This window comes from Bufo gargarizans, chromosome 3 (assembly GCF_014858855.1).
Source record: "Bufo gargarizans isolate SCDJY-AF-19 chromosome 3, ASM1485885v1, whole genome shotgun sequence".
Taxonomy (NCBI): Eukaryota; Metazoa; Chordata; class Amphibia; order Anura; family Bufonidae; genus Bufo; species Bufo gargarizans.
In genome coordinates, this window is record NC_058082.1 from 213,627,692 (window position 1) to 213,756,555 (window position 128,864).

The following is a 128,864-nucleotide window of genomic DNA, read 5'->3' on the forward strand; positions in this document are numbered from 1 at the left end:
AGATATGCAAAAAAAAGTGGATCGGATTTAAACCAAAAATACGCTCATGTGAATGGGGGCTAACTATGCAATTAATAACTGATGAACAGGTATAATATCTCTTGTCAACAACAAGATAGACTTAGGCCTCTTTCACACGGATGTTCCGGATTTACTCCAGATGCGTCGCGTGTGCATTGTGGGAAACCCGTGCGAGTGCACACGCAATTTCAGTCAGTTTTGACTGTGATTGCGTTGTTTAGTTTTTATCGCGCGGGTGCAATGCGTTTTGCACGCGCGTGATAAAAAACTGAATGTGGTACCCAGACCCGAACCCGGACTTCTTCACTGAAGTTCGGGTTTGGGTAAGGGTGTTCTGTAGATTTTATTATTTTCCCTTATAACATGGTTATAAGGGAAAATAATAGCATTCTTAATACAGAATGCTTACTAAAATGTCGATTGAGGGGTTAAAAAAAATATATAATTAACTCACCTTATCCAATTGATCGCGCAGCCGACATCATCTTCTTTCTTCAGGACCTGCAAAAGGCCCTTTGATGACGTAATCTTCTATTTTTATTCAGCAGGACCTGCACTGACGTCACCATGAGTGTGATTACGTCATCAAAGGTCCTTTTGCAGGTCCTGAAAGAAGAAGGAAGACGATGCCAGCTTCGCATTCAAGTGGATAAGGGGAGTTAAATTTATTTATTTTTTTACCCCTCAATCGACATTTTAGTAAGCATTCTGTATTAAGAATGTTATTATTTTCCCTTATAACCATGTTATAAGGGAAAATAATACAGGGAATTTACTTTAATGGGGTCCAGGGTTGCTCATCACTATAATCTCCTAGCAACCATGCGTGAAAATTGCACCTCATCCGCACTTGCTTGCGGATACTCGCGATTTTCACGCAGCCCCATTCATTTCTATGGGGCCTGCGTTGCGTGAAAAACGCAGAATATAGAACATTCTGTGATTTTCGCGGAACGCACAAGTGATGCATGTAAAACATCGCTCATGTACAAAGCCCCATTAAAATGAATGGGTCAGGATTTAGTGTAGGTGCAATGCGTCACGCATTGCACCCGCGCAGAATTTTTGCCCGTGTGAAAGGGGCCTTAAAAGAGTTCATAGGTTAAAAGTGAAATCCTGTGAAAGTGCAGTTATAGTAGGAGGTAGTATCTGAAATGATGACTTTTGTGCCAAAGCTGACAATGATATCTATGTAGTGTTCACATTATTGGCATGGAGAGTAACATGCTGCTGCTTTTTGTCCACAGCTCCAAACAAGGGCCTAGTGTTTTATTACATGTGTAAGGTTTGATAAATCACACGAATGTACAGTATCCAAGTCTTTAATACCCGCTTCATGTCAGTCTTCTGAATGGATGTAGTGCAGTTCCTTGTCAGAAGGACGCTGGGCTGGAGGCATCTGATATCGGATGTTTTTCCAGAACCTTGTATTAGGGGAAAGAGCGGCTTCTGTGAATTTTCCTTTCCATCGCACAGCGCCTTGCTTCTGTTTGAGGTATTTTATTGATTCAGGCATGTTGGTGTAGTCCATTTTCTCTATTTCAATCAAAACGACTGTTATTTTATCCCGAATAAGCGCGTCATACATAGCGATTTTTTGTTCAAAGTCATCACCACGGTCTTCACAGAATTTGTTTCCCAAAATGATAATTACTCTTCTGCTTTGTGCAATGGTCTCATCTACAAGGTCCGCCATGGCTGAAAGCATATCAAAATAGTATTACATATTGAAGAGTGAAAATATGTTAAGGGTTACTTGACATTTTATGACAACATTGATATCATGCAGGATTTACCTAGAGACAGGTACTAGCCTTAAAAAATGTTTAATTTTGCTTATCTAATGTCATTTTCTTTCAGAGGCTCGGGTTGCATGTCCAGTGCAGGGTAGTCTACAGTACTACACTGGTCCAGACGTCCCCTCTAATACTTTCCTTGATGCTGTGTGGCTCACGTGGGAGCCCTCACAGGGGGAGATTTATCAAAACTGGTGTAAAGGAAAACTGTCTTACTTACCCATAGCAACCATTTATATACTACCTTTTTAATTTTTAAGAACTCCTTTGTAAAAGATGGGAGACTCCAGTGGCGGCAGAGAGTAGTAATATTTAAATGACCACTCCAGTTAAAAATGAACTTTTTACTCTTTTATTTCATGTTACTACATATTTTCCCCACTGCAGTGCTAAATGGATGCTATCTCCATGACTCCAAGACCAATAACCAAGTCATCTGAATAGTAATAATAACCTCTCAAAAATTGTAAACCATTTGCGACAGAACAGCTCAATATTTGTAATAAAGGCCAAATGAAAAAATTATTTTTAGCGAAATATGGGTAAAATGCATCCAAGTATTGCACCCCCCCAACATGGGGCCCCACCCCTTTTTACAGATAATGGAGTAGATGTCACACTACAGATAACACGGTGATAACTCTCTGTGTACAGATAATGTAGTAGATGGCTGTGAACCCCCAGAATTCAGAACACACACAGTGTGACCTGAAGTCTGGGGCCAGGCTGCTACAGTGTGGGCCAAATTCTCTATCCACCCTACCATCACTACAGAACATACAAGGTAATGCAGTGCACATACCTGTTACATCCAGTGATGTCTCCTTTGATGTAGATGTTCTCTTTCCTCATCTTCTCCTTTCAGAGCAGACCACCATTTTTCAGCCATTTCTCATCTCGGAAGTTTGACAAAAAAAATCTTAGTTTACTACTTTTCCATCATCCTCTCATCTCCTGGACAAATCATCCTACCATCCCCAATACTCTGCCTACCGTGCTCCACAATATTATACTGAAGAAACAGATAAACCCCCTGATAATAGTAGTACCATGCAGATAGTGGCCTTTAATAATTATTGGCACACAGTGCCCTAAAAAACCTGCGCCAAGAAAATAGTGCCCCTGACACTAATAGTGTAAACATAACGTTCCCCCAAAATAATTGTAGTAAGCTAATACTGTACCAAGGTGCCCACACAGTAATAGTGCTCCGAAAAGTCCCACCAAGAGGAATAATTCTCTGCTAGAGCACACCTGGTAGTAATAGGGCTCCTACAGTGCCCCCAACATGTCCCCACTGTGCCCCAGAAGTAATAATGCTCCCATAGTGCCCATACTAATAATAATGTTCCACCAAGACCCCCAGAAGTAATAAAGCCCACCATAATGCCCCCAGTAGTAATAATTCTCCTTATAATTTGACAGTGCAAAAATACTCCCTTTTAATGCACCCGTTGAGCTAATGTCCCCATAGTGCCCCCATAATGTGTCAGTATAAAATACCCCCATAGTGCTCCTTTCCCCCCTTCCTCCTAGTGCCACCATAATGTCCCAGTATAAAATGCCCCATATATAGTGCCCCAGTCCTCAGTTTCCCCCATAATTTGCATGTATAAAATACTGCTTCTTAGTGACCCTGTAGATGACCCCATAGTACTCCTCTCTTCCCTTCTTCATAGTACCCACTATAATGTGCCCCAGTATAAAATGCCCCTATACAGAGCCCCCCAAATAAAATACTCCTTCTTTGTGGCATCAGTAGATGCCCGCAATAATGTGCCAGTAAGAAGTGCCCCCATAGTGCCACCCAATAATGTGGCAGTAAAAATTGCCCCCAATAATGTACCAGTAAGAAGTGCCCCCATAGATGCCCCCACAGTGCCCCCCAATAATGTGCCAGTAAGATGTGCCCCTATAGATGCCCCCCAATCATGTGCCAGTGAGAAGTGCCTCCCATAGATGGCCCCCCCCAAACATGTGCCAGTAGCCAGTATTGTACAATATAAAACATTAAACACTTATACTTACCTCCATGGCAGCGATGTGATGCAGGCCTCTTCAGGCTTGTGTCCCGCACTGCACGGCTCAGGTGGCACAATGACATAATTGCGCCACCTGCACCGGCCTCTGATAGGCTGCAGGCCTAGTTCCTGCAGCCTATCAGAGGAACGGAGACGCCCCACCCGTCCCTGCCCCGCAGCACATCCATCTGTATCGCTGTCCTGAGGACTGTGATACAGATGACTATGGGGATGAATGAATCCACAATGGAAGCGCTCATCTCCCTGTGACCTGCCGCCGCCCCCACTTTTGAGCAGGGCTGCGCCGCCTGGGGCGATCGCCTTACCTTTCCTAATTGGTGGTGCGCCCAGCTAGCGCCCCCTAAAATTTTGCACTGGGGCAACAGCCTTCCCCCACGCTACACCACTGACTGTGGAACACACAGATTCTCACGTGAGACCACAGTTGCTTCGGAAGGTGAAAGGGTATTATTAAGGGGTTGTGTAGCCATTATATATTGATAACCTAACCTCAGAATAGGTCATCAATATCTTATCAGTGGGGGTCCGACTTCTGGCACCCCCGCTGATTAGCTGTTTGAAGAGGAGGTACGAGTCCTACTTCCTCTCCAAGATTACACTTGCACGTCATCTCGGAAGTCTTGGTGGCACAGTGTAATTACAAGTGCTTGTTCCATTCACTTGAATAGGGCGAGAACAAGCGGGATGATGGGCAGTGTAATAAAGAGAAAGCAGGGAGCAAACGAGCATCGCCTCCTCTTCAACCAGATGATTGACGGGGTGTCGGAAGTCAGACCCCCACTGATCAGATATTAATAACCTATCCTGAGGATAGGTAATCAATATTTACTGACTGCATAAATCCTTTAATCTCTAAATCATTTTTTTTTAAATGATCAATTATAAATACCAGCACACTTACAAATAGAGGGAAGAAAATATTTTTGCTGGGAGTGCGTCTTTAAAGTGGCTCCAGAAAGAGGTTTAATAAAAAGTGAATGTCCAACCTTGATGTAAATAGGTTAGAGAGATACAGGAGTTTGCTGCATTCTGCATACATTAAACTCAATAATAAGCAGGCATGCAGGACTCACCACAGCACTGCAAGCATGCTATCTATCAATGTATATCTATGAAGGGGATTTTGAACTCTGTGGCACAAAACCGAGCTCTGAAAACATGTAAAATCAAAATTATTCAGCACAGAATTTAATGCTAAATATGTTGATTTCAAAAGATAGAGATTCACTTTAAAGGAAGTCTGTCACCTCCAGCAAGCCCCAATAAATACAGTAATACATATATAGAACATAGACTGCTGACTCCAGATCAGTAATTTGTATGTTGATACGCACTCCCATATCACCCCTGTGCACCCCCAACCAGCCGTGGAATACATTGAGAGGACTACTATGCATGCAAGATTTTAAGCTATTAATTTTGTGGCGTTCTTGATTTGTGCAGGATGACTTGTAGTTTTCATTAGTATCATTTTGGGGTTGATAACAGTTTTTTAATAGGTTTTTATTCAGTTTTTTGGTGGTGAATAATCAAAAAGCAGCATTTTTTTTTTTAAGGTGTTCACTAGTGCTGAGCTTCAGATTATAGACCCGAAGTCAATTTATTCTAGCACTTCTGTTTAATGCTGCCTCACTCAACACTAGAGTTCCCTGTATGGGATAAATTACTATTGTGTAGTGCGGATGCCGTTAGAGCAGGAGCCCTGCTCTCTGCTGCATAGGAGAATTGTGCAGTGCTTAGATTGGGCTGTCATGAAACACTAAACTTCTGTACCACTACAGTACCACTGCATCACTGTTCATAAATTAAAAAGTATATAATTTTTTGTAGAACATATTTTATGTTTTTACCTGTTTGTGAATGATTGACCAAAAATAAATAAAAACTATAGAAATACTTGCCTTGTCCTGGTAAATCATCTCGTCCAATTATAAACAATCGGTAACCACATTGCTTCTCTAGAACTTCTGGCAGCACTTTCAGGACAAATATGTCCATTTCATAAGAGCTGGTTGCCATGAATTTATTTGAGTATAATATGTAAGCATCATACAGTTTCCCATCTGCAAGAGTAATGACATCATTAGGAACAAAATAATTAGACTGGGGCTTAGTGAAATTAGAGATCTGTATAGTTCTACAAGTAGAATATGACTCTAGATATTTATCTATTTTGTATTTCAGTATAGTAAATATTAATCAAATCTATACATAAAACAATAAAATATACAGTAAATACTGTAAGGGGTTGTACAATTTGTAGACATCGATTGCAGTATTAATTCGGCTGCAAATATTTGATCAGGGTTCCTAAGATATTTATTCCATGGTTATAAAATAGAATTTAGCAACAAAATCTTAACCAAAACATAACCAAGAGCGAAATGTACTTGCGAACTATAAATCTTTTTAGCCTAACAAACTATGATACTATGTTAAAACCTTTAATATGGCAAAATAACTGTGGCCACCATTATCCCAAAATCATTTTGCTGACTGCTGTCTCACTTAGACAATTCCTTTGTAAAACAGAGCTGGTATGACACTCTAACCCCAGACAATAAGCTGTTTATTATTGTGGGAAGCCACATATGGCCATTCAAGTAAATGACCACCCATGTAATTGACAGTGTTAGCAGCTCTTACAGAGTGCCTATCCATTCTGACACACAGGGCAGTCCTAGTCCCATCTATGAACCCTAGCAGAATATTTGGACAAGGTTTGTTTTTATGAGGCAACCTCTTTTATATTGATAATTGAAACATACCTTTTTGATCTGAATTTGCGAAACAGGAAGTTCGATACCAAAGGACAATGTCAATTTTAAAAATTCGTATCGCAATTATAGCTATAACAATAACCAAGAACGCAGACACAAAAAATGCAATTAGGAATTCCCGTAAATTAGGATCTGCAAACACAATAGAGAATACAAGCAGAATTAGAAATGTAGTACATTTGTAAAAACATTATGATGCTAACAGAGATTTTCCAGTTTAAAAACTAAAAATAAGCATTGAGAACAGGTCCAGGTGGCGTACTTCTTTCCCCACAATGCACCTTCCAGGTTATTCCTTCAGTACCATCGCTCTCAATCCCATCTTTGAAGGCCCACACCCTCAGACTTTTCCACCCACTGTCACTTAGAGTGTCAGTTGTTTACCACCCACTGGCTCACCCACCCAGTTCCTGGATCACTTTGCTGCATGTTTTTCACACTTCCTGTTCTCATAACTATGTACCAATTCTCATTTTGAGTGAGCAGGGCCCTCATTCATGTTTCAATTGTTGACTTTGTTGTTGTGCAGATTATTGGTAACGAATGTTACGACAAATGCTTGTTCCTGATCATTTGCACATGTACAATCTGCTGGATCAATGTGGGATACATTACTAGGTGCATTGTGGAGGACATTAGTGGGGCTGCTGTGGGGGCATTACTGGAGGCACTATGGGGGACATTACTGGGGACACTGTGGGGAACATTAGTGGAGGCAATATGGGGAACATTACTGGAGGACATTGTGGGCGCATTATTGTTGGTGCAATTATAACATGTATTATTACTTGAGGGCACTATAGGGGATTAAAAACACTTGAGGCACTATAGGGGCAAAATTATTGTTGGAGATACTATAGGAGGCATTACTAATACTGGGGATCTATGGGGCTTTATTATTGCTGGAGGCTTCATAGGAGCCAATATTATTACTGGGGTACAATAGTGGGCATTATTATTATGAGGGGCACTATAGGAGGCATTATTATTACTGAGGCATTATTACTGGGAACAATTTTTCTGTAGTATAGTATTTGGGGACACTGGGGAATGAACACTTGCCTGGTAGTGCATCAGGATGACACTGTTAGGGCACCAGGGTGGGATGTAAGATGGATAAATGCTAAATCCAAGATGTCTATGTGACAAACTCTGCAAAGATGAGACATAGCTGAAAGAAGTCAACATGACTGTTTGTTCTGAATGGAAAAGTTGAGAAAAAAAAGGTCCACATCAGAGGAGACATCACTGGATGTAACAGATATGTAGTGTAGTGTTCTCCTATATTTTAGTAGTGCTAAAAGACAAGGCAGGATGCTGAAGGTACCGTTGGCTCTGTACTGTGACCATGCCTCACATCCTCATTCCCCTCCTCCATTACTTAATTAGGGAAAAGTGGAGGAGGAGGACAGAACATGGCAGTTTGCAATGGCCACCCCGGAGGGCTAGCTTCTGGGGAGGTATTTTGTGCTGCTGATACAGTATATTGTGCTGCACTATGGTATTTGGTTCTGCTGAGGTGGTATTTTGTGCTGCACTGTGGTATTGCTGACCCAACCTACTTGTGTTGGTCCTACCACCTTCTGTCAATTTGGAGCCATCTACAAAATGGGGGTTTCTTATTTGTTTTTTTCCAGGGCTAATTTAAATTCCCAGTGCAGTCAGACAGATATGGTCAACTACTATTTACTATATGTTCCTCAGATCTTTCTGATTGGCTGGTTTTTAGCTCAGCTCCAAGAGGGCAGAGCTGTGATCTGTGACTAAAGCTTAATGACAAAGCCCACAGGAATTCTGACATAGTCAAAACACCCCCCCCCCCCACTCCCATCTTATGCTTGGTACCATTTCCCTGTTCAAATTGGCTGCTCTGTGTAAGCGCAAATTTATCCTAGGCAAGGGCAGTATAATTATAAAATAGAGATTACTAACAAATCAGTAAGAAAAAGATGAACATCAGGTAACTGTCACTTGTTGTGCATTTTCATAAGTGTACAATGTATCTGATGATACTATATTCAATATGGATGATCATTGCCTTTAACAACATGTGATCAGCATGAACCTGAAAAAAAAAACAAGATGGGTTCATGGCAAGTTCAAAGTGTTAAAAGTAAATATATAGAGAGCATTATACTTCGTATTATTGTTTAGAGACATGGATTTATCTACACTGGTTTCTCTAAACATGTCTGTCTAAGGAACAATGGGCGTTTCATGGCTAAACCATGATCTGATAAGAGACATCCATAAAACACATCTGGTGTAGAATAGATATCTATTCATATATTCACACATATATATATATATATATATATATATATATATATTCCTGTGTGCATTTATTTAGCGTTTGGGCTTGTTAATGATTCATATATATTATGCAATATTGATGTATTTGTGTGTATCTCACTGAGAGGATATATTCTAGGGGCTATAGAGAGCGTTTAAGTTGAATTTTCCTAAATAGGGTCTATTCAGAGGAGCTGATGTTATTTCAAACATCATTACTCAATAGCTGAGACAGTTAAGGTATACAAACCAGGGGAAAAGTTAAAAGATTATGGTTCTCTTATCTGACCATAAATAAGATGGTATGTTAACTCTCAAGCTGGATCCGTGATGTCTGGGAAAGTGATTCTAAAGTGTCAAAGAATAATCCCTCCTAACTGATTTAAGGTGGAAAAGGTCAAAGTTTAAGTGGTGTAATAAAGCAATATATATGTGTTAATTCTTAAAATATTTAAAATTGTTATATGATACAACAGTGCCATCAAGTGGTAGATGGGCAGAAGTTTCTAAGGAATGCCAATTAAATGACATCATCCCCATGATTACCATACGTCACACCCACCTTATCTGATTGGAAATCCCTAATCTAGAAGGGGAAGAGTTCTTAGATAACATGGGGTATAAAGTATGCATGTGAGCGGTTAGACAAAAAAAACCTCAAATAAAACTAAAGGACTTCAACAAAAAAAAAATACAACACAAAAAAATCTTGCTACAAAGAAACATTGGCCATAAGAAGGATTTATCACAAAGAAACTTGGATTCATTTTTGTATACTGGAAAAGTTTTTGAGAACTGATCACATCCGAAACACTGTTCATCCTTGACCCGGTAATGTATATTTATACTTACTGATTGCGGTATTAATAAGATATTCCTCTTGGAATATAGTCAGGAGTTCCCATATTGTGGGAACGTATAGTATTAAACACCTCCCTAAATGCTAGTTGTCCTCTTAGCAAAGATACATATTGCTAATGGGAGATTAGACATTGTCTGAGTAGAGGAAAAACTCTGGGAAATTATATTTCCATAGTCTGATTGCCAAGCGGGGTATAATATCATTAATATATATATATATATATATATATATCTTTGATTGGTCATAAGGACACAGTGGATCAGTTATTCTTCCTGTATTAATCCGTGTTTATCCTTTTTATCTTCAATTTTGATATTGTCCTTGTATTAATTTGCATGTAATTCTTTTTTACTGTATTTATTTGTAATAAATTATATTTTATATAATTGCACCCTGTTTCATTAGCTGCACAAATTAATTTTAGATCTCATCAATAAAAGAACGGGCGTTAATATGTCCACCAATTAAATTTTTCATTTTTCATATTCCATAAAAATATGAAATCATAATTTTTATGATTTCATATCTTATATGAAATAAATACCCGACACACTCATGAGGCTTCTCAATATAGTTCACATACCAAAAAAAGTCAAATCAATTTATACCTGGCTTTTTGAATGTAATATAAAATTTAGTTTCTGAAAAATGGGAGTTACAGTAAAATTGTCTGTTGTAGTCCTGTTCCATCACTTTTGTAAAGTTCAGGGTTCTGAAATTTAGTATCCCATCTTCTCTAGATGTGTAACTAAGAAAAAAAAAATATTATATCAGGTTTTTTTGTAACAAATTAAAGGGGTACTCCAGGGTTTTAATATTGACGACCTATCCTCAGGATAGGTCATCAATATCAGATTGGCGGGGGTCTGACACCCGGCACCCCTGCCGATAAACTGTATGAAGAGAAGATGCGCGAGTGTTGTCTCCTGTTCATCATAGACATAGCAGCAGTGAGCATGAAGAGAAAAGGGAGACGGCATGGGCTTACTGTGTGCACCTTCTCTTCATACAACTGATCGGTGGGGGTGCCGGGTGTCGACCCCCGCCCATCTGATATCCTGAGGATAGGTCATCAATATTAAAAGCCCAGAGAACCCCTTTAAAGATTAATAAACAAATAATGAAAAAAACCTAGAAGAAATGGTTATCTTTTTGTGCTGTAAGCCAATTTACCAATTTTACTAGTTTGTGATATCAAAGTAAAAATATGGAAAATTCAGCCCGATACAAACGTAAAAACACAAAATGCAATCGCACACTGCAACCAGCACTCTGCCCTGCCTTTATGCTGGATGTTGAATAAGGCATTGGTGTACATTTTGGCCAAAGCGTAATAAGCCACTCACCACGTCAAGGTCGCCTTCATGAGTGGTCCCTAACACTAGTTCCTACCTTTTATGGGCCATGACAGCCACATAAAGTCCAGGGAGCGCAGGTACAGCATGCACGCCAAGCACACTCTGCTTTTAACCCCGTCCGGTGCCATTACAGCTTTCATCGGATCCAGGGATGCAAGTACCAACATGCATGCTGAGCCCACTATATACTTCTCCTGGAGCCAAATGGCTACTGGTAGGTGCTTTTTAAGCAGACTCAGTTTTATACTGACTTTAAAACCAGCCTCCAGGGCATACTAACTGGTCAGGTGTGCATGACTGCTTGGAGATCGCCACACCTCCAATATATACTACAAAGAAAAAATATGGAAAATTCAGCCCGCACAACCCCTAGCAGGTGCAGATTGCTATGGCGAAATACAGATACAAACGTAAAAACACAAAATGCAATCGCACACTGCAACCAGCACTCTGCCCTGCCTCTATGCTGGATGTTGAATAAGGCATTGGTGTACATTTTGGCCAAAGCGTAATAAGCCACTCACCACGTCAAGGTCGCCTTCATGAGTGGTCCCTAACACTAGTTCCTACCTTTTATGGGCCATGACAGCCACATAAAGTCCAGGGAGCGCAGGTACAGCATGCACGCCAAGCGCACTCTGCTTTTAACCCCGTCCGGTGCCATTACAGCTTTCATCGGATCCAGGGATGCAAGTACCAACATGCATGCTGAGCGCACTATATACCTCTCCTGGATCCTAATGGCTACTGGTAGGTGCTATATAAGCAGACTCAGTTTTATACTGACTTTAAAACCAGCCTCCAGGGGGCAGATTAACTGGACAGGTGTGCTTGACTGCTTGGAGATCGCCACGCCTCCAATATGTACTACAAAGAAAAAATATGGAAAATTCAGCCCGCACAACCCCTAGCAGGTGCAGATTGCTATGGCGAAATACAGATACAAACGTAAAAACACAAAATGCTATCGCACACTGCGTAGCATCTACCAGTAGCCATTAGGCTCCAGGAGAGGTATATAGTGGGCTCAGCATGCATGTTGGTACTTGCATCCCTGGATCCGATGAAAGCTGTAATGGCACCGGACGGGGTTAAAAGCAGAGTGCGCTTGGCGTGCATGCTGTACCTGCGCTCCCTGGACTTTATGTGGCTGTCATGGCCCATAAAAGGTAGGAACTAGTGTTAGGGACCACTCATGAAGGCGACCTTGACGTGGTGAGTGGCTTATTACGCTTTGGCCAAAATGTACACCAATGCCTTATTCAACATCCAGCATAAAGGCAGGGCAGAGTGCTGGTTGCAGTGTGCGATTGCATTTTGTGTTTTTACGTTTGTGATATCAAAGTAGCTAAAAGATGCTGGCATGTAGAGATGAGTGAATTTCTTGAAATTCATTTTGCATCTGAAATTTATTCTTGTCTGAATCGATTCTACACAAATTAAATACGCTCCAATTGACCTGATAATTGGTATATTGTACTTTGAGGTCTCAGATTTTTTTTATATCTTTGTTATCAGATTTTTAAGCTCTTGTCCGTGATGACAGCATTAGCAAATAATTTCATTGTTACACTGATATATATATATATATATAGATCCATAAAAGAAGTTTCAGGCAGCACTCCTGTCGTTTTACTCAGCCGTAGCTGTGTGGTGCCGGCGGTGGTCCCTCGATTCGAGACATAAAACAATGAAGAAAATCCGCAGCACTCCTTGAAGTGTAGAAAAAATGTGTAGTTTTATTCACACATGTCAAATAAGACAACGTTTCGGTTCTCTCACAGAACCTTTTTCAAGTCAAGTGAACATAAAGTGCATAAGTGCTAGTATAAATACATCATCACATTGTAATCAATTAGTCATCAACCAATACAAAATCAGTGCACTCCCATATTTAGGGCATGTTACAATTCATTCCTTCTCTCTCTGTGCCTAGATAGAGACTAATCACAGTGCTTCTCCATTCATGATTCCCATTTACTACATACAAGTGCCAAAATTAGAGTGCAAAGTGCAATATAAACCCTATGTCCTAAGTTACCTTGCTGTGGTTATATCTGAAGGAACAGGAGGAAGGAACTTTTTTGAAGACGAAGCGCTTGGGATCTTTCCCGTGTCTGGGATGCGTTAATTGCAAACTGATGCAAAAAGGATCAGCGTTTGCGCATCCAGACACGGGAGAAATCTTCAAGATAAGGCATTATCTCACATGTGATTCATCATGGGTGATATATGTTTTATGGTGTCCATGCAAGGTGTTATACGTGGGTGAAACCACATGCGATGTAAAAACTAGGTTGAATAACCACAGACAATCTATCAGGAATAAAAGACGAGATTTGCCCGTATCGAAACATTTTGCCGAAAAAAATCATAAAGAGAGTGAGTTGAGATTCATGCTTTTGGATCATGTAAAACCATTGGACAGAGGAGGGGACCGTTTAACCATCTTAAAGAAAACTGAGCTTAGATGGATTTTTCGGTTAGATACTCTGAAACCCAAAGGGTTAAATGTCGAATTTAGGGTGACAGGAGGGATGGTTGGATAATGCCCTTTCACTGATCTAACTTCTGTGTGTATTCAGTATAATGTATGGGGTGGACCCAATGGATGTTACATGACGAATTCATGATAGAATATTCTATGCTCTTTTTGAAAATATGGTTCAAGCCTTTACCTTTGCTGGTTGGTAAGAGGCAAGAAGGAACAGAAGGAGTTAAAGGCGCAAGACAATGCCCAAACGATTGCCCTAGAGTAAAATGGCGGAAGAGATCTATGAGTTGGCGTGGATCACTGCCGCGGCTTACTGGCACGCATGCGTGCGTGGTGGTGGCGGACGGAGTGGATCTGACGTCATGACGTTAGATCTCCGCCTTCGGATGACGCAGAGAGGTTATGTACTGCGTTGTCAGTGGGGATGGAATTGACACATGCGCACTGAGGAGGGAGAGACGCGAGCGGTGGCGTGCCTCCACACAAGTTCAGACGCCATCTCCTCCTGTTCCTTTAGATATAACCACAGCAAGGTAACTTAGGACATAGGGTTTATATTGCACTTTGCACTCTAATTTTGGCACTTGTATGTAGTAAATGGGAATCATGAATGGAGAAGCACTGTGATTAGTCTCTATCTAGGCACAGAGAGAGAAGGAATGAATTGTAACATGCCCTAAATATGGGAGTGCACTGATTTTGTATTGGTTGATGACTAATTGATTACAATGTGATGATGTATTTATACTAGCACTTATGCACTTTATGTTCACTTGACTTGAAAAAGGTTCTGTGAGAGAACCGAAACGTTGTCTTATTTGACATGTGTGAATAAAACTACACATTTTTTCTACACTTCAAGGAGTGCTGCGGATTTTCTTCATTATATATATATATATATATTGGTAAAGGCATGGTTAACGGTATTAACAAACAGCATGTTTAAAAAATAGGGGAACATTTATTAACCCCTTAAGGCCCAGAGGTTTTTATTTATTTTTTGCGTTTTAGTTTTTTGCGCTTCCTGCCATCCCAGAGCCATAACTTTTTTATTTGTCTGTTCACATAGCCATATGAGGGCTTGTTTTTTGCGGAACATGTTGTACTTTACAACGCCACCATTTAATATTGCATATAATGTAGTGGGAAGCGGGAAAAAAATTCCAAATGGAGTGAAATTGCAAAAAAAAAAATGCAATTCCACCACAGTTTAAAAATTTTTTATTTTTATTTACGCCGTTCTATGTGCGATAAAACAGACTGGTTACTTTTATTCTACAGGTCAGTACAAATCTGTAGATACCTTATATGTATAGTTTTTCTTGCGTTTTGATAGTGATAAAAAAAATTAAAGTGGGAAAAAAATCTGTTTTATTTTTTTGTCGCCATATTTTGACCCCTATAACTTTTTTTGTAAATATGTTTAAGGAGCTGTATTGGGGCTCATTGTTTGCGGGGTGATCTGAACTTTTCATTGATACCATTCTGAGGTTGTATATAACTTTTTGATCTCTTTTTGTTTTATTTTTTGTAGAAAAAGAAGCCACCAAAAACGGTGAATCGGCTATTTGGGCGCTTTTTTCCATTTTGCAGTATGGGGAATATATTTTTATATTTTTATACTATGGGCGTTTTCGCACATTATGAGACCCATGATGTGTATTTTTTTATTTTTTTAGTTCTTTTATTTTTATTTTGGGAAAAGGGGGGTGATTAGAATTTTTATGTTTTTATTTATTCATTTTATTATAATTTTTTTACACTTTTTTTTATAATAGGGAACTATAACAACCAAACATCTTAGGCTACTTTCACACTAGCGTTCGGCTGTCCGCTCGTGAGCTCCGTTTGAAGGGGCTCACGAGCGGACCCGAACGCTTCCGTCCAGCCCTGATGCAGTCTGAATGGATGCGGATCCGCTCAGACTGCATCAGTCTGGCGGCGTTCTGCCTCCGCTCCGCTCGCCTCCGCACGGACAGGCGGACAGCTGAACGCTGCTTGCAGCGTTCGGGTGTCCGCCTGGCCGTGCGGAGGCGTGCGGATCCGTCCAGACTTACAATGTAAGTCAATGGGGACGGATCCGTTTGAGGATGCCACAATATGGCTCAATCTTCAAGCGGATCCGTCCCCCATTGACTTTACATTGAAAGTCTGGACGGATCCGTCCGAGGCTATTTTGACACTTAGCTTTTATATGCCAAAATAATGCAGACGGATCCGTTCTGAACGGAGCCTCCGTCTGCATTATTATGATCGGATCTGTTCAGAACGGATCCGATCGAACGCTAGTGTGAAAGTAGCCTTATTGGTATTATCATAGATTCCAATGCACTTGCATTAGAATCTAGGATCATTTTACTAGTTTCCTGTGGAGCCCTATTACAGGCAAGGGCTCCATGGGAAATACTATGCAGCAGCCTCCTGTCATTCATAAAGACAGGGGCTGCTGCATACACGCTCCGGCTCCTCTGATCGCCACACGGGGGAACCGGAGCGCAACCGAAAGTGCGCACTTTCGGTTTCACCGCGCTCAGATGCCGTGGTCAGGATTAACCACGGCATCTGAGGGGTTAAATGTCCGTGAAAGTATGTGGTAACAGGGGCAGAATACCTGCCCATATGTATACACAAATACAAGTGTTATTTGTCAGAAGAAACTGTGATTTGTTCTGAAGTGGGAAAAGCTCAGAAAAACTTTCCATTTTATTTGGGAGCAGTAGTACAGTGTGGATGCAGACAGTGTAAGTTGTGTAGAGGTAATAGTGGAAGAAATTATAGTGCCAGCAGTATCAGCACATAATGACATAGATATGGCAGCAAAAGAATGTGTGTGGGGCTGTGTTAGAGTGGTAGTAGTAGTGGCGGCTGTGTAGCAGTAATAGTAGTGGCAGTAGGTTTATGGCAGCAGCAGCTATTCTGTATGGAACATGATGGTAGGCAGGTAGACAGTGGCATGATGGGGCACCATCAGCCAGGGCAAATCTATTAATTGGCCTCAGATGGAGTGTGGCAGTGGAGCTGCCAGAGTGGCATACTGAGGTCAGTAAAATGGTGTATCTCATCCAGAGAAATGAGAGCATGAAGTCTGGAAAAAAAGTGTTTTTCCTCTCTGTTCATCAGCTAGACTATAGGTGTAATTAGCAGCCAGTTGAGGAGCTCAGGTAAGTGTGAGCTGAGTTCTGTCAATGGTGCTCCCAGTCTGGGGAAGAAGTAGGCTCACCAAGGCCTGTGGGAGTCAATACCCTCTGATCAAATGTGTGGTATGCACTGTAATTTATATGTTGGGATGCTGGTCTTGCTAGTAGTATGGGTATAGTTTGTACTGTGTAGTTAGTGGCCAGATGGCCGAGGATTTTGTTTGTGCTTGAAAGTGCACTGACTTCTGTAAAAGCAATAATAAAGCTAGTTGCGGAAAGTTTTCACTCAAATCTATGCTGTTGGAGTGGTTTCTTGAAGTGTGCCAACCATCTAAGCTGAGAAAATGGTGATCCCAGAGAGCTAAATGACCATGTTGTTACACAGAGGTATGTGAAAATCCTCATGGATCCATGCCTCATTCTTTTTGACAGAATGAATCATCCCCCAGAGCGTTTAGCTTCGGAACTCATGGGGGCACAGGCACCTTATATAAATATATATGTATGTGGTGTTTGCCTTTCTCCCCCCCCCCCCCCCCCTTATTCCCGCTCTTCTTACTGTTCAGAATTATCTGAAATTACGGCTGAAGTGTTAGGGAATCGATTGGTTCCAGTTTTTGCTGTCAATACTGGGCTCTGGAGAGCCAAATCTGACTGGTTGCTGGTGGTTGCTGGGGGAGAAATCCAGCCCTTGAATTTGTTGACATGTTTGTGACGGGAAGTTTGTTCCCTTTATATTGGTTCTTCTGAGGTTCGGGGTCAGTTTCAAGAAGAAGCCCCCCCCCCCCCCCTTTGTTAGTGGGGTAGAATCACTCAGTGGAGCTGGGTGGATGTAGTTCTCATTAATTAAATTTGGTTATGGATTTAGTTAATTATTTATTTATTGTGGAACATATTATATTTAATTATTTATTATGAAAATATTATTCCGGCCATTTGTCATCCAATATAGGTTGTAGTGTCTTTATTTATTTTAGTATAAGTTTAAGTTATGGAAGGGTGAAAAGTGCCTCCATGTGATGTTTTGTACACTGGCAGAGGACAACTTTGTCTGCTTAGGGGGTGACAATGCCACCTGACATGCTGAAAACCTTCTACATTATCTGGATGATACTGATCTGGCTTTTGAGGCCTCTGCTGCTTGTGGTAGCAGAGACAGTGGAAGGTGGGTAACTCAATTCTTTCCGGCTCTGCTTCCCACTGAGATGATTGGTCATCATGGCCTGTGTTGTCATCACCATCAACAGCCTTATGTTCCTGCATGTGCGTTTCCTCCTGCTTCTCCTTATGCTCCAGTGGCAGCTCCTCAACCTCATATTTCTCCTCCAGGGGACTTTCTCTGTATGGGTCTCCAACAGCTACAGGATGGCCAGCAAGATGTGAAAGCTATTTTTCCCATCGTCTATACCAGGGTTTCTCAACTCCGGTCCTCGGGACCCACCTACCAGTCTGGATTTGAGAATATCCCACAGAATTAATACCTGTGGTAAGTCCTGATGCATTGACACTAATTATATCACCTGCTCTATACTAAGGAAATCCTGAAAACATGACTGGTAGGTGGGTCCCGAGGACCGGAGTTGAGAAACCCTGGTCTATACTCATCAGCTTGACCATCTGTTCTAAGGTAAATATCAGGTAGATGACATTGTTTATGCCAAAGTTGCCCCAGCTGACAAATCTGGTAGCCTCTTTGAAGGGCCTTAGTACATGACAGACGTCTCTGATGAGCTGCCAATGCCTCCCCTCGGAACAACACATGCTGCTGAGGTGGTCAGATGCATGATGAAATCACTCACTGCTTTATGCTGCTCATACAGATGTTCTAGCATATGCAAAGTAGAATTCCAGTGACTTGGAATTCCAGCAAGTTGGAATGTCATGGATAAAGTGGTGCAATGGCAGACCATTCTGTTGCTGTAAGTCAGGAAGGAGTTCCTTTCCACATAAGAATGGCTTTAGTGTGAGGACAGTCTCCTGAAAAAGACCATAGCCTTCTGCAAGCCACTGTACTTAAAAAAAAAAAAAAATCATTCCATCACTACATTTATTATGTAAGTCATACAAGGAGCATGTGCTTTTCCCCCCAAATACAATGCAGCCATAATGTTCCTGCCATTGTCCCTGACTACACTGCATAGTTGGAAATGGTGGGGAGACAGTCAGTGAGATGTCTGCTGCTTGATGCGCTTTAGCTATTGATCGGCTGTCTGACTACTCTCACCCAGGCTGATCAGCTCTAATGCAACATGGCAATGTTTCACTTTATACATACAATAATAAGGAGGGGGAGTGGATGCAATGCTCTGCTCTGCTTCTGTTGTGGATTGGATGATGTTCATGGAGGAGGAAGTGAAGGAGGAGGATAAGTGCCTGATGTGGGAACCAGTCCAACATAAAAGTGGAGGTGTCAATAGGACCTGGCCTCATTGCTGTGGTGTTGCATTGCTGTAGCCACACAAAGTATTGACCCAGTGGGCCATGAAAGATATATACTGTCCCTGCCTGTAACAGATGCTGTAGGTGTCCACAGTGGCGTGCACCTTGCCACACAACGAACATTGCAAGGAGAGGCCCAAGTTCTCTACCATGTAACAGTACAAGGCAGGAATGGCTTTTTTGGAAATATAATGCAAGATATATATCTTCTATTGAGGCTAAGCACACACCATCAGCTCCCTAAAGGAAGCAAAATCCACTAAGTGGTATGGCAACAACTGCACTGCCAGCAACTTGGGCAGGTGTGAGTTAAGGTGCACCAGTAAATTGCTGGACATGTACAGTTGTTTCCTGGCCACATAATCCATTATCAATGGCTGGCGATGGAGTTGAAGTAGAAGGAGTAGTCTGAGCCTGAGATGCAGTAACTGATGATGACGATTGCAAGGACACTGTACCGCACATAGATGAGGCTTAGCTGCTGTAAAGGAAACCTGGAGAAGGAGGACACTTTTTTGTGCTAAATGGCAGCCACTTCTTTTGTCCTACAGTAACTGATAATACCGCATCATGTGCTGCAATAGAGCCATAGTGCCTACATTTGTGTTTAAACTAGGGTTGTACCGGGTATAGAATTATTGATACCCAATCAATATTTTTGCACAGGTATCGATTCGATTTGCCCTTTACCGATACTAGGCGGCACCAATGTACAGCCTAGTATCAGAGAACATGGAGCGCGCTGCTCTCAGCGTGCTCCTTGTTCCCTCAGCAGCACAGGGGAGAAGGAGTCTCTACCACCCCCCTGTGCCTGCACTGCCACCAATAAAAAGTGAGAGGGGAAGAGGAGGGGAGGGGCTGTGGCCACTGCACCACCAATGAAGATAGCTAAACCATTTAGGCTACTTTCACACTAGCGTTCGATCGGATCCGTTCTGAACGGATCCGATCATAATAATGCAGACGGAGGCTCCGTTCAGAACGGATCCGTCTGCATTATTTTAGCATATAACAGCTAAGTGTGAAAATAGCCTCGTACGGATCCGTCCAGACTTTCAATGTAAAGTCAATGGGGGACGGATCCGCCTGAAGATTGAGCCAAATTGTGGCATCTTCAAACGGATCCGTCCCCATTGACTTACATTGTAAGTCTGGACGGATCCGCACGCCTCCGCACGGCCAGGCGGACACCCGAACGCTGCAAGCAGCGTTCAGCTGTCCGCCTGTCCGTGCGGAGGCGAGCGGAGCGGAGGCTGAACGCCACCAGACTGATGCAGTCTGAGCGGATCCGCTCCATTCAGACTGCATCAGGGCTGGACGGCTGCGTTCGGGTCCGCTCGTGAGCCCCTTCAAACGGAGCTCACGAGCGGACCGACGAACGCTAGTGTGAAAGTAGCCTAATACAAATACAGGAGGCAGGTGCCGGCTGCAGAATCACATAGTCGGCATCCGACCTCTATGACAGGGAGCTGAAATCTGCATCAGTTAACCATTCAGGTGCGGCACCTGAGGGGTTAACTGTCGCGGATCGCAGCTCCCTGTCATAGAGGTCGGGTGCCAGCTATGTGATTCTGCTGCCAGAACACACCTCCTGTATTTGTATTAAACGTTAGTTATCTTCATTGGAGGGGCAGTGCGCCCCTCCCCAGTATTAAAAATATTGGTGGTGCAGTGCGCCCCCCCAACCTCCCCAGTATTAGAACATTGGTGGCACAGTGAGCCCCCCCCATCCCCCCAGTATTAAATCATTGGTGGCAGTGGCCACAGGGTTCCCTCCCCTTGTCACGGAAGGTGTACAGAAAACTAGAAGTCACAAAATGAAGATCCGACTGACTGGATCCAAAACGAAGGAACCAAAGGGAAAGCCCTGCAACAGACCTGGCTCTCTCCCTAACTGCTCAGCCTATGCAAAAATCTCAATGGTAGATGATCGCATATCCTCGTTCCTCGACTGTATAACACCTGAACACACTATAATAGTGAGGGGACACGACCACCGGCTCCCTACACTTGATACAGAGGGAGTCAGGGTCACCTGGGATCCAGCAAACAGGAAAACACAAATGAATGAACAAAACTTATCTGTAGATTCAGTAGTAGCATCCAGCATGCACACACTCCAGGAAGTTGTATAAACCGCAAAGTGATGCAGTATGGGAAGGGATTTAAAGGGATGCAATCAGTGAACTACATGACAGCTGAGAGAGGCTAACGAAATGAGAAAACGAAAGCAAAACAAAAGGAACCTCAAGCAGGAGGTTATGAAGAATATCTGACAGAGCTTCTCAGATGTCTGGTGGTGACAGTACCCCTCCTTCTACGAGTGGACTCCGGACACTCAGAGCCCACCTTCTCAGGATGGGACCTATGGAAAGCCCTGATGAGACGAGTGGCCTTAATGTCCGTCACTGGGACCCACATCCTCTCCTCAGGACCATAACCCTCCCAATGAACGAGGTACTGGAGAGAACCGCGGACAACACGAGAATCCACAATCCTAGAGACCTGAAATTCAATATTACCATCAACCACAATCGGAGGAGGAGGCAAAGACGAGGGTACAATGGGTTGGACATAAGGTTTTAATAAGGACTTATGAAAAACATTATGGATCTTCCAAGTCTGAGGAAGATCAAGACGGTAGGCAACAGGATTGATGACGGACAAGATTTTGTAAGGCCCAATAAACTTAGGACCCAACTTCCAGGAGGGAACCTTCAATTTGATATTCTTAGTAGACAACCACACCAGATCACCAACATTCAGGTCCGGACCAGGCACACGTCTCTTATCCGCCACACGCTTATATCTCTCACTCATGCTCTTTAGATTATCCTGAATCTTTTGCCAAATAGATGACAAAGACGAGGAGAATCTGTCCTCATCAGGCAAACCAGAAGACCCCTCTCCAGAGAATGTCCTAAACTGCGGATAAAACCCATATGCACCAAAAAATGGTGACTTATCAGAGGACTCCTGACGACGGTTATTTAAAGCAAACTCAGCAAGGGACAAAAAAGAACACCAATCCTCCTGATTCTCCGCCACAAAACAGCGCAGATATGTCTCCAGATTCTGATTGACGCGCTCTGTCTGGCCATTCGACTGCGGGTGGAAAGCAGAAAAGAATGACAACCGAACCCCCAAGCGAGAACAGACAGCCTTCCAGAATCTGGAAAAATACTGCGTGCCCCTATCAGAGACTATGTCTGAAGGAATACCATGCAATTTGACAATGTGGTCAATAAAAGCCTGCGCCAGCGTCTTAGCATTGGGCAAGCCAGGAAAAGAAATGCACCATTTTGCTAAAACGGTCCACCACCACCAGAATCACAGTCTTCTCCGAGGAACGAGGCAGGTCCGTAATGAAGTCCATGGACAGATGTGTCCAAGGACGGGAAGGAATGGGTAACGGAAGGAGAGGACCTGATGGCCGTGAATGAGGGACCTTGGCACGAGTGCAGGTCTCGCAGGCTGCCACAAAACCCTCAACCGACTTACGAAGCGCCGGCCACCAGAATCTCTGAGCGATGAGATCCACTGTGGCTCTTGCCCCCGGATGCCCAGCAAAGACAGTATCGTGGTGCTCCTTAAAAATCTTGTGTCTTAAAGCGAGAGGCACAAACAACCTCCCAGGAGGACAAAGATCAGGAGCCTCTGACTGGGCTACCTGAACCTCTGCCTCCAATTCAGGATAAAGAGCAGAGACCACCACACCTTCAGCCAAAATGGGACCCGGGTCTTCAAAATTCCCACCTACCGGAAAACAACGTGACAGGGCATCCGCCTTCACATTCTTAACCCCAGGGCGGAACGTAACAACAAAATTAAACCTTGAAAAGAAAAAAGACCATCTGGCCTGTCTCGGGTTCAGACGCTTGGCTGACTCCAAGTAGGCCAGATTCTTATGGTCAGTAAACACGGTAATAGGGTGTCTGGCTCCCTCTAGCCAATGGCGCCATTCCTCAAAAGCTAACTTGATGGCCGACAACTCCCTATCTCCCACATCGTAATTTCTCTCTGCGGAGGAGAGTTTCTTCGAGAAAAAGGCACACGGTCGTCATTTGGCAGGAGAGGGACCCTGAGACAAGACCGCACCCACACCCACCTCAGAAGCGTCCACCTCAACTATGAAGGACAGAGAAATATCAGGTTGTACCAAGATGGGAGCAGAAGCAAAACTCTCCTTGATACTAGAAAAGGCCTTAGGCGCCTCTACCGACCAGGAGGAAAAATCTACCCCCTTTCTAGTCATATCAGTGAGTGGTTTAACAACAGAGGAATAATTCAAAATAAACTTCCTGTAATAATTGGCAAAACCCAAAAAACACATCAGCGCTATCTGATTCTCAGGAAGCTCCCACTCAAGCACAGCGCGGACCTTCTCGGGGTCCATGCGAAAACCAGAAGCGGAGAGAAGAAACCCCAGAAATTGAATTTCTGGAACCGCTAACACACATTTTTCCAGTTTAGCGTACAACTTATTCTCCTGCAGGATGAGCAAGACCTGACGTAGGTGGTCCTTATGAGTTTTGAAATCAGGAGAAAAAATCCAAATGTCATCTAGATACACTAATACAAATTTCCCCATTAAATGATAAAAAATGCTGTTCACAAAATGCTGAAAGACGGCTGGAGCATTCATCAAACCAAAAGGCATAACCAAATTCTCAAAATGGCCCTCAGGGGTATTGAAGGCCGTCTTCCAATCGTCTCCTTCTCTGACCCTGACCAGGTTGTATGCCCCTCTTAGATCCAACTTGGAAAAAACTTTAGCCCCAACAATCTGGGTAAACAGATCTGGGATTAGAGGAAGCGGATAAGGGTCACGAATTGTGATACTGTACAGCTCCCTGAAATCCAGACATGGTCTTAAAGAACCATCTTTTTTCTTAACAAAGAAAAAAAACAGCGGCAACAGGTGACTTCGAGGGTCGTATGTGTCCCTTTCTCAGACTCTCAGAGATATAAGCACGCATAGCTACCCTTTCAGGTTGGGAGAGATTGTATAAACGAGATTTAGTCAGCTTGGCGCCTGGGATGAGATTAATAGGGCAATCGTACTCCCTGTGAGGGGGCAAGTCCTGAACACCACTCTCAGAAAACACATCCGAAAATTCAGAGAGAAAAGATGGTACAGTCTTAGTAGAAACCTCTGAAACAGATGTCGTGAGGCAATTCTCTCTGCAAAAGTCACTCCAACCATTTATTTGCCTCGCTTGCCAATCAATGGTGGGGCTATGTTTAGTGAGCCAGGGTAGCCCCAACACTAGAGGAGTAGGCAACCTGCTTAGGACGAAACATGACACATCCTCAACATGAGTATCACTCACAATCAAACTGATATTGTGAACTATGCCCTTTAACGATTTCTGAGAAAGTGAACGGATTCAATAGCAAAAACAGGTATATCCTTTCCCAAAATGCATACCTGGAAACCATGAGTTATAGCAAATTGATTATCAATGAGATTGACAGCTGCTCCACTATCTACAAAAATCTCACAAAAAATGTTCTTGCTCTCTAGCGCCACATTGGCAGGTAGGACAAAACGGGAACTACAAGCAAACGGAAAACCTTCAATTTCCGCATCAACCTTGCCAATAGTAACAGATGGAATGTTTTTAGAGGATTTTTTTCTTTTTGTTTCTTTATTACTCTCAAAAAACTGCCTGAATCTCCTAGAGTGACAAACATTTGCCAAATGATTTATATATCCACAACAGAAACAAACCTTCCTGTGAGAGCTGAATCTTCTATTGTCAGAGGCAAGCAAACCCATCTGCATGGGCTTCTGCTCAGAAGGGATTGAGAGCGACTGAGACCCCTGTGCACTGAATGAGACCGCCGCACTGTCCTTGGACTGAGTATGACAGGAAGGAGTGATCTCTCCTCTCTCTCTAAGACGCCTGTCAATACGAACGGCCTGAGACATGGCAGTGTCCAAGGAGGTAGGTCTCTCATGAAAGGCAAATGCATCTTTCAATCCCTCTGAAAGACCATGGCAAAATTGACTTCGGAGTGCAGCATCATTCCAACTAGTATCAGCTGCCCATCTCCGAAATGCTGAACAGTATATCTCTGCGGACTGTTTACCCTGGCATAAAAGACGTAGTCTAGACTCAGCCAGAACAATACGATCCGGATCATCATATATCTGACCCAGGGCTAAAAAAAATTCATCCACTGAACAGAGGGGCCGTGCCCCCACTGGCAGCGAAAAGGCCCAGGACTGAGCGTTATCTCTGAGCAGCGAGATGATGATCCCCACCCTCCGCTCCTCATCACCAGAGGAATGGGGAAGTAGGCGAAAATGGAGTTTGCAAGCCTCTCTAAAACTAACAAAATTCTCACTACCCCCGGAGAACGTATCCGGAAGCAAGATTTTAGGCTCAGAACAAATTCCATGAACGCAAGCAGAAACAGTCACCTCAAACTGAGAGACAGTTTTCCGGAGATCTGCTACCTCCAGTGAAAGACCCTGCATGCGGTCAATCAAGGTTGAAACCAGATTCATGCTTAAGACGGTTTTGGCGGTTTATAATGTCATGTAAGGTGTACAGAAAACTAGAAGACACAAAATAAGGATCCGACTGAATGGATCCAAAACTAAGGAACCAAAGGGAAAGCCCTGCAACAGACCTGGCTCTCTCCCTAACTGCTCAGCCTATGCAAAAATCTCAATGGTAGATGATCGCATATCCTCGTTCCTCGACTGTATAACACCTGAACACCCTATAATAGTGAGGGGACACGACCACCGGCTCCCTACACTTGATACGGAGGGAGTCAGGGTCACCTGGGATCCAGCAAACAGGAAAACACAAATGAATGAACAAAACTTATCTGTAGAAGACTCAGTAGTAGCATCCAGCATGCACACACTCCAGGAAGTTGTATAAACCGCAAAGTGATGCAGTATGGGAAGGGATTTAAAGGGATGCAATCAGTGCAACTACATGACAGCTGAGAGAGGCTAACGAGATGAGAAAACGAAAGCAAAATAAAAGGAAGCTCAAGCAGGACGTTCTGAAGAACATCTGACAGAGCTTCTCAGATGTCTGGTGGTGACACCCCTCCTCTTCATTGGTGGTGCAGTGGTAGTTCCGGTCAGAGCCTCAGCAGTGTAATCGAGGGGCTCTGATCGGTTACCATGGCAGCCAGGATGCTTCTGAAGCCCTGGCTGCTATGGTAAGCTCCCTGCTGCTATGTGCACAGAGCAGCAGGGAGAGTTTGAAGTCCTATTCACCCTAATAGAGCTCTATTACAGTGAATAGGACAAGGGATCAAAAGATCCCAGGTTCGAGGAGGAAATATTTATTAAATAAAAAGTTTTAAAAAAAAAGTTAAAAAAAACCCCACCAAAATATTAAGTATAAATCACCCCTTTCCTAATTTTACATATAAAATATATAAACAATAAATAAATAAACATATAACATATCGCCACATCCGAAAAGTTTAAACTATTAAAATATAAATAAATATCTCCTATGCGGTGAACACCGTAACAGAAAAAATTAATAAATAAAAACTGCGTGATTCAACATTTTTTGTCACCTTGTCCCCACCTCCCAAAAATAGGATATGACTGTTTGATTATGGGCCGGACGTTCCATAAAATGCGGAATGCATGCGGCTTGAATGATATCGAGTATCGCAATACTTTATGGTATCAAAATCGAATCAAAATGTTGGTATCGTGACAACCCTAGTTTCAACGCCCACTGCTTATTTTCACCCTGTAGCTCTTGCAATGCTTTTGTCTTCCAGCACTGGCAAGAAAAATTACCAGATGGTAGATACTTGCACATTCCATACAGAGCTAACAGCAGCTGAGCATGGCTTATGTCTGGAATGTTTTGAGCCTGTACCTACAATATCAGTGGCATAACCAGTTTCCAAACTGACCATAGTAGAAACAGATTTGGTCCTGGCAGTTTTTTTAAAGGTTCTGGACAGTCATTCCCTCTACTCTTTATTGCCGCTGCGCCCACCACCCTCATTCTCTGATGTTACCGCCTCCTCAGCTCCTTGATCCAGCTCCCAGGTTCTGTCCAACACACAATCATTGTCATCTTCATCCTCCAAGCCACTTTTATCAGACTGTGATATGTCATAGTGGGCTGCTTGGCAACCTCCAATTCCCTGCTCTGTATTTGTCACAAGTGCCACTGTCATTACCAGTGCCCTTACCGCCACCATCATAGTTACAAGAACCACTACTACCACCACCACCACAGCTGGGGTCCCCCAACTCCATCTGAACCTCTTCCTCATGGTAGTCAAACACTGACTGTTCTCACCAAGTCATCAACAGGGTCACTATCTTGAGTATCTTCCGAAGCAAATGGGGTTTTATTGTCTTTTAGAAAAAAAGGCACTTCACTAGGAGAGGGCAGTGAAGACAGAGAATGCAACTGAAAAGCTTCTCGGGGGTTGCAAGGAGGAGGAGCAGGAGGAATACTGTAACCCCTGGCTCCAAGGCACGGTGACAGATTCAGTAGTGAAGTTACATCATACTGCTGTGATTTAGAGGAGGAATGAGCCATCTAGTCCTCAATCTTATCCTCTTTGTCCTCAATAACAATGTTGCGCCTCATCGGAAGCCAGGGAGAACTATGGCCTACTACTGCTGGTAAGATGACTGTTGCTGCTACTGCTGCTACTAACCACATCACAACTCTTAGGTGATGAGCCCCGGGTTTTCATTTTTCACTCTTCCATTTTCCCAAACTTTTATTATGAGGCCTAGAAATGAAAAGTCACAGGTTTTCTATAAATGAAAATTGCAGCAAAATGCATCTCGTTTAATAACACGGGTATAAAAATGGCATTATTGCATGTATTGCTTTTGCTTTAACTACCCATTACCTTGCAGTAATATGCAACATGTTCAGCATCATGGTTATAAAGCGCTGAGATGCCCAGTCACAAACTGTAAATTTAAACGGTTTTAGAAGAAAAAAATATATAAATCACAATTGCTCATGATTGCTTATGAATAGAGTTGAGCGGACACCTGGATGTTCGGGTTCGACGGGTTCGGCCGAACTTCACAAAAAAGTTCGAGTTCAGGACCCGAACTTGACCCCAAACCCCATTGAAGTCAATGGGGACCTGAACTTTGGAACACTAAAATGGCTCTAAAAAAGTCATGGAAAGGGCTAGAGGGCTGCATATGGCATCAAAATGTGGTTAAGAGCATGGCAAGTGCTCTGCAAACAAATGTGGATAGGGAAATGACTTAAAATAACATAAAATACATACAAATAAAAAATAATAATCTTGATCTAGGAGGACGAGGTCCATATGGAGTAGGAGGTTGAGGAGGCGGTGGATGTAGCGGTGTAGGTGGAAGCGGCGGTGGAGGAGGAGGTAGCCAACACTGGTTTTTAATTTAATTTTTTTTTTTTTGTTTAAATTAGGGTACACCCCAAAACATTGGGAAATATAACCTGTGATAACCCTCTCCAGCCGTGCTAAACAAACGTTCAGACAATACACTGGGTGCAGGGCAGGCCAGCACCTCCAAGGCGTAAAGGGCAAGCTCAGGCCAGGTGCCCAATTTGGAGACCCAGAAGTTGAAGGGGGTAGACCCATCAGTCAGTACGTGTAGGCGTGTGCACACATACTGCTCCACCATGTCGCACGTCCCCGTGATGTCCACGATCCAATGGGATATCTGCTCTATCAACTTTCGATGTTCTTTTCTGCACCTACCATGTTGATCACGGTTAGCAGCGAATCAGGGTTCCATGCCGGAGAGGGAGCATGAGAAAGGGATACCACATCCAAGGGAGGTCAATGGCTGAAATGTGATTGAGAGGAAATATGGGTCAAGTTATTAAAGTGGAAGGATCGAATGAAAGAAGGTGGCGTGCATCAATTAAAGACGAAATTTAAGTCCCTGTCAACTATGCAGAGCAGGGGTTTTTCATCGGCAAAAATGGGTTAATGTCACCCACCAATGGAACAGACGATTTTTAAAAATTTCGGGCCCTGTCAACTATGCAGAGCAGGGGTTTATTTATGGCAAAACTGTGTTCATGTCACCCACCAATTGAACAGACAATTTTACAAACATTAGGTCCCTGTCACCTATGCAGAGCAGGGGTTTGTATAGGGCAAAATTGGTAACATGTCATCTGACAATGTAACAGATGATTTTTAAAAATTTATGTCCCTGTCACCTATGCAGAGCAGGGGTTTATTTACAGCAAAAATTGTAAAATGTCACCCAAGAATGTAGCAGATGCTTTTGAACCCTGCTCCCTCTTTTGCTGTGCTGGTGCCTCTGTGCGACCACCTCCTCCTCCTCCGAACTACACAGGTCACTCGCATGACCTTGATTCCATGTGGGGTCGAGGACCTCATCGTCCTCTACATCATCTTCCACCCAGTCTTCATGCCTGCCCTCCTTGTCGGTCTGCACACTGCAGAAAGCCACAGCAGTTGGCACCTGTGTTTCGTCATCATCCGAGACGTGCTGCGGTGGTCCTCCCATGTACTCATCCTGAAACATAAGTGGTTGGGCATCAGTGCACTCAATCTCTTCCACTTCTGGTGCAGGGCTATATGGATGGTCCTGGGAAACCCTGCTAGCAGAGTCATAAAAAAGCAGAAGAGACTGCTCCATGACTTGGGGCTCAGACTGCGGGGCTAATTTGCAAGGGGGTGAGGTGAAGGACTGATGGACATGGGCTGCAGGTGCCAACTCTGATCTTTCAGCGGGAGACTGGGTGAGAGAGAATGTGAAGGAACTGGAGGCACTGTCAGCCACCCAATCTACTATCGCCCATACTTGTTCTGGCCTTACCATTCGTAGAGCAGCATTCGGCCCTATCAAATAACGCTGAAGGTTTTGTTGCCTACTCGCACCTGAGGAAGGTTTTTCACTTGTGCGTGTAGCTGGCACAGATCGACAACGTCCTCTCCCTACAACAGTAGTTCCACCAGCAGCACCACGACCAGGGCCACGTCCCTTATTTGACACTCTCCTCATTCTTTGCGTTCACCCACTAAAGTAAGGTTGGGTGATGGATTATGTCAGGCAAAAAATGTAACCGCCAATAGTCAACAATTAAATTCACTGAGAGTAAGGCAGTGCTGGTGTCATAAAGAGGAAAACATTCTTGAGGTCACAACATTTTTAATTTGTCAATCAACAATGTAACTGCAGTATTGACTGGTTGTATTTCACTGTGACAAATGCAGCAAAGGCCGCAAATTTAGTATCTTGCCCAAAATGGGTGTTTTTTTAAATAACAGAATATAACAGCAGTCTAACGCTTGTATTTCACTGTGACAAATGCAGCAAAGGCCCCAGATGTAGGGTCTTGCCAAAAATTGGTGTTTTTTTAACCACTTCAGCCCCGCTAGGTGAAACCCCCTTCATGACCAGGCCACTTTTTACACTTCGGCACTACACTCCTTTCACCGTTTATCGCTCGGTCATGCAACTTACCACCCAAATGAATTTTACCTCCTTTTCTTCTCACTAATGGAGCTTTCATTTGGTGGTATTTCATTGCTGCTGGCATTTTTACTTTTTTTGTTATTAATCAAAATGTAACGATTTTTTTGCAAAAAATGACATTTTTCACTTTCAGCTGTAAAATTTTGCAAAAAAAACGACATCCATATATAAATTTTTCGCCAAATTTATTGTTCTACATGTCTTTGATAAAAAAAAAATGTTTGGGCAAAAAAAAAATGGTTTGGGTAAAAGTTATAGCGTTTACAAACTATGGTACAAAAATGTGAATTTCCGCTTTTTGAAACAGCTCTGACTTTCTGAGCACCTGTCATGATTCCTGAGGTTCTACAATGCCCAAACAGTAGAAAAACCCCACAAATGACCCCATTTCGGAAAGTAGACACCCTAAGGTATTCGCTGATGGGCATAGTGAGTTCATAGAACTTTTTATTTTTTGTCACAAGTTAGCGGAAAATGATGATGATTTTATTTTTTTATTTTTTCTTACAAAGTCTCATATTCCACTAACTTGCGACAAAAAATAAAAAATTCTAGGAACTCACCATGCCCCTCACAGAATACCTTGGGGTGTCTTCTTTCCAAAATGGGGTCACTTGTGGGGTAGTTATACTGCCCTGGCAATTTAGGGGCCCAAATGTGTGAGAAGAACTTTGCAATCAAAATGTGTAAAAAATGACCGGTGAAATCCAAAAGGTGCACTTTGGAATATGCGCCCCTTTGCCCACCTTGGCAGCAAAAAAGTGTCACACATCTGGTATCGCCGTACTCAGGAGAAGTTGGGCAATGTGTTTTGGGGGGTCATTTTACATATACCCATGCTGGGTGAGAAAAATATCTTGGTCAAATGCCAACTTTGTATAAAAAAATGGGAAAAGTTGTCTTTTGCCAAGATATTTCTCTCATCCAGCATGGGTATATGTAAAATGACACCCCAAAACACATTCCCCAACTTCTCCTGAGTACGGCGATACCAGATGTGTCACACTTTTTTGCAGCCAAGGTGGGCAAAGGGGCACACATTCCAAAGTGCACCTTTCGGATTTTGCAGGCCATTTTTTACACATTTTGATTGCAAGGTACTTCTCACACATTTGGGCCCCTAAATTGCCAGGGCAGTATAACTACGCCACAAGTGACGCCATTTTGGAAAGAAGACACCCCAAGGTATTCCGTGAGGGGCATGGCGAGTTCCTAGAATTTTTTATTTTTTGTCACAAGTTAGCGGAAAATGATGATTTTTTTTTCTTTCTCTTTTTTCCTTACAAAGTCTCATATTCCACTAACTTGCGACAAAAAACAAAAAATTCTAGGAACTCGCCATGCCCCTCACGGAATACCGTGGGGTGTCTTCTTTCCAAAATGGGGTCACTTGTGGCGTAGTTATACTGCCCTGGCAATTTAGGGGCCCAAATGTGTAAGAAGTACCTTGCAATCAAAATCTGTAAAAAATGACCGGTGAAATCCGAAAGGTGCACTTTGGAATATGTGCCCCTTTGCCCACCTTGGCATCAAAAAAGTGTCACACATCTGGTATCGCCGTACTCAGGAGAAGTTGGGTAATGTGATTTGGGGTGTCATTTTACATATACCCATGCTGGGTGAGAGAAATATCTTGGCAAAAGACAACTTTTCCCATTTTTTTATACAAAGTTGGCATTTGACCAAGATATTTTTCTCACCCAGCATGGGTATATGTAAAATGACACCCCAAAACACATTGCCCAACTTCTCCTGAGTACGGCGATATCAGATGTGTCACACTTTTTTGCTGCCAAGGTGGGCAAAGGGGCACATATTCCAAAGTGCACCTTTCGGATTTTGCAGGGCATTTTTTACACATTTTGATTGCAAAGTTCTTCTCACACATTTGGGCCCCTAAATTGCCAGGGCAGTATAACTACCCCACAAGTGACCCCATTTTGGAAAGAAGACACCCCAAGGTATTCCGTGAGGGGCACTGCGAGTTCCTAGAATTTTTTATTTTTTTTCGCAAGTTAGTGGAATATGAGACTTTGTAAGGAAAAAAGAAAAAAAAAGAAAAATCATCATTTTCCGCTAAATTGTGACAAAAAATAAAAAATTCTAGGAACTCGCCGTGCCCCCCACGGAATACCTTGGGGTGTCTTCTTTCCAAAATGGGGTCACTTGTGGCGTAGTTATACTGCCCTGGCAATTTAGGGGCCCAAATGTGTAAGAAGTACCTTGCAATCAAAATGTGTAAAAAATGGCCTGCGAAATCCGAAAGGTGCCCCTTTGCCCACCTTGGCTGCAAAAAAGTGTCACACATCTGGTATCGCCGTACTCAGGAGAAGTTGGGCAATGTGTTTTGGGGGGTCATTTTACATATACCCATGCTGGGTGAGAGAAATATCTTGGCAAAAGACAACTTTTCCCATTTTTTTATACAAAGTTGGCATTTGACCAAGATATTTTTCTCACCCAGCATGGGTATATGTAAAATGACACCCCAAAACACATTCCCCAACTTCTCCTGAGTACGGCGATACCACATGTGTGACACTTTTTTGCAGCCTAGATGCGCAAAGGGGCCCAAATTCCTTTTAGGAGGGCATTTTTAGACATTTGGATCCCAGACTTCTTCTCACACTTTCGGGCCCCTAAAAAGCCAGGGCAGTATAAATACCCCACATGTGACCCCACTTTGGAAAGAAGACACCCCAAGGTATTCAATGAGGGGCCTGGCGAGTTCCTAGAATTTTTATTTTTTTTGCATAAGTTAGCGGATATTGATTTTTTTTTGTTTTTTTCTCACAAAGTCTCACTTTCCGCTAACTTAGGACAAAAATTTCAATCTTTCATGGACTCAATATGCCCCTCACGGAATACCTTGGGGTGTCTTCTTTCCGAAATGGGGTCACATGTGGGGTATTTATACTGCCCTGGCTTTTTAGGGGCCCTAAAGCGTGAGAAGAAGTCTGGAATATAAATGTCTAAAAATGTTTACGCATTTGGATTCCGTGAGGGGTATGGTGCGTCCATGTGAGATTTTATTTTTTGACACAAGTTAGTGGAATATGAGACTTTGTAAGAAAAAACAAAAACAAAAACAAACAAAAAATTTCCGCTAACTTGTGCCAAAAAAAATGTCTGAATGGAGCCTTACCAGGGGGGGGTGATCAATGACAGGGGGGTGATCACCCATATAGACTCCCTGATCACCCCCCTGTCATTGATCACCCCCCCTGTAAGGCTCCATTCAGACATCCGCATGATTTTTTACGGATCCATGGATACATGGATCGGATCCACAGAACGCATGCGGACGTCTGAATGGAGCCTTACAGGGGGGTTATCAATGACAGGGGGTGATCAGGGTAATCAGGGTGATCACCCCCCCTGTAAGGCTCCATTCAGACATCCGCATGATTTTTTACGGATCCATGGATACATGGATCGGATCCACAAAACGCATGCGGACGTCTGAATGGAGCCTTACAGGGGGGTTATCAATGACAGGGGGTGATCAGGGTAATCAGGGTGATCACCCCCCTGTCACTGATCACCCCCCCTGTAAGGCTCCATTCAGACATCCGCATGATTTTTTACGGATCCATGGATACATGGATCGGATCCACAGAACGCATGCGGACGTCTGAATGGAGCCTTACAGGGGGGTTATCAATGACAGGGGGTGATCAGGGTAATCAGGGTGATCACCCCCCTGTCACTGATCACCCCCCCTGTAAGGCTCCATTCAGACATCCGCATGATTTTTTACGGATCCATGGATACATGGATCGGATCCACAGAACGCATGCGGACGTCTGAATGGAGCCTTACAGGGGGGTTATCAATGACAGGGGGTGATCAGGGTAATCAGGGTGATCACCCCCCTGTCACTGATCACCCCCCCTGTAAGGCTCCATTCAGACGTCCGCATGATTTTTACGGATCCATGGATACATGGATCGGATCCGTAAAAATCATGCGGACGTCTAAATGGAGCCTTACAGGGGGGTGATCAATGACAGGGGGTGATCAGGGAGTGTATATGGGTGATCACCCGCCTGTCATTGATCACCCCCCTGTAAGGCTCCATTCAGACGTCCGTATGCCTTTTGCGGATCCGATCCATGTATCCGTGGATCCGTAAAAATCATACGGATGTCTGAACGGAGCCTGACAGGGCGGTGATCAATGACAGGGCGGTGATCAATGACAGGGGGGTGATCAGGGAGTTTATATGGGGTGATCATGGGTGATCAGGGGCTTATAAGGGGTTAATAAGTGACGGGGGTGTGGGGGGGGGTGTAGTGTAGTGTAGTGTGGTGTTTGGTGGGACTGTACTGACCTACCTGAGTCCTCTGGTGGTCGATCCTAACAAAAGGGACCACCAGAGGACCAGGTAGGAGGTATATTAGACGCTGTTATGAAAACAGCGTCTAATATACCTGTTAGGGGTTAAAAAATTCGGATCTCCAGCCTGCCAGCGAACGATCGCCGCTGGCAGGCTGGAGATCCACTCGCTTACCTTCCGTTCCTGTGAGCGCGCGCGCCTGTGCGCGCGTTCACAGGAAATCTCGCGTCTCGCGAGAAGACGCGTATATGCGTCCAGGAGGAGTAAAGCAACCACCTCCCGGACGCATATACGCGTACAGCGGTCGGGAGGTGGTTAATACCAGAATATAACAGCGGTATATAGCGTTTGTATTGGACTGTCAGAAATGCAGCAAAGGCCAGAAATGTATTATCTTGCCCAAAATGGGTGTTTTTTTTAATAACAGAATATTAGTGCAGTATTTCAAGCTTGCATTTCACTGTGAAAAATGCAGCAAAGGCCCCAGATGTAGGGTCTTGCCAAAAATGGGTGTTTTTTTAAACCCAGAATATTATTGCAGTATTTCAAGCTTGTATTTCACTGTGACAAATGCAGAAAAGGCCCCAGATGTAGGGTCTTGCCAAAAATGATGCGGCACGTCTTTCAGATAAGTATCGCATTTTTGTAATCCCTCTATCTAGACCTGCCCCTCTAGTCCCGACCTGACTTACGCCATGCGGCAATTGGGTATACACAATCTAACAAAAATGTACTGGACACCCCTGTGCACGAAAAAGGCTGCATGACAGAAGTATTTCAGACAGGGACCGGACAATATACACACCTGCTCTTTTTATTCCCGATGACAGCCGGAAACGTAGGAGTAGGAATAGACAACAGTCACCTGACCAAAAAAGAGAGAAAAATCACGTGACCACACGGCGTCACTACCTAACGCATGCCCAGAATAATAAGACCTATCAGGAGTGAGAACTCAACCTCGCCTCTAAAATAGTCATCCAGAGACCTGTCTAATAAGGGACAACACTGGGAACCATTGCATCACCGTAAGACCGGCCCACTGACATCACTGATAGGCCGGATCTACCACGTCATCTAGGTACCGCCCCACTGACGTCATCCAGATGCCTCACCGAAAGACCGGCCCACTGACATCACCAATAGGCCGGATCTACCGTGTCATCTAGGTACCGCCCCACTGACGTCATCCAGATGCCGGACCAATCAGGGAAACTACCGCCCACGGCACGCCACTAGGAGGAGTAGAACAGAACAATAGTACAGCCCACAAGGCAAAATGATTGGCCACCTGACCCTGGGGGAGTGTTTGGTATCCTAGTGACCGGACAAACGCTCACGCCCCCAACCTCCTCTCCACACATTGTGCTCAAACTGAGTGCATAAAACAACTGGAAGCACCTTGTTTTAAATGTAATAATAATTTTTATTGTCCTGATGAAGGGGGAAGTTCTGCCCCCGAAACGCGTAGACCTTCTTTAATAAAAAGATTACCTTTATTGGTACCTTCTGAGTAATGAGTTCTTCCTGCATCAGCGCCACCCAGAATGGTCAGAATTTTCTCCACTTCTCTGTTAACAAGCACTTCTGATAAAAGATTCTTTCCTATTCTCTCCCTCACAGCAGCAGCAGCAGCATCCTATCCCTACACTAATCAGAGCAGAGTGACGTGCAGGACTACGTGACTCCAGCTTATATAGAGGCTGGGTCACATGCTGCACTGGCCAATCACAGCCATGCCATTAGTAGGCATGGTTGTGATGGCTTCTAAGGGCACAGAGTTAAACGTTTGTTGATTGGCTGCTCTGCAGCTTTTCAAAAAGCGCCATTAACTCGCCAAACACCCGAAAATCCTAAAGTTCGCTCAACCCTACTTATGAACTATAGAAGCGTAAAAGTAAAAAAAAAAAAAGAAAGAAAGAAAGAAAGCCTGTTTATATCCAGAAAAGAATGAGCCTCTTTTTCCTGCAGGGGTTTGTAAGGGAGAACTAGCAGCTGTATTAAACATTCAACTGGGTGGCCAACCACTCACCCCCTCAAAGCTCTATTTGATATCTAATTTCCTAAAATCTACCAAATTATGTCTCCATATTCTCTCCCTAAAGTATCCTTAGTATAGCTAGATTACTGGCTTGTGCCTGCAATTGCTTTTTGTCAGGGACTGTCACAATACATCCCTCCAGGTCACAAGCCAATGGCTCCACTGATATCATGCGTGCAGCTATAGAGTCTAACCGGCACTGTGGCAGCCGTAGCGCGGCCGCCAAGCCTGGCTCATTAAATGGACAATACGGTATTAGCGGCGTACAGCTACCATTAGTTCAGATCTTGTCCAGTAACTCCTGATGAAATACCGGGTTCATCCTGGTTATTGAAACGCGTTGAGCGGTGGGCCTGTATGGGTCTCTTGTTAATATATTTTATTAGCCTAATAGCGAGCATAGCTTGACCTCCGGACACCTATATTTAGGGCTGGGCTTGTCAAAAGAATATTAAGCCCTGATCCCAAGGGTCTGGGTCCAGGGTCGAGGACTGTAGGCAGCGGCTGATCATTCATGCTGTTGATATTAGTCCTCAATTGTATGCTAGTAGTACCTAGCCATTTGGTCTACAATTGCATACTCTGTCAACTCTATTTATGCCTCCAGCATTTGTATTAGCCTACGCTGGAGAATTTTAGGCAAATGTCAATAGGGCATTGGTGTTTGGACTAGTATTGCATTTAAATATATAACTGCTCAGCAATATAGACTACAGTACACTAATTGCATACTACCCACAAGTCTTTTTCAATAGTTTGCAGATCAATTATCAGCTGAGTCCTTATCCACCATCAGGACTCAGCTTTATAGGCTTGTGCTGTTTGGGGTGGCAACCAATAGGTATCAAGGTTATTATATTTTACCCTGACCTGGTGTTATGGTGGGGAGTGGGGGAAACTCCCCACGGTATTAAGAGAGCTAATACTAAGCCTGGACACAGGGAAAAGGCGCAAGGTCACCTCCTACAGTTGCCCTAATCCTTACCATGATCTCCTGACCATATGAGTGCCCTCTACACTGGAACCTAGCTACTGATCCTAACGGTCCCTTGCATAGGGGTCCGGAATAGGAGACAACCGGTTCCTCAAGGACACAGACGAACTGGAGTCTCCAGTGGCCTAGTAACAGAAGGGAAAAGATAGATAGAGCTGCAACTGAACGGCGGGTAAGCACCAGGTAAAACAACAACACACCAGAACTACAAACACTTACCTGCAGCAGCAAAGATGGAACAACAACAACCTGGAACCTCCTGCGAACACCGGATGCAAGCTGGCTCCAGGGAGGCTGCTTCTAAGCTTTAGGGTCACCCCTCCGGGAAACCAATGGGACCCCCTTCCGGAGGCATAGACAGTCAAAGGGGATGTCTAGCAACTATGCCAGGCATAACACCAAACATGCCAGGCATAACACCAAACAAGACATCACCACACACCCATAAAATAAACCCACATCAAACACAACAGGTAAGGGTAGGGGATAGAACATAGAAACAAGGGGGTGACATTAATGTTCAACTAGGATGGCCCGCAGACTTGACAGATGGAATCCAGGAACATAAACACTCCAACACACACACCAAGGCTGGAGACAAAACTAGCTCTCAGGCTCAAAACTCAAGGATAAATAGAGCCTAGAGACCACACCCAGTTCCACACCAAGGAAGACAAATCTCCACCCCGAACACACCAGGATGGGAAGGGACACACAACTTAAAGGGGAAGTGTCAAAACATGCAAAACAACATGTTGCCACCAGCAACAAGCATGCACGGCAAAAGTGTCATGGTCCACTACACCAGACCATGACACAGCCGTGACACCTGGTCCTGGTTGACCCAACTCCTTGCCTGAATAGTCATTAAATGGATTTTTAATAACTACTAATAAATGGATTTTAAGCGATTTTCTCTCAGGCAGTTAACTCTTCTTATATTACAAATTGCAATATTCAGTATTGATTCTTTATTAAACTTTTTTCGAGTATTGAAAAGACCCTGATTACCCTACTAGTGCTCACTAAGTGTTAACCTTTTCTGTTAAAGGTACCTTAGTCTCAAAACAAGTTCACTTTGACATTACAGTTCAGTACAAGTGTAAGCATTTTTTTTATAGGTTTTTACATAGTCATCGTAGGAAACATATTTTGAATAAAGTAATTACTTACCCTGTATCTCCCATTATAACTCTGCCACCATCTTCAGAATCAGTATAATATTTCATAGGAGTGCCATTGTAAGTCCAGAACAAATCAATGGGTGTATCATGTAACACTTCACACATACGTGTGATAGAAGCTCCTGTAAAAATCGTAAATGTTAGACCATTACAAGTAGTTGACACACTTAAAATCCAGCAAGGTTTACAGCAGCTAGGCATAGTCAGGGGCATTCAAGTCTTATGGACAGTGAGGAGCTGTGACACTTTTTTAGACAGTTTTGGTTAATATAGACATTATCTGGCTGTCATTTATTACTTATGTTCCATTACATTTGAAATAAACATATTTATTGTTGACTGACAAACAATATCAGCTGCTGGAGCCAGATGCTGGTCCAGGTGAGTGTCTGCATTTTTCATCCGTTCTTATGTGGATAAGAACACCCTTCTGGACTATGCAACAAAATGGTTAGCCTTTGCACCACTTCTTGTTCCACCCCTTTTAGCCTCTGGAACCAGCACCTCCTGCTGTATGGAAGATGTTTTAACCCAGAAGAAATGAGTCTATGGAAGAATACATCCATACATGTTGCATCCAGTGCAGCATACCACATTGTTCTCTGTCGGATACATAGGCATTCTGACAGAAAACACCACTGCATGCCTTTTTATGAAATCAGAGCCATATAGAAATATAGTATATTTGTAACAGGGTGCCGAAGGCGCACTCGGTCTCCCTTCAGCCAAAGACCTGCTGCTTAGCTTCAGGAACGAGGATTTGTGTTTGACCTTGTTCCCAGGGCGGCTTTGCTAGCTGGGAGGCTCCCTGCTCCTAGGTCTGCCTTGAGCGCTGAGCTGATCACTCGGCGCTCGACTGGTCGGTCTGTCGGTCATGTGACTCTGGCCATGTCACATGACCCTCACTCCCCACTATAAATACAGGCAGCCTGCTGGCCACAGGTTGCCTGTTAATTTAGGTTCCTGGCGTTTGTTGGATACCTGTGTACTTACCTGATCCTGTTCCCTGACGATCCTTTGCATGCTCCTCCTGTACTGCGCATTCCTCCTGGTATTTTGACCTCGGCTTCCACCTGACTATTCTTTGCGGACTTCTTTGGTACTTCTCGACTCTTCTGGTATTTATGACCCCCGGCTTCTCCTGACCATTCTTTTCTTATCCCTCTGTACTGCGTTGTCGTCTTGGTTTTGACCCGGTCCGTTCACTATCCATTATTTGTCTTGTCTGTCCTTCCCGCATGTATACTAAGTTAGGGACTGCCGTCCAGTTGTCCCCTGTCATCAGGACTCGTGAGGCAAGTAGGCAGGGCCAGGGGTGAGGGTGGAGCGCAGTGGTCACTATCCTCCCCCCTGTGTGTGTGGGTATGTGACCGTATATACCTTGTTTTGAATACCATTTTTAATAAAATATGGCTCGACCATTGTAGAAAACAAAAGGGAGAATTTATAATGGGGGAAAATTTGAAGTCAGTTTTGCTTGAGTCTGCGTTGGCTTACTTTATTAAATTTATCAAATGCCTCAAGTTGCTTGATAAATTTGTCTCATCCTTAAAGGGTTTTACTGGGATTTTAATATTGATGACCTATTTTTTTAAAAAGCTCAATAATAACTCTGGAGTGAAACTTAGTAAAATACCTAACCACATCCACCTTCCAACCCATGTTTCAATATTGGAGTAAGTGACAAAAAGGCGCAACATTTTGCACAAATAAGTCCAAAAAGTAGCAAAAATTCTGTTTCACACATTTTTTAAGAAAGAATTCTGGCATGAGGGCATGATAAATCAGGGTCAAAGACTTTTACTTTTTTGGTTCCCCTATTTCTTGATAGATTGTAGACGCTTTTGAGCAGGACTCTCATTCTTTTCGAGTGAATTATTGATTGGTTTGTAATGTCTAATTGTTAAAGTGCTGTGGAATATGTTGGTGCTATATAAATAAAGATTATTATTATTATTATTATACATTAATTTTAGTTTGCAACTGATGATAACTCACCTAATTCCACCTCTATGATGTTGTTTGTTGGGAATATCATAACAGGTTCAGGGTCATCTGGTTCATCTGAAGAATAAAATATAGAAACCAGTTCAATAATGTTCATATCGATTCTCTATAAAAAAGAAAACTTCCCATGTTTCAACTGAAGAAGTATTACTGAGCTAGAAGCATATCGCCGCATACTGCCTGTCATGTGTTGGATGGGTTTGTCTTTTCAATATATGGTATGTCAGAATATTAGTCGAAAAAAACTAAAAATTATTCCCAAAAAGGAGTTATATACCACCGACACGTATACAAAACCTACAAAAAATATACGGGTATCCATATAAATGACTAAAATAAACACCATATTCATATCAAAATCCATATTTATTAGTACATCATTTTAAATAGAGTTGAGCGAACCCGAACTGTAAAGTTCGTGTTCGTACCGAACTTTAGGTTTTTTGGCACCCGGACCCGAACATTTACGTAAAAGTTCGGGTTCGGTGTTCGGCAATTTTTATGGCGCTTTTTGAAAGGCTGCATAGCAGCCAATCAACAAGCATCATACTACTTGCCCCAAGAGGCCATCACAGCCATGCCTACTATTGGCATGGCTGTGATTGGCCAGTGCAGCATGTGACCCAGCCTCTATTTAAGCTGGAGTCACGTAGCGCCGCTCGTCACTCTGCTCGGATTAGTGTAGGGATAGGCTGCAGCTGCTGTGAGGGAGAGATCAGGGAGGAATCTTATGAAGAACTGCTTCTTTACTCAGCGATCTACAGCAAATGTGTTTTGTGGGTGCTGTGCACAATTGTTTTAAGCCTGCCCTGAGCCAACTACTACTGAAAATGAACTTTTTTTCCTTCAGTTAGTCAATACATAATCGGCAGCCATTTTATGCAACGATAGTGCACCAGAACAGGATTTCTGCATGTCTGCAAGTCCAGAAATACTGCTTTGGGACACTGGGGTTAAAAAAAAACTCTGTTTCATATAGAGCACATCTAGGATTATCGCTGCATAATTGACTGTTCTATTCAGGCCAGAAATACGGCTTTTGCTTACTAGGGTTAAAAAAAAACTCTGATATACTGCACATCTGGGATTAGAGGTACATAAGTTACTGTGAAATTTAGGCCACAAATACGGCTTTTGCTTACTGGGGTTAAAAAAAACTCTGATATACTGCACATCTGTTATTATAGGTGCATAAGTGAATGTTACATTTAGGCCAGAAATACGGCTTTCTCATACTGGGGCATACTGTGGTGAAAAAAAAACATCTGTTTCATATAGTGCACATCTAGAATTATAGGTGCATATGTAGTGTCCCACTAGGTAAATGTGGGCACTACACAAGGGTCAATTGGGCCACGTTGTTCTCCACCTCTTGTGGAACAGTGGCATTGTATTTTACAGTCCATTTTAATGTATATTGCTATGTTTTTATGTGTATTTTCCCTGTGTATCTGTGTATCAGGCCTGTTAGGGTGTAGTTCCTCCTCCTAGACAGTAGAGGGAGCTAGGGAACCCCTAATATATATAGTCAGGTCCTGTTCAGGGAAAGTAGTCTGTGTAGTCAGGAGTCTGTGTGGAGACAGAAGAGAGTGTGCACTTTAGCCAGAAAGGAGCTGAAGGCCACCTCCTGACATGCAGCTAGACAGCCCAGGCTTCTAGTTGCCAACAGGGGAAGAAGCTACCTCCTGAGAAACCTGCAGTTCCCATAACCAAAGTGCAGAGCAGAGCAGAAGTCGTTTCTAGCTGAACCAGGAGCTGAAGGGCAGAGGATCTACTTAATGCAAGGATATATATATACCTGAGGAAGTTTTGGTGACCAAGGATAAAGCCATCAATAGGGCATACGGGCCTTAGGATTTAGACAGACAGGAGTTCTGAGGAATAGTGCACAGGATTTCTGAGGAAAAGTGCAGCCTGTTCTGTAACTGTTTTAACCCTCTGAGTATCTTGCAAGAACATTGTGCCTGCCATTTGTAAAAGCCTGCTTATTATTGCTACTGCCATGTGGAACTGAACCTAGACTGTAAATAATTGACTGTTTCCAGTAAAAGGAAGTTTTGGTTCACTACAACATTGTGTTCCTCAATTATTCCCATCACAAATCGGTGTGCCACCGTTACCGGCACCGGCGTCACAAATCTTAAAGGGATCTTGCCCCCGGCACATTAAACACCTGCAACATCCAGGGCACCTCATCTACCATCAGGCCTGGTCCCTATACACTGAGAGTGCCCCAGAGGTCTCCTGTGCCAGCCTCTCCCTCACTACTGTACGCCTGCCCAGGGTCTTTCAAGAAAACTGTGAGTAACCCAGAGCAACCCTCGTTTGCCTAAGTAACCGTGACCTCACCATCGCAATACCCTGCAGGGCGGCGTACTGCATATTAGGGACTGTTCATTTTATGCCAGAAATACGGCTTTCGCATACCGGGGTGGAAAAAACACTGTATTTTATATAATGCACCTCTGTGATTATAGGTGCATTGGTTACTGTGAAATTTATGCCACAAATAAGGTTTTTGCTTACTGGGGTAAAAAAAACCTCTGATATACTGCACATCTGGGATTAGAGGTGCATAAGTTACTGTAAAATTTAGGCCACAAATATGGCTTTTGCTTACTGGGGTTAAAAAGAAGCCTCTGATATACTGCACATCTGGGATTAGAGGTGCATAAGTTACTGTAAAATTTAGGCCACAAATACGGCTTTTGCTTACTGGGGTTAAAAAAAAACTCGGATATACTGCACATAGAGGTGCATAAGTTACTATGAAATTTAGGGCAAAGATCCATTTTGCCGCCCCCTCATGTCACTCACTTACTGACAGACACACAAACACACTGACAGACAGACACGCACTCAGACACTCACTGAATGCCGTACACATACACCCACTGAATGCCGTACACATACACTCACTGAGAGACAGACACTCACTGAATGACGTACATAGAAACTCACTGACAGACACACATACACTCACTGACAGACATACACACATTCACTCACTGACAGACATACACCTACCCACTGAAACACACACACACACACGGAAACTCACTGACAGACACTCACTCACTGGCAGACAAACACACACATATACTCACTGACAAACATACACATACTTACTGACCGACAGACATCCACACTCACTGACATACACTCACTCACTGACATACACACACAGACACTCAATGACAGACACACATACATTTACTGACAGAAAAACAGACATACATACACTCACTCACTGACATAAAGACACAGGCAGACACTCACTCAAACACTTAAACACTCACCTCCCTGGGGTTTAGTGTGGTGCAGCTCCTCAGTCCTCCAGCGCGCCGTTTAGTATGCCGGGGCCGGAATGACGTCATATTCCGGCATCACAGAGGGCGCGCGAGGGAGGAGTGAGGAGATGCTAGAACAGCCTTCCTTGCTGCCCGCCTCCTCTCCTCTGGTAATTTACTGGCCATCAGGGTAAGCAGATGCCTGCTCTGCCACATTTAAGAAGGACCTCCACCTCCTGACCCCCCTGTAACGGCGCTGGAGGCGGCTCAAGAGCCGCTTGCCCTGTCCCCCAGGGCTGCAGCCCCAGTCAGGGGGAGCCCACCAGGGCTCCCCCAGCAGGCCAGCGCCCTAGGCGAACGACTAGCCTCTGGTGCAGGGAGAGGACGTGGCCGTTCTGCCACAGCTACACGTCCTACTGAACCTACTACCTCAGGTCCCAGTAGCCGCTAGAATCTACAGCGATATTTGGTTGGGACTAATGCCGTTCTAAGGATGGTAAGGCCTGAGCAAGTACAGGCGCTAGTCGATTGGGTGGCCGACAGTGGATCCAGCAGGTTCCCATTATCTCCCACCCAGTCTTCTGCAGAAAGCACCAGGTGGCGCCTGAAACCCATGCCCATCAGTCTGTCACATCACCCCCGTGCACATTGGGGAACCTGTCTGAGCCTCAAGTCATGCAGCAGTCTCTTATGCTGTTTGAAGACTCTGCTGGCAGGGTTTCCCAAGGGCATCCACCTAGCCCTTCCCCAGGGGTGGAAGACATAGAATGCACTGATGCACAACCACTTATGTTTCCTGATGAGGACATGGGAATACCACCTCAGCACGTCTCTGATGAGGAAGAAACACAGGTGCCAACTGCTGCGTCTTTCCGCAGTGTGCAGACTGAAAAGGAGGTCAGGGAGGAAGACTGGGTGGAAGACGATGCAGGGGACGATGAGGTCTTAGACCCCACATGGAATGAAGGTCATGCCACTGACTTTCAGAGTTCAGAGGAAGAGGCAGTGGTGAGACCGAGCCAACAGCGTAGCAAAAGAGGGAGCAGGGTGCAAAAGCAGAGTAGCCATCGCCAAAACAGTTTGCCTGCTATTGGCCACCGCCACCAGGGACCGAGCACACCAAAGGCAGCTTCAAAGAGTTCCCTGGCATGGCACTTCTTCACACAATGTGCTGACAACAAGACCCGAGTGGTTTGCACGCTGTGCCATCAGAGCCTGAGACAAGGCATTAACGTTATGAACCTTAGCACAACCTGCATGACCAGGTATCTACATGAGAGACACGGGCTGAAGTGGAGTATGCACCTTCAAAACCAAGAAAGGGCTCAGGCCCCGCCTTCTCCCTCTTCTGCTGCTGCCTCGGACTCTTCCTCCGCCTCTGGAGGAACGTTGGCACCTTCCGCCCAGCAACAAACAGAGGATGTGCCACCAACACCACCACCTCCGTCACCAAGCATCTCCACCATGTCACAAGGAAGTGTTCAGCTCTCCATCTCACAAACCTTGGAGAGAAAGCGTAAATTCCCACCTAGCCACCCTCGATCCCTGGCCCTGAATGCCAGCATTTCTAAACTACTGGCCTTTGAAATGCTGTCATTCAGGCTGGTGGAGACAGACAGCTTCAAACAGCTCATGTTGCTTGCAAGGTCCACCTAACCACAGATACGTGGACCAGTAAGCACGGCCAGGGACGCTATATCTCCCTAACTGCACACTGGGTAAATGTAGTGGTGGCTGGGCCCCAGTCAGAGAGCTGTTTGGCACACGTCCTTCCGCCGCCAAGGATCGCAGGGCATCATTCTTTGCCTCCTGTTGCCTCCTCTTCCTACTCGGCTTCCCCCTCCTCTTCTACCACCTCCTCATCCAGTCAGCGACAGACCTTCACCACCAACTTCAGCACAGCCAGGGGTAAACGTCAGCAGGCCGTTCTGAAATTGATGTGTTTGGGGGACAGGCCCCACACCACGCAGGAGTTGTGGTGGGGTATAGAACAACAGACCGACGAGTGGTTTCTGCCAGTGAGCCTCAAGCCCGGCCTGGTGGTGTGCCATAATAGGTGAAATCTTGTTGCAGCTCTGGGACCAGCCAGTTTGACGCACATCCCTTGCCTGGCGCATGTGCCGAATTTGGTGGTGCAGCACATGCTACCCCGACATGTCAGAGCGGCTGCATAAAGTGCGTTCTCATCCTGCAGCCGCTCGGCTGTCTGCTCTACAGCGTAACTTCGGCCTTCCCGCTCACCGCCTCATATGCGACGTGCCCACCAGGTGGAACTCCACCTTGCACATGCTGGAGAGACTGTGCGAGCAGCAGCAGGCCATAGTGGAGTTTCAGCTGCAGCGCGCATCGGTGAGTCGCACTGCGGAACAGCACCACTTCACCACCAATGAGTGGGCCTCCATGCGAGACCTGTGTGCCCTGTTGCGCTGTTTCGAGTACTCCACCAACATGGCCAGTGGCGATGACGTCGTTATCAGCGTTACAATACCACTTCTATGTCTCCTTGAGAAAACACGATGATGGAAGAGGATGTGGCCCAGGACGAGGAGGAAGAGAGGTCATTTCTAACACTTTCAGGCCAGTCTTTTATAAGTGGCTCAGAGGGAGTTTTTTTGCAACAGCAGAGGCCAGGTACAAATTTAGCCAGCCAGGGCCCACTACTGGAGGACGAGGAGAAGGAGGATGAGGAGGAGGAGGATGAGGATGAAGCATGTTCACAGCGGGGTGGCACCCAACGCAGCTCGGGTCCATCACTGGTGCGTGGCTGGGAGAGATACGGAGGACACAGATGATACGCCTCCGACAGAGGACAGCTTGTCCTTACCTCTGGGCAGCCTGTCACACATGAGAAACTACATGCTGCAGTGCCTGCGCAACGACTGCAGAGTTGCCCACATTTTAACGTGTGCTGACTACTAGGTGGCCACCTTGCTGGATCCCCGTTACAAAGACAATGTGCCGTCCTTAATTCCCTCACTGGAGCGTGATCGTAAGATGCGTGACTACAGGCGCACGCTCGTAGACGCGCTCCTGAGATCCTTCCCGACTGACGCCGGGGGACAAGTGGAAGCATAAGGCGAAGGCAGGGGAGGAGGAAGAGGTTGCCAACGCAGCTGTGTCAGAGCGAGCACCTCAGAAGGCAGGGTTAGCATGGCCGACATGTGGAAAAGCTTTGTCATCTCGCCGCAACAACCGGTCCCAACTGCTCATATGGAGCGCGTTAGCAGGATGCAGCATTTGAACAACATGGTGGAACAGTACCTGTGCACACGCCTACGCGTACACTGATGGTTCTGTCCCATTCAACTTCTGGGTCTCCAAATTGTCCACATGGCCAGAGGTAGCCCTGTATGCCTTGGAGGTGCTGGCCTGCCCTGCAGCCAGTGTGCTCTCTAAACGTGTATTTAGCACGGCAGGAGGCGTCATTACAGTCTGTCCATACAAGCTCACATTCATTAAAATGAACCAGGCCTGGATCCCACAAGACTTGTCTGTACCTTGTGCAGAATAGACAGTTCTAACAGCCTCAACCATCCATCCTTGTACTCAAGTGCATTTAATCCTTTTTTTATATGTCCTAATATTTTGGGGGATAACCCTATGTAAAAATGCAAAATAACACACATCTGTGTTGGCTACCTATTCCTCCTTGGCCGCCGCTTCCACCTAGACCGCCACGTGAGCCTACACCGACACATCCACCCATTCACCGCCTCCTCAACCTCTTCCTCCTACATCATTCCTAATTTTTTTTTTTTTTAGGTCTTTTATGTTTTTTTATTCATTCCCCTATCCACATTTGTTTGCAGAGCATTTGTCATGCTCTTAAGCACATTTTGCTGCCATTTGCTGCCCTCTAGCATTTTCCAGAGCTATTTTAGAGCCATTTTAGTGGCCAAAAGTTCAGGACCCTATTGACTTCAATGGGGTTCAGGTTCGGGTTCAAGTTCGGGTCCCGAACCTGAACTTTTTTTTTCAAGTTCGGCCGAACCCGAACATCCAGGTGTCCACTCAACTTTAATTTTAAATTATCACTACACATGATTAAAAATACAAAAATACACAACAATTAAAATATTAAAATACAAATTACTGGTGGACCATGATTGTAGATAGAATTATATATATAAAGTGCTAGTGAAAATATATCATGTTCAGTAAATACATTGCTCAATGCAAAGCATCTAATTAGAGAGGTGCTGTGAAATATATATCTAGCTAGATATAGCTATCAAGACTACCCCTTGAGAAAACAGTACGCAAAACGCGCGTCGGGGAGTGGACTGGTGGTGCCTGCTTGTGGTGGAATGCTCTTTCCTGGTCAGTACAATGCTTATTATGGCCTACTATACGTGAGTCAAGAAATCACAGTAATACCATCATTCTAAAATATAACTTTTAATCTATCAGTATAAAATGTCAATGCACCCTCTTAATCAAAATGAAATAGAAGAAAGAAAAGAAAAACAAAATCCAGGGTCAGATGGATGTTGGCAAATTGGTTAGTAGGTGTTAATGGAACCTAAAGGGAAAAATATCCCTATGACTGGCCCTAGTGTACCGGCCCTGCCTAAATACGGAATAGCCGCCCCGATAGGGGCGATCCCGTTTCTCGTACCTCTGGTGTCCCTGGTTAGACCCTATCAGGGATGGATACCTATAGGGGGGGACCCTAAAGAAGTACCTGGGCTAGAGTACAAGAAAATAAAAAATATATACAAAGAATTTTCAAAGGTATATAATAGAATACCCAAACTTGTAGATAGAAAACACCCCAATACTATAGATATGATGTGAACTAAATTGTGTAAGAGAAGTCAATTGTCCAATACAGTCCCTACGCGTTTCACCTGGTTGGTGTCAGTCTCATCAGGGGACAAATTTGACACAACAGGTGCCTATCACCAAAAAGTATTAATCTAGATATAACATATAGACATAAATATATTTTTATATTTTTAATTTTTCTCCTTTCAAATTTTAACTATTTATCTCCTAGACAATACCAGGAGAAATATTTAGACATAAAATGACTGATCAAGTGATCGATAAAGAGATCAGTACAAATCCAGTAGCAGGAGACATTGGATACTATAACCGGGTACTGATGCTCAAAGGTGACCCAGGGTCATATATATGTCTCGTGCTGCATGGAAAAGGTCTGAATGGGGTATACCAAAACAGGCAAGTGACCCAGTCAAACTGCAATGGGAACGTGCCTAATAATTAGCACCAGAACACTGTGCACAAAGATATAGAGTACAGATATCTATAGCATCTTTGACTCAAAATGAAATACCGATCCACATCAGATGAAAGAAGTCTTTGACTCAAAAAATGAAGAGATGAATTGCCGAACCACATCAGATGTAATAAGCAGTGGTGTCAGATATTGTGTGATAATACTTGCGTGCCCGCTATGGCTAATAGGATAAACCATTAATGATGTCCATGAGTCAAGATGTTGTCCGTAATGACATGATGAGGACCAGAGTAGGATGACGTCCTACTCTGGTCCTCATCATGTCATTACGGACAACATCTTGACTCATGGACATCATTAATGGTTTATCCTATTAGCCATAGCGGGCACGCAAGTATTATCACACAATATCTGACACCACTGCTTATTACATCTGATGTGGTTCGGCAATTCATCTCTTCATTTTTTGAGTCAAAGACTTCTTGCATCTGATGTGGATCGGTATTTCATTTTGAGTCAAAGATGCTATAGATATCTGTACTCTATATCTTTGTCTAAATATTTCTCCTGGTATTGTCTAGGAGATAAATAGTTAAAATTTGAAAGGAGAAAAATTAGGGGCGGCTATTCCGTATTTAGGCAGGGCCGGTACACTAGGGCCAGTCATAGGGATATTTTTCCCTTTAGGTTCCATTAACACCTACTAACCAATTTGCCAACATCCATCTGACCCTAGATTTTGTTTTTCTTTTCTTTCTTCTATTTCATTTTGATTAAGAGGGTGCATTGACATTTTATACTGATAGATTAAAAGCTATATTTTAGAATGATGGTATTACTGTGATTTCTTGTGTCCCTGACCACATTCTACCATAGTTTCCCCTGAACAGGTATATGTTCAATCTGTGATTAAAATATACGTGAGTCAAGTATTTTCGTTTAGTGTTGTGATTTATTCAAACATTACCCATGAATTCAGCCTGGAGTACATCTGCCTATTATTTATAGTCTCTGCTGGGATTTTTTCATATGGAATTGATGCATTTAGCTGTGCTATCCTGCATAGTGGTGTGAATCATAATCACCGTTATTTCCCCTTTGATGTATTCGTTATTTAAACGATTGTGCAAGGATATGACTCACACTCACGGTTACCTTTTATCACATTGGATGTATATAGCGTGGGCAGCAATTAGGTACCTTACCTAGCTGTAGTTATTGTATTTTACAGCACCTCTCTAGTTAAACCCTCTTCTCCCACTCTTCACACACTGATAGCAACACCGCAGGAGAAATGCTAGCACAGGCTTCCAGTATCCGTCGTTTCAGGTGCTGCACCTGAAACTACTGATACTGGAAGCCTGTGCTAGCATTTCTCCTGCGGTGTTGCTATCAGTGTGTGAAGAGTGGGAGAAGAGGGTTGCATTGACAATCCAACACAATGGGCAGCACATTAAACACATTTTATAAGTGGTCAGAAACTTGTAAATAACTCATGAAAGAATAAAGTTACGTTAAAACCAAGCACACCATTGTTTTTCTTGTGAAATTCCCAATAAGTTTGATGTCACATGACCCTCTTCCTATTGAAAAAACAAAAGTTGGATTCAAAATGGCTGACTTAAAAATGGCCGCCATGGTCACCACCCATCTTGGAAAGTTTCCCCCCTCACATATACTAATGTGCCAAAAAACAGGAAGTTAATATCACCAACCATTCCCATTTTATTAAGGTGTATCAATATAAATGGCCCACCCTGTATTTACTGACCATGATATATTTGCACTAGCACTTTATATATATTATTCTATCTACAATCATGGACCACCAGTCATTTGTGTTTTAATATTTAAATTGTTGTGTATTGTCAATCATATGTAGTGATAATTTAAAATGATGTACTAATAAATATGGATTTTGATATGAATATGGTGTAGATTTAGAATATTAGGAAAAGCTTGTATTACTTAGTACCACTACACAAAATGTAAAATGTCTTGAATATTACTATTTTGGCCAAATCATCTGCTTGTTATATGATTTACTATGTTCTGTTTGCAGTGCAGATAATAATTTTTCAGAATCATACATATATTATTTATTGGATTGGCACTGAGTTTCTGTTCACATCAAGATATTGGCATATACTATAGATATATGATAGGAGTATTCGCTGACATATAAGCTAATGCATCTCCTATGTATACTGCTGTACAGTACCTCGTGATTGGTATACTCTTCTTGGTATACTTGCTGTGGCCAACTGTATAAGAAAGCTACAGTCTGCTGCACTTTCCCATACAGTATGCTGGCGCATACCACCCTGATGGAGTCCAGATAGACACTCTTTCAGCCTCCACGGGTGGATTGGACACAGACCCTACAGGGAAATTTCCCAGTAGGCAGATGGCCAGGGGGCCACTCAAGCCCTCTTGATAGATGCAGGCCAGGTACATAATGATCTGATGCCCAATGGCCATAGGTGCCCCTTCTAAACTCAACTGTGATGCAGTTAAATACGTAGTTGGGGCGACAGTATTTTGTGGTGCCCTGTGGTATTGTGGTTCTGCTGGGGTGGTATTCTGTGCTGCACTGTGGTATTGCATGCTCTGCCTACTTCTGTTGTCCCGTCTTGTAATTTGGACCCACCTACAACATGAGACCAGTTTAAGTTTTTTTTCCAGGGCCACTTTAAGTTTCCAATCCTCCCCTGTCATCCTCCTTTGGGTTATGGGAACTATTGCTATGCACTGGGAGCTTTTCTGGTGCATAAGCCGCGCATGCTCATTTACTGTCATGAGAACACTGTCTAACTCTAATTTGAAAAACAAAACCAAAGACAGAAATGATTTCTATCATTCCCATACTTATATCAGATATCCTAGAATTTGACACAAGGCACTGTACATCGTACCAATATTTGACGGTTTAGTTGTCAATTGATCACTGCACCTACATCAGACGTCAATTATCTTTGGTACTTATGTTAATAGATGTTTAATTTGAAGATGAATACATAACAGTTCATAGGCATAGTTACCTTCAATAATGTATTCAATGACACGGGTGATGTTATATGTTACACTATTGTACACAAACGGCACCTGACATGTGTAATTTCCAATATCTTGCTTGGACAAATTTTGGATAGTCAATTTAGTATTTGAAAGTAAGTACCGCTTACTATCCAGATCCAGTGGCTTGCATTCCTGTACATAAAAGCAAGTTATTCACCAGAATTAAAAACAGAAAGTCATTGATTTTATTTTCCTAAAGCCTACTGTACTCTCATTATCAATGTCAGTTGAAGCAAGGAAAGATATCTAAATGTAAAATGATAAAATATACCCATTTTTTTAAATGTAAAATATATTAATAATCTAAATTTGACAATATGCTAGAAACATGTAAAGTGCAATTTGAATACACTTAGGAAGGCCTCATGCATACAACTGTATTTTTCTTTACTCTGGATAGCACCCTGACCCATACCATAGGACCATGCTCTCGTCCATTCCAGGAATCTCACTCCAGGTCCTATTCTTGTCCATTTTTGCTGATTTAGATTTACCCCCTTTATTAAAAAGAACCTATTACTTTGGGACCATCATGTTCTTATTTGAAAAATAGTTAGCATCTTTGAAAAATGGAATAAAAGAACACAAAACACAGCATAGAATGAAAAAAAAACATATTGTGCTTCCTTCCACTCCCTGGCACATTGTATATGGCAATGCCTGGGAACTCAGTGGAATGCAGGATCGGGAAGAGGAGAGTAACTAAGACTCTGGTCTGGGATCAGTAAAGGATACTCACAGAGGGCCTGTTCATTTGCTTAATGATAAGTGAATATGAATATCCAGATGCTTATTTGTAATTCCGAATACATATCGAATTCTCAACACTTCCTATACGTTATTTAATGAAGCAGGTAACTGAAATATGTTCAGTAAACCTGAATCCATTGTGCTCTCTATTTGAAAAGCTTGTTATCCCTTCCAGTTACTGCTTGTTCATGGGTAATGATCATGCTCAAAAACTTGAAATAAGATACAGTTGCTTTATTAATGTGAAAAAAGAAAATCAGACAAAATATAGTATATTTTAACAAAGCTAGAACCAGCCCTGTGTCTCACATGGATCCAAAGATTCCCCCACTCAATGCTTCATTTGCTCCGCTAAATCTATTTCAGGATGGGCACTCAGAGGGTATGTCTTTTCTCAGGGATGTGCCCTTTCTGCTACAGCTTTCTACCTATCACAGCTTGAGGGGTGTGCCCTTTCTGTTGCATTTCTCTCCCTGTAACTGTCACAGCATCTAACAGTATCTATGGCTGCTGGCAATTAAAGGATAGAGCTGAGAAGGCGACCACCTCTGGGGCGTAGACAGAAAAATTGGAAAAATAACAAACAGCAGTTGGTGCTGTAATAATATATTTTACTGAATAACTCATTGGCTATGCAAAATTTAAAATTACATGGAATTACAAAATTATTCAGATCCCAGTGCTGGTTTGAAAAGTGTGGAATATTTTTCATGGGACAAACATTTTAAGGGAAAAACAATACCGTACTTAGTGTAGAGAAATTGCAGCTTTCTAGCACATTGTCACACTGAGTATAGGTTAGTAGAGTAGCAGAGTCTAACTTGCTGCCACTTACAGTACCTTAACAAAAACCAAAGAGCTTTGTACCTAGTGTGTTTTATATTTCACTACAGACTGTAACATCGTGCTCAGTGTATTTGGCAAAAAATAAATAAAATGCATGAAAACCAGTGTTTTTCATTTCCCCAAAAGGTCTCTTATAACCTTGGGGCAGGGGATACAACATTTAAAACAAATAATTGAAAACAAAATGGAATGCCAATGCTAACCCAACCAGCACCTATAATTCTGACCCAAAGCTATACTGCCAGATAGTGGCGCAAGATCCGTCACTGCTCTGGAAGTGGAAGCAGAGCCTCTGCACTTATGCCGCTATTTAGCATGTCCATCAAATGACAGCTTTGGGACCACCCCGCTGCCGGTGTAGAACTCTGCTTGATGAGACAAATTGATTCAAATGTTCTAAAATACACTAATATAAAAAAGCATAAAAATAAAGACCTCATGGAGGAAAAAAAAAAATGACACCACAATTATTGCATAACTGAACAGTCTTCAAACCTGCACTTAAAAAAAAATAAAAAATGCCCGGTCATTAACATAGGAATGTGGCCTGGTCTTAAACTAGTTAATTATTTAACCAGTGAATCAGGGGTTTATTTCAATCCCTCGCTCTAAAGATCTGCAAGTCCAAGTTCGCAGAACTTTTAGTCCTCTTTAGTCCCACTGTGACGGATGATTTTTAGGATATACACATTATATGAGGTATTACTGCATATACATCATAAAAACTTTTCTTTACTGTAAATAAAACTGGCAATATCATGCAAGTGTACAAGCAATCATTGCGGGTAAACACAAATTTGTTTAATTTAGAGGCGGCTCTTAAAATTCATGGAACGCTCACCCTATACCTTTCTTGGATGGGATGTATGCATTGGTGGTTACGAATAAATAAAATAAAAACATAAATAATAACATTATTACCTTAAGCCATTTAGCTTGTGTTTTTCTGTTAACATAGATACTTAGCTCTGGACATTGAATTGTATCTGATGGTCCTATAATATCTTCAAATGTATACCTTGTGGAATAATTATAGCAGAGACCGTCATCATGCTTAGTTACTACTACTTGGCTAATCTTCTTGATGCAGTATGTTGAATTTCTGTATGTAAAGAAAGACACCATGAAGAAGACAACAAAACTGATGTACCAGATACATATTTCCACCCAAAGCCACCAAATAAGTGAAAGTTAATGATGCCGTTAAAATACAAGTGACCACACAAGAAAGCAAACTTTTATATGGCTAGGTCAATGGGAATAAGTGTATGGTTACTGCAGTGTGTTCATTAAAAAAGAAGGGGTTGTCCAGTTTCGGGTGTAAACCAGAAAACCCATGAGATCCACCTGTAGTAAAGAACTTGTAAGTACTTGCCTGCTAGAGCCCTGCTGGGAGAACTTGAGCATGGGGTCTACTTATCCAGCTACAGCAGAGATGTCACATTACTGCTGTAGCTAATCATTGGTCACAGTGGTGCACCCAATGAGGCCAATAATCGAACTGGAGCGGCTGTGCAGGATCTGTCAGGTAAGTGCTTACCAGTTCTTTACTGCAGGCAGATCTCTAGGATTGGCCAGTTTCCTTCTAAAACCAGACAACCCTTTTAAACCCAGAATAGGTTCTGTCCTTAAAGGGCTTCTGTCACTCCACTAAACTCATTTTTTTTTTGTCTCCTTAAAATCCTTATGCTGCGATTTCTCAAAATGATGTCACATGTACACCCGGCGCAGGCGCACTGAGGATGGAGCGGCCGAGCGAGCGTCCTCCACTGAGTGCGCCTGCGCCAACTGAAGACCGGCGCGGGATTAAAAACGCAGACAGGGCCAGTCAGAGAACGAGCGCGTCCGCTGGCCCTGTCAATCAACATGAGGAGGGGGCGTCATTATGAATGGAGGATGCGGCTGCTAGCAGCAGGTAGCCACCCTACCTGCTGCCAGAGAGGTAATTTGCATATTATAAAAGTCTGTTTTTTTTATATAACTACTGAACCAAACTGAGTAATAGCCCTATATATTGAGAAATCGCAGCATAAGGATTTTAAGGAGACAAAAAAAAAAAATGAGTTTAGTGGAGTGACAGAAGCCCTTTAAGGACAGAACCTATTCTGGGTTTAAAAGAGTTGTCTGGTTTTTATGATTGCATTTTACTTGTTTTGGGGAAAAAAAAAAAAAATGTATTGGTCTTTTGTGGCCCCATTGAAATTAGAGGGTCCACACCCATTCTGCAAAATTGGGGAGCGGAAGTGGACCCAGAAATACGGTCGTGTGAATGGACCCCTAAGCTGTGAACATAGTCTCACCTGAGAATACATTGGTATAATCCGCTATCTTGTAGCTCCGCAGGGATAAACTTTAGATATTGTTCATCCTGGTGAACTCTTGCTTGTCTGTCTGAGGTGATTTCTGTTTGTGAGTCAATTCTTACCCAGGTTACACTGAAATTATTTCTCCCAACTAAGTCCAGAAGTGGGCAAACAGCATACAAAGGCTCACCAACACTAGCATACTCGATTTCATCCTCCACTCCTTGATTGATACAGAGCTCTATAAGGTAAAACATACAGTATATTATTCATGAAAATAACACAATAACAAGTATTTTTAAGGTTACGGGCTCATGCACAAGACCATATGTATTTTGATGTCCAAAAAGAACGGATCCGCAACAAATACGGAATACGTCCATACAGGCATTTTCAGACTCGGTGATGCCTATGATTGTTTTTTGTTGTTTATTTTCATTTTCATTTTGGGGAAAAGGAGTTGATTAGAATTTTTTTCATTTCTTTTTAATATTTTATCTAACTTTATGTAACTTGTTTTAAGCCCACAAGGTGACTCAAACATGCAATCATTAGATTGCCATTTCTATTAAGTAATGGAATTTAATCTATTACTGAAAAAAAAAAAAATTGGTATATTCCAATGCAGTGCCACCACGTGTAGGCCTACATTAGAATATACCAGTAATAGGCCTGGAAGCCTTGTACAGGCTCAGGCCTGTTACCACTAAGAATGCCTTCCCTGATCTCAGCAAATAGAAAGCATTTCAGCCTGGGGAGCACATGCTCCTGGGTTTTTTAGCCCTCAGATGCCATGGTCACATTTGAGCACGGTATCTGAGGGGTTAAATGTCTGTTATTGGCATTATGGCCAATTGTAAACATTATCACTGGGTATCTGCAGTGTGAAACAGCAGGCACTCGACAGCTATGTTGCTTGCTTCACTCCAGAGAGGGCAGATTTATGACTGTGGTTTGACGGTAGCAGTTTATCCGTCAGTAAGCAGCTTTACAAAAGTCGCACATCTTTACGAAAAAGTCGCACGTTTTTACAAAAAAGTTGCATGTTCTATTAAAAAGTCTCATAAGATAAGCATGGTCCTCACTGGAGTGAAATTGGGACAACCCCTTTAATAGAAATTACATGGATTTTCTTAAAATCTATCAGAACTCCTTGAAGTAACCATTTGGTCACCCTTACATACAAATCAGATTTATTTGGGCCCTTGAGACATAGAGCCACAATGAGCCCCTTTAGTTAAATATGTCTTCCTGTCAATTTTACCAAAGTATGAAAAAACCTCTCTTCTTGCTGGAAAATGTGGTTGCTGCACTTGAAGAGAAGTTTTTAACATTTTTGATTTCCCATATTCATAGCCATAGACCGACACAATTTTTAAAACATTATGAACTTGTACCATTTTGCCATATACGTGTTTAATTTATAACAATTTTTAGGGGTTAAATGCATTTTTCTTCAGACCATTTAGGCTACTTTCACACTTGCGTTCGGAGCGGATCCATCTGGTATCTGCACAGACGGATCCGCACCTATAATGCAAACGATGGTATCCGTTCAGAACGGATCCGTCTGCATTATATTTCTGAAAAAAATCTAAGTCTAATTGTTAGTCAGACGGATCCGTCCAGACTTTGCATTGAAAGTCAATGGGGGACGGATCCGTTTGAAATTGCACCATATTGTGTCAACGTCAAACGGATCCGTCCCCATTGACTTACATTGTCAGTCTGGACGGATCCGTTTGGCTCTGCACGGCCAGACGGACACCAAAACGCTGCAAGCAGCGTTTGGGTGTCCGCCTCCTGAGCGGAACAGAGGCGAAACGGAGCCGTACTGATGCATTCTGATCCTTATCCAGTCAGGATGCATTGGGGATGTACGGATCCGTTCGGGGCCGCTTGTGAGAGCCTTCAAACGGAACTCACAAGCGGAACCCTGAATGCAAGCGTGAAAGTAGCCTAACTTATTTATCACTATAAACAATGTGGTGACTGAATTGTGCAGGTTTTTATGATTATGTTGATACCATAATGTCTCTTATTTACTGTTTTGTGATTATTTTTCATGGCTAGACATATTTTAATATAAAGCCTGTGAAACAAGGAAATCAAACTATGGTAGTAAAATTAGTTTTACTAGCGTTTTTGCTGAATCAGGCAGAGCTTAGTAAAAATGCTTCCGTTACAGATAATACAACCATCTGCATCCATTATGGTTGTATTATCTTTAACATAGCCAAGACTGAGAAAGCAGATGGCAGACACCTCTAGTGGTAGAACAGAAGGATTGGGGTTTAAAATACACAGAGCCTGATCCTTCTGTAATGTGTATGGGAGATGAGGACAGGGGAGAGAGGCAGGAGCGCTCTATACACATTAGTGTCCTGCCAAAAATAACACAGATTTGGCAGACAAATGTGTATGGATTCAGGGTAACCAGGTTGCATAAATGGTAGAATAGTCATTGTCCTCACTTCTCTTCTTCTAATGCTGTAAATAATTTACAGTTTATTATTTTACAGTTTATTAAAAATTATAGAAAATGGTCTAATATAATATGTGTAATGCACTTTATTTTTTTTTAGCTTTAATGTGAAATAGCGCTTTAGAATCTGTACACCATACAGTGCTGTGCATGGGAGTACGTACTCCCTGCATCCGTACTGTAAGCGCTGTACAGGCTTGAGCTCCATAGCACAGCGCTGCTCACTAGCGTTGAGCGAGACAATTCGATTAGCGAATTTTAATCTCGAATATCAGCACTTCACTAATTCGCGAATATTTCGAATATAGTGCTATATATTCGCTAATTCGAATATTCATTCATTTTTATTTATTTATTTATTTATTTTAAGTTGTTACCACTTCCCAAAAGCAGTTCTTCTTACATGTCCGGGGGACTCTGTGCTCCTTGCCCGCTCCAGTCAGTGCCCGTTGGCGCGTCTGACGAGTGCCGACTTCCCGTGCGCATGGAGCATCCCCATCACCATGGGAACGCCGCCATGCTAGAATGTACTGTCGGATGTGAGACCACATCTAGACCACGCTCAAAGTTGGATGTGCAATGCGAGTAAAATTACGCATTGAGCATCCAACCTAATTTTGTGTATAGGCAACGTTCCTAATGGTTGGCTTGTTAGAATTAACGAATATAGAGAATATAGCGCTATATTCGTATTCGTTATATTCATTAATTCTAGCAAGCCAACCATTAGGAACGTTGCCTATACACAGAACTAAGTTGGATGCGCAATGCGAGAATATTACTATGCCTATTTTTTGCAATAAATAGAATAATGACTCAGTATTCTATTTATTTAAAAAAATAGGCAAAGTAATATTCTCGCATTGCGAATCCAACTTAGAGCTGTCCATAGGCAACTTTCCTATTGGCTTGCTATAATTAACGAATATAGAGAATATTTTTATATGTTTTTCCCTAATTTTGTTCCAATGTATCAGTTGCCAAGGACTGGATTTGACCTCCAGGCCACGCTCCCTCCATTCTTACTACGCCAACTTCTCATCCCCTTGCACAATCAAAAATTATATCTCCATTACCACAAGGACAAGGACACAAGGAAACATTCAGCCACTATAGGAACATAGCTAATAAATATGTAACACCCCAGAGTTGTGTTACTACACGCCTCTACCCCGCTACTATCTCCTAAGAGCCTTTATACTGTCATCAGATATAATTTACATTAGGTCTTCCACAAATTTTCATATAAATCCATGTTAAATGCAATTGTTCCTGTAATTTGCCTGGTTACCAATAGGTGGCAGCAACACATTGGCAGTTGGCTGAGCTGGAATGGATTATTCCAGCTTAGCTCCCCCTCTGTGGAGAGGTTGTCTAGTCCCACACCCTGCAGCATGAGTGGAGAAGGAAGTTAGAGGAGTGTAGCCCACCCCCTGCTAGGGGTTGGGTGTGTGTGTGTGTGTGTGTGTGTGTAGTTCCCCTTGTATTGGGAAGACAGCAAGGACCTAGTCTCGGCTGAGACTTTGCCATATACCCAGCTTGAGCACCTTCAGCTCAGCTGGATGAGGAAAGCAGAAAACTACAGACAACCTCCAGAGTTCCAGGAAGAAAGCATCCCCTTAGAATCCGTCTGTGAAATAAGTTCAGTGCCTAGGAGAAGCCAATTCCTCCTCAGCTAGTCTGTCTCCACACAGCAGAGGGTACCAGATAAGTGCAGAAGCTAATCCTGCCACAGTTATAGAGCTACCAAGCAGAAGTTTTATCCTGCAAGCTCCACATTTGTAGCACAAGTACTCATTCCTGCCAATAATTGCCAAAACCTGCTGGGACCAAGAGACCAAAGCTGTATACCTTTTGGATGCAAGTTATTTCAAGTAAAGCAACGTTTGAACTTCATCTAAAGGTCTGGACATAATTTATTCTGCAATCATAACTACTGCTCTGCACACAGCCAAAGCGGTGGAGTTAGGCCAATATGTGCTGGGATTCCTATAGCAACAAGTGGGAGAGCGGCAGAAGTTCCTGTGGTGTCACCGCACAGCCTTACAGGGGGAAGTTATGAGGAATATGTGGATACTACTCAGCGTCGCCTCGCTGGCCCTGGTGTCGGGGGAGACGATGGTGGAGCAGTGGATACAGATATATAATAGAGCGGTATATACAGATATATAATAGAGCGGTGTATGCAGATGTAAAATGGAGCAGTGTACACAAATACGTTACATAGTCCAATATCCCAAATGTAATGAATCAAGATTGCGATCGATCCATAAATATATGAATGTACAGTACACCGCTCCATTACATATCTGTATCCACCGCTCTATTGTATATCTGTATCCACCGCTCCATTATATATCTGTATCCACTGCTCCGTTATATGTCTGTATACACCACTCAATTATATATCTGTATACACCACTTCATTATATGCAAAGGATGCTGTGCAGGTGGCTCACTTTGATTCGACACGACAGGTGCACAGGTTCAAAGAAGAACCCCCTGATTCTGATCAATGAAATATAGACTGGATGGAACCGGCACTCAAAACAATCGGATTTCACGTGGAAGTTGAATAAAAATTTATTAAACAATCAACACTATATACTAGATGCACCAAAGTAAAATTCATATAAAATATATAAAAAATAATAAAAAGCATATATCTCAGTGTTAACCAAGCGAGTAGAGTATTCTTAAGGCACAGGGGTCTGAAGTGCTACGCACAGAGGGCTGCATCCGTGTCCCCCCAATTGGGTAGGCTATTGAATCACAGTCGTCCGTGACGGAGCTATACAGAGCTTGTTGAATATTGTGCTTAGAATAGTCGCAGGTATTATTCACATATAAATTTCACATAAGCTTAAATGCATGTAGATAAAATCTTGTGCCACCGTATGGGGTAGAGAAAAGGTATTTAGAGGTGAGCTGAGTTCAATTATCCATCACCTATAGTGATCTCAATTTCTGAGTGAACTGGAGATGAAACAGTCACTAGTCCAGCACGTATGATGTTGCCGTGCAAATACCGCCTTGCGTACAGCGGTTCAATATGGTTCCACTTGAGTTAATGTTACTCACTGTTTCCCGTGTGAATTCACTCGGTTAGGTCTGCGGGAGGTTCTCTGTCGTGGCGTCCCACGCTTCAGTCTTTCCCCGCTATATTGGTGTCGGGTCCAGTTGTCAGTGTGGATCCCGTCTGCACTCTCGTGGGAGACCTGTGTCAGCTGTTTCACTTACGTGAATTTCACAGCGCTTCTTGGTCTTGGTCTTGGTCGTGAGTAGGTGGATGAACTTTTAGTACATGGCCATGTACCGCTGCGATGGTTCTTTCACAGGTAATACGCCCAGACGCGTTTCGAGATATCTTATCTCTTCCTCAGTGGGTAAGACCTGTGAGCTCTAATCTCGCTTTTTGTATGTTCTCATCTCAATTGGATAATTGGTTTCACCTATCCCAAAGCTTGTGTGGGAAAATGGGGCCTTGCTTTTCGTTGACCTTTACTTTTTCATATGTTGTTTCTACCTAAACGATCTCTTTCGGTGGCAATTTAGCGATACCTTTCTAATAGTATTCAGTCTCTCTGTATACATATAGGCATGTGTATATCGGTTATACAATCGAATATGGGAGATATATATGAGTACATAAAATTCGTACAATCAAATAAAATACAATATAAAATAAATAAAATTAGGATGTGTCAAATCAGAGACACCTCCTAGTTATATTCATATAGAAGGCAGTATCTTATAATGCAAGGGAATGTTATTATATCAGCATTGTATGGTAGATGATTGTACATCTACATGTCTTACTATACTGGTATCCACAGTATTATCAGAGGATTTTAATCCTGAGTGGTGGATATCGATCTATATCCTCTTGAGGGCTGATTGATTCGATATTAGAATGCTATTGTGATTTTATTTATCATTTTCAATTTATTTATAATTTTCAAAGGATGGTAGATCTGTTTCTCTTTCTTATATGTATCCTTCTCTATAATCTTTATTTCTCAGTTTTAATAAAATTTCTTTTTGCTATTGCGTTATTTTTCTTTTGTATTGCGTTTTTTTATATAATTTGTTATTATTTGTTTTTATATATACAAAAGATCCTATTTCTCTTCTAATAGAGAGATTTTTTCAGCTCAATCGGAAATATAATATTTCATTTTGCCATATATGGAAAATCATTACTCCCTTTTGAATAGTCAGTTTTTATTTTCCGTCCATACTGCTATGGATGAATTTATATTTTATGCTCAATTTTGTTTTCCTCCGGTATTTTATTTAAGACTTATAATTTAGATGAAGCCAAAAATTTCCAAATCAGAATTTAACCCTGCAGGGAGAAGGCTGCCAAAATCATAAATCCTTCTGGACTCAGCCCGTGACATTCTCATGATGTGGTTACCTCCTCTCCAGTGTATGTCCACCTTTTCCAGGGCCACAAAAGAGAAACCCTTGGGGTCACTGTTATGCACCATTTTAAAGTGCTTAGATAGAGAATGGTTTTCATATCCTTTTCTGATGTTATTTAGATGTTCTGTGATCCTCACTCGCAGGGGTCTCTTAGTTCTGCCAATATATTGTTTTTGGCAGGGGCACTGGAAAAGGTAGACAACACTGGAGGAGTCACAAGTCAAACAGCCCTTAATGTCTAACGTGAATTGGTTCTGAGTGGATTGTACCCTACTTATCTTTTTTGGGAATGTTGAGTGTTTACACCCCGAACACCTCCCACATCTGTAGAACCCATTCATCTTCAGCCATTTTTGAAGTGTAGGTGCATCTTTTTTCTTGTGATTGGTTATTGAGGGTGCTATTTTTAAACCTAAATTTGGTGCTTTAGTGAAAGTGATTAATGGGGAAGTGTGTAACATAGGTCCAATGACCTTGTCTCTTAATAGGAAGTGCCAGTGTTGGTTTATAATGTGTCGTATTTGTTTGGATTGTGAACTATAAGGTAGGATTAGTCTCAATTCGCCTTCCTTATTTGTGTTTTTGTGCATGTTTGGCTGAAAAAAGGTTTCTCTCTCTGTTTCTCTTATTTTTTCCAGAGCATCTATCAGAACTTTTTCGGGGTAGCCCTTACATTCAAATTCTTGTTTCATTTTTAGGGCCTCCATTTCGAAATCCGCTTCCTCTGTACAGTTTCGCTTAATACGGCGGAACTGTCCTGAGGGAATATTTAGCAGCCACTGGGGTAGGTGGCAGCTCATGAATGGTATGAAGCTATTTTTCGCTGTGGGTTTGTAATAAGTATTGCACCTGTATTTGTTATCACATTGTGTGATCTGGATGTCCAAAAACTCTATAGATGTTTCCTTAATTTTGGACAAAAAGATCAAGTTTTTATCATTGTGATTCAGGGTCTTTAGGAATTCTTGCAATAGATGTTCATCTTTTCTCCATACAAACAGGACGTCGTCAATATAGCGACGCCATAGGGCCAGGTCCGTCCCCAGTTTGGGGGTGATGTTTTCGTGCTCCCACTGTGCCAAAAATAGATTTGCATAACTGGGGGCGAACCTGGTCCCCATGGCCGTCCCACACAGCTGCAGGTAATGATCGCCCTCAAAATAGAAATAATTATGATGGAGTATAAATTGGATCCCCTCCATCAAAAATTCGATCTGTTTGGTGCATAGGGTACCATCCATTTCTAGTTGTAATTTTACGGCTGCCATCCCTTGGTCATGTTTTATGCTGGTATACAGGGATTGGACATCTAGTGTCCCAATAATCCAGCCTGGTTCTACGACAAGACCCTCTAACGTCCCGATAATATCTGTGGTATCTCGAATATAGGATTTGGTCTTCCTCACTACAGGCTGTAATAGTACATCAATGTACTGGGAGAGATTCGAGGTCATTGACCCTATCCCAGATATTATCGGACGTCCTGGTGGTTGTTCCAAGCATTTATGAATTTTGGGCAGGCAGTAGAAGACTGGAAGTCTTCCCTGCGTGCCCAAAATAAAATTCCATTCCTGGTCGGACAGAATATTGTCTCTTACACCAGGGCCGGCTCCAGGTTCATGTGGGCCCTTGGGCGATAAATCCCAGTGGGCCCCCGTGAGGCATTTTTTTACATTGACATGTCCCCCTGTGGCTCCCACACAGTATAATGACCCCCAGTGGCCCCTATACAGTATAATGACTACTAGTGGCCCTTCACACAGTATAATGACTACTAGTGGCCCTTCACACAGTATAATGAACCCCCAATCCCCCCCCCCCACTGTATTATGACCACCTGTGGCCCTGCATTCAGAATAATAACCCCCAGTCGCCCCCATTCAGAATAATGACCCCCAGTAGCCCCCACACTGGGGGAATACTGTATGGAGGGGGCTCTGGGGGTCATTATACTAAATGGGGGACACTGAGGGTCATTATACTATGTAAAGGGCCCTCACAGTATAATGACCCCACAGTGACCCTCCATGCAGAATAATGACCCCCAGTCGCCCCCACACTGGGGGTTATACTGTATGGAGGGGGCACGAGGGGCTATTATATTTAATGGGGGCTCTGGTGGTCATGTGCAGCGCTCCACGTTTTTGTATCCTGCAGAGTCAAGTAAAAAATGCATACGTTAACGTATATGTTTTTTTTACAATGGAACTGTATGGTGAACGGACGCCACTGTACGGCATCAGTCTGAGGATTGTATGGTGAACGGACACCACTGTACGGCATCAGTCTGAGGCATCTGGTAACGCATACATTTTTGGTATACATTAAATGGATGGCACAAATGGGATGTGAACCCAGCCCTAGTGTCAGAATAAGCCCCAGTACACAGCGGAGCAGCGTGGCGGAGGGGGGCCGCCATGTACTGACAGAGCGCTACCTGGTCCTGGTGGTCAGGGGTGAGGACTGTGCTTCCCAAGGATCATTTTCTACTGGGAAATACAGGGCACAGTATAATACACTAGAATCTATATAATATAAAGATATTAGCCCTCCCCCGAATAATAATACAATTAGGGGGTCATTTATTACATAGAAATACGTCTATGTAAGGCTACTTTCACACTTGCGTTCGGGGCTCCGCTTGTGAGTTCCGTTTGAAGGCTCTCACAAGCGGCCCCGAACGGATTCGTCCAGCCCTAATGCATTCTGAGTGGATGCGGATCCGCTCAGAATGCATCAGTCTGGCACCGTCTGTCCTCCGCTCCGCTCAGCAGGCAGACACCTGAACGCTGCTTGCAGCCTGGCCGTGCGGAGGCAAACGGATCCGTCCAGACTTACAATGTAAGTCAATGGGGACGGATCTGTTTGAAGTTGACACAATATGGCTCAATTTTCAAACGGATCCGTCCCCCATTGACTTTCAATGTAAAGTCTAAACTGATCCGTTTGCATTATCATGCAAACGTATCCGTTCTGAACGGATGTAAGCGTTTGCATTATAGGTGCGGATCCGTCTGTGCAGATACCAGACGAATCCGCACCTAAACGCAGGTGTGAAAGTAGCCTTAGGCGTATTTCTGACACAGATTGTGGCACAAAGGTCCTTAGCACCGCAATCTGTATCTTTTCCCGCTCATGCCAGGTCTAAAAAAGGATGGCGTGGGCAGGGAAAGGGATACAGTTATGGCCATGCAGTTATTGGATACCACCGCCATATAGTAATAACACCGCCATACAATGATAAAACCACCATACAGTGACCGGATAAAAGGGTATAAGAGGGCACAGTACAGGGAATGACTATGGGCACTGCACAGGGTATGGTAAGAGGGCACAATGCAGGGTATAAAGGGGCACAGTACGGGGTTGGGGGCACAGTCACATGACCCTGTGATGTTAGAAGGTCCTTATGGTGAATGCGGTTCAGATGCCACCATAATGAGAGGCAGAGGAGTGAGACAGGGGCCCTGGATGGACAGGAGGGGTGGACACAGCAAGTAGGTGGAAGGGGCTCTGAGGGGAATTCATACAAGAAGGGGCAGGAGGTCTGTGCAGGGCAGCAACAGGAGATAGGAGGGTGAAACAGGAGCTCTGGATACATGAGGGAGGAAAGAAGACAGCAGGGGCCCCATGAGGATGAGATAGGACAGGATATGGGGGGGGGGCAGGTGTCATGGGGGCAAACTGCTTAATGAAACAGTAACACAACTAAATAGCATGAAGCAGCAGCCGATCGAAGAGACCCCCCCCTTCTGTCCCACAGACAAGAGACATTCACAGTGCAGACTGCAGACTCACTCACAGACTGTCTACACACGTCTCTGCTCCAGCTCCAGCCTCCAGCCCTCCGGTCTCTCTCCTCAGGCAGCGTGTGTCCTGTGTAGAGGGGGCGTGTTCTGAGTCTCTGCAGCTCAGAGGGCCCCACCAAAGGGGTACTGCGTAACTGAAATGACAGCAGTGAGAGCTCCCATCTGTATTGATGGAAGTGCTCATAGCAGCTCAGTGGGCCCCCCCAGGAGCATTGGGCCCCGGCACTTGCCCGGGGATGCCGGGTTATGACGCCGGCCCTGTCTTACACCTCTGTCACAATAGTTTGTGAGACTTTTATTAAATTCCTGTCCTGGGTCTGTCTTTAGTTTTTTGTATGTAGTAGTGTCTCCCAATTGTCTGAGACACTCATCAATATATTGTGTGGTGTTCATGACCACTATGGCCCCCCCCTTATCTGCGGGGCGTATTGTAATATTTTCTTGTTTCTGCAGTTCTTTAATAGCCCGGATTTCCCCCCCTGTTAGATTGTTCCTTTGGCTCTGTCTATCCTTAATCCTTCTCAGATCACTCTCCACTGATCTTTGAAATGTTGCCATGTCATGGCCGATCTCATTTTTTGGGAATTTTCTTGATTTGTTCTTCAGATTGGTATGTTGAACTCCTCCCTTATTCTCATTATCATCACATATTTGAGGTTCTACTGTTATGGGGTTCTTTTGAAAGTACTTTTTTAGACATAATTTCCTCATAAATTTTTGCAGTCCTATATATGTGTCAAATTTGTTAAGTTTGGATGTGGGTGCGAATTTCAGTCCTTTGTCTAGGAGTTTTATCTGTGTGTTCGTAAGTGTTGTGGAACTTATATTGACTATTGAATCTGGTACAGTTATTGATTTCTCCTTCTGTCTCTCCCCCTTCTTTCTCTGTCCTCTTCTTGTTTTTCTATCTCTAATTGTGTATATTGATGTTGGTGGTGTTGCCTCCTGTAAGGTCGTTTGTATGGTTGTTGGTGATATACTGGAGACAGAAGTCGCTGTCTCAAATTGTACGGGTGACCTGGTGGGGTTTGTCGTGTCTGCTTCCTTACTGGTGTCTGTAAGTGTTAGTTTGGTCTTAGTGATGGTGATCTGTGTCTTATCCGTGGTTTGTGGTGTGGTGGGGTCCTGTCTAAAAAATAGTTGTCTTGTAAAGTTTCATATCTATTGTGTGTTGATATGTTATAGCCTCCCTGACTATATTTATTATTTTGTCCCCCCTCCAATCCTCTCACTTGTGGATATGGTTCTCTCTCTGTGTTTGGTACCACCTCTTGCGTCTGTGGTAGGTTACCTCGAGGTTTAGGATAGTTCTTATATTTCTTTGTTTTTTTATTCATTATTTCTAATTCTGTCCTATCTAGGCCTTTGCATAATTTTTCTTCCCATTCCTCGAATTCACTGTCTTTGGGGAATTTTTCAAGCAGCTGTTTATATTTAGCTATTTCAAGGTTCAGATTTTCTAGGATTTCCATTCTCCTTTTTATTATTACATGTATCAATGCAATAGATTGTGAGAATAACAGATTCTCCCATTCTTTGTTGAAAGATTCACAGCATAGCATGGGGGGACACGGATGCAGCCCTCTGTGCGTAGCACTTCAGACCCCTGTGCCTTAAGAATACTCTACTCGCTTGGTTAACACTGAGATATATGCTTTTTATTATTTTTTATATATTTTATATGAATTTTACTTTGGTGCATCTAGTATATAGTGTTGATTGTTTAATAAATTTTTATTCAACTTCCACGTGAAATCCGATTGTTTTGAGTGCCGGTTCCATCCAGTCTATATTTCATTGATCAGAATCAGGGGGTTCTTCTTTGAACCTGTGCACCTGTCGTGTCGAATCAAAGTGAGCCACCTGCACAGCATCCTTTGCAAATTACCCATATACCCCCATTTGAAGCAGGTAGAGCTCCTCTGATTTAGACATGGACTTTTGGAACCACGTGGAATTGAAACGGCAGACAGCTGAAGCTTATAATTTTGAAGGGAATGTTAATAATGAACATCAGAATAAACCCACAATATCGGAAACATTCAAGGAATTAGAACACCTACTACAAAAACAGCTAAGACAGCATTGGGAGGTACGATCATTGAGACAATTCATAGAACAAGGGAAAATCCCTAGAGGGCTGATGCTTAACAAAACGCCAGCACAAGATTTATGCTGTGAATCTTTCAACAAAGAATGGGAGATCTGTTATTCTCACAATCTATTGCATTGATACATGTAATAATAAAAAGGAGAATGGAAATCCTAGAAAATCTGAACCTTGAAATAGCTAAATATAAACAGCTGCTTGAAAAATTCCCCAAAGACAGTGAATTCGAGGAATGGGAAGAAAATTATGCAAAGGCCTAGATAGGACAGAATTAGAAATAATGAATAAAAAAACAAAGAAATATAAGAACTATCCTAAACCTCGAGGTAACCTACCACAGACGCAAGAGGTGGTACCAAACACAGAGAGAGAACCATATCCACAAGTGAGAGGATTGGAGGGGGGACAAAATAATAAATATAGTCAGGGAGGCTATAACATATCAACACACAATAGATATGAAACTTTACAAGACAACTATTTTTTAGACAGGACCCCACCACACCACAAACCACGGATAAGACACAGATCACCATCACTAAGACCAAACCAACACTTACAGACACCAGTAAGGAAGCAGACACGACAAACCCCACCAGGTCACCCGTACAATTTGAGACAGCGACTTCTGTCTCCAGTATATCACCAACAACCATACAAACGACCTTACAGGAGGCAACACCACCAACATCAATATACACAATTAGAGATAGAAAAACAAGAAGAGGACAGAGAAAGAAGGGGGAGAGACAGAAGGAGAAATCAATAACTGTACCAGATTCAATAGTCAATATAAGTTCCACAACACTTACGAACACACAGATAAAACTCCTAGACAAAGGACTGAAATTCGCACCCACATCCAAACTTAACAAATTTGACACATATATAGGACTGCAAAAATTTATGAGGAAATTATGTCTAAAAAAGTACTTTCAAAAGAACCCCATAACAGTAGAACCTCAAATATGTGATGATAATGAGAATAAGGGAGGAGTTCAACATACCAATCTGAAGAACAAATCAAGAAAATTCCCAAAAAATGAGATCGGCCATGACATGGCAACATTTCAAAGATCAGTGGAGAGTGATCTGAGAAGGATTAAGGATAGACAGAGCCAAAGGAACAATCTAACAGGGGGGGAAATCCGGGCTATTAAAGAACTGCAGAAACAAGAAAATATTACAATACGCCCCGCAGATAAGGGGGGGGGCCATAGTGGTCATGAACACCACACAATATATTGATGAGTGTCTCAGACAATTGGGAGACACTACTACATACAAAAAACTAAAGACAGACCCAGGACAGGAATTTAATAAAAGTCTCACAAACTATTGTGACAGAGGTGTAAGAGACAATATTCTGTCCGACCAGGAATGGAATTTTATTTTGGGCACGCAGGGAAGACTTCCAGTCTTCTACTGCCTGCCCAAAATTCATAAATGCTTGGAACAACCACCAGGACGTCCGATAATATCTGGGATAGGGTCAATGACCTCGAATCTCTCCCAGTACATTGATGTACTATTACAGCCTGTAGTGAGGAAGACCAAATCCTATATTCGAGATACCACAGATATTATCGGGACGTTAGAGGGTCTTGTCGTAGAACCAGGCTGGATTATTGGGACACTAGATGTCCAATCCCTGTATACCAGCATAAAACATGACCAAGGGATGGCAGCCGTAAAATTACAACTAGAAATGGATGGTACCCTATGCACCAAACAGATCGAATTTTTGATGGAGGGGATCCAATTTATACTCCATCATAATTATTTCTATTTTGAGGGCGATCATTACCTGCAGCTGTGTGGGACGGCCATGGGGACCAGGTTCGCCCCCAGTTATGCAAATCTATTTTTGGCACAGTGGGAGCACGAAAACATCACCCCCAAACTGGGGACGGACCTGGCCCTATGGCGTCGCTATATTGACGACGTCCTGTTTGTATGGAGAAAAGATGAACATCTATTGCAAGAATTCCTAAAGACCCTGAATCACAATGATAAAAACTTGATCTTTTTGTCCAAAATTAAGGAAACATCTATAGAGTTTTTGGACATCCAGATCACACAATGTGATAACAAATACAGGTGCAATACTTATTACAAACCCACAGCGAAAAATAGCTTCATACCATTCATGAGCTGCCACCTACCCCAGTGGCTGCTAAATATTCCCTCAGGACAGTTCCGCCGTATTAAGCGAAACTGTACAGAGGAAGCGGATTTCGAAATGGAGGCCCTAAAAATGAAACAAGAATTTGAATGTAAGGGCTACCCCGAAAAAGTTCTGATAGATGCTCTGGAAAAAATAAGAGAAACAGAGAGAGAAACCTTTTTTCAGCCAAACATGCACAAAAACACAAATAAGGAAGGCGAATTGAGACTAATCCTACCTTATAGTTCACAATCCAAACAAATACGACACATTATAAACCAACACTGGCACTTCCTATTAAGAGACAAGGTCATTGGACCTATGTTACACACTTCCCCATTAATCACTTTCACTAAAGCACCAAATTTAGGTTTAAAAATAGCACCCTCAATAACCAATCACAAGAAAAAAGATGCACCTACACTTCAAAAATGGCTGAAGATGAATGGGTTCTACAGATGTGGGAGGTGTTCGGGGTGTAAACACTCAACATTCCCAAAAAAGATAAGTAGGGTACAATCCACTCAGAACCAATTCACGTTAGACATTAAGGGCTGTTTGACTTGTGACTCCTCCAGTGTTGTCTACCTTTTCCAGTGCCCCTGCCAAAAACAATATATTGGCAGAACTAAGAGACCCCTGCGAGTGAGGATCACAGAACATCTAAATAACATCAGAAAAGGATATGAAAACCATTCTCTATCTAAGCACTTTAAAATGGTGCATAACAGTGACCCCAAGGGTTTCTCTTTTGTGGCCCTGGAAAAGGTGGACATACACTGGAGAGGAGGTAACCACATCATGAGAATGTCACGGGCTGAGTCCAGAAGGATTTATGATTTTGGCAGCCTTCTCCCTGCAGGGTTAAATTCTGATTTGGAAATTTTTGGCTTCATCTAAATTAAATAAAATACCGGAGGAAAACAAAATTGAGCATAAAATATAAATTCATCCATAGCAGTATGGACGGAAAATAAAAACTGACTATTCAAAAGGGAGTAATGATTTTCCATATATGGCAAAATGAAATATTATATTTCCGATTGAGCTGAAAAAATCTCTCTATTAGAAGAGAAATAGGATCTTTTGTATATATAAAAACAAATAATAACAAATTATATAAAAAAACGCACTCTGATAAAAATCGCATGAACTTTTTAAAAAAAAAAAAAAAACGCAATACAAAAGAAAAATAACGCAATAGCAAAAAGAAATTTTATTAAAACTGAGAAATAAAGATTATAGAGAAGGATACATATAAGAAAGAGAAACAGATCTACCATCCTTTGAAAATTATAAATAAATTGAAAATGATAAATAAAATCACAATAGCATTCTAATATCGAATCAATCAGCCCTCAAGAGGATATAGATCGATATCCACCACTCAGGATTAAAATCCTCTGATAATACTGTGGATACCAGTATAGTAAGACATGTAGATGTACAATCATCTACCATACAATGCTGATATAATAACATTCCCTTGCATTATAAGATACTGCCTTCTAGATGAATATAACTAGGAGGTGTCTCTGATTTGACACATCCTAATTTTATTTATTTTATATTGTATTTTATTTGATTGTACGAATTTTATGTACTCATATATATCTCCCATATTCGATTGTATAACCGATATACACATGCCTATATGTATACAGAGAGACTGAATACTATTAGAAAGGTATCGCTAAATTGCCACCGAAAGAGAGCGTTTAGGTAGAAACAACATATGAAAAAGTAAAGGTCAACGAAAAGCAAGGCCCCATTTTCCCACACAAGCTTTGGGATAGGTGAAACCAATTATCCAATTGAGATGAGAACATACAAAAAGCGAGATTAGAGCTCACAGGTCTTACCCACTGAGGAAGAGATAAGATATCTCGAAACGTGTCTGGGCGTATTACCTGTGAAAGAACCATCGCAGCGGTACATGGCCATGTACTAAAAGTTCATCCACCTACTCACGACCAAGACCAAGACCAAGAAGCGCTGTGAAATTCACGTAAGTGAAACAGCTGACACAGGTCTCCCACGAGAGTGCAGACGGGATCCACACTGACAACTGGACCCGACACCAATATAGCGGGGAAAGACTGAAGCGTGGGACGCCACGACAGAGAACCTCCCGCAGACCTAACCGAGTGAATTCACACGGGAAACAGTGAGTAACATTAACTCAAGTGGAACCATATTGAACCGCTGTACGCAAGGCGGTATTTGCACGGCAACATCATACGTGCTGGACTAGTGACTGTTTCATCTCCAGTTCACTCAGAAATTGAGATCACTATAGGTGATGGATAATTGAACTCAGCTCACCTCTAAATACCTTTTCTCTACCCCATACGGTGGCACAAGATTTTATCTACATGCATTTAAGCTTATGTGAAATTTATATGTGAATAATACCTGCGACTATTCTAAGCACAATATTCAACAAGCTCTGTATAGCTCCGTCACGGACGACTGTGATTCAATAGCCTACCCAATTGGGGGGACACGGATGCAGCCCTCTGTGCGTAGCACTTCAGACCCCTGTGCCTTAAGAATACTCTACTCGCTTGGTTAACACTGAGATATATGCTTTTTATTATTTTTTATATATTTTATATGAATTTTACTTTGGTGCATCTAGTATATAGTGTTGATTGTTTAATAAATTTTTATTCAACTTCCACGTGAAATCCGATTGTTTTGAGTGCCGGTTCCATCCACCACTTCATTATATATCTGTATACACTGCAACAAATCCGCTACAATGTATCACTGGGTGTTATCAAAATCTAATCGAATTGTATCACGGATATAAAGACATAATTGAGCGGTGTATGCAGATATATAATGGAGCGATGTATACAAATATATAATGAAGCGGTATATACAGCTATATTTTAGAGCGGTGGATACAGATATATAATAGAGGGGTGTATACAGATATACAATGAAGCTGTGGATACAGATATATAATGGAGAGGTGTATACAGTGTAAGAAGGTACAAGGAATCCTCGTGGATGATAGGTACGTGTCACCGATGTTCCTGGCCTCGGTAGAGTAAGAGACGGTTTTTCTGTGTCAGCAGCAGTTGCTGTTTGACACCTTAATACTTAGTATGGCTGTATAGCTGATCCGGGACGGCTCTTACTGGGAGTAGTCAACGTGCTGGGTGGGTGATTACTCCCATGTTCCAGGCCGGGTTTTGAGGATTACCTCAGTCTGACAGTGGAGCTCAGGGAGGTGTGTGTGCTGGGATCTGAGGCTTGTGCCATGCTAGAGGGCTGAGACCCATCTGTAAGTGAAACGGGCCCCTTAAAAGCCTGCTATGGACTGTTGGAGGCAGAACTGCCAACAAGGTGATTTTTGCTATGTGGACTTTCCATTGTTTGTGAACTAACACCAAGACTGCAAAGTGACATTTTGTTTCTGCTTTATGTGTGAATAAACACAGAAGTTTGATTTAAGAACTGGTAATTTGCCTCTGTACTGTGTCCGCACACCCTGTCTACCAGAGCGAATCCCCACAATTGGTGGAGGATGCGGGCAAGAGCAGTGACGCTGGCGTGAACGCCGATATTTTTGGGTTCTGCATTTTTCCAGGCACGGTTAAACCAGCTACATTACAACTAGTACCCCACGACAAAATGGAGGCTGTTGTGAAGGCCCTCATGGAGGCTAATCTGCAGCAGTGAGAGACAAACCTGCACCAACGTGAGGCTAATAAGCAGCATCAGGAGACCAAAGCCTTTGCAGACAGCATGTGATGGCTTTGCAAACAGCATGAGCAACCCCAAACGTCTACGATGCCCGGAAAGCAGTCCGTGCCGCGATTCCTAAGATGACCGTCCCCCAAGATGACATCGAAACCTACCTGGTGATGTACAAGAAAGTGGCCATCAGGGAGAAGCTACCCATAGACCAGTGGGCTGAGGTCGTCGCTCCGTTCCTGGCATACAATTCCCAGCGCGTGTATTTCGACTTGCCGAACAACCAACCGGCCGACTACAAAGACTGGGGGTGAATGTGTTGGTCCGGGCCCAGGGCGGAGCCTGCGCAGACCCCAGTATTATGACTTATTCCACCTCTTGCAAAAGTGTCTACAGCCTGATGTGCTGAGTCCCACGGATATTCTGTATAGACTATTGGCTGATATGTTCTGGAGGGCTCTGCCACCCCCTTTCCAGCACTGGATCTGCCAGGTGTCTTCTGGCAATGCCCTGAAAATGGTGGACCTGGTGGAGCTCTACGGGGCTACTAAGAATATTACGGCGGGTTCTTTTGGCAGGGGGGCAGTCAAACCCTGTAAATCTCCCTCCCAGACCCGGCGACTTGTACCAACCAAACCCACCCGGGATGTACCCCCTACGAACCTGGCTCCGATAATCTGCTGGCGGTGTCAGGAGCCTGGCTATGTAAGAGCTGACTGTCCACATCAGGTGAAACCTATGGATACTAACTACAGTATGGCTACCATCAGTCGTTATATGCCAGGAAGCTGTGTGCAGCAGGTATCCCAGAAACTCTAAACCACTTGTACCGGGTGCAAGTGGGAGACACTCCAGCGGAGGCTCTGCTGGACTCAGGGAGTCTGGTGTCCCTAGTAAGGACTCTCCTGGTACGGTCCACGAAGTATACTGGCCGGAAAGTCGGGGTCATGTGCATCCATGGAGACTTAAAAGACTATCCCACCACCCTGGTGTCTCTAACCACAGGGGTCAACAGGTGGTCTCACAAAGTGGCAGTTGCCACAAACTTACACTACGAACTTGTAATAGGGAGAGACTTCCCGGGTTGCCCGCCACTGTGGCCTTCTATGAGAGTGACTGATACCTATGAGTCAGGGGTAACTCCATCAGAGTGGCTCCAGGGGGAGGCCAGAACCCTGGGAACCCGAGACCGAAGGGCCAGCGGTAGGGGTGACCGCCACTTCGGTGGAAGAGGGGGGACAACTCCACTGAATGTAATGGTGGGAGATGTAGAGGACTTACCGCCGGGGCCTGAGCTGGCCGACCTTAATGTCTATGGGGATAATTTTGGTACTGCACAAAACCGAAACGCAACCCTATCCCGAGCTTGGGGAAATGTATTAATAGTAGATGGTGAACCACAACAACCAGGGGCTGAACCAGTGTTTCCCCGTTTTGTTGTTCATCAGGATATGTTGTATAGGGTTAACCAACTGCGGGGTTAACATATTGAACAGTTAGTGGTGCCCCAGTCTTATCACAAAACTCGTGTTAGAGTTAGCCCACCAACATGTTCTCAGGGGGCTTCTGGGAATGCAGAAAACACAGGACCGGATACTACAACGGTTTTACTGGCCAAGTGTGTTTAGAGATATGGACATGTAAGTCTTGCCTGACCTGCCAAGCAACTAGCCCCCAGCACCTTTTCCGCAGTCCCTTGGTACCTCTCCCGATCATCGAGGTACCGTTTTAGCGAGTCGTGGTGGACCTCGTAGGCCCAGTACCGAAGTCTGCTAGATGACACCAACACATCCTGGTCGTCCTAGATTACGCCACTCGGTACCCGGAGGCGGTGCCACTGCGACATACATCGGCTAAACCGATAGCTAAGGAGCTAATGGAAATGTTCTCCCGAGTGGGGCTATCTAAAGAGGTTCTGACTGACCAGGAGACCCCTTTTATGTCTAAGGTCATGAGGGAGCTCTGTAAGTTGCTGCATATCAGACAGTTACGGATGTCCGTTTACCATCCGCAAACGGACGGTCTGGTTGAAAGGTTTAATAAAACATTAAAAACCATGTTAAAAAGGGTGGTGTCTAAAGATGGGAAGGACTGGGACCTTCTTCTGCCCTATCTCATGTTCGCTGTGCGAGAGGTGCCCCAGGCCTCTACTGGGTTCTCGCCCTTCGAATTGCTATATGGCAGACATCATCGTGGTTTGTTGGATGTAGCCAAAGAGGCGTGAGAACAGCAACCCACTCCGCATAGAAGTGTCCTTAAGTATGTTACCAAGATGCAACAGTGGATAGAGACCGTTTTGCCTCTTGTCAGGGAGCATATGGAGGCCGCTCAGCGAGCCCAGAGTCGGATCTATAATCGGCAGGCTCGGGTCCGGATCTTTAACCCGGGTGATCGGGTTTTGGTTGTGGTGCTGACCGTGGACAGTAAGTTCCTGGCCAGGTGGCAGGGGCCCTACAGTGTACTTGAAAAAATTGGAGAGGTAAATTACAAGGTACACCATCCAGAGAGGCGAATGCTGGAGCAGGTGTACCATGTGAATCTACTCAAACCGTGGAAATATAGGGAAACCTGTACTGACGATAGCCCACGGCCATGTTTTCTAGGGGAAGTGGTTTCGGCCCCTCTGTATAAAGCAAGGGAAGCGGCTGCCACAGTAAGAATTGCTGACAGACTCTCCTCTAAGCAGGCTCAGGAGGCCAGGGAGTTTATTAGCTGGAACACATGTGTTTTCGGATCTCCCTGCACTTACTTCCATAATTCGGCAGGACATTGTCACTGAGCCTCACGCGAAAGTCCGGCTAAAACCATACCAGGTACCTGAGGCTCGGCGACAAGCCATCTCAGAGGAAGCGCAGATGATGCTGAAGCTAGATGTCATTGAGGAGTCTAAAAGTGAGTGGGCTAGTCCTATAGTGCTAATACCCAAGCAGGACGGGACACTCCGGTTCTGTAACGATTTTCAAAAACGGAATGAGATTTCCAAATTCGATGCGTATCCCATGCCCTGGGTTAATGAACTTATCAAGCCTGGTATTTTTCAGTTTTGGACCTCACGAAAGGGTACTGGCAGATGCCCTTAACGGAGGCTGCCAAAGAGAAAACTGCCTTCATCACACCTGAAGGGCTGCATCAGTACAAGCTGCTACCATTTGGTCTGCATGGTGCCCTGCCATTTTTCCATTGTGCTGCGTCCACATCGTCGGTAGCTTCGGCTTACCTGGACGATATTGTCATCCACAGTACCGATTGGGAAAGTCACTTACCCAAAGTGCAGGCTGTAGTGGACTCTTTCGGAAGGTGGGACTAACCGCTAACCCCAAAAAATGTGCAATAGGGTTAGAGGAGACTAAATACCTGGGGTATGTCATTGGGCGTGGAGTGATCAAACCCCAAGTAAACATAATAGAGGCGATAAGAAATTGACCCCGACCTGTCACCACTCAACAAGTAAAGTCACTCCTAGGAATGATAGGCTATTACATGAGATTTATTCCCCACTTTGCTACTTTAGCCGCACCATTGACAGGGTTATTGAAGGGATGCAAGTCAGTGATGGTTCACTGGAATGACCAGGCGGAAGAGGCTTTCTCCTCTTTGAAGTCGGCCCTGTGTGGGTCCCCGATTTTGTTGATGCCCGACTTCAAGCGGGAATTCATAGTGCAGACAGACGCCTCTGAAGTAGGCTTCGGTGCTGTACTGTCTCAGGAAGTCAACGGGGAGGAGCATCCCATTGTCTTCCTAAGCCACAAGCTCACCCCAGCCGAGATCAGGTACAGTATAGTGGATAGAGAGTGCCTGGCTATCAAGTCTCTCCGCTATTATTTGTTGGGGAGAACATTCCGCCTGGTGACTGACCACTGCCCTCTCAAGTGGATAAGACAGGCCAAAGATAGAAATGCCCGAGTCACCAGGTGGTTCCTGTCCTTACAAAACTTTAAGTTCTCCGTAGAACACAGGGCAGGCCGGTTGCAGGGAAACGCGGATGCCCTGTCCTGAGTATACTATATGGCATGTGTTTTCCCCCTCAGGGTTGAACAAAGGGGCGAGGTATGTAAGAAGGTACAAGGAATCCTCGTGGATGATAGGTACACGTCACCGAGGTTCCTGGCCTCGGTGGAGTAAAAGCCGGTTTTTATGTGTTCGCAGCAGTTGCTGTTTGATACCTTAATACTTAGTATGGCTGTATAGCTGATCTGGGATGGCTCTTACTGGGAGTAGTCAACGTGCTGGGTGGGTGATTACTCCCTATGTTCCAGGCCGGGTTTTGCCAGGCCTAAAAACCAGCCAGCACTGCCAGGTGAGAAGGATTACCTCAGTCTGACAGTGGACCTCAGGTGGTGTGTGTGCTGGGATCTGAGGCTTGTGCCGTGCTGCAGGGCTGGGACCCATCTGTAAGGGAAACGGGCCCCATAAAAGCCTGCTATGGACTGTTGGTTATTTTTGCTATGTGGACTTTCCATTTTGTGTGAACTAACACCAAGACTGCAAAGTGACGTTTTGTTTATGCTTTGTGTGAATAAACACAGAAGTTTGATTTAAGAACTGGTAATTTGCCTCTGTACTGCGTCCGCACACCCTGTCTACCAGAGAGAATACCCACAACAGATATATAATGGAGCGATGTATACAGATATATAATTAGTTCTTTATATGTGGCATCATATAGGGATTTACCGCGACATCGCTGTATCTTATGTCCACCCCATACCGGCTATATCTTATGTCCATCCCACACTGGGGTTTGTGATGTACAGTATCTAGCGCTTTACAACAGTGTGACGTGCCATAGTACAGCACCCCACAATGCACTCCATCATGTAATTGAGGCAGAGACCCCGACACCCTGCTGTTACTGGGTAGTCACCCTTTACCCTGGATACAGCGCTTCGCAGGGACATTGGCTCCATCAGGGCAGCAGCCGGCATCCTCCTGTGAATGGGACGGCACCGCTCATCCCTCTGCAACCAGGTCGGCAGTGCTCATCCCTCTATAACCAGGGCGGCAGGCGCATCTCTTGGTGACCTGAAGAATAGCGCACATCTCTCCACGACCAAGTACTAAGTATTAATGTCATCACCAATAAATAAATATAACCATGAGACTTAATAAACATCAGCGCACTTCTATAATGGAATCTAGTAGCTAACACCATTGAGGTCCCTGCGCTGATACCGGCTCCTTACTAAAATCCCCGCTCTACAAAGATTAACCACCCCACCCTCAGAATTCAGAAGGTGGCTACTAGAGATGAGCGAATCAAATCCCACAAAGTGGAATTCGATCTGAATTTCAGGATAAATTCGATTCGCCTAGAAGCCGAATTTCCTCGTGCTTCGTGTCAGCGAATCGATTTAACCTGAAATTGTATAAAAAAAAATAAAAAAATGTAAACTTACCTTCTCCATTTGCTCGCGACGGGCCGCCAGCCTCCATCTTGCTTGAAGATCTTGGCCGAAATCCTGTGCAGTGCGAGATACGTCACCACACCGGCCAGCGTGATTACGTAATCTTGCGCCGCACAGGATTTCGGATGAGATTTTCAAGCAAGATGGGGGCGGCCGGCTTGTCGCAAGCAAATGGAGGTGGTAAGTTTAATTAAAAAAAAAAATATTATAATTTTTTTAATTTTACACTCAGATGCCAGGATCATGTGTTAAAGTGGCATCTGAGGGGTACAATGACGGGGCAGCGCTATCGCAGCATCCTGTCATTGTACCCGCTACTTACAAAAAAATGCACTTCGTGTTGAAGTAAACGTCACGGATCAAATCTTTCTGTAAAAATCTTGCGAATCAGCCGTATTGAACCTTCAAGAAATTTGCTCATCTCTAGTGGCTACATTTATATCAAGAAAGTGTTTTATACACATCCACTTATCCATTTTATAATCTATCTATTTCAGGTGTCTATTTTGCATAAAAACATTTAAAAAAAGTGTGTTACAAATATTATTTTAGACCACTTCCTATAAGTTTTAATAAAGTGTACTTAAAAGTTTAGGTACACTTTAAGGAGAAGAATATTTCCATAACCCGGACATGATCTTCGACTTGTATTGGAATATTTGGGAAACCTGAGAATACATTATGTGCAGTGTCACATTAAACCTGTACCTCTGGGATAGGATTAGGAAACAATGAGCTTGTCTGTCAATTCCCCATTTCTCCTGTGAAGCTGCACCCAGATCCTTCACTCAAGCATTGACAAAACTAGAATTATAGGCTTTTGCCTCATGAAGCAATAAATCATTCATTCACAATGGACATTTCTTTGGGAAGAATATACTTCTATTCTCATTATTGGGATAATCCCATCTTGTAAAGTGATGTTATATCATTAGGATATACAGTATCTCACAAAAGTGAGTACACCCCTCAAATTTGTATGAATATTTTATTATTTCTTTTCATGGGACAACACTGAAGATATGACACTGTGATACAATGTAAAGTAGTCAGTGTACAGCTTGTATAACAGTGTAAATTTGGTGTGCCCTCAAAATAACTCAACACCCAACCATTAATGTTTAAACCGCTGGCAACAAAGTGAGTACATCCCTAAGTGAAAATGGTGAAATTGGGCCCAAAGTGTCAATATTTTATGTGGCCACCATTAATTTCCAGCACTGCCTTAACTCTCTTGGCCATGGAGTTCACTAGAGCTTCACAGGTTGCCACTGGAATCCTCTTCCACTCCTCCATAACGACATCACGGAGCTGGTGGATATTAGAGACTTTGCGCTCCTCCACCTTCCGTTTGAGGATGCCCTACAGATGCTCAATAGGGTTTAGGTCTAGAGAAATGCTTGACCAGTCCAGCTCCTTTACCCTCAGTTTCTTTAGCAAGGCAATGGTCTTCTTGGAGGTGTATTTGGGGTTATCATGTTGGAATACTGCCCTGTGGCCCAGTTTCCAACGGGAGGGGATCATGGTCTGCTTCAGTATGTCACATTACATGTTGGCATTCATGGTTCCCTCAATGAACTGTAGCTCCCCACAGTCGGCAGCACTCATGCAGCCCCAAACCATGACACTCCCACCACCATGCTTGACTGTCGGCAAGAAACACTTGTCTTTGTACTCCTCACCTGGTTGCCGCCACACATGCTTGACACCATCTGAACCAAATAAATTTATCTTGGTTTCATCAGACCACAGGACATGGTTCCAGTAATTCATGTCCTTAGTCTGCATGTCTTCAGCAAACTGTTTGACGGCTTTCTTGTGCATGATCCTTAGAAGAGGCTTCCTTCTGGGTTGACAGCAATGCAGACCAATTTATTGCAGTGTGCAGCGTATGGTCCGAGCACTGACAGGCTGATCCCCCCACCCATTTAACCTCTGCAGCAATGCTGGCAGCACTTATACGTTGTGGTGATGTGTACAGTATAAGTGCTGGGAGGCGTGTATATCCCACCCAGATACCTCAGCTGATAACTGAAATCCAGAAAGCTGCAGTGGTTTTAGCAAAGAGTAGTTTGCTGAGACAGTTTTGTCTAGATGTTGTTCTGGGCTGGATTTCATGTGGACTGGGGATTAGGTTTGGTAGTGGGATCTGCCAGTCCATACCCTTCCACTACATGTATTGTCTTTTGCCGGAGGTGATCGCAGGTGAGCCCTGCTGCTGTAATCAAGGAGGGATGAAACAACCCTCTGTGTATGACTTGGAGGGAGAAAGGCTGAGGAAGCCTGAGAGGCTCTGTGTGGTCTCAGCCAGGAGGGCTGAGGGGCCACAAGGCTCTGTAAAGCCTGAAATTTTGGGGGCCCAGTAATGCCTACAGAAAGAGGGTCGCAAGGTAAGAGTCGGGAGGACTTCCTGACCATCTCCCCCCAAGGGTGCTGGTGTGGTCACAGCCTGGAGGCTGCTGGACTGTATATGGCTGAGGAAGCCGCGGATCTAATCCCGTGTGTGAACGGCGCTCTATAGGTGAGGTAGAGACAACACGTGTATTAGGTAGAGCACAGATGGGCAGGTGTTTATTTTCAATGTTTATGAGTGTAATGCTGCTGAAGTGCCAAAATAAAGCACCTTTTGGACTTGAACCCCGTTGTCAGAGGAGAAATCTGTGATTGCGACCCGCTGTGAGAGAACGATTCCTTACAATTGGTGAAGCATGTGGGCAGTGTCCATGCTAAAAGGGCAACAGCAGGTTGCTAAGTGCATGTGTCCATGCTAAAAGGGCACAATGTTGTTGCTAGGGGCAAAGGAAAGTGAAAAGGCAAAGTGTTGCCAGGGGCAACGACATGACAGAAAGAGCAGGTGCTGCTTTGCTACGGTGTTGGAGTTAAACGTCCGGAAGCCTGTTTGTCCAGTGAAGCTGTGCTGTTGCTAATCTGGACACTTGTGATTTGTTACAAGGAAATCTTGTGATTATTTAAAGGACCAGAAACCCAAGTGAAAGAGACGAACCTGTGGGTCACTATCAGGGGCGTAGCTAGAAATGCATGGGCCCCATAGCAAAAATAATTGTATGGGCCCCCCCCCAGTGCCATCCACAGATCCCCCTCCCCTAAACAGTGCCATCCACAGATCCCCCTCCCCTAAATAGTGCCATCCACAGATCCCTATCCCCTAAACAGTGCCATCCACAGATCCCCCTCCCCTATACAGTGCCATCCACAGATCCCCCTCCCCTAAACAGTGCCATCCACAGATCCCCCTCCCCTAAACAGTGCCATCCACAGATCTCCCTCCCCTAAACAGTGCCATCCACAGATCTCCCTCCCCTAAACAGTGCCATCCACAGATCTCCCTCCCCTAAACAGTGCCATCCACAGATCCCCCTCCCCTAAACAGTGCCATCCACATATCTCCCTCCCCTAAATAGTGCCATCCACAGATCCCCCTCCCCGACGCTCACAGGAGCACATTTATAAACGAATCAGTAACTTGAACTTTAATCATTGACATTGCTGAATGCTGATCTCTTTACTTCCATTGGATACCTTACTCTGTCTTAGCTCTGGTACGGTACAGCAGGCAGTGCGGGCGGCGCTCACTCACTGACGTCACACACCTGCGCCGCCTAGTGGGAGGAGCAGGCGCGTGACGTCAGTGAGGGAGCGCTGCCCGCCCGCACTGCCTGCTGTTACCGTTACCGGAGCTAAGACAGAGTAAGGTATCCAATGGAAGTAAAGAGATCAGCATTCAGCAATGTCAATGATTAAAGTTCAAGTTACTAATTAGTTTATAAATGTGCTCCTGTGAGCGGCGTGGCCCTGTATATTCTAACCCCCAGGCAAGCGTCCCTGTCACCACGCCTGGGGGTTAGAATATACCATCGGATTTGGGTTTTCACGTTCTCACTGAGAGCGTGAAAACACAGATCCGATGGTATATTCTAGCCCCCAGGGAAGCGTCCCCGTCACCATGGGAACACCTGGGGGTTAGAATATGATCGGATCTTCCTTACTCAGTGGCCTAGCTAGAGCCTCCCCAGCCTCTGTGTCGGCCTGGCCCTGCGTGCGCCCTGCTCCAGTCCAGTCCTGACTCCTCCCCAGCCAGGCCCGAGCCACGGACCGCCCCTGCGCCCTGCCCCTCCTACTACACTAGTGTAGTGGGCGGGCGGTCCGCGGCTCGGGCCTGGCTGCCTGTTTGTAGTGTGTGTGTGTGTGTGTAAAAAAAAAAAAAAAAAAAACAACAGAAGGTGGCCCGGACGGGCCCCCAGTGGCGTAGGGCCCCATAGCCACTGCTATGGTTGCTATGGCGATCCCTACGCCACTAGTCACTATGAAATCCTATGTGGAATTTGCTGCGTCTTGGTGGAGCCCATCAGATGCAACAAAGTATTGCTGGGAGTGTTGCCAGCTGGAGGACTGTGCAATGGAGGATCATTTGATCAGGAGATCTGACAAAACATGTGAGAGATCATGCGAATTGGCGATTGGGGGAATCCCGCTGGGGGTCTTTCTAGATTCCCACCAACAAGTGACTCGGGTCATGCCCGACATTCTGGACTTTCTGAAGAGGGGGCCAGAGACAGATACCACTGTGTCTCTGACCTTTGCAACAGACTATGGCTCTGTACAGTGGGAGCTCTTGAAATGTGAGACCCTGGAGGTGGAATTCATACTGGGCAGAGACTTTCCGTTGTTTTGGGAGCTATGGAGTGGAGAAAGTGCTTCAAATTGTGCGGTTGGAGAATCTGCTGAAGACTTTTCCTCAGAGTGTGTGACTCATCGGCTTCAGAAGGAAGATTGGATTCAAGGCCAAGGTGTTTCCCATGGCAACCACTGCACTGAGGAGCCTGTATGTGATCATGTGACCAGAAACCAAGGGCTGGAGGTTCTTAACATCCAGGAGAAGGATGATGACCACTGTGGAGATGTGCGTATAGCACTTGGGAGCGCCGAACCCGTGATGTCTGTGGGTAAGAGTGTTCTTGTTATGGTGTGTGTGACAGAAAATGTGATAGTGAGCAAGGCTCTGGAGGTTGGACACATTGCTGCCCATTGTCCTCTTACCTCAGAAGCCATGAACTGTGGTGTGAGCCGACGGCAGTCGCTACCTGCCAAGCCAGTAAGTGTTAAGACACCGGGACTGGAGACTGCAACAAAAGTGTGTGACATTGTGGTAAAAGGCAGTCCAGTCCAAGTGTTGCTGGACGCAGGGAGCCAGGTGAGCCTGGTACATGCCAGCTTGGTAGCTGGGGACTATGTTTTGGACAAAAAGCTAAGTGTGCTGGACATACATGGGGATAGCAAAGACTATCCTGTGGCTCTCACAGAGTGTGAGACTACAGTGGGAACTGGGACTTATGAACTTGGTGTTGCAAAAAGGCTCATGCAGGACGTAATGTTGGGCCATGATTTCCCCTTTTTCTGGGAGTTGTGGGGAAGAGGAGACACTTCTGCAGAAAGTGACGAAACTGCTGCAGAACCTGTACCTGTCCCTTTAAATGATGGTGTAAGGGAAATGACCATTAAAAACAAAGGTGCAGAATGAATATGTGAAGTTAATTGAAATGCATAATGATGATGATGATGACACCCCTTTTCCTTTTGCAGCCTGTGATCGGGGAATCACAGCCTTGCTGGTAAAAATCTATGTGACTTGACAATGCTGATTGATAATGTTGGTAGCACACAGCTGAGGGAAAGTGTGGCAGTGCTAGAGGGTGTACCACACGAACCAGATGCAGATAAACAGTTTCCACAGTGTTCAATGAATTATGAGCTCATGTGCAGTGTTGATGAAGGTAATGTGACATACGAGGTGAACCAGGCAGATGGAGGAGTGCCTGGGTGGGTTCATGACGTGAACTGGATTGAGTACCGGAAGGATCAGGAATCATTGGTAGCCACACATAGTGAGATTGAGAATGTGTTGCAGCCAATTCCCACTGAGAACGGAGAAGATGCGGTTCACGGCCGGAAGTCTGCTCTGGGTAAACAGCCAGTCAGGCACCTGAACAGAAGGCTGACTCCCATAAAATACTGGCTTTGGGGTACAAAACGGATTTTTGTGACAAACCGAGCTCTGCTGGCTTGGGTGTGGCAGAATAAAGGGAAAAGTGTGACACTGGCCACATCTTCCGGAAGACCTCCGGTCTGAAGAAGACGGGGGGGGGGTATATGTGGTGATGTGTATAGTATAAGTGCTGGGAGGCATGTATATCCCACCCAGATACTGTACCTCAGCTGGGTGAGATAACTGAAATCCAGAAAGCTGCAGTGGTTTCAGCAAAGTGTAGTTTGCTGAGACCGTTTTGTTTACACTGTTATACAAGCTGTACACTGACTACTTTACATTGTATCAAAGTGTCAGATCTTCAGTGTTGTCCCATGAAAAGATAGAATTATTTACAGAAATGTGAGGGGTAGGGATGAGCGAACTCGAACTGTATAGTTCGGGTTCGTACCGAATTTTGGGGTGTCCGTGACACGGACCCGAACCCGGACATTTTCGTAAAAGTCCGGGTTCGGGTTCGGTGTTCGTCGCTTTCTTCGCGCTTTTGTGACGCTTTCTTGGCGCTTTTTGAAAGGCTGCAAAGCAGCCAATCAACAAGCGTCATACTACTTGCCCCAAGAGGCCATCACAGCCATGCCTACTATTGGCATGGCTGTGATTGGCCAGAGCACCATGTGACCCAGCCTCTATTTAAGCTGGAGTCACATAGCGCCGCCCGTCACTCTGCTCTGATTAGCGTAGGGAGAGGTTGCGGCTGCGACAGTAGGGCGAGATTAGGCAGATTAACTCCTCCAAAGGACTTGATTAACTGATCGATCTGCAGCTGTGGATCATTGAGCTGCTGATCCTCAATTGCTCACTGTTTTTAGGCTGCCCAGACCGTTTGTCAGTCACATTTTTCTGGGGTGATCGGCGGCCATTTTGTGTCTTGTGGTGCGCCAGCACAAGCTGCGACCAAGTGCATTTAACCCTCAATGGTGTGGTTGTTTTTTGGCTAAAGCCTACATCAGGGTGAAGCTGTCACACCAAGTGCATTTAACCCTCAGTAGTGTGGTTGGTCAAGCTATCACACCAAGTGCATTTAACCAGCAATAGTCTGTTCATTTTTTGGCCATATACTAAATCAGGGGCAAGCTGCGCCCGTCACCAAGTGCATTTAACCCTCAGTAGTGTGGTTGGTCAAGCTGTGACACCAAGTGCATTTAACCAGCAATAGTCTGTTCATTTTTTGGCCATATACTACATCAGGGGCAAGCTGCGCCCATCACCAAGTGCATTTAACCAGCAATAGTGTGGTTATTTTTTGGCCATATCCCAGTCTAATTCTGTCACTAAATCCATACCGGTCACCCAGCGCCTAAATACTAGGCCTCAAATTTATATCCCGCTAAATCTCTCGTTACCGCTGTCCTGTTGTGGCTGGGAAAGTTATTTAGTGTCCGTCAAAGCACATTTTTTGTTCTGGGTTGAAATACAATTCCCAATTTAGCAATTTAAAAATTTAGTGGTTTCTGCTGTATCAGAGCTATTTGAAATCTATCCCTAAAAGGGTATATAATATTCAAGGTGCACATAGGGTCATTCAGAATAACTTCACACACCCGCTACTGTGCATTTCCAAGTCTAATTCTGTCACTAAACCCATACCTGTCACCCAGCGCCTAAATACTAGGCCTCAAATTTATATCCAGCTAAATCTGTCCTTAGTGCTGTAGCTGGGCGAGTTATTTAGTGTCCGTTCAAGCACATTTCTTGTTCTGGGTTGAAATACAATTCCCAATTTAGCAATTTCATAATTTAGTGGTTTCTGCTATATCAGAGCTATTTGAAATCTATCCCTAAAAGGGTATATAATATTCAAGGTGCACATTGGGTCATTCAGAATAACTTCACACACACCCGCTACTGTGTATTTCCAAGTCTAATTCTGTCACTAAACCCATACCTGTCACCCAGCGCCTAAATACTAGGCCTCAAATTTATATCCTGCTAAATCTCTCGTTAGTGCTGTAGCTGGGCGAGTTATTTAGTGTCCGTTCAAGCACATTTCTTGTTCTGGGTTGAAATACAATTCCCAATTTAGCAATTTCATAATTTAGTGGTTTCTGCTATATCAGAGCTATTTGAAATCTATCCCTAAAAGGGTATATAATATTCAAGGTGCACATTGGGTCATTCAGAATAACTTCACACACACCCGCTACTGTGTATTTCCAAGTCTAATTCTGTCACTAAACCCATACCTGTCACCCAGCGCCTAAATACTAGGCCTCAAATTTATATCCTGCTAAATCTCTCGTTAGTGCTGTAGCTGGGCGAGTTATTTAGTGTCCGTTCAAGCACATTTCTTGTTCTGGGTTGAAATACAATTCCCAATTTAGCAATTTCATAATTTAGTGGTTTCTGCTATATCAGAGCTATTTGAAATCTATCCCTAAAAGGGTATATAATATTCAAGGTGCACATTGGGTCATTCAGAATAACTTCACACACACCCGCTACTGTGTATTTCCAAGTCTAATTCTGTCACTAAACCCATACCTGTCACCCAGCGCCTAAATACTAGGCCTCAAATTTATATCCTGCTAAATCTCTCGTTAGTGCTGTAGCTGGGCGAGTTATTTAGTGTCCGTTCAAGCACATTTCTTGTTCTGGGTTGAAATACAATTCCCAATTTAGCAATTTCATAATTTAGTGGTTTCTGCTATATCAGAGCTATTTGAAATCTATCCCTAAAAGGGTATATAATATTCAAGGTGCACATTGGGTCATTCAGAATAACTTCACACATACCCGCTACTGTGTATTTCCAAGTCTAATTCTGTCACTAAACCCATACCTGTCACCCAGCGCCTAAATACTAGGCCTCAAATTTATATCCTGCTAAATCTCTCGTTAGTGCTGTAGCTGGGCGAGTTATTTAGTGTCCGTTCAAGCACATTTCTTGTTCTGGGTTGAAATACAATTCCCAATTTAGCAATTTCATAATTTAGTGGTTTCTGCTATATCAGAGCTATTTGAAATCTATCCCTAAAAGGGTATATAATATTCAAGGTGCACATTGGGTCATTCAGAATAACTTCACACACACCCGCTACTGTGTATTTCCAAGTCTAATTCTGTCACTAAACCCATACCTGTCACCCAGCGCCTAAATACTAGGCCTCAAATTTATATCCTGCTAAATCTCTCGTTAGTGCTGTAGCTGGGCGAGTTATTTAGTGTCCGTTCAAGCACATTTCTTGTTCTGGGTTGAAATACAATTCCCAATTTAGCAATTTCATAATTTAGTGGTTTCTGCTATATCAGAGCTATTTGAAATCTATCCCTAAAAGGGTATATAATATTCAAGGTGCACATTGGGTCATTCAGAATAACTTCACACACACACGCTTCTGTGCATTTCCAAGTCTAATTCTGTCACTAAATCCATACCGGTCACCCAGCGCCTAAATACTAGGCCTCAAATTTATATCCCGCTGAATTTGAATACAATACATTGGGCCAAATAATATATTTGTTGTTGTGGTGAACCATAACAATGAGAAAAACATCTAGTAAGGGACGCGGACGTGGACATGGTCGTGGTGGTGTTAGTGGACCCTCTGGTGCTGGGAGAGGACGTGGCCGTTCTGCCACATCCACACGTCCTAGTGTACCAACTACCTCAGGTCCCAGTAGCCGCCAGAATTTACAGCGATATATGGTGGGGCCCAATGCCGTTCTAAGGATGGTAAGGCCTGAGCAGGTACAGGCATTAGTCAATTGGGTGGCCGACAGTGGATCCAGCACGTTCACATTATCTCCCACCCAGTCTTCTGCAGAAAGCGCACAGATGGCGCCTGAAAACCAACCCCATCAGTCTGTCACATCACCCCCATGCATACCAGGGAAACTGTCTCAGCCTCAAGTTATGCAGCAGTCTCTTATGCTGTTTGAAGACTCCGCTGGCAGGGTTTCCCAAGGGCATCCACCTAGCCCTTCCCCAGCGGTGAAAGACATAGAATGCACTGACGCACAACCACTTATGTTTCCTGATGATGAGGACATGGGAATACCACCTCAGCATGTCTCTGATGATGACGAAACACAGGTGCCAACTGCTGCGTCTTTCTGCAGTGTGCAGACTGAACAGGAGGTCAGGGATCAAGACTGGGTGGAAGACGATGCAGGGGACGATGAGGTCCTAGACCCCACATGGAATGAAGGTCGTGCCACTGACTTTCACAGTTCGGAGGAAGAGGCAGTGGTGAGACCGAGCCAACAGCGTAGCAAAAGAGGGAGCAGTGGGCAAAAGCAGAACACCCGCCGCCAAGAGACTCCGCCTGCTACTGACCGCAGCCATCTGGGACCGAGCACCCCAAAGGCAGCTTCAAGGAGTTCCCTGGCATGGCACTTCTTCAAACAATGTGCTGACGACAAGACCCGAGTGGTTTGCACGCTGTGCCATCAGAGCCTGAAGCGAGGCATTAACGTTCTGAACCTGAGCACAACCTGCATGACCAGGCACCTGCATGCAAAGCATGAACTGCAGTGGAGTAAACACCTTAAAACCAAGGAAGTCACTCAGGCTCCCCCTGCTACCTCTTCTGCTGCTGCCGCCTCGGCCTATTCTGCTGCTGCCGCCTCGGCCTCTTCCTCCGCCTCTGGAGGAACGTTGGCACCTGCCGCCCAGCAAACAGGGGATGTACCACCAACACCACCACCTCCGTCACCAAGCGTCTCAACCATGTCACACGCCAGCGTTCAGCTCTCCATCTCACAAACATTTGATAGAAAGCGTAAATTCCCACCTAGCCACCCTCGATCCCTGGCCCTGAATGCCAGCATTTCTAAACTACTGGCCTATGAAATGCTGTCATTTAGGCTGGTGGACACAGACAGCTTCAAACAGCTCATGTCGCTTGCTGTCCCACAGTATGTTGTTCCCAGCCGGCACTACTTCTCCAAGAGAGCCGTGCCTTCCCTGCACAACCAAGTATCCGATAAAATCAAGTGTGCACTGCGCAACGCCATCTGTAGCAAGGTCCACCTAACCACAGATACGTGGACCAGTAAGCACGGCCAGGGACGCTATATCTCCCTAACTGCACACTGGGTAAATGTAGTGGCAGCTGGGCCCCAGGCGGAGAGCTGTTTGGCGCACGTCCTTCCGCCGCCAAGGATCGCAGGGCAACATTCTTTGCCTCCTGTTGCCACCTCCTCCTTCTCGGCTTCCTCCTCCTCTTCTTCCACCTGCTCATCCAGTCAGCCACACACCTTCACCACCAACTTCAGCACAGCCCGGGGTAAACGTCAGCAGGCCATTCTGAAACTCATATGTTTGGGGGACAGGCCCCACACCGCACAGGAGTTGTGGCGGGGTATTGAACAACAGACCGACGAGTGGTTGCTGCCGGTGAGCCTCAAGCCCGGCCTGGTGGTGTGTGATAATGGGCGAAATCTCGTTGCAGCTCTGGGACTAGCCAATTTGACGCACATCCCTTGCTTGGCGCATGTGCTGAATTTGGTGGTGCAGAAGTTCATTCACAACTACCCCGACATGTCAGAGCTGCTGCATAAAGTGCGGGCCGTCTGTTCGCGCTTCCGGCGTTCACATCCTGCTGCTGCTCGCCTGTCTGCGCTACAGCGTAACTTCGGCCTTCCCGCTCACCGCCTCATATGCGACGTGCCCACCAGGTGGAACTCCACCTTGCACATGCTGGACAGACTGTGCGAGCAGCAGCAGGCCATAGTGGAGTTTCAGCTGCAGCACGCACGGGTCAGTCGCACTACAGAACAGCACCACTTCACCACCAATGACTGGGCCTCCATGCGAGACCTGTGTGCCCTGTTGCGCTGTTTCGAGTACTCCACCAACATGGCCAGTGGCGATGACACCGTTATCAGCGTTACAATACCACTTCTATGTCTCCTTGAGAAAACACTTAGGGCGATGATGGAAGAGGAGGTGGCCCAGGAGGAGGAGGAGGAGGAGGAAGAGGGGTCATTTTTAGCACTTTCAGGCCAGTCTCTTTGAAGTGACTCAGAGGGAGGTTTTTGGCAACAGCAGAGGCCAGGTACAAATGTGGCCAGCCAGGGCCCACTACTGGAGGACGAGGAGGACGAGGATGAGGAGGAGGTGGAGGAGGATGAGGATGAAGCATGGTCACAGCGGGGTGGCACCCAACGCAGCTCGGGTACATCACTGGTGCGTGGCTGGGGGGAAAGGCAGGACGATGACGATACGCCTCCCACAGAGGACAGCTTGTCCTTACCCCTGGGCAGCCTGGCACACATGAGCGACTACATGCTGCAGTGCCTGCGCAACGACAGCAGAGTTGCCCACATTTTAACCTGTGCGGACTACTGGGTTGCCACCCTGCTGGATCCACGCTACAAAGACAATGTGCCCACCTTACTTCCTGCACTGGAGCGTGATAGGAAGATGCGCGAGTACAAGCGCACGTTGGTAGACGCGCTACTGAGAGCATTCCCAAATGTCACAGGGGAACAAGTGGAAGCCCAAGGCCAAGGCAGAGGAGGAGCAAGAGGTCGCCAAGGCAGCTGTGTCACGGCCAGCTCCTCTGAGGGCAGGGTTAGCATGGCAGAGATGTGGAAAACTTTTGTCAACACGCCACAGCTAACTGCACCACCACCTGATACGCAACGTGTTAGCAGGAGGCAACATTTCACTAACATGGTGGAACAGTACGTGTGCACACCCCTCCACGTACTGACTGATGGTTCGGCCCCATTCAACTTCTGGGTCTCTAAATTGTCCACGTGGCCAGAGCTAGCCTTTTATGCCTTGGAGGTGCTGGCCTGCCCGGCAGCCAGCGTTTTGTCTGAACGTGTATTCAGCACGGCAGGGGGCGTCATTACAGACAAACGCAGCCGCCTGTCTACAGCCAATGTGGACAAGCTGACGTTCATAAAAATGAACCAGGCATGGATCCCACAGGACCTGTCCGTCCCTTGTCCAGATTAGACATTAACTACCTCCCCATAACCATATATTATTGGACTCCAGGGCACTTCCTCATTCAATCCTATTTTTATTTTCATTTTACCATTATATTGCGAGGCTACCCAAAGTTGAATGAACCTCTCCTCTGCCTGTGTGCTAGGCCTAAATATATGCCAATGGACTGTTGCAGTGGTGGGTGACGTGAAGCCTCATTCTCTGCTATGACATGCAGACTGATTCTCTTCTGACATGAAGCCAGATTCTCTGTTACGGGACCTCTCTCCTCTGCCTGTGTGCTAGGCCTAAATATATGCCAATGGACTGTTGCAGTGGTGGCTGACGTGAAGCCTCATTCTCTGCTATGACATGCAGACTAATTCTCTGCTGACATGAAGCCAGATTGTCTGTTACGGGACCTCTCTCCTCTGCCTGGGTGCTGGGCCTAAATTTATGACAATGGACTGTTGCAGTGGTGGCTGACGTGAAGCCTGATTCTCTGCTATGACATGCAGACTGATTCTCTGCTGACATGAAGCCAGATCCTCTGTTACGGGACCTCTCTCCTCTGCCTGTGTGTGTGCTGGGCCTAAATATATGCCAATGGACTGTTGCAGTGGTGGCTGACGTGAAGCCTCATTCTCTGCTATGACATGCAGACTGATTCTCTGCTGACATGAAGCCAGATTGTCTGTTACGGGACCTCTCTCCTCTGCCTGTGTGCTAGGCCTAAATATATGCCAATGGACTGTTGCAGTGGTGGCTGACGTGAAGCCTCATTCTCTGCTATGACATGCAGACTGATTCTCTGCTGACATGAAGCCAGATCGTCTGTTACGGGACCTCTCTGCTCTGCCTGTGTGCTAGGCCTAAATATATGCCAATGGACTGTTGCAGTGGTGGGTGACGTGAAGCCTCATTCTCTGCTATGACATGCAGACTGATTCTCTGCTGTCATGAAGCCAGATTGTCTGTTACGGGACCTCTCTGCTCTGCCTGTGTGCTAGGCCTAAATATATGCCAATGGACTGTTGCAGTGGTGGGTGACGTGAAGCCTCATTCTCTGCTATGACATGCAGACTGATTCTCTGCTGACATGAAGCCAGATTGTCTGTTACGGGACCTCTCTCCTCTGCCTGTGTGCTAGGCCTAAATATATGCCAATGGACTGTTGCAGTGGTGGCTGACGTGAAGCCTCATTCTCTGCTATGACATGCAGACTAATTCTCTGCTGACATGAAGACAGATTCTCTGTTACGGGACCTCCCTCCTCTGCCTGGGTGCTGGGCCTAAATATATGCCAATGGACTGTTGCAGTGGTGGCTGACGTGAAGCCTCATTCTCTGCTATGACATGCAGACTAATTCTCTGCTGACATGAAGACAGATTCTCTGTTACGGGACCTCCCTCCTCTGCCTGGGTGCTGGGCCTAAATATATGCCAATGGACTGTTGCAGTGGTGGGTGACGTGAAGCCTCATTCTCTGCTATGACATGCAGACTGATTCTCTGCTGACATGAAGCCAGATTGTCTGTTACGGGACCTCCCTCCTCTGCCTGGGTGCTGGGCCTAAATATATGCCAATGGACTGTTGCAGTGGTGGCTGACGTGAAGCCTCATTCTCTGCTATGACATGCAGACTAATTCTCTGCTGACATGAAGACAGATTCTCTGTTACGGGACCTCCCTCCTCTGCCTGGGTGCTGGGCCTAAATATATGCCAATGGACTGTTGCAGTGGTGGCTGACGTGAAGCCTCATTCTCTGCTATGACATGCAGACTAATTCTCTGCTGACATGAAGACAGATTCTCTGTTACGGGACCTCCCTCCTCTGCCTGGGTGCTGGGCCTAAATATATGCCAATGGACTGTTGCAGTGGTGGGTGACGTGAAGCCTCATTCTCTGCTATGACATGCAGACTGATTCTCTGCTGACATGAAGCCAGATTGTCTGTTACGGGACCTCTCTCCTCTGCCTGTGTGCTAGGCCTAAATATATGCCAATGGACTGTTGCAGTGGTGGCTGACGTGAAGCCTCATTCTCTGCTATGACATGCAGACTGATTCTCTGCTGACATGAAGCCAGATTGTCTGTTACGGGACCTCTCTGCTCTGCCTGTGTGCTAGGCCTAAATATATGCCAATGGACTGTTGCAGTGGTGGGTGACGTGAAGCCTCATTCTCTGCTATGACATGCAGACTGATTCTCTGCTGACATGAAGCCAGATTGTCTGTTACGGGACCTCTCTCCTCTGCCTGTGTGCTAGGCCTAAATATATGCCAATGGACTGTTGCAGTGGTGGCTGACGTGAAGCCTCATTCTCTGCTATGACATGCAGACTAATTCTCTGCTGACATGAAGACAGATTCTCTGTTACGGGACCTCCCTCCTCTGCCTGGGTGCTGGGCCTAAATATATGCCAATGGACTGTTGCAGTGGTGGCTGACGTGAAGCCTCATTCTCTGCTATGACATGCAGACTAATTCTCTGCTGACATGAAGACAGATTCTCTGTTACGGGACCTCCCTCCTCTGCCTGGGTGCTGGGCCTAAATATATGCCAATGGACTGTTGCAGTGGTGGGTGACGTGAAGCCTCATTCTCTGCTATGACATGCAGACTGATTCTCTGCTGACATGAAGCCAGATTGTCTGTTACGGGACCTCCCTCCTCTGCCTGGGTGCTGGGCCTAAATATATGCCAATGGACTGTTGCAGTGGTGGCTGACGTGAAGCCTCATTCTCTGCTATGACATGCAGACTAATTCTCTGCTGACATGAAGACAGATTCTCTGTTACGGGACCTCCCTCCTCTGCCTGGGTGCTGGGCCTAAATATATGCCAATGGACTGTTGCAGTGGTGGCTGACGTGAAGCCTCATTCTCTGCTATGACATGCAGACTAATTCTCTGCTGACATGAAGACAGATTCTCTGTTACGGGACCTCCCTCCTCTGCCTGGGTGCTGGGCCTAAATATATGCCAATGGACTGTTGCAGTGGTGGGTGACGTGAAGCCTCATTCTCTGCTATGACATGCAGACTGATTCTCTGCTGACATGAAGCCAGATTGTCTGTTACGGGACCTCTCTCCTCTGCCTGTGTGCTAGGCCTAAATATATGCCAATGGACTGTTGCAGTGGTGGCTGACGTGAAGCCTCATTCTCTGCTATGACATGCAGACTGATTCTCTGCTGACATGAAGCCAGATCGTCTGTTACGGGACCTCTCTGCTCTGCCTGTGTGCTAGGCCTAAATATATGCCAATGGACTGTTGCAGTGGTGGGTGACGTGAAGCCTCATTCTCTGCTATGACATGCAGACTGATTCTCTGCTGTCATGAAGCCAGATTGTCTGTTACGGGACCTCTCTGCTCTGCCTGTGTGCTAGGCCTAAATATATGCCAATGGACTGTTGCAGTGGTGGGTGACGTGAAGCCTCATTCTCTGCTATGACATGCAGACTGATTCTCTGCTGACATGAAGCCAGATTGTCTGTTACGGGACCTCTCTCCTCTGCCTGTGTGCTAGGCCTAAATATATGCCAATGGACTGTTGCAGTGGTGGCTGACGTGAAGCCTCATTCTCTGCTATGACATGCAGACTAATTCTCTGCTGACATGAAGCCAGATTGTCTGTTACGGGACCTCTCTCCTCTGCCTGGGTGCTGGGCCTAAATTTATGACAATGGACTGTTGCAGTGGTGGCTGACGTGAAGCCTGATTCTCTGCTATGACATGCAGACTGATTCTCTGCTGACATGAAGCCAGATCCTCTGTTACGGGACCTCTCTCCTCTGCCTGTGTGTGTGCTGGGCCTAAATATATGCCAATGGACTGTTGCAGTGGTGGCTGACGTGAAGCCTCATTCTCTGCTATGACATGCAGACTGATTCTCTGCTGACATGAAGCCAGATTCTCTGTTACGGGACCTCTCTCCTCTGCCTGTGTGTGTGCTGGGCCTAAATATATGCCAATGGACTGTTGCAGTGGTGGCTGACGTGAAGCCTCATTCTCTGCTATGACATGCAGACTAATTCTCTGCTGACATGAAGACAGATTCTCTGTTACGGGACCTCCCTCCTCTGCCTGGGTGCTGGGCCTAAATATATGCCAATGGACTGTTGCAGTGGTGGCTGACGTGAAGCCTCATTCTCTGCTATGACATGCAGACTAATTCTCTGCTGACATGAAGACAGATTCTCTGTTACGGGACCTCTCTCCTCTGCCTGGGTGCCGGGGCCTAAATATCTGAGAATGGACTGTTCCAGTGGTGGGTGACGGGAAGCCAGATTCTCTGCTATGGAACCTCTCTCCAATTGATTTTGGTTAATTTTTATTTATTTAATTTTTATTTTAATTCATTTCCCTATCCACATTTGTTTGCAGGGGATTTACCTACATGTTGCTGCCTTTTGCAGCCCTCTAGCTCTTTCCTGGGCTGTTTTACAGCCTTTTTAGTGCCGAAAAGTTCGGGTCCCCATTGACTTCAATGGGGTTCGGGTTCGGGACGAAGTTCGGATCGGGTTCGGATCCCGAACCCGAACATTTCCGGGATGTTCGGCCGAACTTCTCGAACCCGAACATCCAGGTGTTCGCTCAACTCTAGTGAGGGGTAAATACTGTACCATCATTTTCTAACATGTGGGGACAGGACTCCACTGATCATAAAGCAATGACATGTCCTACCAAACTGCCATCACTTTACAAGGTGGGAATAAGGCTTTAATGTTGCACAGCTTAGGCTGTGTTCACATTGTGCTTTTGTCCCATGTTTAACATATACAGTATGTTGTGAGAGAAAAAAAAGGGTGCAAAAATGTAGCATACTGTGCTTTTTCATTCAGCAGCCAAAACTTACGTTTGTCTTTTCACAATCCAGAGCTACAGTACGTGTGCACCATGTTAACTCAGTTAACTAGTAATACACCAATAAGTATTGTCATAGCATATTTGCAGCATCTTATCAAGTCAGCTCTACTACATCTGTATGTTGGAAAACAAAATACATTTCATCTTGTTATTTTATGTCATGAATATGTTGTATTGCACTTACCAGCATTTTCTACAGGCAGACATATCAGAGTCAGAATGTGAAGTGTGAAAACAAACACGTGACCTAACATTTTATGGACCTAGAGAAAAATACAAGAGAATTCAGAAAATATAATAATCATATAATGTAACAGCAGTTAAATCAATATGAAATAACAGTAGTAAAAATTGTCTAAGGTATTGCTGCAACCTTAGGAACATAACGTGGACTCTTGTAAATGAAAATGCAATATTTGCTATCTCTCCGTTTATATTCTCTCTGCCAGAAAATAAATTGTGTTTTGGACAGCAAACAATGGTTAACACACAGCGCTGCTACGAGTATGCGACTTCTGCACGCGCTCTGCAATATCTACATATGCAATGAAGCAATCAAATGATAAAATACAAGGCTAGTTGGAGGATTTAAAATCCTATCAATATCATTACTACCTGTGTTTTACAGTATTCTGGATCCCATATGTTACAGGGCAGACACAGGGTACAGTCTTCAGAAAATAGGGTTCAACTGATAGGGGTATTTCTATCTTAAATGGCACATCAATTTATCCACATATTTTTATTACAGTGTCTGAGGAAGGTGCAAAATAGGCTCAAGACATTACACTAGGAGGCACATTTAAGATTTGCCCTGCAGTGGCGGTGGACCTGCTGGAGTTATGAAGAGGTGCAGGCCTCTAAATTCTAAATACATTTAGACCTTTTTCTACGTCTAAAACAGGTGTAGAAAATGATAAAAGAGACAGGCCCATCCCCTTCCCCGCCCACAATTTTAGACCGTTGCGCTGCAATGTGCACCTGAAATATGCCTACCTTAATGCTTTAAATAATCTCTGATTGTCATTCAATAAAATTTTCCCAAAAGCTATAACAGATCGAATGAGTGCCAAGTGCTTTACTAGTGAAATCAGCCAACAATTGTCATGAATGCACAGGTGAGAAAGAAATACAGGGTCATCATCTGGGACAACCACCAGCAATCTCTTAGAGTTCATTCACACGTCCGTGTGTGTTTTGCGGATCCACGGATCCGTGGACCTGCAAAACACGGACATCGGCGATGTGCGTTCCACATTTTGCAGACCACACATCGCCGGCATTCTCATAGAAAATGCCTTTTCTTGTCCGCAATTGCGGACAAAAATAGGACATCTACTATTTTTTTCGGGATCGGAATTGCGGACCCGGAAGTGCGGATCCGCAATTCCGGATACGGGCTGCCCCATAGAAATGATAGGAACGAAATTGCGGATGTGTTAATGGACCTTTAATATGCTACCTATCTTCCTTTACCACTCTCATTAGAAGATCTAAGGCTACTCCTAGGTGTTCAAAGAGCCTACTGTGAGGCCTATTGGACTTGCCTGCTAGAAACCCAGGTTACATATGGGGAGTAAGGCAGCATAAAACAGGTGCAAGCTCACAGGTATGAGATGCCAAAGAGTATCAGGAGAGTAAAACAAGGCATGTTCAAAGCCAGGAGAATCAGTAGTAATCTTATCAGTACAAGGGGTGATCTGGTTGGGCTCCTGGGTTATGTATCAGATATTTCTATGGCTGATATGTCCAAATTGACTATAGCTAAGATTTTCTATTCAACTAGAAAGCTTATTGCCAAGTATTGGACGGACTCCACACCTCCGAATGTAATAGAGGTAATTCAAAATGTCAATAATACGATCTTTATAGAGTGGAAGGTGTACTTAAAGCGGGGCACTGTTAAGACGTTCGAGAAACAGTGGTGAGTCTGGAAAGCCAAACCAGGATTGGCCTCGGCAGCCCTGTTGCGGATATGTTAATATAGCAAATGTTTTCTTGTAGTACATAACTGCCTTTCACTGATATTTTTTTATGGTGACTGCACGGAGGGGCGGGAGTGAATAGGGTATTGGAGTTATGTTAGTAATGGATGAGATGGTATATTATCCTAGTCTTGATAATTATTTCACCAAAGTCCTGTTTATGAAACACATTGTTTATATATGTCTTTTTTTTTATATAAAAATACTTGACAAAAAAAAAAAAGGTTACAAGAGGTAAATCCTGAAACAAGACAAGGTTAGCGTACTGGAATGTCCAACTGGGATGTAGCAATGTTCTGAGCAAAAAGAACAAACTGAAGATGGGATCAAAGAATCATATCCACTGACAAGTAAGCGCCTGACTTGAAAGAAATGTGTCACCAAAGTTTTTTTTTATGCCAGTTTAAACAAATAGTAATACACTCCCTTTTTTTAACATCTTTTTATTTTCTCATTCAAGATTTTTATTTTATTTCCTGAACATGATTATACGGGCAGCCATCTTGCCTGAGCTGTTCTAAACAGTATTTAGAAAGCATTAAGAAAATTGCTTGAAAGCAGCCCCATGGTCCATAGATGAAATGGTCAGGAGGGGACCTCATTGACTTTTCTGGGAGAGTTTTCTAGACCTGCTCTGTGACCTGTGCAGGGGTCATTGTACAAGGAAAGAATAGATAAGCTTTGACAATCATCTATTGTGAATGGAGGATCCTGTGTTATCTGTAATGCTATCACCTCTGTGTATAGATAAGCAGGTAACTTCAGTAAAGTGATCTGTACAGACCATGAAGTGAAGCCTATTATATTAGACTTAGAGGCCAGTGCAAAAACTACAGGATTTTATGTTTTTTTGTTTAAATATAAATATTGACATGGAAAATTAAAAATACCATTATCAAAAATACTTTAAAAATATGCTGAACAAAAAAACGTGATGTAAGAAATAGGTCGTTTTCTGATGACACATTTCCTTTTCCTGGTATTGGGTGCTGAACCGGTTCCTGATTAACCCAGTGACCAGATTCACAGATAGACCAACCAGCCAGTGCTTGGCAGGTTAGCATGGCAGCCCTTCTGGAACACCCATGCATCTGATGCAAATACTGTGTCAGATCTCCTCCATCATCGCTGTGCTGGCTGATAAGTAGCAAACACAGGAAGGTGGCTGGATACGTTCCTGACAAGAATATGCTATAGATGCCTGACAGGAGCAGATGTATGGGTATTTTTAAGAGACATGAATAATCACAATTCAGTGTTGGGTTGAATTCAGTTTTTCACGTGTTTTCTGCTGTAAATACAGTATTTCTATATAAGGAAAGAGCTTGCTATTTTTTTGTTTTGCTGTGGTAGTAAGTAGAAGTGTCATTGTTAAAGGGAATATTAATTATTGATATTTATGCAAATCTCAATAATTAATATTCATAAATAGGCGTGAGTCGTCTAGTGATGCCTCCGCCTATTTATACCAATTAAACAAACACTACTGATTACCTCACTCTATTCCTGAACTACGTGCGTTCACACTAGTACTATTACTACTACTATACTATGGCGGCGATACTATATAAAAGACCACACGCTGTACGTTGAACAATAAAAGGAATTTATTATACAATGACACGTCTAATACTACTATATATATATTATACACACATATATATATATATATATATATATATATATATATGGACACACCGTAATACAGCAATATTCTAATAACACTACAACACTGTAATAAACACAATATAATAACACAGCAATACGGTACTAACTACACTAGACAATCCCACTTCCAATACTCACCCCCAAAATCTAGCTATACTTAACACTTATATACACGTTAGCAGCCCACCCAACCGGGCTCTAAGCTGTCCCTAATGAAGTAATGAGGGGTAACATACACTCACTGCAGCTGGGGCAGGCAGGGCAGCAGTGAAGGGGTATCAAGGGATACCAGGGGCTCAGGGGTAGATGATGGGGAGATATAGCAGGGGATCCCAAGGGAGGTATTACAGGGGCTAAACAGGGGAGAATCCAGAGGAGCAGGGGTTAACTGTGCAGGGGTGTGGAGATGCAGGGGTGAATTAGGGAAAATACAGGGGCGTTGGTGGTATAGGGCAGGGGAATGATAAGGGTCAATGCAGGGGAATAATTCAGGGGAATCGTTAGAGGTATAGGGGGGATAAGGGTTAATGCAGGGGAATCGTTGGTGGTATAGGGAAAATAATAAGGGTTAATGCGTTGGTGGTATAGGGGGAATAGAAAGGGTTGATGCAGGGGAATTGTTGGTGGTATAGGGGGAATAATAATACTCAGCCGGTATATGCTCGTTGTCCAGGGGGTGCTAGTTTTTCCAGGGGATGATCCTCTCCGGCTGGGGGCTGGTCAAAAGTGACCTGAGCGTAGCGCCGCTGGACTATTTAAGTTTGGCGGCGCTCACTCACTCTCCGCCTGTAGCGGATCTGCATACCCTGCGGTGCGATAATTATCGCGCCGGAGGTATGCAGATAACAGAGGGAGGGACGTTTGTTTCCCTCTCTCTGTTATGTTAACTATCCCCAGAAGCTGGAGATAGTTAACCCAAAAGGCATCGGATCTCTATTGATCCTATGCCTTTTAAAGTCACCAGAAGCTGGACATAATTGTCCAGCCATCTGGTGACCTTCTCATCTCCTGCAGGGAGAGGGGGGCATCTTTATTTGTATAGGATATGTGTATAGATGCTTGGGGCATATATATATACTGTATATCCACACACACCAATAAGCCCACCCATATAATATATTATATACATAGAGATGCGTGCTGCCAAGGGGGCATACATACATACCATGTATACATATCTATCCTACCTTGACGGGCCCATAAAAAGGGCCAATATATATGCATATATGTCAGGGCATATATACATATATATTTAAATATAATACTTCCCGCAACAGTAAGTTGTCCTGGTTGTGTAGAAAAGTTCCAGAATAGATATTCTACACCTTTTAAAAATTAAAAAAACATTTTCCACCCTGTGTATATGAGCAGTGAGTGATCTGGAAGTTTTATTGTTTCAATGGGTGACGGGTGGCATAGTTACCTCAAAGAGAACTCGCCTTTCAACACAAAATGTGGAGAAGACTAACCTTTACACCAGTTTAAGGCTACTTTTTTACACTTGCGGCAGAGTGATCCATCAATCTGCACGCAAACGGACAGCATTTGTAGACGGATCCGAATGCGGATCCATTTCACAAATGCATTGCAAGAACGGATACGTCTGTCCGTTTGTCATTCTATTTTTTTCCCACATGTTTAAAGGTCTGCGCATGCGCAGACCAGAAGGACGGATCCGGCATTGCGGTATTTTTTATGCTGGATCCTGCACTAATACATTTCAATGTAAATTTATGCTAGATCCGGCATTCCGGAAAGTGTTCCGGAATTTTGGACAGGGATAAAACCGCAGCATGCTGTGGTATTATCTCCGTCCTGAAAAGTCAAAAAGACTGAACTGAAGACATCCTGATGCATCCTGAACGGATTACTATCCATTCAGAATGCATGGGGATATACCTGATCAGTTCTTTTCCGGTATTGGGCCCCTAGGACGGAACTCAGTGCTGGAAAAGAAAAACGCAAGTGTGAAAGTACCCTAAGAAATCTCCCCTTAAATACCAGGTTTGTATCATAGAGATTAAAGGTGGATTTACACTGCCCAATAATCGGGCAGATTATCGGGAATCTACCCGACTAAATGTGCTGCCAATCTCCCAAAATGCTTGTTCAGCGATCTGCCAGCCATAAACAATTATTCTGTATGGGGACGAACAATCGCAATAGTGATTCCTCATTCCCATAAAACTCTACTATCTAGATCAAAACCTAAAGAGCTGTAGTTGCATTTATTATTGATAACAGGGTTGGAACCCTACTTACAGCTGACACCCGGAGTGCGCCAAAGATTTATTTATGCTTTAAAGATACTGTATTTTCTGATTTTCTGAATACGATACCTTATCTTTTTGTTATCCACTACCTTGGGCATAAGCATGCACAACGAGAGGTTATCAAGATCTGACTACCTTATTTACCTACTGCAGTGGTGGCGAACCTATGGCACGGGTGCCAGAGGTGGCACTCAGAGCCCTCCCTGTGGGCACCCACGCCCTGGAAAAAGTCTAATATGCCTTAGACTTTTTCTGCTATTCATCAGCGCAGGGCGCACTATGAACAGCACAGGAAGCTCACTGAATGTAGCTATTATAGCTACGGTAAGTGATAAAGTACATGGAAGATATACTATATTGGACTGTAGTATTCAGGGTAAATTGCCGTGTTGGCACCTTGTGATAAATAAGTGGGTTTTGGGTAGCAGTTTGGGCACTCGGTCTCTAAAAGGTTCGCCATCACTGACCTACTGTTTATTAGCTGATGTTATACATCCTTTTATCACTGCTCATTAAAAACACGTATTAATCACTTAGCAAATCTACAAGCCTGTTTATTCCCATATCCCATTATACACTGTAAAACGATCGCTGTATCTGATCCTAGAGAGAACTGTGCAGCCATACAATTACAGCTGCAATGATCCTCTCTATCCCTTCCCTGAAATCCCTGCTCCCTCTTAGGCCTAGTTCACACGAATGTATGGCTTTTATAGTTTTTTTGCGGTCCGTTTTTCACGGATCCGTTGTTCCGTTTTTGAGTTCCTTTGTGTTTCCGTTTCCGTTCAGTTTTTCCGGTCCGTTTTTTCAGTATGACATATACAGTATACAGTAATTACATAGAAAAAATTGGGCTGGGCATACCATTTTCAATAGATGGTTCCGCAAAAACGGAACGGATACAGAAGACATACGGATGCATTTCCGTATGTGTTCCGTTTTTTTTGTGGACCCATTGACTTGAATGGAGCCACGGAATGTGATTTGCGGCCAATAATAGGACATGTTCTATCTTTCAACGGAACGGAAAAACGGAAATACGGAAACTGAATTGTTACGGAACACATTCTGTTTTTAATGAGGAACCATTGAAATGAATGGTTCCGTATACGGAACACAAAAAAACGTCCCGTACACTCGCAAAAAAAACAATTGTGTGAACTAGGCCTTACAGCCTGAACAACACTGGAGCCTGCAGAGGGGAGCATTAAAGAGGTAATCACAGAAATATGTATGCCCCCAGTAAGTGTACTGGTATACATAAGCATTAAGATAGAGCAAACTTACATGTTGAGTTATAGATTTTTTTTTTCAGACTTCATTACTTTTATCAGTGAGATCATCTGAACCCGGACAAGAGTTGCAGGATCCCACAGTGTCTGCTGTTAAGACCAGAAGTCATATTACAAATATTGAAAACTTCATATTCTGGAGATTTAAGTCCCATCCCTTTTTTGAGATTGTGGGAATGTTCCAGCAAACTCATGGCTGTTGGAGTTTTGGATTGCACTTTCCGGAATGCAGATCACCAAAGCACAAAACAATTCAGACATAAAGCCAACAGAACTGTGAATGAAGCTCAAGAATTTAACACGGATTGTAATTTAAGATAAATAGAAAAAATACATAACATTTATAAATGGACTAAACTTTTTTTTACATATACAAACATTAAGATGGATATTTCTAGTTTCCTTCTTCTTAATCTATCTTCTACTGTACATCCAGCGCCTCCATGGATAAGGTACAGTTTGTGCAGTACCCCAGAGCACAAATTACTGATACATTCAAATATTACCTGCTCACACAGCAGCAAGATGCCACCAGATGATTGAATATGGGAGTCTCTACAGCAACTTTGAGAAGGTAGGTCCTGGGGAGAAGAGGACACTGGCAGCTTTCCTCTGTGGGTGAGGTATGCCCTGTGTGGGGCAGGCAGCCCTGGCACTGTAGGACGTCTCAGAGCTCCTCAGTACTCACCTTCTATGCTGCATGCTGGCCGACATCACTGTTGGAAGTTCTTTTTTCCTGCAAGGGAGGAGGAGGAGACAGTTGAAGATTACGACATCACAGAACATGTTTGTAGAGATTCATTTCCCAGCATTTCAGCTCTTGATCTGCCTGTAGCTGGCAATACTTTCAATAGTAGCTAGTTTTTTAACTCTTTCTGCAGCCATTCTTTCTTCTAGAGCTCATATAAAGCGGGTCTAATAAATGAGTAGAATCAAGAAAAGTAAAGTTGTGTATCCAAGGAGTTAACACTGGAGAGATTGGGGCTTACAGTCTATAGTCACATATTCATCTGCAATAAAGAATGAACATACATCAACATGGAGATTAGGCCTGGTCTTCTCATAGTCCCCTGTGTGCACTACAATTAGGGTGGCCAAACGTCCGTTTTTTAGATTCCTGGTCCTCCATCTGGCGTAAGTCCAGAACGTATGGCCAGAAGTCCTCATTTTTGCAGTTAAGTTGGGACTCACATTGGGATGTGGCTTAAAATCTTCAGCACGTCTGGAGCGCTGTATGGCGTGGCGTCACGTCATGAGCAAAACTGTTATCTGCAGCAGGTGGGAATGAGTGTGCAGATGCCACAGTGTGAAGGTCCTCTTCTTTGGGTTATGACTTGATGCTCAGCCCCAGAGGGGCCCCACCATCTTCCCGCTGGAAAATTAAAATTTACCTGTATTTGCGGTAAGAGGGCCTGGGAAGGTGTGATGGGCGACTGTGTACAGGCTCCCTCTACCCCTTGTGCTGTACGAGATGGCTCACACACATGCCCGGGAGCGGGGTCTGCTCAGTGCTTTATCCCCATGATGTGCTGTCTCCACAGGTGTACTATACCCAGGGTAACACCAACTGTAATGTAAGGTAATCCCCCCCCCCCCCCCAACATGGCACAAGAAGCCCCTGCATTCATATCTACTGGAGATTCCTTATCCTTGTGTTTAAATGACTGTGGTGATGCTGCCAGCACTGCGCTCCCTCAGAAATCCCCGGTTTATATCTTATTGTACGTGGATTGTCAGCTCCAGAGCAAAGAATATATATACAGTTGGATGCAAAAGTTTGGGCAACCTTGTTAATCGTCATGATTTTCCTGTATAAATCGTTGGTTGTTACGATAAAAAATGTCAGTTAAATATATCATATAGGAGACACACACAGTGATATTTGAGAAGTGAAATGAAGTTTATGTCCCAGGAAGCCTTCTATATGTCTTGATGGGCCATCATCAGTCGTTTCCCCCCACCCCCTGCTGCTTAGTAGAACTAATTAGCCAAAGGACTCTGAGAAAGCTCCCCCCTCGTCTCCATTCCTGCTCACAGCAGTTTGATGTGTGTGAAGTGGAGGGCAGAGATACAAGTGTGAATGTGAGTCTACACTAAAGGGAGTGTGTCACCAAGAAATCTTTTGTTAAACCAGGCACAATGCCCTGTAGGGCTAGCTCAGTTGAATGTAATGATACAGTTCACTTTACATTTAAGTGCAACAAGGGCTGGCCCAAGAGACTATGTGCACCCTTGCTCGTCTTGTTTCCTTTGCCTCCTTCTCCTTCTTAATTGATAGGACCAATCAAGAAGTCAAACTGCAACAAATCCTGTAACAGACAAGGCCTCACACAGCTCCATCAATGGAAAAAATTCTGCTCCCCCCCAAAAAAAAAATTGTTAAAAAGTTATACAGTACGTTAGATGCACCCCAAAATGGTACCATTTGAAAATACAACTCGGCCTGCAAAAACAAGCACCTAGATCAGAATACTTTGGTAATTAGATGTAAAAATATTTTTTTATAGCCAGTGAGCCAATAAAATGTATCTGTACAATGCCACAAGCTGTTTGTCATTCCTTACTGAAATGGTGACAAGCTCTAAGTTTCCATCTTCAACTTTCACCAGCCATATCTTCTGTTAGAAGCTGTGGCAGTTACAGGGAAAGAGCTGCAGCAGAAAGGACATGCCCCCTTAGAAAGGACATGCTCCCTGAGCTGCCAACCCTAAATAAGTCTAGCAGTACAATTAGAGCAATGTTAGAAATGAATTGTTATGTACTATATGATGTCATTTTTTTTTTTTTTTTTTTTCAACCATGGCATAACCCCTTTAAGAGTTTAAGTTTATCTTATTGAAAAATGCACATATGAAATACTGGCCTAGCTGTCTACTATTGGTGACTACTAGGAATGAGCGATGAAACATCCGAAGTCGATTTGCATAAAACTTTGTTTCAATACTGTACCGAGTGAGCGCTCCATACAGTATTAGAATGTATTGTCTTCCGATGAGCCGAAGTTATTACTTCGCAAAGTCTTGCGAGACTTTGCGTAATAACTTCATAAATTGATTTCTACTGTAAAAAACATTTCCCGGAACTCGGGTTCTGTCCACAAGGTACCACTTGGAAGAAATAACTTCGGCGCATAGGAGCCAATACATTCTAATACTGTACGGAGCGCTCGCTCCGTACAGTATTGAAACAAAGTTTTATGCAAATCGACTTCAGATGTTTCATCCGAAGTCGATTCGCTCATCCCTAGTGACTACTATAGTCCAGATAGGGAAATAATATAGAAAACTGAATCAAATAATGATGGCATCAAACTTGTGTTGTCTCCCTCGTTCTCTCTCTCTCATTCTCTCGTTCTCTCTCATTTTATCATTCTCTCTCTCTCTCTCTCTCTCTCATTTTATCGTTCTCTCTCTCTTTCTCACTCTTGCTTTTCAGACCACTTTGATTTCCTGATATAGTGAAAATCGTATTCTAAGATGAAGATTCAGGCTGGATTTCTCAGTAGACTGTGAGCCCTCACGCCAAATACTGTGTGATATTTATTGCCATATGAAAAATCAAGGTGATATGGCAAACTTCTACATCATGCCTATTGGCTACATCGAGGATGCATTTGGATAGGAAAAAACATAGTGTGATGTATTTAATTTCAGGGCCAGATGAGTTTACAATCAAAGAGAGGGAGAGTCTAGCAGAGGATGGTGGTGGAGATAAGATGCACCGAGGGCCTCGGATTCACTCTCTGTGAACATCTCATCTGTATATGCATTGCAAACAGTGTTTTATCAGAATTCTGCATCAGATAAAATAAATGCTTTCTATTATTTTATGCTGAACTACTCCTAGAAGGCATTGTGAATTTCCTGCTCATCATAGACTGCCTTTAAATGTAAGCCAAAAGACTGAACCCTTATAGTACAGTTGGCAGGTAAGGCTCTGGATACTATTTTTCTGTATAAAATAATGTAGGCTGCAGGAACTTGTCAAGACAAAATAAAAAATGTCAAAGTCAATGGCAAAGCATGCAATTCTGTGTCGCCGATCTTAATATCCCTTCAGCTAGCGGTGGATGAGCCGAATTTATGTAGAGGCGCCGGCCTCTACATAATTTCAGTGTATTCACCATCTGTCTAAATCAGGGGCGCACCACCAATGAGGCCAGGTGAAGCGATCGCCTCAGGCAGCACCAGGTAGGGGCAAGAGAAGGGCAACCGTAAGGCCATGGGCTGAAGGAAAGGGGTTAGTTTAAGAAATTGGCATTGGGGAAGGAGGGCGCCATTTCAGTTTACGCCTCAGGCAGCAGAAAGGCTAGGTGAACCCCTGGTCTAAATCTATTGCTGGCATAGATTTAGACCATTTTCTATGCCTAAAACAGACATAGAAAATGATAAATGATGCCGCCCCTCGCCCCCTTCTTGCCCATGCTACGCCCCCTTTTTTTTGACTTGGCGTAAGCAGGGAAAAGTCACAGAACGCGTTGCAAATAACCTCTGCGCCACAATCTGCGACAGATATATGCCAGAAAGTGGCGTATATCTGTGTGTAAATGACCCCCAATGTCTTTTAGAGATGTGGATTCTGGTGAACTGGATTCTTCTTTTACAACAGATGTATCTGGCAATTGCTGTTCCTCCATATCATTTTTCTTTTCACTGTCTGGAAGCATAAGCGTTACTTGAAGCTCCTGGGCCACAACAGGGCCCCCTGTTTTCCATATGTCGCTTATATACTGGTATTTTCTTATGTGACAGAAGGGAATTTCTGCCCCTAAAGACCAGGGTGCAGGTACGACTGCTAGGTACCTCTTCACCCTATGTATGTGGGTAATAGCTATATAAAGCACAGCCTGCATACTTTAATAGTGAAGAGAGAAACAATAATAGCACCAGGTCTATTTATTTATAACAGCTATCAAACCCTGACTCAGATTGCAAGTATCTTACTGGGCAGCATTTCTTGTTATTACTACTTTGCATTACTACAAAAAACAACTTTCGAACTTAGTGTGACGTCAATCAGAGATGTCATCCGAAGCAGCAGAACTGACATTTTGCACAATAGCTGTGGCTGTGGTTATACAAATAAAGGGTGTGATTATGCAAATATGAATAGTATTTTGGTAACTCATAATTGCTAAGCTATATAATTATGCAAAACAAAAGGGTTACTAGCAAATAAAACTGCTGTACACTAATGTATGTATTTTTTACCAGAGTACTAAGTACTCTGCGACAAGATCACTAATCAGTAATAGTTATCAAAAAATACATTGGGAGTCATTTACTAACATTTCTATGCCAGTTTTTGGAAGTTTTCCTTTTTAGGAAGTTTTAAGCAATATTTTGTTGCATAGGCATTTTTATACCGTCCTCACCACTGGGGAATGATGTGGGCGTGACATCAGCCCTGTCAAATTAGGGCTGAAGTACTTTTTATATCAGATGTATGGCCTGCCGAATTTTCCTCCCTTTGGGCCTCTTTCACACGAGCATGTCCGGCTAAGGTCCGGATGCTTTGCGGCAAACCTGTACGAGTAGGTACCCAATTGCAGTCAGTTTTGACTGTGATTGCGTTCCGTTGTTCAGTTTTTATCACTGTTTTTATCAATGTGTTTTGCACGTGCGTGATAAAAAACTGAATGTGGTACCCAGACCCGAACTACTTCACAGAAGTTCAGGTTTGGGTTCAAGGTTGTGTAGATTGTATTATTTTCCTTTATAACATGGTTATAAGGGAAAATAATAGCATTCTGAATACAGAATGCATAGTACAATAGGGCTGGAGGGGTTAAAAAAAATAAATAAAGATAATTTAACTCACCTCATCCACTTGTTCGCGCAGCCCGGCTTCTCTTCTTTCTTCTTCTTTGAGGAATAGGACCTTTGATGACGTCACTACATTCATCACATGGTCCGTCACATGATCTTTACCGTGGTGACGGACCATGTGATGAGCGTAGTGACGTCATCAAAGGTCCTATTCCTCAAAGAAGAAGACAGAAGAGATGCCGGCTGCGTGAACAAGTGGATTAAGGGGAGTTTATTTTTTTTTTTTAAAACATTAACCCCTCCAGCCCTATTGTACTATGCATTCTGTTTTCAGAATGCTATTATTTTCCCTTATAATTATGTTATAAGAGAAAATAATAAAATCTACACAACCTTGAACCTAAACCTGAACTTCTGCTGTGAAGAAGTTTGGGTCTGGGTACCACATTCAGTTTTTTATCACACGCGTGCAAAACACATTGCACCCACACGATAAAAACTGAATAACGGAACACAATCGCAGTCAAAACTGACTGCAATTGTGTACCTACTCCCGCGGGTCCCCATCCCTTGCTTGCGGATGCTTGCGATTTTCACGCAGCCCCATTCACTTCTATGGGGCCTGCGTTGCGTGAAAAATCGCACAATATAGAACATGCTGCGATTTTTACGTAACGCAAAAGTGATGCGTGAAAATGAATGCTCAGGTGCACAGCCCCATAGAAATAAATGGGTCCGGATTCAGTGTGGGTGCAATGCGTTCACCTCACGCATTGCACCTGCGCAGAAATCTCACCTGTAAGAAAGGCCTTAAGGTACAGCTACATGCCGAAGGGTCTCTCAACAAGAAAGTTGCTCAACATTTCATTTGTGATAATGGCTACGGTCAAGAGATATCCGAAGAACCCTAGGGAGAGAAACAACGGGAACAACCTAACCCAGCTAGGCGTGTCTTAGCTGACCTGACTAAATGGCTTGTTGTGTGCCCTAAGCGATGATCGTGGGTAGGCCTATAAGTGGGCGAAAAACCAAGCCAAGTAGGGTAGAAAAGGAATTTGAATGGCATGTGCAAACTAATCTCCAAGCCAACTGCAAGGCGTCCGGGATCTAGAGCGAAAAATCGGGGTATATGAGGCAAGACCAGTAGGAGACCTACAACCCATCTTGTGGGTGACAAGGCCAGAGACATGATGCTCAATATTGCGGATACTGCCCCAAAGCAGAATGGAGGACTGGGAATACGTTGTGAAATGGATCATAGAAACCAACTGAAACTTGTAAAGTTTGGTTCTAGTGCGAGTACTGGCAATGCCCTAGCGTCAGGAGATTGTGGGACCGAAACCTAACTGTCTAGACTATGCAGGAATGAGGGCCAAAAAGAACCATGTAGTTTGGAAGAGAATCCTTGACTAGTTCCCCAGACAACAGCTATCCGCGCGTTGTTCTACTATGCGCCCCTGAGAATTGTTTTTACGCTTGAGACGTGAAGACCGACCTACTATCTGAATCTTCTACCGTGAGGAAATGCTGGACCTTGTCCAAAATCCGATTCAACGTGGTTGTAGAGAGTCGGAGGTTAGTGCGGCAAGAAGCTACGAAGCCATAATATACAAGATTCTGTCTATGCCCTCCCATGAGTGAGGGAATGCAATGCAATGAAGCTACTGCTGAAAATGAATTCCTGGTCATGGTAAAAAGGCAAAGACTTTGCGCGGGGACCTGGTTGACAAAATATGATCGACTACGATCAGAGACTGAAATGCTAGAGGGAATTGCCCTACTTGTTCTTCCTCTGGCAGGACCTGAACGAAAGCATGAACAATTAAAGAAAGACAAAATATCTGCGTAAGACATGACAATGATGCTGTAGGGCGAACCGGACCAGTTTGCAGTGAAAACATAAAGTGAGCGATCAACATGGATTATTAGGAAATGAGGGAAGCAGGTATGTATGCTATACATAGGGGCCAAATCAGCCTAGATGCACAGATGGACAACCAACCAGGCAATCAGCCCAGCAGGACTGAAAATTGTCATCGGGCCCCCGAAGCCATGGGGCCGAAGCTGTCGTCGGGCCCCCCGAAGCCATGGGGCCGAAGCTGTCGTCGGGCCCCCGAAGCCATGGGGCCGAAGCTGTTGTCGGACCCCCGAAGCCATGGGGCCGAAGCTGTTGTCGGGCCCCCTGAAGCCATTTTTTTTTTTTTTAGAATTATAACTATAAAAAGCACCTGAGAACACACGCCTGTGAGTGAGGCTGTGGCTCATATATGAAGAGCCTCTGCCCCTCCCACAAATACAGGCGGACTAATCAGCCTTACCAACTTAACATGATTCAATGGTGTCACAATGCGACATGCTGTGATTGTGACGTGACTGTTGCAAGAAATCTAAGTAAGATTTTTTGCGACTGCCGTGTCACAATCGCAGCATGTCACATTGAGATGCCATTGAAATACATTGTATGAAATGTTGGATGCCACATGTCGCCATGTAATCTTATCCTTTAGAGCATTTGAGAGGTTTTTCATGCCCTCCGTGTTCCCCCCCTGTTGCATAGCTTGGACTATTTACACCAGTATCATTATATGTAATTAATTAATCAATCAACACATTAGCAATGGGTTTATCAATTGACACATTTGCGAGAAACTTTGCAGTTCCCACCCACCCTGGGGTGAAGTCAGTTCTGCTTTACTGTAGTTACGTTACTGTAGTTTTTGCACACACCCCTTATTGGAGCTCATTTGTACCGTTTTGTAACTTTTTAAAAAGTTGCAAATGATAAATCTAACGTAACTAAGAACTCCCATTTTTCAATACACTTTGAAAAATGGAGAGCATGGCATATAATCACTAAAAGTCTAAATTTATTTTGCTGCAAAACCAGTGTGTGCTAAAAAAAAGTGAGATTTTTTCATGTCAGTATTCTATTCCACAAGCAATGGTAAATTTATCCCCCAAGAAACCTAATTGCCCTGCAAACCTGCAGTCTCCTCACCCATGTGCACCTCATTATCAACCTCCACAGTAGCAGAGTTATGCCTTAGGCCTCATGCACACAAACGTATTTTGCTTCTGTGTCCTTACTGCTTTTTTTTGCAGATAGGATGCGGAACCATTTATTTCAATGGGTCCGCAAAAAATGCAGACAGCATACCATGTGCTGTCCGCATCAGTATGTCCGTTCCGTAGCCTTGCAAAAAATTTTTTAAAAAAATCGAACATGTCCTATTCTTGTCCGTTTTGCGGAACGCAAAACACAAACGGTCGTGTGCATATAGCCTTATTCACACATCAATGTTTTGTTCAGTGATTTCTATCAGTGATTTTGAGACAAAACCAGGTGCGGCTCTAAACATAGAACAGGGGCAGATCTTTCCGTTATGACTGATCTGAGTGTGGGCTTCATGCCTTAGAACCGAACCTGAGTTCGGGAAATGTTTTTTTACAGTACAAATTAATTTATGAAGTTATTACCCGAAGTCTCGTGAGACTTTGCGAAGCAATAACTACGGCTCATTGGAGCCAATACATTCTAATACTGCTCCGTACAGTATTGGAACAAAGTTTCATGCGAATCGACTTCGGATGTTTCATCCGAAGTCGATTCGCTCATCCCTACTCACAATCACTGACTAAGGCCTCATGCACATGACTGTGTACCGGCCTTGCCCGTGCAGCAGAACTAAAATTGTGGTCTGCAATGCACGGCACGGACCGCGTGGCTGATGTCTGCGGACCCATTCAAATTCTGTGATGCAGTGCTCAAACTGCCAGTGCTCGTATATTGCAGACCCACTATTTAACAGCTATCTATGTATACACAGAGAATGCTATTATTCACTGATAACACCTCCCCCCAATTATCAGTGACTGCCAGTTATCTATATATACACATTTACACCGAATGCTATCAATCAGTGATAAGACCTCCCCTGTGTACAACTATTAGTGACTGACAGCTATCTCTGTATACACACTTACACAGAGAATGCTATCAATCACTGATAATACCTCCCTGTGTACAACTATCAGTGACTGACAGCTATCTCTGTATACACACTTGGGTCTCGTTCACACAAATGTTTTTTGCATTCCGTATATGGGCCATTTTGTCATTCCATATACGGTCCGTATATGAAACCACTCGTTTCAATGGGTCCGCAAAAGATGCAGACAGCACTCCATGTTCTGTCCGCATCCATTGCTCCGTTCCGTGACTCCGCGAAAATTATGAGACGTGTCCTATTCTTGTCCGTTTTGCGGACAAGACTAGGCATCTCTATAATGGGCCTCCTGTTCTATTCCACAAATTGCAGAATGCACACGGGCGGCATCCGTGTTTTGCCGATCCGCAATTTGCAGACCGCAAAACACGACATGGTCGTGTGAACAAGCCCTTACACAGAGAATGCTATCAATCACTGATAACACCTCCCACTGTACAACTATCAGTGACTGACAGCTATCTCTGTATACACACTTACACAGAGAATGTTATCAGTCACTGAGAACACCTCTCTGTGTACATCTATTAGTGACTGACAGCTACCTATGTATACACACTTACACAGAGAATGCTATCAATCACTGATAACACCTCCCCCATGTACAACTATCAGTGACTGACAGCTATCTCTGTATACACAGTTACACAGAAAATGCTATCAATCACTGATAACACCTCCCACTGTACAACTATCAGTGACTGACAGCTATCTCTGTATACACACTTACATAGAGAATGTTATCAGTCACTGAGAACACCTCTCTGTGTACATCTATTAGTGACTGACAGCTACCTCTGTATACACACTTACACAGAGAATGCTATCAATCACTGATAACACCTCTTCTGTATACAGCTATCAGTAACTGACAGCTACCTCTGTATACACACTTACACAGAGAATGCTATCAATCACTGATAACACCTCCCCCATGTACAACTATCAGTGACTGACAGCTATCTCTGTATACACAGTTACACAGAAAATGCTATCAATCACTGATAACACCTCCCCATGCAACCACTGAAAGTCAGAAAAAAGAGAGATTCAAATATAGAATTAACAGGTTTTACTGAATCTTTTCCTACAAAATTATATGTCATTCTGCTCAGAATCTCCTGCTTTATAACACGCTGAATGCAGTGCTTGAGAGATTTGCAGTGGAGTAGAGTAAAACTATCAGCAGACAGGTGGTGGCAGAAGCATACAGATAGTTCCGAAAATGTTTGGAGGCTGTAAATGTTGCCAAAGGTTGTGCAACCAAGTATTAGGGAAGGGTGCCTTTAATTGTGTCGATACTTTAATTGTGTCATATTCTATGCTTTTTCTTTATTTCCTTTTTTAAATGACTGCATGTATGGTCACCTTTCTGAAGATAGTCTGTTTTATAATAAACCAGGGATCAGCAACCTTCAGCACTCCAGCTGCTTTTGAAACTACAACTCCCAGCATGCATTCTTACTTGGCTGTTCTTGTAACTCCCATAGTAAAAGGAGGATTCTGGGAGTTGTAGTTTCAGAACAGCTGGTTGTACTAAACAATCAACTATACCAATAACTTTGGACACAAATGTAGCAATATATAGATTATACCTAGTGTTGATCGAGCATGCTCGGCACATCATGGTGTTCAGCCGAATACTGCGTGTGCTCGAGCACGATGCTCGAGTCTCCTCCCCGCACGTTTGTTGGCTGCTGAGCAGCCAATAAACATGCAGGTAAGTACTGCCACTTACTGTAATGTTGTAGCCATGTTGGTTACTGGCATTACAGTGATTGGCTTGCCAGAACGCGTCATCGTGATATAAAGCACCTGATGACACGTGGTTCGGCTCAGTGTTAGGCCTCATGCACACGACCGTTGTTTGGGTCTGCATCCAAGCCGCCGTTTTGGCGGCTCGGATGTGGACCCATTCACTTCAATGGGGCTGCAAAAGATGCGGACAGCACTCAGTGTGCTGTCCGCATCCGTGGCTCCGTTCCGCGGCCCCGCTAAAAAAAATATAACATGTCCTATTCTTGTCCGCGCTTTGCGGACAAGAATAGGCATTTATATTGCCGGCACCCGTTCCGTTCCGCATATTGCGGAAGGCAACACAGGCGGCTTCCATTTTTTGCGGATCTGCAGTTTGCGGACCGCAAAAAAACAGCACAGTCGTGTGCATGAGGCCTTAGTCAGGGAGAGCTGTGCTGCAGAAGGGACAAATAGTGTACGGAATTGATTCAATTGAATTCTATTTTTTGTTAGACAGGGTTGGTGTCCTTTTAAGGACTATTGTTATGTCTAGCAGCAATATATATTTTTAGCGCAACCTGCGCTAAATTGTGCGCAATTGTAGAGACCCAAAAGTTCTTTTAAGGACTATAGTTATATCTGGCAGCAATATATATTTTTTGCGCAACCTGCAGCTAAAAAGCGTGCAATGGTTTGGCCGATACATTACCTCCACAACATTACCTGCGCTACATCTCCAGTATAACGCTAGTGCATCCGAAATATCAGTGACATTCAGTGTAATTTTTTTGCAGCTGGTGGCAGCGACATAACTTGCGCTAGATCTCCAGTATAACATTAGTGGATCCGAAATATCAGTGACATTCAGTGTAATTATTTTGCTGCTGGTGGCATCGACATTACCTGCGCTACATCTTCTGTATAACGTTTGCCCATTCTAAATATCAGTGACATTCAGTGTAATGTTTTCGCTGCTGGTGGCAGCGACATTACTTGCGCTACATCTCCTGTATAACGTTTGCCCATTCAAAATATCAGTGACATTCAGTCTAATTTATTTGCGCATACACTTACAAAACCTGCGCTACTGTACGTGTGACATACTTGCAAGCATATATACCATTTAATATGCGGAAGGCAAGCAGTAAGGGACGGGGAAGTGGCCGTGCTGCTGATGGTGCACGCAGAGGCCGTGGCCCTGGGTGCGGTGAAACTGTGCCTGCTGCCAGAGCACAAGAAAGACACTCATCCACGATACCTAGCTTCATGTCCCAGTTTGCAGGGCGTGGCAGGACACCACTCTCGACATCACACCAGTGCGACCAGGTGGTCGGTTGGATTGCAGCAGATAATGCTTCCAGTCGGTTAAGCACCACCCTGTCTTCAACAAAATCCAGTCTCAGTAGCCAAGAGTCTGGTCAACAGAATCCTCACCCTGATCCTCCTTCCTCCCACCATGGAGAGTCATGGCAAACAAGTGATCCCACACTCGGATATTCCGAGGAGCTCTTTTCAGTGCCATTCCTTGATTTTGCCCTCTTGCCAAGCCCGCTTGAAGAGGGACATGAGAAGATCTTGTGCCCTGATTCCCAAACTCTTGAGCACCCACAGTCAGAAAATGATGACGGTGGGAAACGGCAATTAGTGTTTCACAAGATGGATGATGACGATGACACAGTTACCAATAAGTCAACCGTAATTAGTGTCTCCAGAGGTTCATGATGAGGATGAGACACAGTTGTCAATAAGTGAGGTTCTTGTTAGGTCAAAAAGTCAGGGGGGGGACCAGAGTGAGGAAGTGGAAGAGAAGGTGGTGGACGATGAAATCACTGACCCAAACTGGGAAGGTGGCAAGGACAGCTGTACAGCGAGGACAGCAGTACAGAGAGGGAGGGATCCGCCGCACTGCAACAAGCTGGAAGAGGCAGTGGGGTGGCAATCCCCTTGCCAAGTGGTAGGTGTTCCGCAGTCTGGTGCTTTTTTGAGGAAAGTGCGGACGATAAAAGAATTGTCATTTGCAACATGTGCCATACAAAAATGAGCCGGGGCGTGAACAATAGCAACCTCACCACCACCAGCATGATCCGCCACATGGCATCAAAGCACCCTAATAGGTGGGCCGAATGCCTGGGTCCACAATCAGTGTCTTCGGGTCAGACCACTGCTTCCTCTTCCCCTGTGTTACGTGCTGGCCAATCCCCTGTCCAAGACGCAAGTCCGGATGCCTCCTGCCCTGCACCTGGACCTTCACAAGAACCATCAGCTAGCACATCCACTTCTGTGTCCCAGCGCAGAGTACAGATGTCCATACCCTAGGTCTTGGAACGAAAGCACAAATATCCAGCCCCCCACCCACAGGCCATAGCACTAAATGTGCACCTTTCCAAATTGCTGGCCCTGAAAATGTTGCCATTTAGGCTTGTGGACACTGAGGCTTTCTGCAGCCTGATGGCGGTGGCCATCCCTCGTTACTCAGTCCCCAGCCGCCACTATTTTGCCCGGTGTGCCATTCCCTCCTTACACCAGCATGTGTTGGGAACGCAGTTATTGGGAAGGTCCACTTAACGACTCACACATGGACAAGTGCTTGTTGCCAGGGATGCTACATTTCCCTGACTGCACACTTGGTGAACGTTGTGGAGGCCAGGAGCGAGTTGTACCCTGGGAAGGCACAGGTGCTATCGACGCCAAGGATTGCGGCCCCTACTTCTATCAGGATTTCTGCCACCACCTACATTAGTGGCTGCAATCCCCCCTTCTCCTCCTCCACTTCCACCTCTGAATTGTCATCTTGCAGTAGGAGTCAGTCATCAGTCAGTAGCTGGTAGCAGTGTAGCACTCTAGTGGGGAAGTGGCAACAGGCCAAGCTGAAACTTATTTGCTTAGGTGACAAACAGCACACCACCCCAGAGCTGTGGCAGGGTATAAGGGACCAGACTGAGCTGTGGCTCTCCCCATTCAACCTACAACCAGGCATGGTTGTGTCTGATAATGGCCGTAACTTGGTGGCGGCTTTGGAGCTTGGCAAGCTCACACACATACCATGCCTAGCCCACGTGTTAAACTGAGTGGTTCAGTGGCTTTTCAAAACCTACCCCAATTTGCCTAAGCTACTGGTGAAGGTGCGCTGCGTGTGTGCCCATTTCCGAAGGTAATCTACAACTGCCACTGGTCTTGCAATTGCCAGCTCACCGATTGTTGTGTGACGTGAGCACGTGCTGTAACTCCATGTTCCTAATGTTGGCCAGGCTTTTTGAGCAGCAGAGGGCAGTAGTGGAATACCAGCTGCAACATGGTCGTCACCCTTCCAGTTAGCTTCCGCTTTTCATAAGCGACGAGTGAGCATTGATTTCTGACCTCTATGAGGTTTTACGCAACTTTGAGGAATCAAAACAGATGGTGAGCGGCGATGCCACTTTTATTAGCGTAACCATCCCACTTCTGTGTCTACTGAAACGCTCACAATGAAGCCGGACACTTTGCATGTGGAAGAGGGAGAAATGGGGGAAGACATTACACAGGGTGATAGCCAGACCACCCTCATTTCATCTTCTCAGTGCAAATTGGATGATGAGGAGGAGGAGGAAGAGGAGTAGGAGACAGTTGCCTCCGCTACAGAGGGTAGTACCCATAGCAGGTTTATTCCATCTGTTCAGCATGGATGGGCAGAAGAGGAGGAAGAGGATGATGAGATTGAGAGTCCTCCTCCTGATGAGGACAGCAAAGTCTTGTCTGTTGGGATTCTGGCACACTTAGCTGACTTTATATTATGCTGCCTTTCCTGTGACCCTCGCGTTGTATGCAGCTGAAAACGCTGGCGGCAGAGTACGTAGTTCCTTGGGCAACCGAGGAGGGGAGAAGAGGGGAACACACAGCAGTTCCAACAGAGGCAGGGCAACACTCTCCAAGGCCTGGGACAGTTTCATGACACCCCGCCAGCAGCCTCACCATGATGCACGGCCTAGTGTCACAAGGAGAGAAACATTTTGGAAGTTGGTGAAGGAGTACATAGCAGACCGTGTCTGCATCCTCAATGATCCCTCTGTGCCTTACAACTATTGGGTGTCCAAGCTGGACACGTGGCACGAACTGGCGCTCTATGCCTTGGAGGTGCTGGCCTGCCCTGCCACCAGCGTTTTGTCAGGGCAGGTATTTAGTGCTGCTGGGGGCATAATAACTGATAAGCGCATCCGCCTGTCAACTGAAAATGCCTGGATTGCCCCTGACTTCTCTACTCCACCAGAGGAAAGCGGCTGAACATAAAGGCACTTTAAATGTGGCTTTTACAGTGTATTGTGTAGGGGATTAGCTCTTTTCCAGGGGTTGCAAACACACACTTCTTCACAGACACCAGGATTTAGGGGCCAAACTGTGTTTTATTGTGGCACACGGCATAAAGCAAAAACATACAAAGCCAAAATAAAATACCTTGCCCGTCTGGGCCCTATCTAAACACATAGGTTTCCCTGACTCACCTAAAGCATACCACAGTTCACACCCGTGATGAGATGCGGCTTTCCCAGCCCAACCTCCAGCAGCCTCCAGGCTTCTCCCACACCAGGGTCTCTTGGGGGGTAGTGGTTTCTCAGCCCTCCTGGCTCAGACCACACAGAGCCACTCCAGCCTTCTGTGTGCAAGTCTCCACCCCCTCTCACTCTGAGGATTCCTTTATCTCCAGGTGATTACTGCACCTGGTCTTTCTTCAGACCTGGTGATTCTGGGGAAGACACAGCAAATCCTGCCATATATCTCCTCTAACAACCATGAGGCCTGTCACTTCCTCACATATCCCCCCCCCCTTTGTTCAAGCCCGTGATGAACACCTGCATAACCAGGGGAGGCTGGTCAGAGGGCATCCACCTGGCCTGGACGTGGGGAACAGCCACCCACCCTGCTCTTTGGCTGCTCCCAATAAGAACCGGCCCAGATTAACTTTACAGCCACACTAAGTAAACCAGTGTCAGCGAGCACTAGCTGCCACTGACACAGAAAATTACCGGTTCTTATTTCACCGAGGCCAGGAACCTCGGTGACACGTACCTTCCCTTTGTTCTGCCAGACCCAGGACAACAGCGCTTGGTTTGTCACCCTCATGAATTTATTACAGAGCTGACAAGGCCTCTGGGATTTTCTTTTGCCCATCTCATGAGCAGGTACTGTCTTTTTATATTTCCTGGCTTCTGCACAGGCTCCTCACGTCCTTTCTTGGACTAAGGCAACTCTTGACTGAACTGGTCCCAGTCATGGTCGTGTCCCAACCCTTTCTCTTTTGCCTTGCGGGGCTCCTTCAGCAGAGCAGGTTTCTTATGTCTCGCTCCTTTTCCACACATCTGGACCCCATTACCATTATTCTCAGTAGGGGTTTCTTCGGGTTTGGAGCCAACTTCAGAGTCTTCTGCGTCTTCGATGGCTTTTCCCACTTCAGCAGTCGCTCTTTTCGCCCTAACCTTGGTCTCTGGGGCATCCAAGGTTTTCTCCCATTTTAAGACCTCTGCCTTAGCTTCTTTGGAGTCTGCATTTACTTTATTATCCTTTTCATCCTTCACGGACTTGGCCTCATATCCTTGCCTTCTTAACGCCTCCTCCTTCTCATCAAGGTTGGAGGCACTGGGGACATCAGGATCTTCACCAGACTCGTTGCCTTCTGGCAAACCCTCTAGAGGTTCACTCAGGATATTGTTCCCCAATCGCTTAAGCTCTAGTGGAGCCATATCACAGTAGTAGACACCATCTGTATGCTGATCGTCTGTTTCCTGGTATTTCTTCTCCAGCAGACCGCTGGCTTTCTGTAAGGCACTGACGGCAGAGGGAACATCTTTCATGACCAGGGCCTGGCTACTTATTGCCACGAGTCTCTTGGCCTCTGCATTCACACCATCACCATCAGTTGAGTGAGCAGAAAGATCTTCCATCTTCTCCACCTCGGTCGGCACCACGGCGCCACCATCTCCAGACCCATTCTTAACAGGCTCTGGCTTAGACTTCTTCAACTCATAGACGTTCTTCCTGACATCATCCTTTGAGCTCATGAGATCTTCCATCCCTGCTCTGAGTTGTCTGTTCAGCCTCTCACATTTATCTCGCTCCTCAAGCGCTTCTTCAAGGGATCGAGCCAAGGAGAGTGTCTCCTGTTCCAGATGCTCTTCACTTGGCTCTGCTGCAGCCGATGTAGGAGTATCACCATTCTCTTTTGGCCACCTTGTGGGGGTTTCACGCAGGGTCTCTTTAAGCACTTTGTTTGCATCTACTGCAGTCTCCTTCGGTGACTCTGTGAAGACATCTAGTCCCTTCTCTATCATATCTAGGGACCGTGTGGAGAGAGAAAAATCTTCAGGATTGCAGCTGTACTGACGTGTCAGGTCATCTATCCCTCCCTGGGTATGGGTCTTAGACACTAGGCTGCCATCTCCCCACTCAGCTCTCGTCACGTCAGGTATAACTGTCGTCTGTTGTATTTACATTTAGTCATAGACTACTAGTTGCCTACTCTTGACAAGTGCATTTGGTGTGTTTTTATTTATTTCAAATTTAACTTTTATTGCTGTTTATATAATAAATAGTGGACGTTTTATTTCTATCTAACCTATTTGATTAAAACTATCTCCAGTGCTCCAGTGTATGCAATTCTTTTATTAGTTGTAAAACTATTCACATTACTATGACACTAGCAGTGAATTACTCGCAGATATTGTCTTATAACTGACCATAGATAACTATTTTTAATGGTTATATAAGTGCTGCGTAGGTGATCTTATTGCTGTAAGCTTTTATTTATTATAGGACAGATATTACAAATCTGAGTCAATTTTAATTCCTCATTCAACTGCCTGCTTATTACAGCTTGTCAGGCTTCTTTGACTATGGCCATATATTTGCAACACTTAATATCCGGTAGTTATATGGTTACATGTATTGTATATATGCTGCTACTTTGTAGCTCTGCAATACTATTATCTGCTTCCTGTTTGTTGTGAATTGGTTGTTACTATTGCTGTAACACTGTTGCCATTTCTTCTGGCTATAACTGGTAGCAATTGATCTGCTGTGCTGTCTGCCTTGTTCGGTCAGTACTGCGCTTGCTATGAGCCATTATTATTCATTATTATGGCACCCTAACTGCCTTTGCTGCCTTTTAATTAGCCAGATAGTATTGCTCACTTAGATGCGCTGGAGTCTAAAACCCTAAGTGCTGCCCCCCGACATGTTTCGCCATATACATGGCGTCTTCAGGGGATCGGGCAGTCTGCACGGCGTTCGGACGTGGCTGGGTTATTTATAACCTCCTATTTGATGACGTATTGGTGTGCTAACCAATCACTGACCTCGTAATATAATGGATCCTTGTCACCTTATCTCTAATTGGCTGGTTAGTCCGGCTTGTCCTGACGTGTATCTTCTCGCGATGTTGCTTCTAGTCACGCGCATGTCTTAGGACTTGGATCCGTGATCCTGCTCTTTGTCTATGACTTAACCTATTGCCATTCTAAAGGACTTACTGTTATACTGTGAATATGCATTGGATTATGATTTTATAAATTGTGTATTAACTGAATAGGGGGTTCATTACTAATTACATAATTCAATTTAATTGTGACTATTTTTTACCGATATGTGTAATTAAGGATTCTACATCTGTCTGTCAGACTAATGACTTGGGTTAGTTGTTACATGATATACCTTTAAATTATTATAGATTTTTTAACTGAGGTTATTGTTGATTATTTATTGTTTATTTATAATTAGTTAATCCTATGCTAGGTCAGATATTAGCATAGGATTAACTAATTATAAATAAACAATAAATAATCAACAATAACCTCAGTTAAAAAAATCAATAATAATTTAAAGGTATATCATGTAAAAACTAACCCAAGTCATCGGTCTGACAGACAGATGTAGAATCCTTAATTATGTAAATCAATTTACATATGTAGAACTTACAATCATGTTTCATCAATACACGGTAAATTACACGGTATCGGTAAAAAATTGTCACAATTAAATTGAATTATGTAATTAGTAATGAACCCCCTATTCAGTTAATACACAATTTATAAAATCATAATCCAATGCATATTCACAGTATAACATTAAGTTTTTCACACAGGGCCGGCAGTTCCAGGGGCCGTCTGTCCGGCCGCTCCTCATTCCAGACCCGGGGCTCGGATCGAGGTTCCTACAACCACCGCTCATTCTCTGAAAGATCCTCATTCCAGGATTCCAAACAACCATCGGGTTTCTTCCCATCACGAGGTGCTCCCAATCGTAGAGGCTTCCGTGGAGGCTCCAGCTCCCGTCGGCCTTTCGATAAGTGTACCTCCACTTCTTTCTTCTCCAATTTGTGTAGGGGGCAGACTCCGACATTTTTCTCGTCTTTGGTCCACCATCACCACGGACACTTGGGTGCTCTCCACAATTCTTGGTTTCCAAATAGAGTTGGTAAGTCTTCCGAGTCTCCCCTTCCCTCCCCACCCTATGATCACCCCATCAGACACCCTATTTCATATAGACAGGGAGCTGATGGACCTGCTCAGAAAGGAAGCAATCGAACGTGCACCAAATTTCCCTGGGGGTGTCCTGAGCACTATCTTTCTGGTACACAAGAAGGGTGGCCAAATGCGTCCCGTCATCAACCTGTGCCCCCTAAACAGTTTTGTACGGTATCAACACTTCAAGATGGAGGGCATCCATCTTCTCAGGGATCTTCTACTAAAAGGGAATTGGATGGTAAAACTCGACCTAAAGGACGCATACCTCACTGTCCCAGTAGAAGAATCCTCCAGAGACCTACTTCGGTTTCTGTGGAAGGGAGAAACTTGGCGCTTCACTTGCCTCCCCTTCGGCCTCTTGTCGGCTCCATGGTGTTTCACCAAACTCATGCGGCCGGTAGTAGCATGGCTTCGCAGTCGAGAAATTCGACTAATTATCTACCTGGACGACATCCTTTTGTTGGCCCAGGACAGACATACCCTTCTATCACATCTGGAACTCACTTCGAACCTGTTAACCGGGTTAGGATTCCTCATCAATTACGACAAGTCCGTTTTGACCCCAGCACGGACAATGGAATTCCTAGGGTTTTCTGTGAATTCGGTAGCAGAAACCCTCAGTCTTCCGACTTACGCAGAACACTGGAAATACCACAAATTTCCCTTCGACATCTGGCTCGGATCATCGGCCTCCTATCCTCCTCCATCCAGGCCGTTTTTCCAGCCCCTTTACATTACCAGGCCCTTCAACGCCTGAAGACGGCCCATTTACACAGGGGAGCCACCTGCGCGGATCTTATTTGTCTAGACGACGAAACTCGGGACGAAATCCGTTGGTGGATCTGCAATCTCCAAGCCTGGAATGGGAAGGCAATTTGCGGTCCTCATCCGGATTTTACAGTGGATTCCGATGCCAGCCTCCTCGGCTGGGGGGCCCACTGCAAAGGCATTTCTACCGGAGGTCCTTGGTTGATGGAGGAATCTCCTCTGCACATCAATGCTTTGGAGCTCCTGGCGGGCTCATTCGCCATTCGCAGTTTTGCGAAAGACATGATCAGAATTTGCTTTCGACTACGCATGGACAACGTCTCCGCTGTCCGTTATGTCAATGCCATGGGCGGTACACACTCTCTCATGCTTTCTCATTTGGCCAGGGAATTCTGGTCTTTCTGTCTGAGCCGGGAACTTACAGTGGTGGCAGAATATATTCCAGGATTACACAACGTTCAGGCGGACTGGAGCTCACGCTATCTCAGGGATGCCAGTGATTGGAGATTAAACTCGCAGGTGTTCTCTGCCATCTCCTCAGTCTGGGGTCCTGTTTACATCGACCTCTTTGCTTCCCGTTTGAACAAACAACTACCGAGATTCTTCAGTTGGCGCCCGGACCCGGAAGCTGTGGACGCATTCCTTCAGGACTGGTCCGAAGACCTCCACTACGCGTTTCCGCCGTTCTCAATGATCCCGAGAACCCTGAGTCAAGTTAGTTTCCAATCAGCAGAGATCATCTTGATTGTTCCGTTCTGGACCACTCAGTCGTGGTTTCCCAACCTTTTGGAGCTTCTAATCCTTCCTCCTTTTCTCTTGCCAGATTGTCCAGATCTTCTCTTAGGTCCGGGAGACGTTCAACACCCTCTTCTTCTGGAGGGTTCTCTTCGACTACTAGCTTGCAGAGTATCAGGCGTTCCCACGAAGGCCGTGACCTTTCGGAAGCAACTTGGAGATTACTGGAGGAGTCTTGGGCTCCCAGCACTAGACGGGTTTATAAAGCAGCCTGGAGATCTTGGTCTAGTTGGTGCGTGGACCGGAGTCTGGATCCCGTTTTGGCCCCTGTAGTGGACATCTTGAGTTTTCTTACTTCCCTATTCGAGGATGGTAAGGCCTATCGGACTATAAATCTTTTCAGATCTGCCATTTCCTCTTTTCACCAGGGTTTCGAAGGCCGTCCAGCTGGACAACACCCATTGGTCTGTCGCTTACTCAAGGGTTCCAGGATGTCCAGTCCTCCCAGACCACGTTTTTCTGCCACATGGGACGTTTCTTTGGTTTTAAATTTCTTCTCTTCCTGGCCTTCCAACTCCGAACTTTCATTACGTCAATTGTCGGCTAAGCTAGTCACTTTGTTCTGTCTTATCTCTTGCAAGAGAGTTTCTGACGTGAGAGCTTTAGATTATGACGCCAGATTTTTCTCTCCTGAAGGAGTCACTTTTGACATTTCTCGTCGAACTAAGACCCAAATTCGCTCCGTTTCTTTTCCTTGTTTTCCGGCGGTTCCCGCTCTCTGTCCGGTATCTTGTTTATGGGAATATGAGTCTCGAACCTTATCTCATCGTTCCAACGAGGTCCCTCAATTGTTCCTTTCTTATCGCCATCCGTTCGCCCTGGTCTCCACCACGACTTTGGCCAGGTGGGTGAAATGGCTCATGTCTTTGGCAGGCGTTGACACTTCCGTATTCACTGCTCATTCTACTCGGAGCGCGTCTTCCACTTCTATGATGGCAGCAGGTGCTCGTCTGGAAGACGTTATGAAAATTGCAGACTGGTCCAGGGTATTAACTTTCAGAGAATTTTACTTTCGTCCTACTCAACATGTATTTTCTTCTGTTATTGGACAGCTTTAAACTCGCAATAGGAGCCTCCGTGGCTTGAAATAAAATTGGATGATTTTACTAATTTATGACGTAAAGACACGGAGGCGAGTATTGCCCCCCCCCCCCCTCATTTTCTTATTTCCCTCCCTTGTCACATTAATTAATATATTTATCTTACTATTTTGCTTTTGTATTGATTACTTTATGCTTACTATTTATCATGTTGTTTACTGCTTTGCATACATATTTTATTTTAAAGGAGACTAGTATCCCCTCTATGTGATTTCCTGTTTCGGTTCTTTCTTCCAGTGTGACTTAATCATCTTTATTGGCTGGATTACATATGATCTACGTTCCTAGTTTCCAGTTACAGCATCGCAGTTCCAGTTC

At 44.3% G+C, this 128,864-nt stretch overlaps 1 protein-coding gene across 3 annotated transcripts; it reads right to left on the reverse strand.

The window, feature by feature from the left end:
* Positions 1-995: 995 nt before the first annotated feature.
* LOC122931522 (interleukin-1 receptor type 1-like) lies at positions 996-106,638 on the reverse strand. Of its 3 annotated transcripts, none has more exons than XM_044285591.1 (11): positions 106,571-106,638; positions 98,849-98,927; positions 56,733-56,976; positions 55,354-55,534; positions 52,800-52,968; positions 41,257-41,322; positions 39,248-39,380; positions 10,402-10,541; positions 6,628-6,771; positions 5,761-5,922; positions 996-1,719 (listed from the first exon to the last, which is right to left on the reverse strand). In XM_044285591.1, exons 2-11 carry the CDS (start codon positions 98,916-98,918, stop codon positions 1,361-1,363), a joined length of 1,668 nt encoding a protein of 555 aa, XP_044141526.1. In that variant the 5' UTR covers positions 98,919-98,927; positions 106,571-106,638; the 3' UTR covers positions 996-1,360. The 3 variants fall into 3 exon arrangements, with proteins under 3 accessions (XP_044141526.1, XP_044141527.1, XP_044141528.1); XM_044285592.1 differs by having other exon boundaries at positions 106,389-106,602; XM_044285593.1 differs by lacking the exon at positions 106,571-106,638 and adding an exon at positions 105,878-105,898.
* Between the last annotated feature and the right edge of the window lie 22,226 nt (positions 106,639-128,864).

Excerpts from the sequence above, each read along its gene's own strand:
- LOC122931522 (XM_044285591.1), bottom strand. The coding sequence starts at position 98,918 with ATGTTAGGTCACGTGTTTGTTTTCACACTTCACATTCTGACTCTGATA. Across the intron at positions 55,535-56,732 it reads TTATACCAATGTATTCTCAG|AAATTCAACATACTGCATCA; the intron begins GTGAGACTATGT and ends CTTTACATACAG. Across the intron at positions 39,381-41,256 it reads CATCATAGAGGTGGAATTAG|GAGCTTCTATCACACGTATG; the intron begins GTGAGTTATCAT and ends CGATTTTTACAG.